This window comes from Oculina patagonica, chromosome 4 (assembly GCF_052425735.1).
Source record: "Oculina patagonica isolate OP01 chromosome 4, crgOcupat, whole genome shotgun sequence".
NCBI lineage: Eukaryota > Metazoa > Cnidaria > Anthozoa > Scleractinia > Oculinidae > Oculina > Oculina patagonica.
The window spans coordinates 6,890,770-7,013,251 of NC_135761.1; the positions used below are offsets into that span (position 1 = coordinate 6,890,770).

Sequence of the window (122,482 nt, forward strand, 5' to 3'; positions counted from 1 at the left end):
GATGTACGACGGGAAATTACGGTAAGTATTATAAATCAGGAGATACTGAGTGACCTTTGGGAAAGACGTTAGTAATTCTTTTGCTATGTATTGTATACTCTGTGTTAAGAGATGGGATTCTTTTGTCTCTCCCACGGGCCGTCGTCTCAGTTGAAAGAAATTGCAAAGTCTAAGCCCGCGCGTTCTGGCGAGAAGTAGCCTGCGAACCTAACACAGCGGCCGCCTCTCTGCATCGCTCGGGCCCGCCCGGGCCGACTTTGAAAAGCCAAATCGGCCGCGAGCGATGGCAGGCGCCTGTATTTACAGGCTAGGCGAGAAAAACGATTCAAAATAATTTATTTTTCCGTAAAAATTCGCCAGACCCGCTGAACTGTCTATATACCTACAGTTTGTAGCCTAAAAGGACTAGACCTGAACAGGTTAGCAACAGATTTCTCAGTCAGCCAGATTTCGGATGGGGGATATTTTTTCTTTTGTTCTGCCGTTTTCGGATTAGCTTTTTGAAAAAATGTCTAAATCAGTGTTTCGGCGCGCCACGAGCGCCTTCTCAGACAACTCGTGTACAACTTTTTAAACCGCGTTGTTTTTACCCACTGACGTCGCCTATGCCGAATTTATGCCTCGCAAAAGTACCCTCAGGGACGCGAAACAACTGGCGACAAAAAAAATATTCCTCCTGATCTCAATAGGATTTACAGTACTGTTTCGCTTTTAGTCCTCTACAGGGCTTGCATTTAGCCTGCGGGAGGCGGGGGGCGAGGGAGCGGGGGGGAGGCCGGGGACGAGAAAATCCGGACCCCGGGCATGGAGCATGAGATCGCCCAGAGAACGAAAAAAAAACGGACGGGGGCCGGGCAGGCGCCCCGACCCGGCGCCCGCGAGCGCACCCGCGCGCAAACACACACACAGACACAGAAAAACACACACACAGACGCCGCTACGCAGGCACATTTAGATATAAGGTTCTAGTCGTTGTGATCAGGTAATGTGATATGCGCACGCGTCACTTAAAAATCGAATTGGCTAAAAAAACCCGATGAGTATAAAAGAAACCTTAATGTTAGAGTTTAAAATGCTTTAATTCTGTAAAATCAGATATTAATTCATCAAGGCTGAGAAACATGACTGCATGCATGTTCTTGGAAGCTTGCATAAGTGTAAATCACCGTTTTCTCCAAACATTTGTCCCAGTGACTCAGTGTAATTTAACAGTCCCAACTCGCCTTGAGTACTAAAGGCTAGTCATAGCTAAATATATATACATAGTAGAAAACTAAATACGCCATTTCACGCTTTATTGCCACCAATCATCTGTAAAATTACACAATTACACCGGAATTATCCCAGGTTCCAGTTATACTCAATTACATGCAACTGACGACTGCTGGAAGACCAATATAAGAAGCAAAAGGGGAACATAATAAATTATCGAGATATTGGACCTAGTGCTGGTGTTACTTGTATTCTTAAAATAGCAACGAACTCTTTAACAAACTCTAGTCAGTTTTATGTCGCTTTTATCAGTTTAGCTATTTTGGGGGCAGTTTCACCTTACGGCAAAACCACCGGTCTTGAGAAATTTAAAAGTCAATGATCAACAGATAAATCAGCCTACTAAGTGTTCCTCGCTTTAACTATAGCGTGTACTGCAATCATTGTGGTATACAATTCTAATGCACGGATTGGATGACTATCAAGATTCTTAAAAATACGGGGATAATTTGTTAACCGCGTTTACATCTTTATGTTTGTTAAAAAGCAGTGATGCTTCATTGGGAATGACATTTCTAGCGTGGGCTTTTTAGAAAAAGAAATCGACTTTCACAAGTGTCACGCAGCCGTAAAAGAGTTTTACAAATTTGCATGTTAACCATAATGTATGCAAAGTTTGGCTCCGCTTGCTTACGGTCACGAAAGACCTTGTTTGTGTCACGCGTCCTGAAAAGTGACGGGCTGACGGCTTGATATTACGATCACAGAAAAAAAAAATAGAGTATGCTCTTAAAGGGATTGTGTCACGGCTGAGTTAAGTTTATATTTTTAAGTTTTGCCAAATACTTGCGATGAAACTTATTGTTTGCAAAGAAATTACTCCATTGGATCCAAATGACAAAGCATAGCTTCATTGCAACCAAATGTGTCTCCTGGGCGTTATAATTTAAAGTTACAAGCAAACTAACTTTGAAAACTGTTCAGACCAACAATATTTTAAAAAGCCATATTGCAATCCATTTCAATCTTCGTCACTTTTGGCCATCCGTACCTTCTTTTGTACTTACTGCGTTATCAAAATGTTCTTTCACTGTTATAATTTCACCGAATTTTATGGTCCTTTCCGATGCCTAAATTTCGTGAAAGTCCGTAACACAGTCCCTTTTATGGAACAGAATTAAATATTTCGAATTTTGATCACTGCAGCTTTTGCAGAAGCTCAATCTTAAATATCACAGAAAATAGCATTGTGCGCATGCGTGATTGTTTGACGCTTTTATTACACTCTTTTCAATGTTAAGTTTGGCCCAAGTTAGTATAATAAAATAAATAACCGTTGTCTTATTATTTTTGAATCAAAGAAAAAAAGCGCGAACCTGTTTTCGTGATGAAAATTTTTATATTAATGAAAATTGACTGACGTAATTAGATCCCACATTGATAGGGCAGCTGGTCGCGTGAAATGGTTTATTGCTATCTATCGAAGTCAGCTTTGCGCAGTGGCATTACCGTAGCCAGTGAGGTTCATCCGAGGCGCGGTTATTGCTGATTGAAAACTTTTCCCAATACCCCGCAAGACGACTTGAAATATAGTCGGCTTTGCAATTTTTGTCGGTCCATACGTGGACCCTACAAACTAAACGAAAGAACTCATTTAAAAAAAAAAATCCATCTAGAGATGTAAGTATTAACAGTTGTATCGCGTTTTAATCTCAAACAGTTGGCAAAATAACAATCATTTGGCAAAACCGTTGGAAAAAGAAAATTTCTCCGCAAATGCCGCTTCACTAATGTTTATGAACGAATCTTTAGAACTAAAGAACTGAGAAACGCCAGGGATGTAACGCGTCGTGACGCTAACGTGACAGCAGGCTTTCGTAATGTCCAGCTATTTGGCTCTCGTTGTAATTGTACCAGGGGGCTGTCACAGTTACTTTTTTGCCAAAGTATTATCGACAGTTTACCTTGAGGCTTGTCAGTTATAATGGAATCTTGAGAAAGCATTTTTCTCTTCGAATAAGGATAAAGATTTTTATCAGCGTCTTGCTGATATTTTTCAACATTTTTATTGAAATCACTGGGGGTCAGTTTCATCGTGCTATAATTATCTGATTATACGTGAGATATTCCTTCAGATTGTGTCGTACCGATACATATCGGGATACATATCTGCCACTATGTCGAAATACTGCGTCAAAGCTGGGATTAGTCACAATTCAAACTCACGTCCGTCTTGATATAATGCCAGCTGTGGCTTCTCGGGCGACTGAAATACTGAACATGGATCGATCATCGCCGCGAGTCTCAGCGAGAACAGTCCGTCCTTTTGGGCATCATGCATGTATAAAAGACGCCGTGAAGAAACTTCCGAAACTTCTTCGCGCGCGATAATTTGTTTTTAAAAGCACTCCTACGCGCAAAAATGTTTCAATCAAAACGTACGTGTGCTTTGCCTTATAACTTATTCAAAGTTCTTTTGCTGGTCTTATTTAAACTAGGACTCGGGGCTGATTATCCAATTTTGAATGATATATTGATGAACATGGCTTGCGGCTAATACCCTTTCAGTTGTCGACAAATTTTCTATCCGCTTATAAAGTCTAAATCTAGTCTAGTCTTAAATGCAGTGCTACATCAACGTGCGCTTTAATTACGAAGGAAATTACCGGCTTCAGGCAATAACAAAGATTTCAATTTTTTACGCCTATTAAAGCAAAAGCTACCACTTTCTTCCTATCCCCACGAGGGCTTGGAACCATTATGGAACTTGATCAGCACCCACGCAAAAGTTCTAGTGATTTCGCAGTTGCTGAAAACTAAAAATAAATGTTGTAACCTTCTGTTTGAATTTCGACGAATCCAGACGAAACATTTCAACGCAAGAGCGCATATTGTTGCTGGGTATGCAAATTAGTTATAAAAGTTTAAACTCACTCAAATTTGCATGACACTAAGAGAGTTCTTTGACTTCTTATTGGGAAGCGGTTAACCGTGAACAAAAACAACATGTTTACAAGAATAGATAGACAAAGTAAGATTTTTCAATTTAACCTTCAGTTTGCGTGGCTTGTTCCTTTACAGGTTCGAATCCGAACGGCGGGGAAAGAATTCCTACGCCTTTCAGTGTTCCTAAAGAACTAATTGTTTAAAAGCTTCCGTTTTCTCAAACTGTGGCCCTAATGAAGCTGAAAGCTTGAAATTCTTTTTCTGACACGATTAACATAACACAAGATAAGAAAGTCAGGGTTTTTTTTTTGTTTCAGCTGGCTGCCACGTGCCTCGCATAAGCAATGTTGCTTTTAAATCTTTTCACAAAACATCAATCGAACGCGGGTGCTACATTTTCCAAACTATCTTCTATCAATGAACCACCAACAAAACCCACAAAAGAAACTGCACGAGAATAACTTTATATAACTGAGATTTTTTTATTTTATACATACTTCTATGTTACTTATTTCGCTTATGTTACAAATATAATTTTCTTATCTTATAAAATATACATATATACAGAGTGCACCGCGCCAATTTACATTACATTAATTAATTTTTGAGGCAAATTGATTGAGCTTGATTTCAAGCTGAAATTCTTATTTTGACATTATCTTCGCAAAATGTATCAACATGATCTAAGCGATTTCCGAAGTGCAAAATAATAATTTTACATAATTTATTATTAAAGAAGCTAAGTCGAAGAAGCAAAACACCTTGTCTGATCTTTTGTCGCAAAAATCGGAATAAAGTTCAAGAAATTATTTTAAAAGTTAAATTCTACAGAAAGCCGATGGGCTTTGAATCGGCAGTTTTTCTCCAAGTCTCTTTAAGTAGGATACAATGCTGTAGCTCTTCTTTGTGACACAACTGCTGTTGTTGTTGAAGCGATTCAAACTCTTGCTTTTCGCGTTCTCTCTCAATTGTTCAGCTAACTCTGTGAAAAGAGTTTCAATGTTATCGTCCCACTTGGCGGACGTTTCAATATACAACAAGTCCTCAAACTCTGCGAGATTCGCCGCAGATCTAGAGTTCACCATGCGCTTAGCGCCTTTCAAGTCTGTTTTGTTCCCGACGAGAACTTTGACCGCGTTCTTCGAGGTGTAACGCTGTACATCCATAAGCCACTGAGGTATGCTCGCGAATGAGCCTCGGTTCGTGAGGTCAAACATCATGATGACAGCATCTGCGTTTCTGTAGTAGCTCTGTGTTATTGAGCGGTATTTTTCTTGTCCGGCTGTGTCCCAGCACTGAAGTTTCACTTTATCGCCGTGAATGTTCAGAACCTTTGAATCCAAATCGACGCCTACCGTCGAAGTGATGTTCTCGGCGAAATATCCTTTGGTAAATCTTCGGATCAAAGACGTTTTCCCAACGCCCACGTCTCCGATGACTAAAATCTTGAACAAATATTTGTAGTCGTTTCTGGATTTGTCTTCCATGGCTCGTTCTTCTTCAGCAAATTTTTCTTGTTCGGGTTTCAGCGATGCGTTCAGCTCGAGTTCAGAGCTATACTGAAAGGGAAGTCCAAGCGGTCTTGCTTTTATATCCGGCCCTGCCCAGCGGTAAGTCAAGCTTGGAGGGTGTTCACCGTTGCGTGGCTATTGTTTCCTATTCAAAGCGTGCAATTTCCTTTCGCCGCTCATTTCACACATTGTAAATGCATTATTCTGCTAAATCAATGAAACACAAAGCTTTGTGTTGAGTCCCTCGAGGAATTACTTGTTTGCTAACAAAAAAGCAGGCGCGTGCCACACACGATATTGCTCAAAACATATGTTTATTTCTTGCACCTGCCTCGCGAGCCGTTCGCGTGCCAGACTAAACAATACATTACGCCACGTGACCCATTACACGCACTCGAAGGCACGTGTAGTTTGCGACCGTTGGGCAGAGAAGGTAACGAATCGACTATGCGAAGTCGTTTACTTTCCGATTTTAGTTAAGATCGATGTTTTCGGCCTGACACAAAATTCGGGTTTATGGATTGCTCGGTAAAAAGTGCATGGCATTTAACGACGCTTGCCTCTCTGCTGGAAAAGCTTGAACTCATGCGGCTAGGTTTTATGAGCGAAACAATGGCTTTTACTCAAACGACGCAACGCATCGCTTTTTGAGCTTCTAGCAGGGCCAGACCAAACAATAACGCTGGCCAAGCGAGATTTGATCTTTTAAAACTAATGAAAACATTACTTTTTCCGTCGTGAAGTAAGCTACTTTAATTACGGTTTCGCTTTTCGAAATAACCGTCGCTGACTTGTGTTACAAAAGATTCGTAGATCTAAAATCTGAAAAGAATAAGGCACCTGGTGAATGTGAATAAAGACGTTTTATGAACAAAGGCTTAGATTGTGATAAAAACTACTCTTTGTTCGGAACCAAAACTAATTTACTGCCTTGATTGATTATATACACGCGCTAGTTCTCGATTTATAAATAAGTTTAGCGTCGTTTTATAAATTTTCGTCCTTTACTTAATTCAATGTCGTGTGTCGAGAAATTCGTCGTATTTAAAGAGAGCCCCGAGTGTTTTTTTTAAAAATTACGATCGTTTTAAAATACAGGGAACATTATTCTATCTTGTCTTTGTTTTCTAAATACCCTTTGTTCGTGTCTTTCGAAAGTTGAAATCTTTATCTTTGTCGAAAGAAAACCGTCTGTATGTTGTTTTAACTGTTTCCTTCAGTTTGTTGCAGATAGTATATAAAGACAGTGCAGGTTAAAGATATAGCACACACGGTCCAATTTGTTGTTCAAAAATCCGACTATAATATAAAAAGAAAGAACACTGATAGACGGAACGATATTTCCTGCTTCGGAGTCGCTTGCCTTTGGTACTGAATACTGATTTGGTGGCTGACTCGAGACATCTGCCTCAAACAAGTTTACTTTCGGTCAGCCTGCTTGTGACAGTGTTGAAACAGTCATAACAAATTCGCTTTTCCGCACAAACTAACATGTACTTGGTAATTGCGCGCGGTCTGCAGTGTTGTTATTCACCAAGCCGAGAGTTTTTAATATCCGAAAGTGTGTATAATGGGTTTATGTCCAAATTGTATCATCAGGCATTGAATGGGCTTGCCGCACGTGTCTCTGTTTGCTTTTAGCGAATCGCAGTGTCTTTCATTGAACGAGCTACTGTTCTTACCAAATGCTATTTACTGTTAATGATAACTCTTTTGATTACTCCACAAAATAGAAACGCGTGCTGTTCGAGTGTTCTAGCAGTAATTGCTATGTTTTTGTGTACCTTGCTTAAGTTTAAGCACTGTGTCGCGCGCGTGTGTGAAGATAAAATCGATCGTGGACGGAACTGGGAGTCTACGGAAGGAAGTGTGTGAGCGTTAAGTAAAAATTGAGAAAAAACCCTTTTAATTTGCTGAACATTGTTTCTGAGTTATTTTGCTAAATTCGAGAAAGACTGTTCAAAATATTGGAGCCTCGAAATCAATCAGTGTGTTTCGATTTTCAGTTGTATTTCCGATTATAACGGTACTAAAAGAATATAAAATTTAGTCCTTCGTTTTCAACTGGAAGATACGAAAATTAAATATTTTATCATATCGGTTTTACCTTGTGGATGTGAATTACAAATCAGTTCTTGAGTTATTTAATTTGTTCATTGGCCAGATTCGATTAGGGCCAAACTTTGAAAACTAAAATATAAAATGCAAGCAAACAAGCTGCTTCGCGAGTTCAGTTTTGTCCAATAATCTCGCCCAATGTGTAACGAAAGTTTCGTGACACTTCTTACTTATTTCCGTCTAAACTGTATTTATTTAAACTTCTCCTTTGAAAATACAGCCCAAAGATGGAAAGTGAAAGAAAGATGCATCGCAATGTTTAATCAACAGCTTCCTTCCGTGTCAAAAAAATCAAAAGTGAACTAAATTACTCACTGAGTGTATTAAATTCACAGGGAGGGCCGACTTCCCTTTCGTCAATTGCCCGCGTGGGCGTCCTGGGCGGTGAATCGTATCAAATTGTCTGCCGACGAAACCCCCGGCTATTTTAGGACCGCCATTTCGAGTCTTGTGGCCATAAACTTTTATGAAACGGATGTATCCACTGTTTCAGTAATTTTTTAAGTTATGTCATATTGATGACTCGAACAATTCTGTACTGACCAGAAAAAAAGAATTGAGATTTATACTGTATATGTCAGGAATGACTCACTTCTCTGATTAGAAATGATCGCCATTGATTATTAGGGCGAGAAAGGAAGAATAAAACGTTGCAAGCATAGATAACAAAATTGGAAACTGATCCACTCAAGATCATTTAAATCACGTATTCTGGACAGTAATTGAACACGGACATTGCAATTAAGAACAACCGCTAAGTTACTTTATAAAAGCGTGTTCATAACGCGATGTGTTTTCTTTTAGCTTGTACCACGAACGGATGCAAATTTTAATTTAAAAAGTTGCGCGAGCCCTTTTGTTTAATTTCATCATGAAGAGGCTCAAAGGAGGCGGAACTCGCATCTTTAGTACCTACTTGGCCTGAATCCGGCAAATCAGACGGCGAATTTCTCTTTCATAGTTCAAAAACAGCATCAGAAAAAAACCTCGCCAATGGAGTTTAAAATAATGTAAAACAGTTCCATGTATAAAATTAGCGCACACCCCTTAAACAGCAACCGCCGGCGAAAGCTGCAAATTCCTTTACACGCGCACAAAACAGTTTGAAAAAGACAAGTAAAATCTGACCATTGTTATTTAAATGTTTAATTTCAGGTTGTTGCAATGTGATACAATGTTAGAGAACAGAGTTTAGCTTGTGGTCGTCTTGGCTGGTTGTTTATTCCATTCATGTTTGCAAAAAATAACTTTTAAAAGCTAATTGCCACCCTCCCATTGTTCACTGGATCACACGTTTGTTGATTATTTTTTTGCAGTTAGACGAAACAAAATTTTTCTACATGAAAATAGACAAAAGCGAAAGCATACTAGCTATAGCTAAGTCAGTTCAGAATGTTACCAACACTCGGTGTATAAAGTCTTCATGAATTCTTTAATCTGGATCGTGATATACAGAGTTAAAAACGGTTTGCATATATCGATATAAACACGTGTTTGCTGCTTAGTTTCAGGGCTGAAACTGCAGAGAGAAGTAAATTGAAAGGAAAAGTGAAAAAGCTTACTAACAGCATTATATTCGGTGAAGAATTTTTTTCAGAATGGAATGTATGTAAGAACTTCGCTAAACTATTTTATTTGTTGCCGAGGTATAACTGCAGCTGAACATGGAAAAGATCCGCGTAAAAATCTTTCTTTAATTACATCTGAGTAGCTTTAATATTTTATTGACCAGTTATTAACACGTGCAAAATAAAAATGAATATAACATGGACGCTTTCAACGAAACTGGTAACATATTTCATTGTTCTTTTTTTAAATTGCCGACTGGGGATATAACTTTGACATCGATATGAGATTCATTCTTGAATTTAAAAGTTCCAGTTTGTTTGTATGTTGGATGCTTTGTTGAGTCTTTGTTTGTTTGTCAGACTGGGATGATAGATGATTGAAAATGAGAATTTAATAACCGTTTGTCTTTGTACGTGTTGTAGTTCTGTTGGTACCCGTCATAACGACAATACAAAACTTGTTTCGGCTCTTTTTCTGCTGGTAGTCCAAGTAACAATATGGTTTGGATATTTAATATAACAGCTCAGTACAGCTTTAATTTAACGTTATATCTTGAAATGAACAAAGTTAATCAAAAGTCAGGGCAGTGACTAGCAGGAGGCAAGACGAGGCACTTGCCTTGTCTAGATTTTAACCTAAAATTAAAAAACGCAATATGTTTTGTTGGGAAAATCCCAGTTGAACAATAAATGATTTTTCTGAAGACATACTGTCATGAAAATGGTGTTTTTATAGATTCTAGATTTCAAACTTTTCTGGGGGAGCATTTTCCCAGACTCCACTGGCGGCTCACGCCTTCGGTGCTCACAGCTTTTAGCTTTTGCCTTGTCTATGTTAAAACTCTGTTTACGGCCCTGCCGAAGTGTTATGAATGGACCAAAGGAGACCTTATTTGCCGTCTATTTTTAGTTTTTCTTACTGGTTTTAGTTTTCTTCATTAGTTGCTCAAGTCGCATGCCGATTACTGACGATGAAACTCAGCTAGTTTTGGTAACATCCAAGTTGGATATTTTGAAAGAAAAAAAAAAAAAAACAAAACAACACAACACAAAAAGGCTAAGTACCAGTAGTCAATGTGATTTTACTGATGGAGCCATAACGAAGACTATATATCAGAGCATACACTGCTAATTAAATTGAATAGAAAATATTAATTTTGGTAGGAACACGAGACAAAACTAAATAAAATTTTTCTGTTTTTTTTTTTATTTGCAATTTTTTTTTATCAATTGTGATTTTGAAAAAAAAAAATTTTTGAAAAACAGCTCATTTTGCATCTCGGCCATACAGGGCTTATAGGAACTTTAGTTGTAGAATCCAGCTGAGTCTGGGGCCCTCTTAGTCAGTAAATGGAGATGGATTGCTATATTTCATCTTATTTTACTCGATCCCAAAACTGAGCGGAGAGAATCATGATACGGAATGACTAGGCGACGAGAAAGCGGCGAGGATAGGGAGCTCAGCGGGGGCGAGGGATCGCAAAAAGACTTAATCCTAGAATATATGCTTTTCTATGGACTAGATTAGCGAAAGGTTTTCCACTTTGAACCATGGACCTGCTCAATTTGATGTCACTACGAAACACCCGCCAAAGTTTGTCAAAACATACCAAGGCACTGTGCACGGATGTAGATCATTCCCGCCGCGCATTAAATTGTGCCACCAAAACTGCTTTTGCTAACCAATGTACCATTTTAGTTGTCTTTTGCTATAATTATGCGTCGATATGCGGTTACACTAACTGAAACAACCTAGCGATAATAGCTACACGAGATTGACAAACTGATCAGCATGCATTAAAAGGCAACGAAAATTGTACAATATACTAATTTCGCGCTTGAGGCTATTAAAAGAAGTAACCAATAGCCGGTATTGTAAACTGCAGGCGCGAACCGAAAAGGCCACAAACAGATTGGACATACATGTGCTGAAGAAATGACTTCTCCCACATAGCAGTTTAAATTCACTGGTTTTTTGTGTAGCAACAAACTGAGCGGAATTTTCTGTCTTTGTTAATGTCGTGAAGCAATGTTTTTGTTATGCGTTTATTGCTCATTTCACATTATGGATCGAGAACGATCAATAAATGCTAAATTTAAGGTTTGGCAGTCCGGCTATCTTTGCCGAACCTGATGGAATGTATCCACGTGCTTTTAAGTTAATAGAAAATATAATGATGATAACCACAATATACCATTGCCAATTTATTAAATAGCATCTAAAGAAACTTGTGACAAGTCTGTCGGAAATATTCGACGGTCAACCGACGCTGAAAACTTTGTAATTTCGATTGTTATTGCTCATGGCGTGGCGTCTTGGTCGCAGCTGGAAACAAGTTAAAAGGACTCGAAACGCCGGCGTGGGTACTTAAGCCACGCGCCGCAAACTACGATTTAAATATTATTTGAAAAGATTTCTCCCCGCAGGTTGTACGAGACATTATTGTTTTTACTCTTAAACAGCGTGCCCTAATTAATCGGCTTTTGCCCGAAGCTCATTAACTTATCTTGCGAGGAAATCTCTAGGACGCAGATGCATATACAAGCAAGTGGCCTTCACTCAATCACAGAGGGGCGACTTAAAGTGTCCTTTACCCAGCGGAATTAAATTATTGTTCAAGTTCAATTGAGGGCCACCAGTAAAAATTCTTTCACAGCCACAAGAAACCTGAATACCACCTGTTTTGCCAGCTTTCTTGGGCAGATATCTAGCTATTAGTGAAGGGTTTGCATAACTAAACAGTTACAATTTTAATTTTAATTGCTACGATGGCCACTTACTCTTTTCCGACTATTAAGCTCCTTTTCTGTTTTTTTGTTTTATTATTTATATTGCGTTGGCGTCTAAAGTAGGAGTACATAGATTGGAATGATAAATTAAAATTTTAAAGGCGCTTAGTACGATCATTTTAGGATTCCTGGAAGACAATTTTTATAGCGCTAAAACATTTTCTCAAAATTAATCTGCGCATTTGATGGTTATTGTACGAACTAGTTTCGTCTACCATAAAACAGCAGTTGTGTCATGTACACATGTGTAGATAACGGCAAAAAAAAAAAAAAAAAAAAAGAAAATTAATTGCAAGTCCGTGATAGACTGAAAACGCATAGTGAAAGGAAATTATTAAACGCATTTGCTTGTAAATCGCTAGCCTGCGTAACAGGCGTCTGTGTTTTATTTAGCGCATTTAAAAGAGTGCGCGATCGCGAGAAGGCCGCCTCTCTCCTTTCGCGTTTTCCATACGCGCGCTCGAGACTACGGTGCCTGCTACGCAGGCTAGTAAATCGCGTTATCAGTCAGATTGAACGCAAGAACTGTCGTAAAACCTAAATCTCAAGGGTGTTGTAAGGATGCATTTGCATTTTTGCTCAATTGGCGAAACCATTCCTGCCAAAGTAGTGTAAAAAATAATTCTCTCTTGTTCTACGATGAATTCTTCATGGAGTTACTTGAAACAAATTTAACTTGTTGCAAACATTTTTTGTCAGGAGCGTGTAACATAAAGCGTCATGGCCAACGCACGTGGCAAAGGGCGTTCAACCGAAACATTCTTAGAAGAATAAATTAAAATCGCAATTGTTAGCCAATCAAAAAAAACAATATCAAGATTTGTTTTATTGTCTTCAAGCACGCTTTCTCGCAGTGATAATAATCGAAAGATGCGATCATTATAAATGTATTTATTTCTCAATAAGAGGTGTATCATAGTACGGTGGCTATAATCAGTAAGCTGACGTTTCCCGGAATAAAGTACCTAATTCGGTCTCTGACAAACTGCTTTAGATGCGTGAATTGTTTAATAACTCTTTTGGCCTCTATACATTTTTTTTTTCTTTATTGTTTTCGGTGAAATGTTGCTCGTTTGACTTCAATCACCAACTCTAGCTTCTTTATATGTATAAAACTGCTTCCTTTGTCATTACTGTTTAGACTGCTTATGAGATGGAGAAGGAAGGATGTGTTAAGAGTTTAAATCAACCCATACTTGGTTGAACTTTGTATACAGCGGAAATTTTTACTTAATGTTGCAGACTTATTAAAAAAAGGTAAAATGAATAAATTCTTTTACTCCCCGGGATAGGCAGGAGAAACCAAGTTAGAACTAGAATAAATCTTATTTTTATTTTTGAAACATTCCCATATGAAAGTGCCACATGAAAGTGTTTTTGACACTTTTGGATTTCATCCACATAACTTAAAATGCGCATGGTGAAGTTCAAAAAAATATCACTACAAAAGTGCTAGCTGTCTTAATTACTTGACTCGTTCAGTTTCTACTTGTTCATTTTTCAGTTGTTCAGTTTTTCGTTCATTTATTTGTTCGTTCGTTTAGAGTAGTTCAGTCATTCGTTTTTTTTTTCGTTCACTTCCTCAGTTAAATTTTTACTACTTGTGCCCGGTTTTTAGCAACACAACAAGCATAAGCGAAAGCACTGAGAAGAACTTAGCATCGCACACTTAGCACAATTATTCAAATAAGTCTTTTTTAATATTTCCCTTGCATTTCTCACTGTTTCTTATGGACTTTTATGCTTGCGCTTATGGTTGTGTCGTGTGTGAAACCAATCTTTTTTTTTATTACCTCCAGGATTACTGTTATACTCGTTCTTTTTTCGTCGATTTTTTCAGTATATTTCTTACATAACACTTTGTTTTTTTCTTTTTTACCGTTTATCCAGGTGCATGATTGTTGACAACTGCAAATCTCCCGAGGAATGGCAAGTTGCCGCTATATCGGACCAGTCTTTTGCAGACGGAAAATGGCACAAGTTTGGGATGTATGTCACACGAAGAATGGACAACAGCATCATACATTGCCAAGTGGATAGTTCAACATCAACAAAGATCAAAATAAATGGAACATTAACAAGCAGAAATGATGAAATATTATTCCTTGGAGGCCTTCCTAACTCGATTCAGATACAACAGCTAGGTGCAAACTCTACCTGTTTCCCTGAGGTGGTAAACTTCTCTGGATGCATTGCGGACCTAGAAATAAACTTGGTCACTCCGCATGGCGATGTCCAGCGGCTTAACACCTCTCACACAAAACAGTATGGAGAAGTTTCAGCGAAATGTTCCGAGGCAAAAGACTCAGTTGCTTCAATCACTGATAAAAATTCTAAGATATTATTAGTGATGAAAGATAATAACAGGTTAAATACATTATTCGAATTTCAACTCAGAACTCGCGAATTTCGGGCATTTGTTGGGAAGATAGCAAATCGAATAGTGACAGCCTTTTTTTTCCTTGATGAGGAAAAAATGAAAGTTTCTGCGAGATTTGAGGATGTCAATGGACAGAAAGGAGACTTCGTTCACATGACCGCAAGTGGGATTTCTCTTTCTAACAATCACTGGCATAAAGTGACATTTGATGTTGCTATGGAAAATGGCGCCAATCTGTTCATAAATGATGAGTTGAAGGCGCATTACAAGATAAGAAAGAAACTGACTTTTAAAGATGCGCATGAACGCAAGTCGCACGTTACGTTACGTTTTGGGCGCAGTGCGCGTAAATATCCTAGCTTTATTGGCTGTCTGCGGGATGTTTATGTTAACAACCATCTTGTGAACTTTAGTCTGCACCATTCTTCTAAGGGAATCTCCGTTGGAAAATGCGGTAATTCATTAAGCAACGATTGGTCATCACTTAGAGAGCACAAGACAAGGAACACAACTCGCTTACGATCGACTGTGGAGACATTCACCAAGAGCAAGTATTTTGACAGTTGGGCTAACGAAACAACGAAAAAACCACTTGTCACTTCACATGGAAGTTCAAATACATCCGGGAACATACTCCCCACAGTAACTCCTAACGTAAAGCCACACTCTAATAGAGATTCGGGCTTTAAGAAATCTTATTCAATTGTGGTGGCTTTAGCAGTTGGCCTGTTAATAATTGTTATTGTTATGGCTTACATTCTGTGTGGTCTTACGTCAAGGCTACAAAAATGCCGAAAAAAGCAAACGACTGAAGAAAATGACGATGCAGTGCTTAATAACACCGTGGAAATCAGCGATAAAGACAGACGCTCATTTCAGCCGGCAGACTGTCATTTTGCAAATATACGCGTAACCGGTCACGACCAACAGCCGTCTATCAATTTTAACCTGCACGCGTCTATCACAAAAAGAGAGAGTGGCATTATTGACCAAGAAACCTACAGATCAGCAAGGAGACTTGATCAAAGTCCGGTCAAAGTTTGGGAAGAGCGTTATTTAAGCCACGCCGCTGCAAAAACCACAGAATCAAATTTTCTGACTGTGCCTATATGTTACTACAACAACGTGCACATGCATAAAACTTCAATTGCGCGTTCGCAAGAAAATTTGTCTGCTAATAATGTTGATAACATCGGACCCACGATTATACCACCACTAGATGAATGCATTAGTCTGCAAAAACATGGTTTCTCCACAGAGTTGTCCAATCCCAACGGGGATTGCCCCATTGGCGAAAGAAGAATTGGACCCGATGCCTCCCCGCAGAGTCCTAAGCGATTTAACAGAGTTTATTCAGGCCACGACTCGTTGCCCAAGCCAAAAAAAGCGTCCAGTCTGTCATGGGCTTATGGCAGACGTTTTATTCGCCACGAGTCATCCGATACTGACTGCAGTGATGTAGATAGAGTGAGCAGGGCACGGCCGCGCAACCAAATGTTGGCAAGTGGAAGAGTAACAGTTAAACCGCGGCAGTTGAAAGTTTTAGAATCCAGCGAGGATGAACAGGAAAGTAGACGAGCACCCAATGGAAATCACGTGGGAAGAAATCGAAGGTTACGTACTTTCACAGAGGAGACGTACAAACTGTATTCTCTTAAGGAGGAAGAACGAGATTTTGATTCGGATCAGCGTAGGCCCTTCACCGCTAACAGACTAAAAGTTTACTGTATGGACACTTACAGCGTGCGAGGTCGAAATAGAAGTACTTCTTTCACCGAGGCTGCCGTGCCGTATGGTGACACAGTGGGTATAAGTGCCCAGTCCAGAACTCTTGATGGTTATACCAGTAGCTGTCCAGAGAGCATTCACTGTCTTTCTGAGAAAGAAGATAAAGGTCTCAACATAAGACGCTCAACGCGTCTTACAACACACTACTTTTGATGTGACATCGTCTGACTATCCACCAACGTTTTTTTCGTGCTTTGATTGGTCAAAACTAGTTAGACGCTAGTTATACGCAGTAAGACGCCCAAATGGTGACATCGAACAACAAAAATCAAGATGCAAAAATACAATGTGACACAAATATGCATTTATAAACAATAATGACAAAATATAACTACTAGACAGCCTCAGCTCCTCTCCCATGTTCACTCCCCACCCAACTCTAGATTCTAGGATGCTACTGTTTATACCTAATCGTACCTTTTTGGTACGCTTTGGCGGAATATCAGGCGAGTTTGGTCGAGCCATGATTCGTATTTTGGCGAGACGCAGTCGAGCCAAAATACCCATGGCGAGATCAAACGAGCCTGATATGCCGCCGAAGCGTACCAAAAAGGTACGATTACAAATTCAGCCGAAAATCCGGATATTTCTATCGCTCTGTTTAAGCCATGCTTGCAAGGTACGTACTGCAAATTGTGTTGACTTGGTCTTCAACACTTTTGCCAAGTTCCTCTTCGCCTTTTTCCACTCGTTTGTTTGGAGTTTCATTCTTTAAATTTTTAAAATCAAAATTAAGCGAAAAATTTGGAAATTCCGACTGCATTTTTTCAGTCTGAATGCCGGTTTCAGTACTCATCGGCAAACATTGCGCAATTGGCGAGCGCGCTCTAGTTTAGTTTTGGCGGGAAAGTTTTTTCTCTTTTTACGACCGCTAAACACTGCTAAATTTAAATTACAAAGTTCTGTTTTATTGGTAAAACCTCTTTTCAATTAATTCATCGTACAGTAACACTACTTTACTTCAAAGTGACCATGATCTGGTGGCATATCAAGTCAGTGACTTGATATCGTAGGATATCAGGACAGTAAATCGCGCTTCTGATTGGCTACTTGCGAATTTGGGTACGGTAAACACGTTTAGTAAGGCCCGCTGCTCATACGTAGAAGAGAGAAAGAATGTTAGCTACGGTATGTCGTCGAGAGAACTTTATACATTGACAACAAGAAAATGCACAAATTATCTGCAAAATTGAAAGTAAAACACCTATAAACTCACTCGCGTCTTTTTACTGCGGTCATTAGGTTTCTATAAACGTGATCAGCTCCAGTCATTAATATGTACAAGAGTAAATATTTTTCTTGCTGTGTGTACTAGTTTTCGCCCAAAATAACGGACACCTCTCAACGTTAATACCGACATACATATACACCTTAGATACCTGTCTAAGGTGGGCACCTCTCTAGGACAGACCCACCTTTTCTATCATCTTGACAACCCTTTAAAGAGGAAACCAATATTAGGCGTACACACTTTTCCAAGGGTTTTACCACTCGAGCTAGAAGACTTCTTAAAAGCAGACATGGCTTGAAGGCAAACCCATGCAAAACTAGTCTTGACTCAGAAAGATATAATATATAGATTTAGCCAAGCCTAAAAGCGGAGTTCCACAGTTATTTATTTTTTGAGCGCGGTGCCGACTTGTAAATAACCGACAATAATTAAAGAGAAAATATTTCTGGTAGTGAATGGTTATTTCCACTGCTATATTTCCTTACTTTACTTTACTTTACTTTACTCTACCATCTTTTTAATTCTCTACGTTTTTATGGCATGGGGCTCAGCTCACGCACGCGCAGTGCAAGTGTCGTACGTACGAATACTAATTCGAGAAAGGTTGTCGGAAAAACGCACAAAAGTCAGTACGAGACAAGCCCAAAAGGTGGTCTGGGAATTCACTGAAATTATACATATTGGCCTACAGTAGAGGAAATGTACAAGTTTGTATTTTTGCACGTGAAGATTTTGTTTTTCCTCTCAGGGGCCTTTTTATGTAGCTTTACTTTTACTGTCGCACGTCTATGAGTTTGAAAATTCTTCTAAAACTCAGCGTGGCTAAAGTAGCGTTTGTCATGTCGCCATTTTATTAGTATTCAGCACGTGCAGTAACTCTCTACTTCTACCCATTCTACCTTTTTGTCTTGTCCCGTGCACTTTTCTGCTTTTTTTCCAAAAAACCTTTTCGAATTGGCTGTATACGAACAAACGATCATGTGACAACCAAAATTTTTCAGTTCGATGGGTTTACCAAATCTTTCTAAGGTATGGGGCCTTCGGCGGGCGCGGGAGCTCGGCTATGAGGACACAAATTTTATGAAAACTCTTCCTTTTAATCGATGAAAGAATTTCCATTTAATTTTTTTATTTTCGTACAATTTTACAGTTTAAAACATAACTGACAAGAGTATTCGAGGTAAAGTCTTCTATACTGCTTTCAAAGACTTAAATTTCACCATGCAGTCAATGTGCTCTTACATTTTCACCAATTACGTTTATGTCATACAGTCGTACCCATAGCTTGAACATGACCTACGAAGACACACGGAGTCGTCCAAACTGAGCGAAGACACTGCGTGTCTTTTGAAACCTTTCAGTAAAGTAGGGTGCATCTGCCGTAGGGGCTACGACACTAGGGTCCGGTACGGGGCACTTAGCGTGCACTTACTGAGGTTGAGGTTCCACTATCATGCATTTGTTGTTATCGAGCGGTTTTCATTTGAGTGTCGAAAGTAATTCGCGTTTGCATTATTTTTGAATTACTACGTTCAGTGATTGGTTTAAAACTCTCGCGCCACTTTCTCATTCAATCAGAAGTAAAACCAAAACCAATCGTGACTCGCTTATACACGTCTTCCCGCGCTTCGTGACAGCTACATGTATTTCTTCGACTTTTGATTAGCTTACTGGATTGTCTGTGTTCTTTGTGATTGGTCAGAGTGATAACTTTGGTTTTCGTTTTACGACACTCAATTGAAAACTGCTCTATTGTTGTTGTAAGTTATTCTACCATTAAGCTTATTCTTTTATTATTGCCATGACTCGTTATTTTCAAACGTCAGCTAGATTGACAAATCCTTCAGGTACGTTGTACACATAGCTACATGATTGGAGGAGGCGTGTCACGTGACTTCCAATAACCTCCAATTAAATAAACTATTCAATATAAAATATATTGTGGCGTAAAACCGTGCATTAATATTTTACCCCCCGGACGTTATCTGTTCCAAAAAGTGAACTTGTTGTTTAAGAGAGTGAAGTTCGAGAAAACTTGCGAACTTCGAAGAATAGAATTTTTTAAACTGAAAAAAACACTGTTAAGGCCACGTAAATTTAACTGAGGAACGTTTTTGCCACTAAATTTTCATCAGGGGCATTAATTATATTGACCGTGTGTAGGTCAAATGCACATTTGATTTCATACATTTGGCTTTTACATATAAATTTACGTTAATAGAGTTACCCTAGAATACGCCGCACAATATCTATAGAAACCATAATGCTTCGTAGTTAGAACCAAGCTGGCTGTATGTACCCGAATAGCGTCCAAGTACAGTTTAGTTTTGATTTAACGTTTTAGATTGTTCTTAGTGCAGCTGTTGAAAAGAAATGCCAAGACATCTTCTTGAGCTTTTGGTTCCTGGGTTCCATCTCCTGCCTTCTATATCTAAAAGAACAAAATAATGAAAAAAAAAAAAAATACAAGCCAAAAACCGTTAGTTTCTGCATGATACTGGATATGGAGCCAATCAGAAAATTACATACCGTAAAGTTCCGGTTATAAGCCCCCCCGGTTATAGGCCCATCTAACTGGAAACAAAAATATACATCCGATGATAAGCCCCCAGGGCTAAATTTTGCTTCATTATACCGTTTATACGTTTTTACCTTTAAAACGTATTTCGATCAACACTCCCGTGGCTCGCTTCAAAACGTTTTTTTATCCCGCTGATAAACCCTCCCGGATATAAGCCCCTCCGCTTATAAGCCCACTCAAAACCCCTTACGAAGTTGTATAAGCCCAGGGCTTTAAACTGGAATTTTACGGTCAGCAAAAATCCTTTTGTAGGCTTCGGAAAAGCTAGTTTTAATGCCACTGTTCAAATAAACTACTGGCTGATAAAATAGATAAACATGCAACAAACATAACAACAACAACGACAAAAGCCTAAGATACTGCATGCAGCTTAGCCCGAATTTCAGCTGTCTTCTCTGGTTGCTACTCCGAGTCTTTCGTTGATAGTTGATAGATTATAATTTAATAATTTATACATTTATATAGCGCTAAAAACTATAAATATTCTAAAGCGCTGTTTACTATATGTTTAGATTAAAATATGTTCTGATCACGAATGCAACTTCACCGCCGTGGAAGATACTTTCGCGATTTTTTCCTTCTTGGGATTTAGCGACCAGAATAGGCGGCTGAAATTTTGAATAACTACAGCTTATTTTTGCGAGTATATCTACGCTATGGACTTCCGTTTGTGGGCCTTGTGGGGATAACATGTGCCCAATTGCAAACTCAAGCTTTACACGTTATGTACACGACCAGAACTAAAAAGTCCATTTCGTAACTTGTTGCTATGTTTTATTTTTAAATTCACTCTTTTTGCCATGCATGCATATGAAGGTGTTTTCATTAATTTAACATTTTTGGTTTATCATAACATGTGAATAAACGGGATTTTGGGGGTTTGCAACAGTAATTCGCTCATGCGTTTTATCATTTTATCTACCAACGTACGGTTACATCCATCCAAACATTTTTGGCTAGTCCTAACTTATGAATTACTTGGCAGGGTTAGTTGATAGTTGATAGATAAAAATTGTTCTGATCACGAACGCAGCATCACCGCTCAGGTGGAAGACACTTTCGAGGTTTTTCTTCTTCGTGGCTGTGCCAGCTTCATCACTTTTGCTTCTTTAAAGGTTGTAACACAGTTATAACTCTTTAAAATAAGAAAATACACTCACTCTGATTGCTTGAGTGGCGTTCAGCCGACAAAAGTTTTTTATTGTTGCGAGCGAACTGAAGAGGGCGTTTAAATTCCATTGCATTTCAGCAAGCCTCACATTGTTGAATCGCTGCCAGCCAAACCAGGATCCGTTATGTTTGTGTAAACCTTTTTGTCAATTGTTTAAATTATCGAAAGTTATCTTGGCAATGCTTCAATAGAAAAACCCATGTCTGGCGTAGTACGTGAGAAAATTGAGTCTGCTTTATTCAAGTTGATATATACCAACAGCCCACTTTGTAAGACTGTTTCAAAAGAACACTACATTCACGTTCATTGTTAAATATAATTCGGGATTTTGAGAAAAGCTAGGCTTAAGGAACATGTTAATTCCTTTTGTATTAATTGCTTATAGATGTATATTCATGTGTTGTTATCGAAGCTAAGTTATTGTGACCTATTGACTTTTTTATCCTTCGCAAAGAATGAAAACAAATAGTTTAAGCTTATAATAATTATAATATTAAATAGCTTTGTCGCTTCTTTAACTTAAGCGTAGCATAAGCTAAATTGAAGCCATTTTTGAATCAATTTATGCAGGAGGTAGATTTCCTCTCATTAGCATTAAATGTAATCACCATTAAGACATGATCGTTTTCTGGCGAAAAAGCCATAAAGTCAAGCAAAAAAAGGAATTGAGTCTAATGAGACATAAAACGCTCCAGCCGAGGACAACTTTGGAATGTTTATCTGTTTGTTTTGAAGATAAATACTTAGCTCGTTATTTTCCATTGCTAAATACACAGCCAGCCAGGAGCCATTGTAATCTTCTCTTATTTCGTGTCGTTTGCCGTAAACCCGCTCAAACGATTTAAAATAGAATTTAACATTTTCACCTGTTTTTCAGTCTAGTTTAAAAACATACAGCGGTTGATTCAATGAGAAGAAACTGGAAAATCGGAAATTGTATAAAAGCATCGTGACAAGTCGTTTCCTAAGACCCTAAAACAGACATATACATGTAAATCGTGATCGTAGAAAAGCGTCAAACGGCTGCAGAATACTAAATTGTGCTCAATGCGGATTTGCATTTATTCGCAGTATTTGTAGCACCTTAAATTTGGAGATAATATCGCGGTTCATATATTATTTTACCAACGATGAATTTATAATAAGTCGTGTTGCACGCAAAAAGACACTCTATACATCAAAGTACAAGGTTGTTCTGTACTGTTCTGTTGCTTGTCTGTACAATTTTGAAGAATAAAACTGAGCTTAAATTAAAGAAACCTTATACCTCCATTTTTTTTTTGAGAAACAGTTTTTACTGTTTACATCGAGTAAATATTGGTCGTTGTAAACTTCTACTCCCAAAGATTGTGATTAGGCCAGGATTTCCGCGTCAAATAAAAATAAAATACTGTGGTTATTAACTTCTATATATAAGAGACCCACATCTTAAAATGAAACCAACAAAAGTCACATCGATCCACTTACCTATCTGCCGCCGTTTTGACTTTCAATTTTTCTGTGTTTTCCCGTCTCTTTATTCAATTCGCCATCTATATTTCCTCTTGTTATGGTTTTCAGCTGTTTTCGAGGAATGATATTTACATAAGATATAGCGCTTGTGTTCACGAAGTCTCTCTTTTCGAGTTTCTCAAGGCGAGAAACGAGTCCCTCCAGCTTTTCTTCGAGCTTCTTGTTGGTTTTTAACAGGCCGTCGTTGCTGTCTTCGACATTTTTCGTTATTTTAAGCACGTGAACGAGCACAAAACCGATAACGCTCGTGTAAACAACCACAAGAATAAAGGAACAGAGAAAAAACAGCGAAGACTTGTCTCTAAGCTTATTTCTTTGCTGATAGCGAATATATTGAGGCATTGTCGTTTAGCCGGAACAAGAGCCAGTGAATTTCGACAAACCGAGCGAGTGAAATAAGCAAATGCGACGCTTCCTTGGCTTTTAAAATTAATCACAACTGTACATGTCATCAGTCCAATCTCAAGACAGGATATAATCACCAATTTGCTGACAAGCTGTCACATTTACCTTGTTCATGCTAATTAATGAACTAGGGATATTCATGAGGCATGAAATTAAAGAAGCAAGCACTAATCGGTTGCCAAAAATAACTTGAACTAGGTCGGGAACACGAGGCAAGGATTCGGCGACGTTCGGCTTGCGTGCGAAGTCAGGCGAACGGCTTCGGTACATCGCTGATTGAGTAAAATTTTTGGTCTAAACTCTTCTGAAATTAGTGGTAGGCAACTTATCCCATGAAAAACATTGTCTTTGAACACACAAGATACAGCCTTAATTTGTAGATAATAATCAAACTTCGGTCATAAATAAGACCACTGAAATAACGAAGTTTTTGATGACACGCGGAAAGTTACGCCTTTCTTTTTTTAAGTTGCAATCCATTTTCATCCTAGCCATCCGCAGCCAAAAATGTTTGTAACAGTTCAAGTGCTTTGATATAGCAATTTTTATTGAAAATGGATATTATCTTTAGGTTTCCTACGACACAAAGACAAATTTTGACTGTTCAAAAATCTGTTAAAATCCGTGACAGAGCTCCTTTAACTGGACCGTGAACTCATAAGAAACGGCCAGAATTTTATTTCACAATTTACAAATGACAGAAACACACAAAGGGTCCTGCAGCAGGGCCACAATTTTGCCATGACACGGCAACACAAATTGACCCAAATTGATTATGATCGATCAGCCGTCTTGCTCCCAGCCCAGACCCTTCACGGACGTTTTTATTGCCCGGCCTTCTCCTTAACATAAATTATAAAACGTTTTAAGTTTTAACTAAAGATGAAAATTTCCGAAGATTACTAAAAAGACCTCTTTTAAATTTTGCCGCCGTTTTTCGTCTGTTTTCACCATAATTTTGAAGAACCTGCAATAGGCCGTAGGCTATGCTGAAACAAAATCGACTGCTGTGCACACTCAGTTTAACATCGCCTTTTCCAAAAAACACGGCTCCCTCATTTTATAACGTCATGGGGACCTTGTACAAATAAAGACTTATTTACCTTTTTTAACTTCTCACACCTGCCTCACACAGATAAGCACCTACTGTGATGTAATTTTTCATAACTGGAAACATGATTGAATCAGTCCAGGGGGTTTTGAAAGCATGACTTGGATAATTGAAAAACAAGTTTTAGTGAAACGTGGGTTTAAATCGTTCACCTTACATGATAAGATATGATAAGATTTACAACATAAATCGTTCACCTTACATGAAGCCTGATAGCTTAAATGAGCCCATATTTTGCAGTACACCAGTACTCTCTATTTTCTATTTTTAGGGACGGACCATTATTTTTTGAAGGGCGGGGGGGGGGGGGGGGGGGGGGGTATGAAAAATGTTGAAAAAATTGATTGCAGGGATAAGAAAGACAAAATAATTATTTTGCAAACACGATATGTATAACAAAACATAGTTTGCATTTCGAAAAAATTATTTGCAGAGGCGCATATAAAACCAAAAAAAGTTTGCAGAGGAAAATTTTTCATACCCCCCCCCCTCCCAAAAAATTATGGTCCATCCCTTACGCCCTCTATTGCAAAGTTTCTTGGGTCGTGGGTGCATTGTTGTGACAGGTTGTCCATTGTTCTAAGAGCCAATGGAATTCTTTGTGACTTGCAGTTTGGTATAAATCCTTAGACTGTATGAATTTAAGACGGGAGAGCCATAAATTTCAACCGCGGGCCCACATTAGCATAAATTCGAAAAATTTGAAAAAAATTCACAGCATAGCCCTAGGTAAACTATAACTATAAATATATATTTTACTTCGATTCGATGAATATTTTAGGCGTACGGAAGTGATCTTGATTTTGCATCTCTCGGAAGCGGTTTCAGGGGTCTGATACCGCACACTTCAAACACCTCAATTTCAAAATTAAAACGATCTCTTTCGAAACAACAAATACATCATCTAAAAGAATAGATAATTATACACATTTTGAATGGTTATTTTCTAAGTTTGAATCAATATTAAATATTTGGGAGATTTTTAATTCTTTACATCATTTTGAGACATTTCACGCAAGGCAAAATTGACAAAATTCAGCGCCTAAAATCATTGCCTGGTACATAAGCTAAGGTATAAAAACGTATACCACGTGAAAGAGCATTGTTTCTTCTTTGAAAATCCGTTTTCAAAACCACGGGCTACTAAAAAGACGATTTTTAACGGCCCGAAATGCAAGTAGTACTTTCGTGAAATTTGAGCTTCGCCGTAACGGCTTCGCGATGCTTGAAACTCACAAAGAATAACAAATAAACATATTTAAACAATACAGTTTTAATAATACTTGTCAACAGGTACCAGAACATACTCGCGAGACTATTTGGCGTGGTGTTGTATCATTTCTAAGAAATAAGGAACCATTTTAGCCGTTTTTTTTGACCTCGAGTTCCAAAGTAACAGAAAGCAAACACAGGTCACGTAGCGTTTGTTAAGGTCAAAGCACCCTTTATCAGATCAAATTGTAATCAATGAATTTCATTTGTAACACAGATAACAAGAGCTACAATCAAATAATGTTCATACCTTATAATAAGTAGTCAAAGCACCCTGGAAACTTTAAAAAATCCAATCGAAGCCCATCGAAAACAACATCTATTCTTCGCTGGTTTGATTCAACTGTGCTTATCGTTAGCTTGCGTTACATAATGGATAGACCGCTGACAAGCTGTTATATTTTGCGGGCTTGATTCTACAGAAGGACGTTTATCCGTCCTTTACAGTCTATTAAATATTTTATTATTGTTGTTAGTGACCCCTTTTACCCTAAATGTTTGTTAAGTAAACTAAAGCGTGACCTAAACTCGGGTGACTTTCAACAGATGCCACTTAGGAACGAACCTTTATTTTCTTAGAGGGGGGGGGGGGGGGGGGGGGAGGGGTGGACATTAGCCAAATAAATTGCTGCAGAGTAAAACCGGCTGAAATAATCGTGCAAGAAAGCCAAAAAATTAATTTCGTTAAATGAAAATGAAACATGTGAAAAATAAACATCTAGCTCAGCAAAAATTACCCCTCCCGTCTCCCATCTTCTCAAAAAATAATGGTTTTTAGCTCATTTATCTAAATACATCTCCTGTTGTGTCATTTGGTTTTACTATCTTTCTGTAATATTCATTGTTATTGGCTATTCCTTTATTTGAAAATATATCCTTTACTCTACAACTTCAAGATGAACTAAATGGGTCAAGTTATTATTAAGCAATTTATCAATTAGTTTTTGCTAGATTTATAGTAAATATTGAGTTAAGTATGAAAAACGTTTTTTCGACAAAAGTAGCCCTCTGCAGGTATTGTGTAACCTTAAAGCAGCTCTCCAATCAGTTGCAATAGTCAACATTTAAATCTTAAACCCTCGTGCAAGAACACGACCCAACAATATCTGAAATGAAACTAATGTAAGGCGCTTTTCGCTTTGATGATTGGGCCTCGATGTCCATGTTGTAGAAATCGCAGATTGACCGCAGATGTGCAACACTGAGTTTGGTCTGCTTGTTACTAGTATACAAGGAACATATCATATTAAGTGTGTCATACACGATGGGATGAACCAGTTGGCACTGGTCTAGGATGGATGCACGAGCAGAGGTAAAGGCTTCTTCCTCTTGGGCCGCCAGAAGGTCGTTATCATCGGTTACATGAGCTGACTGAGATGTCGCGTGTTTCAATTTTGCAGCGGTACGCGAGAAGTATCCCTGAATCTGCTGCGCAGTTAGGAACTCGTCAACCTGAAAGAGCCGCTGACCATTTTCCTTCCTTGCGTATCGCATGTCCCGAGATACTTTTTCAGGGTCGGATTTGTGGCCAGTCTCCTACCCGATCTGGAACTTAGCATCCAGGTACTGGCGCTGATTGTCGTTAAAACGGCTGGCCTTTTTTGAAACTTTTAGAGCCCAGCCTTGCTCTAGGGGGGCCTCTGGGCACTCTTCATGATCAGTTGTCGTCGGGACAGCTAGTGTTGGCTGAAGGGAACAACCCTCTTAAATCTTTTTAGCGTACGCCAATACGGCCTGGTCAAAAAGGGTGTGCTTCTCAGAAACGAGTTTGCACTTTCCGAACAGCAAATGGCGCTCAAGGTTGTAGTACTTTTGATAGATGCAGATGCACCCATCCACAGGACACGACAACAGCCCACTGCTTGCACCTTCCTCTTCTTCATCTCCGTCCTCGTCTTCTTCTTCATCCAAGTGTTCGATCATGGCTCGTTCGGCAGGTACGCGCCTTTCTTTAGAGCATGCCACAAAGTCTCCTTTAGACACCTCAGCCTTACACACATCTGGTAACCTTACAGGAACTGAATAATGGACCAGAAAAAAATATTAGAAAAAAGTAAAAGAATAACATAGTAATGTACAAATGAAACAAAATAGTAGGGAAGACTCTTCAAATTATTTGTTTATATATTTTATCTTATCTTATTTCTTTTTTTATTTAATATTTTACTGGTAAGATGGGAGTTTCATCCAAATAAGAATAAGATGTTGAAAATAAAAAAAAGACAAGAAATCGGATTGCCCATCATTAAATAGTTTTTTCCGATTTACTTTTTCCCTTGACTTTTTCTTAACACAGTAGTGAAAATATCAGAATAGAGGTATATAACTAATATAAGATATGCATGTATGTTGTTGTTGTAACTATAACCTTGTAATTGAGACCATGGTATATTCTTTCCCTCTCCAATGTTGCATGCCTTCCATACTGTGACACAGTCCTCTTGGTAGAGGAAATTGTTTAAGCTGCTGATACCCTCCCAGCGGCCTGGAACCTCTTGCTGTGGCTTGTTGGTAGCATCGGTAACTAGGACGACCCGCACAGCACTCATGCCCCCGTGAGACAACATGGCTTCTTTGAAGTCGCGCGCCGTTACCACGTCGTGGCCCTGGTTGATGTATCATCGCACATAAGCCTTGATGGAAGCGGCTTTCCTGTCACAAGGCCCTTTACCTCCCTGAGGGTCACTGAAGTCGACTCTTTTTACATCAATCCCCGTCGCCTCTCCCATCAGACGGCATGCTGACAGCATGGCTGCACTGTGATAGCACCCAGCGTTATCTTGCCTTAGTGCTGCACTTGTAATTTCAGGATGCTTGAGCCATGACCGAACACTTGGATGAAGAAGAAGACGAGGACGGAGATGAAGAAGAGGAAGGTGTAAGCAGTGGGCTGTTGTCGTGTCCTGTGGATGGGTGCATCTGCACCTATCAAAAGTACTACAACCTTGAGCGCCATTTGCTGTTCGGAAAGTGCAAACTCGTTTCTGAGAAGCACACCCTTTTTGACCAGGCAGTATTGGCGTACGCTAAAAAGATTTAAGAGGGTTGTTCCCTTCAGCCAACACTAGCTGTCCCGACGACAACTGATCATGAAGAGTGCCCAGAGGCCCCCCTAGAGCAAGGCTGGGCTCTAAAAGTTTCAAAAAAGGCCAGCCGTTTTAACGACAATCAGCGCCAGTACCTGGATGCTAAGTTCCAGATCGGGTAGGAGACTGGCCACAAATCCGACCCTGAAAAAGTATCTCGGGACATGCGATACGCAAGGAAGGAAAATGGTCAGCGGCTCTTTCAGGTTGACGAGTTCCTAACTGCGCAGCAGATTCAGGGATACTTCTCGCGTACCGCTGCAAAATTGAAACACGCGACATCTCAGTCAGCTCATGTAACCGATGATAACGACCTTCTGGCGGCCCAAGAGGAAGAAGCCTTTACCTCTGCTCGTGCATCCATCCTAGACCAGTGCCAACTGGTTCATCCCATCGTGTATGACACACTTAATATGATATGTTCCTTGTATACTAGTAACAAGCTGACCAAACTCAGTGTTGCACAACTGCGGTCAATCTGCGATTTCTACAACATGGACATCGAGGCCCAATCATCAAAGCGAAAAGCGCCTTACATTAGTTTCATTTCAGATATTGTTGGGTCGTGTTCTTGCACGAGGGTTTAAGATTTAAATGTTGACTATTGCAACTGATTGGAGAGCTGCTTTAAGGTTACACAATACCTGCAGAGGGCTACTTTTGTCGAAAAAACGTTTTTCATACTTAACTCAATATTTACTATAAATATAGCAAAAACTAATTGATAAATTGCTTAATAATAACTTGACCCATTTAGTTCATCTTGAAGTTGTAGAGTAAAGGATATATTTTCAAATAAAGGAATAGCCAATAACAATGAATATTACAGAAAGATAGTAAAACCAAATGACACAACAGGAGATGTATTTAGATAAATGAGCTAAAAACCATTATTTTTTGAGAAGATGGGAGACGGGAGGGGTAATTTTTGCTGAGCTAGATGTTTATTTTTCACATGTTTCATTTTCATTTAACGAAATTAATTTTTTGGCTTTCTTGCACGATTATTTCAGCCGGTTTTACTCTGCAGCAATTTATTTGGCTAATGTCCACCCCTCCCCCCCCCCTCCTAAGAAAATAAAGGTTCGTTCCTAAGTGGCATCTGTTGAAAGTCACCCGAGTTAAGGTCACGCTTTAGTTTACTTAACAAACATTTAGGGTAAAAGGGGTCACTAACAACAATAATAAAATATTTAATAGACTGTAAAGGACGGATAAACGTCCTTCTGTAGAATCAAGCCCGCAAAATATAACAGCTTGTCAGCGGTCTATCCATTATGTAACGCAAGCTAACGATAAGCACAGTTGAATCAAACCAGCGAAGAATAGATGTTGTTTTCGATGGGCTTCGATTGGATTTTTTAAAGTTTCCAGGGTGCTTTGACTACTTATTGTAAGGTATGAACATTATTTGATTGTAGCTCTTGTTATCTGTGTTACAAATGAAATTCATTGATTACAATTTGATCTGATAAAGGGTGCTTTGACCTTAACAAACGCTACGTGACCTGTGTTTGCTTTCTGTTACTTTGGAACTCGAGGTCAAATAAAACGGCTAAAATGGTTTCTTATTTCTTAGAAATGATACAACACCACGCCAAATAGTCTCGCGAGTATGTTCTGGTACCTGTTGACAAGTATTATTAAAACTGTATTGTTTAAATATGTTTATTTGTTATTCTTTGTGAGTTTCAAGCATCGCGAAGCCGTTACGGCGAAGCTCAAATTTCACGAAAGTACTACTTGCATTTCGGGCCGTTAAAAATCGTCTTTTTAGTAGCCCGTGGTTTTGAAAACGGATTTTCAAAGAAGAAACAATGCTCTTTCACGTGGTATACGTTTTTATACCTTAGCTTATGTACCAGGCAATGATTTTAGGCGCTGAATTTTGTCAATTTTGCCTTGCGTGAAATGTCTCAAAATGATGTAAAGAATTAAAAATCTCCCAAATATTTAATATTGATTCAAACTTAGAAAATAACCATTCAAAATGTGTATAATTATCTATTCTTTTAGATGATGTATTTGTTGTTTCGAAAGAGATCGTTTTAATTTTGAAATTGAGGTGTTTGAAGTGTGCGGTATCAGACCCCTGAAACCGCTTCCGAGAGATGCAAAATCAAGATCACTTCCGTACGCCTAAAATATTCATCGAATCGAAGTAAAATATATATTTATAGTTATAGTTCACCTAGGGCTATGCTGTGAATTTTTTTCAAATTTTTCGAATTTATGCTAATGTGGGCCCGCGGTTGAAATTTATGGCTCTCCCGTCTTAATTTGTTACGCTGTTCCATCATCGATAAGTTTAACTTAGTTGTCCTCGTCAATATTAACTATTAAATATAACACATTTAACGCGCCTGTGACCACAAAAATACTAAGCAGTGTGCTTTGAATATGTTAAATATAATAATTAACATGTACGTAACCAACCAAAGTTTGATTCAAAATGATTCCATAGCAACCACATTATCCACGAAAAATTCTACGATTTATTAAAATACAGTGTTGTAGCAGTATGAAGGATGATTCAGTTACGTTCAATAAAGCAGTTCTAAAGTGCACATGGCTAACATCTTCGTGGCAAAATAAAGAAAAAAACAATTAAGTTAAATTTATAATGACATCAACTACAGGGAATTAATAATTCAAGTAAAGAAAGGTTTTCCCATTATTGTTTTGGATTTTAGATTATTATTTTCCCTCTAGTAAAGAATAAAAAACAACCATGCGTTTCTTCTGTCTTAGTTAATGTTTTTTGTGTGCAATTTTCTGCTATTAAAATGACAGAAACGTCGCTAAGATGCCATATATTTTGAAGTTAACAAAATTATACTATTGTGCCGAAGCCACTGGGTCTATCAACAACATAAATTATGCATTGACAAAAGTGATTATAATACATGAATCCTTGGGTGCACCATTTTGCGTTCATCAGCTATCTGATAAGAAGACCTACATTTACAAATCGTCAAGACCAACTTTTTTTCTGTATAACTGAACAAAGGAAAACAAACATGGCTACTTTTATAAATTTTCTTAACTGTTGTTTATGGTTCCATTTCATGGTCGTCTTTGAAGCGAGAGAGTTGCATTTCGAGACCGGTCATTCGTCAATTCAATTTGACAACTTTGTGGAGCACAAGTCTCGCTATCTTGCTGTATCGAAGCATTCAGAAACAAGAGTTCGTGAATTTGCTGACTGTGCCATGGAATGCTTGGATAACTCGTCATGTCTTTCGTTTAACATGGCGTCTTCCAAAGACGAAGGAGAACTGTTTTGGTGCGAGCTGTTGCTTGCTGACATGTTCAACAATTCACAAAACTTCAAAGAGAATGCAACTTCTCATCATTTCTCCAAATGGGTAAGTTAGGTTGAGAATTTGACATTTAGAATTTACTTTTTTTTTGCTGATAGGTACGACCACCTTTTATTCAGCTCTAAAATCGCTTATTATGTTGTAACTGAATTAATTTTTTTATTATTTTTATTGGAGTAAAAGTTGAGAAAGATCGCAAGTAACAGTTACCAAGGATAAAAACTAAATTTGATGATTCCCTTAAATAAACAAAAACAATAAAATCGCTCTCAAATGTTTTCACGATTTTGAACTTTTCTTCGACACAGTACTTGGTTCGGATGTTAATGAACTAAGTATAGGCTAAAATGTCAAAGAAAATTTTAAACAAGAACATTTCATGAAATCAGAGAATTTGCTTAAAATGCCTTTTAGTGATGTTCTCCTTGCGTGCTTCGAAAACACTGACATTTTTACTAATCTCTTTTCTCTGTTTTCTGACTAATAAATGATTTACTGTATTTATTCGATTAAGCGCCCAACCTCGAATAAGCGCCCACCTCCAATAAGCGCCCACCCTGTAGGTAGGAAAAGTTAATAAGCGCCCAACCTCGAATAAGCGCCCACCCTGTAGGTAGGAAAAGTTAATAAGCGCCCAACCTCGAATAAGCGCCCACCTCGAATAAGCGCCCACCCTGTAGGTAGGAAAAGCTAATAAGCGCCCAACCTCGAATAAGCGCCCACCCCCACCTCCTCCATAAAAAAGCCTGAATTGCGCAAGAGAAGTATTGATTATTATTGAACTTGCGATTTAAATTGACGTAGTACTACTAAGAGACGTCCGCGAAGACCGAGTTTTCTTGGTATTTTGCAAAACCTTTCAATGAATAGTTAAAGTTTTGCTTTGGTATATATTTACGTTTTATTATTATTCGTTGTTTTGTTGCAAAATAAACTGACTACTTGCTAACTGATGGTGAAAATGTAATAAGCGCCCAGCCTCGAATAAGCGCCCACCCTCAAGGTCTAAAACTTTAATAAGCGCCCAGGGCGCTTAATCGAATAAATACGGTATTACGTTCTACTGTCGCATGCAGAGAGCGAATTGTTAAATTGAAGTCTTTTTAGCTTTGAAATGATTTCTTTTTTGATTAGAATTTTGGACAAATTTGCAATCGGCAATTCTCTATACATTGGCTTTTTTTGTCCTTTAACCTGCACACCCAAAAATATTTAAAAATAACTAAATATCCTTAAGAGAAGCAACAAGACAAGAGATTAGCAGCCATTTGATTCGTTTTTGCAGCCGACTTTTCAATTAATTTCATCAGTGCCATTATTTGAGATAAGTGGGCTCGATCAAGGCATTTTAGGCTTCTTAACGTTGGTTTTCTAGAGTTGGTTGGAGACAAAATAGCCCACACAATGTAAAAACCTTACAAACTGTAGTTTATTGTTTATATCAGCTTTTGTTTTAACTTCGAAAAAAATTGATATTTATTTTCAACCTCGCTCGGTAGAATCAGAAAAAAAAATCGCTTCATTATGTTTCTGTGTGTAATTCATTTCGAACCCTCCAAGCTGGGTTTTTAAGCAAAAGATAGTTCTGGAAATTAACATTATTGATCGGAGAAAGACTGTGGGAAATTTTCTATCCAAAAGATATTTCAAGAAAATAAAATTATTGGTCTGAGATAAACTGAACCAGTTAAAATAATTTAAAATTACTGACTAAAAAATAATTTAAAATTACTGACTAAAAAAAATTAACCTAGCTCAAAACATTGAAAAGCAACAACCGTCGTAGCTGAGGTAACATTTAAAATTGGACATCAATTTTTCATGTTTGGTAAGAACAAAATAATAGAATGAACTCCTGCAAACCAAAGTTGACGTCACCAGTCAGAGCATTGTCAATCTTGTACCTAGAGCCCTCACCGTCCTCTCGCTCGTTAATCCTTCTTGCAGTATGCTTTTAAGATACGGGCTACTCTAATATTTGTTTGTCATTCTTTGTTACCATTTCAGTCTCCTTGTTTGAAAAAACCATGTCTAAACGGCGGTTCCTGCGTTGCAAAATACGACGATGATACACACACATGCATTTGTGGACCTGGATTTGCTGGACAAAATTGCCAACTAGGTAATAAAACTCCCAGATTTTGCAAGACTTAGACTTTTGACTAACCTTGCCTAACTGTCACTTTTCCGCTCTACCCTTTTCGAGACTTCAACTCGTGAAATCCCTACTTTACATATAACTTAAAGTTTAAGATGGCACTCCTTTCGGGCGTTGGCTCCCCATATACAGTCAGCTCTCTCTAAAACGGACACCTTCGGGACCAGCTCCTACTGTCCTTCTTAGAGGGTGTCCGTCTTATAGAGAGTTTAGTTACAGTAAAATTACTGAAAAACGGCAGGGATTTCTTCATGTTAGCCCTCGAAGTAAGTCATAATGTCTGATGAAATTATTATAAAAAGATATCGCCTGTTCACAGATAATAATCGCTTCAAAATTTTTTCTCTTTAGATGTTAAGACTACGAGCTTTTAATGACCTGACAAAATTAAACACTTTTTAGATTGCATGTATTAGATATTTTTTTGCCTCTATAAGGAGTACAATAATCCTATATGCAAACTGTCAAATCGTGTTAAAAGACGAACGGCGAATATTGCAACTGACAACTGCGGAATGTAAATGATACAAAAACTATTGTAAGTTGTTGGCGAAACGTGTGTTGACTTCAACATCGTTGCTGACAACTTAAGTATACGGCCAAACAACTCAGAAATTAAGGCTTTATTGTTCACGTGATGTGCCTTCCGCAGAATCCGACGTATACGTAGTTCCGTTAAAAAGCCCTGCCACATTGAGAAATTTCAGAATCCAAATTTGTATTAGACTTGACTGACGCTTTCTTGAGAAAAAAGTAGCTACCCATCAGATATTTGCAATGACCAAAATTTAATTTTGACTTTCAGGTTGCAACATTAGCGATGGGTGGACGCAGTTCAACAACCACTGCTATAAATATTTCTCGGATGCTACGTCTTGGTCAACAGCCAAATCACACTGCGAGAGCTTGGGCGCCATATTAGTTACTATTCATTCAGAAGAGGAAAACAGCTTTGTACACACACTCATCTCCGAAGGCATATGGCTTGGAGGAAACGACATTAATTCGGAAGGATCCTGGGTCTGGGAGGACGGAGAGAACTGGGGAAGATTTACGTCGTGGATATCTGGAGAACCCAATAATCAATACAATGAGGATTGTTTGGTGATGGTTTTTGAAGTTGGCAACTGGAACGATCTTAGTTGCAGCGCTTCAAGAGCCCGTGTTTGTAAGAAGTGAGGTGCCTGCAGGACGACTCTCCCAGTCGTCTCCTTAACACTAATTGTCAAACGTTTTAAGTTTTAACTAAAGATGAAAATTTACAAAGATTACTCGAAAGACCTCTATCAGGTTTTGTCGTTTGTTTGTCGTCTGTTACCCCAAAAATTTTCAAGAACCTGTAATAGGCTAAGTAAAAAAAATCGGCTGCTTTACACATGCAGTTTAAGATGACCTGCTCCAAAATAACGGCTCCCTCATTTCAGAACTTCATGGGGACCTTGTACAAATAAAAAATAATAATTTATCTTAAAACTTTCCACACCTGCCTCACATAGATAAGTATCTACTGTGATGTAATTTTTCATAACTGGAAACATGATTGAATCAGTCCAGGGGGTTTTGAAAGCATGAGATATTTGAAAAACGTGAAACGTGGGCTTCAATCGTTCACCTAACATGAAGCCTGACTTCTTAAATGAGCCCATATTTTGCAGTACACCAGAACCATCTATTTTCGCCCAAAAGGCATTGCGCCCTCTGTTGCAAAGTTTCTTGGGTCGTGGGTGCATTGTTGTGACAGGTTGTCCATTGTTCTAAGAGCCAATAAACCTTATGCAAATTTGATTGTCATCTATTTCTTTTGTTTGGTCAAGTTTCTGAAAATGCTGATGGTGACACTTAAAAATATATGGAATAATATGCTAACCTGAGAAGTTTCAGTGTTTTTAGTTAAAAGGCTGCAGATTTGTGACACATTCAATTTTAAAAGATTTGTATGGAAAAAGCCCCGCTATCTGGACTACCTAGCCTCATTCCGTATAAATGTCGCTGTTACTTCCCATTAGATAAAACTATAGCCTTGAAACTTCATTCATTGATTTGCTTTGACTTGATCTTTAAGTTTAAGTGATTTAATTTTATTAAAAATAATTATTCTGGAAGCAGAAAATTAACGGCAGCCATATTGTCATTGCATGGGTCTATGGCATGCCTCGTTCTGAAATGACGGCTGTGGCTGGGCAACTCGCAGTTTGTTATAAATCTCAGACTGTATGAATTTGTTACGCTGTTCCATCATTGATAAGTTAGTTGTCCTCGTGAATATTAACTACTAACACCAGTACTATTTATCATTTAACGCGCCTGCGAGCACAAAAATATTATGCAGTGTGCTTTGAAAATGTCGAATTTAACAATTAACATTTACAATAGAGGTACGTAACAAACCAAACTTTGATTCACAATGATTCCATAGCAACCACATCATACACGAAGAATTCTACTACTTATTAAAATACAGCGTTGTAGCAGTATGAAGGGTGATTCAGTTACGTTCAATAAAGCAGTTGTGAAGTGCACTTGGCCTGTCGTTTACTGCGTGCTCTATAAACGTACTAAGGAGCAAGACTTTCTCAAAGAAGAAGTCAACTTATGGAAAATCAAGAGCATTTCTGACTGTTTAAATTCATCTTCGTGGCAAAATAAAGAAAAAACAATTAAGTAAAATTTATAATGACATCAATTTAAGAAGGAAAATTAATAATTCAAGTAAAGAAAGGTTTTCCGAATATTGTTTTGGATTTTAGTTTATTATTTTTCCTCTAGTAAAGTATAAAAAACAATCATGCGTTTTTCTGTCTTTGTTAATGTTTTTTCTGTGCAATTTTCCGCAATTAAAATGACAGAAACGTCGCCAAGATGCCATCTATTTTGAAGTTAACAAAATTATACTATTGTGTCGAAGCCACTGGGTCTATCAACAACATAAATTATGCATTGACAAAAGTGATTATAATAATTGAATCCTTAAGTGCACCATTTTGCGTTCATCAGCGATCCGATAAGAAGGCGTATGCTTACAACTTATCAAGACCGACCTTTTTTTTTGATATAACTGCACATTAGGTAATCAAACATGGTTACTTTTTTAAATGTTTTAAACTGTTGTTTATGTTTCCATTTCATCGTCCTCGATGCAAAAGAGTTGCATTTCGAGGCCCATTCTTCAATTCTATTTGACAACTTTGTGGAGCACAAGTCTCGTTATCTCGATGTTTCGAAGCATTCGGAGACTAGAGTTCGCGAATTTGCCGACTGTGCCATGGATTGCTTGGAATGTTCCTCATGTGTTTCTGTTAATATGGCGTCTTCCCCTGACGACGGAGAAATGTTTTGGTGTGAGCTGTTGCTTGCTGACATGTTCAACAATTCACAAAACTTCAATAAGAATGCAACTTCTCATCATTTCTCCAAATGGGTAAGTTAGTATGACATTCGGACATTCAGAATTTGCCAATTTTTTGCTGATGCGTATGACCACCTTTAGTTCAGATCTAAAATCGTTGATTTTTTTACTATCCTAACTGAATTAATTTTTTTATTTTTATTTTCATTGGAGTAACAATTGAGAAAGAATACAAGAATGTATCATCACAAGTATTATTCATCAAGGCAAAAAAGTAAATTTGACGATTCCCTTAAATAAACAAAAACAATAAATACGTTCACAAATGTTTTCACGATTTTGAACTTTTTCTTCGACGCAGTACTTAGTTGTATGTCAATGAACTAAGTATAGGCAAAAATGTTTAAGCAAAATATAAACAAGTATACATTATGAGAGCAGTGAGTTTGCCCAGAATGCTTTTAAGTGATTTTCTCCTTGCGTGCTTCGAAAACACTGACATTTTTACTGGTCTCTGTTTGCCGGCTAATAAATGATTTATTACATTCTACTGTCGCATGCAGAGAGCGAATTGTTAAATTGAAGTCTGTTTAGCTTTCTAATCATTATCTTTATTGATTAGAATTTTGGAAAAATTTGCCATCCAATCCTCTATACATTGGCTTATTTATCATTTAACCTGCACACCCCAAAATATTCAAAAATAACTAAATATCCTAAAAAGAACCAACGAGACTAGAGATTTGCCGCCAGTTGATTCGTTTTTGCAGCCGACTTTTTCAATTAATTTCATCAGTGCCAATATTGAGTTAAGTGGGCTTCATGGCCATCAAGTATTGGTTGGAGACAGCATGGCCCACACAATGTGAAACCTTAAAAACTGTAGTATTGTTTATATCAGCTTTTGTTTTAACTTCGAAAAAAGTTGATATTTAGTTTCAACCTCGGTAGAATCAGAAAAAAATCGCTTCATTATGTTTCTGTGTAATTCATTACGAACCCTCCCCGCTGAGTTTTTAAGCAAAAGATAGTTCTAGAAATTAATATTATTGGTCAGAGATAAACCGCGTTAAATTTTCTGTCAAAAAGATATTTCTAAAAAATAAAATTATTGGTCTGAGATAAACTGTCCAGTTAACTTTACTATCAAAATTCCCTGAGTTTCAATTGACTGTTGTGTTGATTTTGATTTTAATTTTCTCCTCGATGGAATGGCGATTATAACTTGTTCATTAGTGTGAAACAAATGACATTCCTGTTATTCTTTTGCAAGGATTTTCGTCAGGTATACATTTAAAAATATGTAGAAAAATAATTTAAAATTACTGACTAAAAAAAATTAACCTCGCTCAAAAACATTGAAAAGCAACAACCGTCGTAGCTGAGGCAACATTTAAACCGGGCATCAATTTTTCATGTTTGGTAAGAACAAAATAATAGAATGAACTCCTGCAAACCAAAGTTGACGTCACCAGTCAGAGCATTGTCAATCTTGTACCCAGAGCCCTCACCGTCCTCTCGCTCGTTAATCCTTCTTGCAGTATGCTTTTAAGATACGGGCTACTCTAATATTTGTTTGTCATTCTTTGTTACTATTTCAGTCTTCTTGTTTGAAGAAACCATGTCTAAACGGCGGTTCCTGCGTTGCAAACTACGACGATGATACACACACATGCATTTGTGGACCTGGATTTGCTGGACAAAATTGCCAACTAGGTAATAAAACTCCCAGATTTTGCAAGACTTAGACTTTTGACTAACCTTGCCAAACTGTCACTTTTTCGCTCTACCCTTTTCGAGACTTCAACTCGTGAAATCCCTACTTTACATATAACTTAAAGTTTAAGATGGTACTCCTTTCGGGCGTTGCCTCCCCGTATACAGTCAGCTTTCTCTAAAACGGACACCTTCGGGACCAGCTCCTACTGTCCGTCTTAGAAAGTGTCCGTCTTATAGGGAGTTTAGTTACAGTAAAATGACTGAAAAACGGCAGGGACGAAACCAACACCTGGTGTCCGTCTACGGGCGCGTTCGTTTCGGAACAATCCGGAATAAGAATAATTGGAATAATGCGAGTTAGTGTTCGTTTGGCTGCTCTTCCTATTCCGGAATACTTGGATTTCCATTCCGGCTATATTCTTATTCCAGAACATTCCCAAACGAACGCGTCCTAAGAAAGGTGTCCGCCTTGGAGAGGTTTTCGTTAAGAGAGAGTTGACTCAAGTCCACTATAAATTTACTGTAAATGACAAACAACTCACAGATTTAGGCTCAATCATTCATTTGGCCCTATACCCACATAAGGGTTATGGCAATAAGTCAAGTAAGTCATTCGAGTGATGTGCCTTCCGCAGTATCCAACGTAGTTCCTTTAAAAAGTCCATATACATTGAGAATTTCTAGAATCCAAGTGTGTATAACTTTACTGACGTTTCCTTGAGAAAATATAGCTTCCCATAAGATATTTGCAATAACCAAAATTTGACTTTTACTTTCAGGTTGCAACGTTAGCGATGGGTGGACCGCGTTTAACAACCACTGCTACAAATTGGTCTCGGATTTAAGGACTTGGTCGGCTGCCAAAACACACTGCGAAAGCCTAGGATCCTTATTAGCATCTATTCACTCAAGAGAGGAGAACGACTTTGTGCGGACACTCATTTCCACGCAAACATGGCTCGGAGGAACCGACATTGCTTCGGAGGGAACCTGGGTCTGGGAAGACGGAGAAGATTTTGGAGGGTTCTCGTCATGGCCTGCGGGTGAACCTAATGGTGGAGAAAATGAGCAATGCTTGTGGATGATGTATGATGAAAATGGCAACTGGAACGATGCTGGCTGCGACGCCGGAAAACCCCATGTTTGCAAAAAATGAGGACTATTCTAATTCACGTTTCTTTCCTTTAAAACTCACGAGTGGTTTACGTTTTTATCTCGTAAAACCATGGCAACACGAGGTGACGTTGTGCCCGGGGGGGGGGGGGGAGGACTCGCAAATGAAATGGACGAAGATGCTCGTCGTCTCGCTTAGGGGTGTAAATTTCGGATTTTTGGTCTCGCTTAGGGTGCTCCGGACAAAACACCAATATTTTTAGCTATAATGGTCCGTTTAGGGTACACTGAAAAATATACAAATATAAATTTTATTCTTATTAGTTTTTTGGTATCTTTTAGGGGTCAAGAAAAGCTTGAAACACACCCAGATTGGTCTCTTTTAGGGTCTCTTTTCAAAATTTCTGACGAGCATCCCCGTCACTTTCATATAGGAGTCCCTCCCGGGATGTTGTGGCGCTAAGTGTTCCCTCATTCTCTGTATATTCGTTAGCAAATTTGGAGATAAGGCTGTAATGTGTCATGTTTGTGGTGTTTATCTATGCGGAACTGGATTTCTTTTTAACGCGAATCGAAAGCAGAAAATATGACTTTTTGAAACAAATATACATATATTGAGTTGCAATCGTAACCCAAATCACGTGGCAAATGTCACGATTAGATCAGGGAAAGCGCTTACGCAATCAGACAATTATTTTTTAAAACAAATGTTTTTAGCGGTATATTAAAATGCAATCGTAACGAAACTCGCGTTACAAATTTTACTTTTTTTTGAAAGCATGCGTAGCAAGCGTTCCCGTGTGAATGGAGAGGTTAAGCTTTATTTTTTTTTTGTCACAAAAAGCAGTTGATAATTAACTACACGAGGAGCTGTGTGCATTTAGTCATTATAAGGTAGGCTTCTACAGGTTTTGCTTGGCTACTTTTTGGCAAATTTCGCCGTTTGAAGCAACTTTTTATGGAACAAGCTGCTTCAAGCAATTTTCTGCGGCCACAGCATTATTTCATGGAATTTTACGTTTCTCGGACATCAACGACATCTTACATTACTTGGGGTTACGGCGAATGGCCCTTCGAAAAATGCGCGTCTCGCAGAATTTTAGCCAAATTTCAGAGATCTCGTTGTCTCAAAATTTTGTGACACGCATTCTCGGAATCTCTATTTCTTTAACAAGGCTAAAAAGGTCTGGGCCACAGAAAAGATATCAGTCTCGCCGTCTCGTAGAGTCTCGAATTTACCATAATTCAACACGCCTATTTTACAGTAGCGTAAAAACAATTGCCAATATATTTTTTTCAATAATTCTACTCCTTTAAGAATAAAAAGACCATGTAATTCCTTTTTTATTTCGCAAAGGTATCAGTTGCTCAATTTCATCATACATAAAATTTGAGAACATTTATCTAACAAACAACTATTTATTTTACTGCTGTACTACGTCATAACACAAACGCAGGCTCATTACCACAGAAAAAAAAAACCGTCAGAAAAAAATCTGGAAAAAATCACCGGCAAACGCCATGATATAATTAATAATATGTTGTATGTATCTTGAGAATAAGTTTAAGATTAGCAAGCACACGCAGTCTTAGATAATCGATTTCACTGCACAAATAATTAATATTTTGACGAGTGCGATCAGTTGTCGCATAGACCATTGTATTAACTCCACCAGTTTGTCTGCAAACGTGTAATTAGCGTTTATTAGACTTTGTTATTTTGGTCATAATTCAAGTCACTTCAATTTGCAAATTGCATACGTATATTTATGATTAATTGACAACTGACACAGTGCAGTTAAAAGTTTTGTCTGTAGTCAAAATCGAAATTAATTCTGAATCCGACTTTGGAGTCGTCTGATTCCGCTATTCGCTCGACGGATGATTACAGACCGAACTGGATTGCACAAAGTCATAATGTTACTATTACAAATAGCTTGACTGGTCAATTGAAATAAAAGTGGAAAGGCAATGACATCTTTGCAGAGTATTCTTATTTCTTTTGCCACTAACAATGTGACAAAATGGCTTTGTAACCAATCACTGCAGGTGTTCGAATTTCCTCTAACAGTTACTAGGGTCACTATAATTGTAACGTCTAGCACGTTAGTAATAGATCTTACAAATTGCTCATAAATTATAAAAATAAACAAGCTCCTAGCAATTATAAACTGAGTGATTTGTATCGATGTTGCTTCATCTGTGCTTTAGTGTGTGTGAATTGGCGGTATTCAAAGTAAAGAGGTGATAAACTCTTAACTGCAATTTTTATCTTTCACCTACTTTTATGATAAAATTTTATATTCTATTGTAATTTATTGATTTATTTATTTATTAATGTATGTAGTACGATTCTTCAGTTTTTCTTCTTCTTAGAATTTAAGTGTAAATATTTTAACTTTAAATAGCTTAGATATATAATAATGTAAATAGTGTCCACAATTAGTTTTTTTAAGCTAAATACTTCAGACACTTTAATAAAGTATTTCATTCATTCAAGGCTGCAGTAATTACCCCAAAAGGCTTACGATAAATACAGACTCTAATAACTTTTTCTATTGGGTGTTTATCTGATAGGGCTTAAATTTTGAATTAAAAATGGGGGTCCCCATACTCGTTTAGAAACAGCAATACCTTGTATATGCGGATACATTCTTATAATACCACCAGAGTAAATGCACGATTAAAGCACTGTTCAACAAAAGTGTCACAAGTAAATCCTCAATCTGTACCCTTGAACCTGACCAGAAATTTGTAGACTTTCATAGTTTTACATGCGATGTGAATTATAAAAATTCGACCAGCGACCAGAGTAGCTTAATATTGTGAGTTGACGAGAGCGCTTGACAGTTGGCGGCCAAACGCTACCTCCTCCACAGGTTTTCCAAGGCCGATTGAGCGCGGATTCTGATAGAGAGTCGCGAGTAACTAGCATTTCTCCCAACGATCGCGAGCGACTGGGGACGAGGCTTACCATTCTCTGCTTCTGTGGTGTTTGGCCTTCACGAAATTTATAATTCATCAGTAACTGCTATGAAATCTTCTTAAGCTTCCTTAATCGGAAATATGGCTATTTTCATAGGATTAAATTGTTTTCTGTGGTTTAATTGCTGTTTTAAAGTATGTGCGACAGTTTTATAAGTTTAAGTTTTGACTCGCTTCTAGCGTATGTGACAATGTAACCACATAGGTAGAGGATGTGCTTTAACTCTCGTTAAGTCTTGTTTCCGTTTAACCCGGGCTGTAGGTTAGTTTAACATATTGACGGTCATTCACGCTATCATGAACCCCCCTCTAGCTCCCCCCCACACATTTAACTGTAATATTTATTTTTGCTTAAGTGCATCAACGTCATAATGCCAAAAATTGAACGAGGGTTAGCCTAACGTTTTTATGTTTCTATGATATGTATAATATTGCTCGAGCTTACTCGAAATAAAAATTTGATGTATACGGCTATTTACCTAAAAGCGATTTCGTCACCCCTCCGCTGAAAGATTTAGAAAGGGTTTAATAAAAGCAAACAACTGAACATGTCTTTCTTAAAGGTTTCCTCATCCATTGGGTCTATGGTTTTCCTAAATAGCGCGAGGCAGCTGGGCAGTTCTTGCTTTAAAGCACTTGGTCAGTACGGGCTAGTTGATCGCAAACTTAAGAAGGGTTTGAATTAAGAAAAAGCTACCTTATTACATGATATTTTCGCGACATGTTAATTTCGCGATTTTGGAGTGCGCGTATTTCGCGTCACTTAAATTTCGCGATTTTGAAAAAATTTTTGTATTTTGAATCACTTTAATTTCGCGTTTTAGAGTAAGACAGAATGTACATTCCCTTAGCAAAATTATTTGACATGTCCTTGAATAAAATAAAACGACTTTATCAAATGAGCAATAACGTTAAAATTAACAAAAACACATCTGCGAGGCTAAATATCAACAGTAACAACAGAGCTGTTCTCACAATGCCCACAAGAAGTTCATGCTTGTACGTGAATTATTGTTCTTGAGTCAATTGACCACAAAATCCATTAACATTGAAAATTCCTGTCTTCAGTGGTACTTAACGTTCTTTCTTGATAATTGACATTATGTGAGTCACTTAATTTTCGCGTCATGTTATGTTCGCGACACTTATTTTTCGCGTCACTTTAATTTCGCGATTTTTTTTTAATCGCGAAATTCGCGAAATTAACGTGTCGCGAAAATTTCATGTAATAAGGTACTGGCAACAAAATTCAGTACGCCACTCTCATTAAGTTGCATGCTATGTAGTTGCAATATAGCTTGGGCCCTTAATAGCGCGGAGGTATCAACTGCAACTGTTGGCGTTAATTTACTGAAACAAAGGCTCTGGAGACAAAATTGGCAGTGAAGGAAAAAATATAGCTGTTTGAGTGATTTTACTATAATTATGTTTATTGTAGTTTTTTTAAACGCTACATCCATGTATATCGCTAGATCGGCTCTAAAAGTTGCGAACTTTTGCATGGTTTACATCATGGTCTTAAATGTCTAGTTTCTGTTTAGTTTCACATTACGTTAAATCAAGAGAGTCTATGAAATCACTGTTTTGTGCTTTTCTCTTTGTGGCCTTTTGGTAGCCCCTGTAGTGACAATCTTCTCGTCACTTGGTACAAACAGCGCACGTGAACTCTCTCCCGGCGACGTATGGGTTGCACGGAAGTGCACCACACTGTCCTTGCACGGGGTACAGTAACGCACCATTCTTGTCGGCCTGGCTTCCGGGGACGTACTCTGCGTCTTCGTCAACACAGATGAAGTCATATCCCTTCTTGTGATTGTAGTATCCAGTCATCAGGTACCCATGATACTCCTCGGTCCAGCCAGATGGACAGTCATTCCGTGCGGGCATCATAAGCATTGAACCACGTAACTTGACAAAGCAAAGAGCACACGGTGCCTCATGGTTATTGAGATTTTTCTTAAATGGGTTGAAAGTACTGACTTCATACTCAGTGCCATAAATGTATCCCGAGTCCTGCCATCCGTCTTTGTACTTGTCATACTTTGGGTTATTTGGAAGACACAGATAATTAACTCCACCGCCAGGATGAGTGTAATGCTCACCACCGATTATACCTAATAAATCAAAAACGCAGTCTTAATTTTAAAACACTCTATATATGATCAGACATAGCTTCATCTGAACATTCAACCGTCAATCACGTAAATTTATCTTTAACATAGGTAAAGACAACAACACAGTTGTAACAAGTTGCAATATAGTTGTTTTGAACAACTTATTACAACATAGTTGTAATGAGTATAAGTGACTTCAAATTTAGTGCCAAAAATTTTTCAAACCTTATGCTACTGCTATCCTTCTTTACATAATTTTGAAAAAAAATGTAATTTGTTTCGTAAAGGCTGTGAACGTAATGTTCGCCGCCAATTTTGCCTGATATGTAGACCAAAAAGCCTGTTTTCACTTAAATTATCCACTGCAGAAACATATACACCGATCTACAATATACGGTAACCCATTCCTACCTTTATAAACAATTTCAGCACCACTAGGACATGTGGTTCTTCCCCAGCGAACATACTGCACCCCAGACTTCCCGTCTTGTCCTTTTTCACCTTTAGTTCCCTGTGCACTAGTCCTCCCTTCAGCTCCTCGATCTCCCTTAAGACCAGGCTTCCCAGACTCTCCTGCAATAAATGGAGGATATAACAATGCGGCGCGAAGATTTGAATTTCATTTTCGAGTGGTAATGAATAAATATTGTTTTAACGCGAGAAAATAAAATTCACATCTTCAAGCCGCCATGTTATTCATTTTGCTGGTAAAGTAAATGCAAAGTCTGCTTGTGTGCCTAGTTGCCCATCATGCCGGTTTTATCAAATTTAAAGTAACCGTAGCTTTTAAGATTTAAGTGAATAGGAGTATTTAAATGATGAGCTAACTGTTACTCAACGAAGATGTTTCTTTCGAATAATATTGTGAACAAATTTGCACTAGTTTCTTTTTTTTCGAGCTTTGCTAATTATTATTAAACTGGTCTTAAATGTGGCTATATAGTTAGCTTGAGTTGATAGCTACTGAAAAACTTACCTTTTGGCCCGGTCTGTCCGGGTGTGCCAGGTGTACCGGGTATCCCAGGTGCTCCAGGTGGACCCGTTAATCCCTGACCGCTATTTCGGCCTTCTCGTCCTGAAACCAGATAAAACGTAACAAGGGTGGATCTCATGAGTCATACTAGCCTGTGTACAGCCGTCCCGCTCCGCTAGAGTCATACTAACATAAAATTCTTTCAGAAAATTGTTACGTTCACTATACGCACCTAGAAAGTAAGTAAAGTAGGCCAAGAACCAGGAATCACTAGATTTGGGTTTCAGCAGTGCTTCAATTCTATGAGGAAATATAACCATAGAAAAATGATAGTTAAAGAAATAACAAACACACTTTCGAGGGAGAAAAAATGTTGAATCGCCATTAAACATCACTCTCAGTGGGTCACTTATGTCCAGAAATGCACGCAATTACGGTTTTTACAAATTTTACGATTTTTCGTTACCGCGCTTTGCGGATTTTACTAAAAGTTTCCCATCAGCAAAGCGGCGCTGTGGATTTTACAAAACTTGCGAAATTGCGGATTTTACCTGAATTGAACGATTTTCACGATTTTTCGTTACCGCGCTTTGCGGATTTTACAAAAAGTTTCGCCCTTTGTCATGTTAAAAACAAGACACCAGCAAAGCGGCACTGCGGATTTTACAAAATTTGCAAAAATTGGGGAGTTTACAAATTTAACGATTTTTAGTTGCTGCGCTTTACAAATACGCATGCGACCGCGTAGATGGTCTAGATGGAAAGCGTGTGTTACGAAAGGAAACGTAAGATATGTTTCCTCGCTCTTTAACGTGTCGCTAAACTTTACAAGTCCCTTGTGGCCAAACAATACATCCATGTATACAGTGTGTATACCTCGTTCTATAAGCGCTTGTGGGAAATTACGCGCTCTATTCCTAATTGTTGTATAAAAGCATGTGCTTTACAAGTCCCGTGTGGCCAACCGATACATCCACGTATACCTCGTTTTATAAGCGCTTGCAGGGAAATTACTTCCTTATTACGCCAGGCGACTAAACTTTCTAGGAGCGCGAGGCGCTGATTTTGCAGGTAATCTTTACAAACCCCGCGAAGACAACTAACTTAGGCATATACCTCGTTCTTAAACGGCTGTGGAGAAAATACAGCTTTTATCCTCGTATTCTAAAAGTATAAACCAGCCCATTATGTTTACCTCGTTCTATTAGTGCTACAGGAAAATTTTACGGTCCAATTATAACTGACCAGAGCGCGACTCAAGAGCAGCAAAAGAGCAGTGTGTGAACCACAGAATGGCTATTTAATTGAACGAACCTCTGCTAAACGCCAATACTTCGCGCTTTATATATCGTTCTTTTCATTAAACTTAGCTAAAAACAGTTTCCCTTTTGCTTCCAGCAAAGATTTTTGGCTTTGGCCACCTGAAATTGTCAATTGCATAATTATCATTATATGTCCCAGGAGTCAGAAAATATCACCGATCTCGTGTCTCCGAGTTGGGACTGGAACGATTTGGTACCACTCCTTCTCTACCCGACAAATGACGCCTTGCACCTCAAATACAAACATGGTGGGCGTTTTCCATTTGCACGAAAAAACCGGTTGGTCCGGTGAAGAATCAAATGGAACTGACCTTTCCACTGGAATGTTTTTCGGAAAAATAGGAATACCTTCAGAGGTATTCCTCTTTTACCGTTTTTACCGAAATGGTCGGAGAATCCGGTACATTTGCCTCGCTCCACTAGTGCCATGCTCCTTGGCGCGGTTTTTGCCCACGAAATTAACAACATGGCGTCCATGACATTTATGTGTCCTGAATGTGGGTTTAGCACGATTCACGCAGATGAATTATTACAGCATGCTTGTACAACTTTAGGTGAAAATTGTCACTTATAATGGATGTTATATTCTGATTTTTCTTTAACTAATTGAAATTCGAGGGGGCAACAGAGAGGAGCCTGAGAACGAATGAGATTAATGTCTAAATGGAACGGGCTCTTCTCGATCGGAAATTTCCAACGGAAATTCTCGGAAAATTTTTGCAAATGGAAAACGCCCGGTGTTTGCTGATTTATAAGATGAGCTTTTACGATATTATTTCGCCATGGACGGCAAGTTAAGTAAACCGGCGAAACCTACATTTTACTGCAAGGCTAATGCATCTTTTGCGTCGAATCTACAGTTGTGTGACGAACGACGTCTTAAACAGAACGGTAAGTTCAATTTATTTTTATACGATCAGTCACAGCCTCCGTGAGTATATCTAAAACTTTGAGCCTACCAAATTTAAACAGCAATAGGATAAAGTTTATATTTTTTACTGAGATGCATATAAAGAGAACCAATCTAGAACAATATCAACGATTAAAGTTCTAAAGACGGCATTCGAAAATAAGCATTCACCAACAGTGCCCAACTGCAACACACATCAACCAAATTTTGCCAGTCGGAATGATATTATTGCCTTTCATGACAAAATTTATCCAGTCGCTATATCATGACACTATTTTCAGTTAACAATAATAAACCATCAACAGGCGTATTATGATAGAAAATCTTTTTTTCAGAACACTTATTTGCATTCTAAGCTTTCTTACTTATGCAAATCTACTTTCCGTGTTTATTGTGGATTTTAAGGATGTCCAATAAACATACTGTACACGGATTGTAGAGGGCCTTCCTTGACACTTATGTTTCCTTCTTTGCGGTTTTTGCGAATTATCCCGATTTTCGTAATTTTCTCAGATTTCGTAAAATTCGCAGTTTCGTCGAGGGCCCTACTTGACACTTGTGATTTCTTCTCTTGCGGTTTTTGCGACATTTCGCGATTTTCGTAAATTTTACAATTTTCGCAGATTTCGTAAAATTCGCAGTTTCGTCGAGGGCCCTCCTTAACTCTTGTGTTTTCTTCTATTACGGTTTTTGCTACACAAACTACAGTAACTACACAAACTACAGCAACTACACAAACTACAACAACTACACAAACTACAGAAACTACACAAACTACAGCAACTATACAAACTACAGCAACTACATTAACTAGAGTAACTAACTACAGTAACTACACAAACTACAGCAACTACACAAACTACAGTAACTACATTAACTAGAGTAACTACACAAACTACAGCAACTACACAAACTACAGGAACTACACAGACTACATAAACTACAGGAACTACATAAACTACAGCAACTACACAAACTACAGCAACTACATTAACTAGAGTAACTACACAAACTACAGCAACTACACAAACTACAGGAACTACACAGACTACATAAACTACAGGAACTACATAAACTACAGTAACTAACTACAGTAACTACACAAACTACAGCAACTACACAAACTACAGGAACTACACAGACTACACAAACTACAGGAACTACATAAACTACAGTAACTAACTACAGTAACTACACAAACTACAGCAACTACACAAACTACAGCAACTACGCAAACTACAGCAACTACACAAACTACAGCAACTACACAAACTACAGCAACTACACAAACTACAGCAACTACACAAACTACAGGAACTACATAAACTACAGTAACTAACTACAGTAACTACACAAACTACAGCAACTACACAAACTACATCAACTACGCAAACTACAGCAACTACACAGACTACAGCAACTACACAGACTACAGCAACTACACAAACTACAGCAACTACATTAACTACAGTAACTAACTACAGTAACTACACAAACTACAGCAACTACACAAACTACAGCAACTACATAAACTACAGTAACTGCACAAACTACAGCAACTACACAAACTACAGTAACTACACAAACTACAGCAACTACACAAACTACAGCAACTACACAGACTACAGCAACTACACAAACTACAGCAACTACACAAACTACAGCAACTACACAGACTACAGCAACTACACAAACTACAGCAACTACACAAACTACAGCAACTACATAAACTACAGCAACTACACAAACTACAGCAACTACACAAACTACAGCAACTACACAGACTACAGCAACTACACAAACTACAGCAACTACATAAACTACAGTAACTACACAAACTACAGCAACTACACAAACTACAGCAACTACACAGACTACAGCAACTACACAAACTACAGCAACTACACAAACTACAGCAACTACACAGACTACAGCAACTACACAAACTACAGCAACTACATAAACTACAGTAACTACACAAACTACAGCAACTACACAAACTACAGCAACTACACAAACTAGAACAACTACACAAACTACATTAACTACACAAACTACAGTAACTACACAAACTACAGCAACTACACAAACTACAGTAACTACACAAACTACAGCAACTACATAAACTACAGCAACTACACCAACAGATACTAAGCTAAAAGAGAACCAAAGAGGGTTGGGTGGGTGGGGATTATTGTGAAAACTCTTCTAGGGAGCTCAATTCGCAGTTTCGTCGAGGGCCCTCCTTAACTCTTGTGTTTTCTTCTATTACGGTTTTTGCTACACAACCTACAGCAACTACACAAACTACAGCAACTACACAAACTAAAACAACTACACACACTACAGCAACTACACAAACTACAGTAACTAACTACAGCAACTACATTAACTACAGTAACTAACTACAGTAACTACACAAACTACAGCAACTACACAAACTACAGTAACTACACAAACTACAGCAACTACACAAACTACAACAACTACACACACTACAGCAACTACACAAACTACAGTAACTAACTACAGCAACTACATTAACTACAGTAACTAACTACAGTAACTTCACAAACTACAGTAACTACATAAACTACAGTAACTACACAAACTACAGCAACTACACAAACTACAGCAACTACACAAACTACAGCAACTACACAAACTACAGCAACAAACACAAACTACAGCAACTACACAAACTGCAGTAACTACACAAACTACAGCAACTACACAAACTACAGCAACTACACAAACTACAGCAACTACACAAACTACAGCAACTACACAAACTACAGCAACTACACAAACTACAGCAACTACACAAACTACAGCAACAAACACAAACTACAGCAACTACACAAACTGCAGTAACTACATAAACTACAGTAACTACACAAACTACAGCAACTACACAAACTACAGCAACTACACAAACTACAGCAACTACACAAACTACAGCAACTACACAAACTACAGCAACTACACAGACTACAGCAACTACACAAACTACAGCAACTACACAAACTACAGCAACTACATAAACTACAGCAACTACACAAACTACAGCAACTACACAAACTACAGCAACTACACAGACTACAGCAACTACACAAACTACAGCAACTACATAAACTACAGTAACTACACAAACTACAGCAACTACACAAACTACAGCAACTACACAGACTACAGCAACTACACAAACTACAGCAACTACACAAACTACAGCAACTACACAGACTACAGCAACTACACAAACTACAGCAACTACATAAACTACAGTAACTACACAAACTACAGCAACTACACAAACTACAGCAACTACACAAACTAGAACAACTACACAAACTACATTAACTACACAAACTACAGTAACTACACAAACTACAGCAACTACACAAACTACAGTAACTACACAAACTACAGCAACTACATAAACTACAGCAACTACACCAACAGATACTAAGCTAAAAGAGAACCAAAGAGGGTTGGGTGGGTGGGGATTATTGTGAAAACTCTTCTAGGGAGCTCAATTCGCAGTTTCGTCGAGGGCCCTCCTTAACTCTTGTGTTTTCTTCTATTACGGTTTTTGCTACACAACCTACAGTAACTACACAAACTACAGCAACTACACAAACTACAACAACTACACACACTACAGCAACTACACAAACTACAGTAACTAACTACAGCAACTACATTAACTACAGTAACTAACTACAGTAACTACACAAACTACAGCAACTACACAAACTACAGTAACTACACAAACTACAGCAACTACACAAACTACAACAACTACACACACTACAGTAACTAACTACAGCAACTACATTAACTACAGTAACTAACTACAGTAACTGCACAAACTACAGTAACTACATAAACTACAGTAACTACACAAACTACAGCAACTACACAAACTACAGCAACTACACAAACTACAGCAACTACACAAACTACAGCAACAAACACAAACTACAGCAACTACACAAACTGCAGTAACTACACAAACTACAGCAACTACACAAACTACAGCAACTGCACAAACTACAGCCACTACACAAACTACAGCAACTACACAAACTACAGCAACTACACAAACTACAGCAACTACACAAACTACAGCAACAAACACAAACTACAGCAACTACACAAACTGCAGTAACTACATAAACTACAGTAACTACACAAACTACAGCAACTACACAAACTACAGCAACTACACAAACTACAGCAACTACACAAACTACAGCAACTACACAAACTACAGCAACTACACAAACTACAGTAACTACACAAACTACAGCAACTACACAAACTACAGCAACTACACAAACTACAGCAACTACACAAACTACAGCAACTACACAAACTACAGTAACTGCACAAACTACAGCAACTACATAAACTACAGCAACTACACAAACTACAGCAACTACATAAACTACAGTAACTACACAAACTACAGCAACTACACAAACTACAGCAACTACACAAACTACAGGAACTACATAAACTACAGCAACTACACAAACTACAGCAACTACATAAACTACAGTAACTACACAAACTACAGCAACTACACAAACTACAGCAACTACACAAACTACAGCAACTACACAATCTACATAAACTACAGCAACTACAGCAACTACAGAAACTACAGCAACTACACAAACTACAGCAACTTTACAAACTACAGCAACTACACAAACAACAACAACTACACAAACTACAGTAACTACACAAACTACAGCAACTACACAAACTACAGCAACTTTACAAACTACAGCAACTACACAAACTACAGTAACTACACAAACTAAAGCAACTACACAAACTACAGTAACTACACAAACTACAGCAACTACACAAACTACAGCAACTACACAAACTACAGCAACTACACAAACTACAGCAACTACACAAACTACAACAACTACACAAACTACAGCAACTACACAAACTACAGTAACTACATAAACTAAAGCAACTACACAAACTACAGTAACTACACAAACTACAGCAACTACACAAACTACAGCAACTACATAAACTACAGCAACTACACAAACTACAGTAACTACATAAACTAAAGCAACTACACAAACTACAGCAACTACACAAACTACAGCAACTTTACAAACTACAGAAACTACATAACCTAAAGCAACTACACAAACTACAGCAACTACATAAACTACAGCAACTACAAAAACTACAGTAACTACATAAACTAAAGCAACTACATAAACTACAGCAACTACACAAACTACAGCAACTTTACAAACTACAGTAACTACATAAACTAAAGCAACTACACAAACTACAGCAACTACACAAACTACAGCAACTTTACAAACTACAGTAACTACATAAACTACAGCAACTACATAAACTACAGCAACTACACAAACTACAGCAACTTTACAAACTACAGTAACTACATAAACTATAGCAACTACACAAACTACAGCAACTACACAAACTACAGCAACTTTACAAACTACAGTAACTACAAAAACTACAGTAACTACATAAACTAAAGCAACTACATAAACTACAGCAACTACAAAAACTACAGTAACTACATAAACTAAAGCAACTACACAAACTACAGTAACTACACAAACTACAGCAACTACACAAACTACAGTAACTACACAAACTACAGCAACTACACAAACTACAGCAACTACATTAACTACAGTAACTACACAAACTACAACAACTACAAAAACTACAGTAACTACATAAATACATAAACTAAAGCAACTACACAAACTACAGCAACAACAAAAACTACAGTAACTACACAAACTACAACAACTACAAAAACTACAGTAACTACATAAACTAAAGCAACTACAAAAACTACAGCAACTACACAAACTACAGCAACTACACAAACTACAGCAACTACACAAACTTCAGCAACTACACAAACTACAGTAACTGCACAAACTACAGCAACTACACAAACTACAGCAACTACAAAAACTACAGCAACTACACAAACTTCAGCAACTACACAAACTACAGCAACTACACAAACTACAGCAACTACAAAAACTACAGCAACTACACAAACTACAGCAACTACACAAACTACAGCAACTACACAAACTACAGCAACTACAAAAACTACAGCAACTACACAAACTTCAGCAACTACACAAACTACAGCAACTACACAAACTACAGCAACTACAAAAACTACAGCAACTACACAAACTACAGCAACTACACAAACTACAGCAACTACACAAACTACAGCAACTACAAAAACTACAGCAACTACACAAACTTCAGCAACTACACAAACTACAGCAACTACACAAACTACAGCAACTACACAAACTACAGCAACTACACAAACTACAGCAACTACACAAACTACAGCAACTACAAAAACTACAGCAACTACACAAACTACAGCAACTACACAAACTACAGCAACTACACAAACTTCAGCAACTACACAAACTACAGTAACTGCACAAACTACAGCAACTACAAAAACTACAGCAACTACACAAACTACAGCAACTACACAAACTACAGCAACTACAAAAACTACAGCAACTACACAAACTACAGCAACTGCACAAACTACAGCAACTACAAAAACTACAGCAACTACACAAACTACAGCAACTACACAAACTACAGCAACTACACAAACTACAGCAACTACAAAAACTACAGCAACTACACAAACTACAGCAACTACACAAACTACAGCAACTACACAAACTACAGCAACTACAAAAACTACAGCAACTACACAAACTACAGTAACTACACAAACTACAGCAACTACACAAACTACAGCAACTACACAAACTACAGCAACTACAAAAACTACAGCAACTACACAAACTACAGCAACTGCACAAACTACAGCAACTACACAAACTACAGCAACTACACAAACTACAGTAACTGCACAAACTACAGCAACTACACAAACTACAGCAACTACAAAAACTACAGCAACTACACAAACTACAGTAACTGCACAAACTACAGCAACTACACAAACTACAGCAACTACACAAACTACAGCAACTACACAAACTACAGTAACTGCACAAACTACAGCAACTACACAAACTACAGTAACTACACAAACTACAGCAACTACACAAACTACAGCAACTACACAAACTACAGCAACTACACAAACTACAGCAACTACACAAACTACAGCAACTACACAAACTACAGCAACTACACAAACTACAGCAACTACAAAAACTACAGCAACTACACAAACTACAGTAACTGCACAAACTACAGCAACTACACAAACTACAGCAACTACACAAACTACAGCAACTACACAAACTACAGCAACTACACAAACTACAGCAACTACACAAACTACAGCAACTACAAAAACTACAGCAACTACACAAACTACAGTAACTGCACAAACTACAGTAACTGCACAAACTACAGCAACTACACAAACTACAGTAACTACACAAACTACAGCAACTACACAAACTACAGCAACTACACAAACTACAGCAACTACACAAACTACAGCAACTACACAAACTACAGCAACTACAAAAACTACAGCAACTACAAAAACTACAGCAACTACAAAAACTACAGCAACTACACAAACTACAGTAACTGCACAAACTACAGCAACTACACAAACTACAGCAACTACACAAACTACAGCAACTACAAAAACTACAGCAACTACAAAAACTACAGCAACTACACAAACTACAGCAACTACACAAACTACAGCAACTACAAAAACTACAGCAACTACACAAACTACAGTAACTGCACAAACTACAGCAACTACACAAACTACAGCAACTACAAAAACTACAGCAACTACACAAACTACAGCAACTACACAAACTACAGCAACTACACAAACTTCAGCAACTACACAAACTACAGTAACTGCACAAACTACAGCAACTACACAAACTACAGCAACAACAAAAACTACAGCAACTACACAAACTACAGCAACTACACAAACTACAGCAACTACAAAAACTACAGCAACTACACAAACTACAGCAACTACACAAACTACAGCAACTACACAAACTACAGCAACTACAAAAACTACAGCAACTACACAAACTTCAGCAACTACACAAACTACAGCAACTACACAAACTACAGCAACTACAAAAACTACAGCAACTACACAAACTACAGCAACTACACAAACTACAGCAACTACACAAACTACAGCAACTACAAAAACTACAGCAACTACACAAACTTCAGCAACTACACAAACTACAGCAACTACACAAACTACAGCAACTACACAAACTACAGCAACTACACAAACTACAGCAACTACACAAACTACAGCAACTACAAAAACTACAGCAACTACACAAACTTCAGCAACTACACAAACTACAGCAACTACACAAACTACAGCAACTACACAAACTACAGCAACTACACAAACTACAGCAACTACACAAACTACAGCAACTACAAAAACTACAGCAACTACACAAACTTCAGCAACTACACAAACTACAGCAACTACACAAACTACAGCAACTACAAAAACTACAGCAACTACACAAACTACAGCAACTACACAAACTACAGCAACTACACAAACTACAACAACTACACAAACTACAGCAACTACACAAACTACAGTAACTACATAAACTAAAGCAACTACACAAACTACAGTAACTACACAAACTACAGCAACTACACAAACTACAGCAACTACATAAACTACAGCAACTACACAAACTACAGTAACTACATAAACTAAAGCAACTACACAAACTACAGCAACTACACAAACTACAGCAACTTTACAAACTACAGTAACTACATAAACTAAAGCAACTACAAAAACTACAGCAACTACACAAACTACAGCAACTACACAAACTACAGCAACTACACAAACTTCAGCAACTACACAAACTACAGTAACTGCACAAACTACAGCAACTACACAAACTACAGCAACTACAAAAACTACAGCAACTACACAAACTTCAGCAACTACAAAAACTACAGCAACTACACAAACTACAGACACTACACAAACTACAGCAACTACACAAACTACAGCAACTACAAAAACTACAGCAACTACACAAACTACAGCAACTACACAAACTACAGCAACTACACAAACTACAACAACTACACAAACTACAGCAACTACACAAACTACAGGAACTACATAAACTACAGTAACTACACAAACTACAGCAACTACATAAACTACAGCAACTACATAAACTAGTACAGCACCTACACAAACTACAGCAACTATATAAACTACAGCAACTACACAAACTACAGCAACTACACAAGCTACAGCAACAACATAAACTACAGCAACTACATAAACTACAGCAACTACATAAACATCAGCTACTACACAAACTACAGTAACTAACTACAGCAACTACACAAACTACAGCAACTACAGCAACTACACAAACTACAGCAACTACAGCAACTACACAAACTACAGCAACTACAGCAACTGCATAAACTACATTAAGTACACAAATTACAGGAACTGTCAATCACTATGGTAACTGTACAAGCTATCAAGAACCACACAAACTACAGCAAGTGCACAAAGTATCTTCTTCACTTAGACAGTATCTGCACTGTGAGTACAGCATGTTCGACTAAACAAACTATAGCTTCTTCATGCAAAGACTTTGGGAACTGCGTGTGTTTTAGAAAAAAGTATAGCAACTTTTCAATCACTAAAACATTACTTCTTTTTCTTGTACAATTCCTTAGTTGCAAACAACTCAAAATTGATTCAATGGACAACGTGTACTTGTAGAATAAGGTATAGTTGTTAAAATGTTTTTCATACCTTTCTTCCAGCTTTTGCAATCTCTCTTCCATTAAGTTTACACTTTCGCTTTGGCTGCGACAAAAAGAGATTTGGTTTTAGTGCTTAAACAATTGCTAAGAAACTTTAAATTATTAAATTACCTTTAGTAATCCACAGACAATTTTTATAAATATGGTTTGATTCATTTGTACAGTTAAATGTAAAGTTTTAAAACTGAAAAAGCGAGATATTTGTCGAGTTTTAAGTCTACGCTAACACTTTTTTACGACTCCTTCTGCATTATGCGTCGTAGACCGCTTAAGGACGATTAAGTGGCTAAGTATTTATCAATTTCAGTGCAAGTGTTTCTGTATATCTAGGCGAACTATTTTCATTCCCATCGTTGAGGTTTCCATAGATGAAAAAAGCGAGTTTTCACATAAGAGCATTCTTCGCTAATCGGTTTTGAAAAGAACAGTTCACCTGTTCCCATTACTTATAAGATCACATACGTACTTTTTCTCCATGGCTTGCAATCGTTCAAGAATATCCGGAATGTTTGGGGTCGCATTATTTTTCACTGATTTTCTCTCTCGCAGTGGAATGGGATGTTTCTTAGCGACTTCATCATCGTCGATGGAGTTTTGTTCTCCTCCTGGACGCAAAACTTCAAGGCAATGGATGTTTTGAAAGGCAAACAACACTGCAAACGCAGCTACGAAACGCAGGTCGACGCGCGATGTGGAAAATTTCATAGCGGACTGAAATGCGCGGTCGGTTAATTCGTGCTTATTGAAGGAAAAAAGTATCTACCTTGTCGTTACAGCAAGAATAAAGCTGAAATGGTGCAATCGATATCAAAGCCTTTCTCTGAATGATGACTCAGATAACCTGATGAACAATACATTGAGTAACTATCGGCGAGAAATTTTTCGCGTTCCCTACACCTTTATAATTACCATAAAAAAATAAATCGTCACTATTATTTAGATATATTAAAAAAGCATTGGAAGGGTTATTGTGCTGGCTAACTTTAGCTCAGTTATTTGTTATTTGTCTTGGTAGCTAGGGAAGCGGTTAATTACTGTCACTTCAAAGGTAAGAAGAAACGAAGTCAGATCTTTATCCCTCATAATTATAAAGAACCTCTAGACAAGAGATATAATTATTCATAAGCTACCGATCTACTCGTCTGAGGACAATTGACAAACAAGTCTAGTGTTTTTGTTTTTTTATTTGTCAAATCAAACAGAGAGGCGCTGTCACGCAAGGCTCATTGAACTGATGTCAATTAGACTTCGACAAGAGGATATATTATAAGTCATCCGTGAATATCATTACATGACTGTACACTTTTCTTTCACTAAAACGAAATTACAGTGCCAAAATGTATTGGCTTCCAAAAGACAGAATTTGTGTGTGGTTTTGTCGCAGTAATCACAGCAATGTTTTGATCACCGTGATTCCATGTAGACAAAACATTTGAAGCAATTTGAATTAAAAAAGAAAATGAAAACAACATTTGAGCTACTAGTGCGGTCCGGTATGTCCGAAAAATCGCTCCCGTGGGACTTTAATGCCGAAATTGATTTTTCCGCTGTTTTGCACTAATTTTGGGCCGAATAATAAGAATCCGATGGGGTTCAAATTTTTCGACCGCGTCTTCCCATGTTTCTGGCTACTTGAGGATTTAATTTATGCTAATGAGATGCTAATTATATGCAGGAATAAGTTTTGCGAATATCTTTGCTCTGATTTAAGATAAACGTACCAAATGTTATACGAAGCTTGCTTTTGATTAGTTGAGTCATTTGCCTTTAATTGGTTTCCATGGCAACCGGTGATGACGTCAGAATTAACTACCTGCTATTTTGGCGGCGGCCATCTTGGATCCGCCATCTTGGATTTTTAAACTCTCACTTTTCTGTAGCAAAACAAAGCATTTTAAATAAACTTTAACTAAAGAATTATTTCCAGTACAAACAATGCCCAGTTAAGTGCAAAACGTTCTTTATTCTCCTGTTTTACAGTTTTCTACAAAAATAACATTGACTTTTGTTAGTCCATAGTAACAACGCAAACGCTATTTGTCTTCTTCCAAAGTTGTTCTTCTTGTGGGTAGAAAACCTATTTAAGTCAATTAAAGTTCGGTTCGTCAGGTAGAAAAGCACAATGATGTTTCGTTCCTATTCGTTCTGTCCTGGGTTTCTCTTTTCTTACATAAAAGAAGGAGAGTGACCGATCAAGGTAAGCGTATTTTAAGTTTTATCAGAAGGGAACGCTGAAAGTAAAGCTTTAACAATAAAGTAAGATAAATTTGAGAAGCGTTATTGTACGCCAATCAGGAAATATTTAGGGGTATTCTTTGGAGATCAAAAATCTGTCATTTATTAGCACACTTTCACACCCAAAAAACAAAGCTGTAAAACTCAAAACTTTAGGCTTATTTTCGCAACTTCGAGTCCTTAATTTAAAAGAAACTCGTCAGCTCGAGCTGCACATCTAAGCGTATAGACACAAAACACAAATTATTTATTTAAATTTGTCGTTGTTGTTTTGTTAAATAAGAGTCAAGTAGTAGCGATGAAGTCATGTCTCATTTGGTGTGTATTATCTGCAATGAGCGTTTTGCATTGAATAAGACTCTAACAAGCAACGCTTTAATGATTGAGCATCTGTACAAGTACCTTGGGACAGACTGACATCAAGTCACTTACAGACCGGTGAGTGCCGCAAACCGGTCGATAACAAGGGTATGATGGAGAGACTAAGAGTTGCAAAGCGGGCCTAGACAGACAACTCCTCATCCTCTATCCGGCGAGGCCCTGGTCGTCCTTCTAAGTCATCAACCTCTTCGCGGCCTTAAAGGGCAAGAACACTCCCTGAGTCGCAGCCCGGTGAAACTGTAAAAGATTTACCGCATTTTTTTTTTCATATCAAGTGGGAACAACGCTATTAGAAAAAAGTAAAATACGCAGGGAATATGCAGAAAACGCCTCAGCACTTAATCGATAACCACAGGAGCTGTTTGCGTTACGCTCAGCGCACCTTCGGCGCTGATTGTGAATGTGGTTCTTTAAAATAAGTTGTTCGTTCGGCGTGCGATGTAGAATTAGTTCTGGCAGTTCAAAACACGCTAGCGGACGATTGCTCCAGCTTGAATATGGCTGAAATAAATGACATCTACGTGGCGATATTAAACAGATAGTCGATGGAAATAAGCGGAACAGGAAATTACTAAAAGTGATTAAAACAACTTTTAGGTGAGCAGCTTCCAAAACTGCAGTTTGTAAGTCGCTGCGTTAAAATGAGCCCAACAAAGTTGTATAGTTGTTGTATAGTCAGCTCAAATGGATAGCATGTAGGGATACCATTGAGGGTTTAGAAACTATGACATTGGTGTTGCGGCGCGAAATTATGTTGCACCGGAATTGGTCATTCACTGCAAGCTTTGAAGATTTTCCGAATCCGTCCTTACTCCAGTTTTTTCTCACACATTTGCCGTTTGGCTCGCACGCACTCGATGTTTCGGGAATGCGTGATAAAGAAGTCAACAAAATTGTTAACTTAGCAGGTCAGTTTGATGTCCAAAACACAAGAAGTCAAGTCAAAGATCAACCTAAGGCAAACAAGGGATTGAAACACACCGTGCAAACACCTCTCTCAGTCGGTCTGCCACTCGCTATTCAACCAGTTAGCCAACGGAGAACTGCCTACTCAAGTTAAATACCTAAAGGAAATTGTCTGCCAAGTGTACTGCAAAGCGGGACCTACCACTTTTGCTGAACTTCGATGGGAACTCTTTCGATCCAGGAACTTGGAAGCTAAGATGCTGCCTCCAATGCGTGCTTCTTTACTCCCTTACATCATCCGCGCAAACGTCGAGGCCATGCGCGACATATCCTTTACCACCAGCTGCCCGGATATTCCACCCCTTAAAGAGAATTGCTTTAGCAAACACCAAGGAGCATACGTTCCTGTTATGTGCCTGTCTCTCCCTGCACTCTAAACTGTTGTGGAGCTTAAAAAAAGCAGCTGCAGTTGTTTCAAGAACAGGCTTCCATGCACTCCTCTTCAAGTTGTTAATGTTTTGAAAAAAACGTTTCAAATTCATTCAAAGGTGACACGCAGGTTGATGATGAGGAAGAGGATGATGCTGTTCTTAGTGCATAAACTTAAGTCAACTTAACGGGACTCTAGTTACATTAGTATTAGACATAACAGGAGAAAGACGAGTAGAATACTATGGTACTAACAAAGTACATGCGACTAAAAAAGTACATGTGCTCAATAAAAGGAAGAAAAATAAAGGAAGTTCTGCCCTTATTTGGACATCACTCGTAATGGAAATCGTTAGTTAGTTAAAGTTAATCAAAAAAGGCTATGTTTTGCTTTTGAAAATGAAAGTTCGAAAATCCAAGATGGCGGATCCAAGATGGCCGCCGCCAAAATAGCAGGTAGTTAATCCTGACGTCATCGCTGGTTGCCATGGTAACCAATTTCAGTCAACAGACTTAAGTTGTCAAAAGCAAGCTTCTTATAACGTTTGGTACGTTAATCTTAAATCAGAGCAAAGATATTCGCAAAACTTATTCCTGAATATAATTAGCATCTAATTAGCATAAATTAAAACCTCAAGTAGCCAGAAACATGGGAAGACGCGGTCGAAAAATTTGAACCCCATCGGATTCTTATTATTCGGCCCAAAATTAGTGCAAAACAGCGAAAAAATCAATTTCGGCACGAAAGTCCCACGGGATTACATACCGTACCGCACTATACTTGGGGTAAAACGCGATAAAGAAATTTACACAATTTTGTTCACCTTTCGGCCTGCTTTGCGATTTATTTCTTAATCCCGAAGGTGACAATTCAGTGCGGAAAAACATGTAATTTATATAAAGTAAGTAAATTCATTGTTTAGATAGGAACAGTCTTCATCTGAATGGCATCCAGGAATAGTGAACAAAGCCGCCGTTGTCTCCAAAATGTGTTTTCGTTGTCTTAAAATGATAAGAGTTAATTCAGCCAGCATAATTAGTTAGAATAAGCAATTTTTTCGCCCTTTCGGACCCAATGTCACTTATCTGTTTTAAGTTTTTGCAGTGCGTTTGTCAAGAGTTGGCATGTGTTGTTATATATATAAACAAAGTCGAACTCTCATTGACTTTTATTCGAGCCAAACGAGCCAGAATGAGGGTAAATGAAATTTAACAAAAGTCGCGTAGCGCGAAGGCGAAATTAAACTATCTTGGACTCTCGTGGAAAATTCAATATTGCGGCTCAGAAGGGTTTTTAGCCTTGCCATCGCCCAGAATGCTGCGACACATCTGGGACATTTGCGTATGTAGCTCTCGCCGGGCGCTAAATTTATAAAGCTTCAGTTTTTCAAAGAGCTATATGTTGAAGAATAAGGCGATAAAATGACTGAACACGGTGGGTTTCCCTTAATTACATAAAATCTTGCCACTTTTGAGATAAGATTTATTATTTAAGGCCTTTCTTGATGTTGCTGGGGTAAAAAAAAAACTACTTTCAAACTGGCCGTTTTCATTTATTACCGTACCCAAATTCGCAAGTAGCCAATCAGAAGCCATCCTCGGAGACCCAGGGGCAGTTTGTGGGGCAAGAGAAACGCGAAAAAGCGGGTAAAAAATAGCGCGAAACTGCCAGTTACATAAATCAGCATATAAAAGTTCTATTGACTGAAAGTGCCCCTGGGGAAAGATTCTTACCAGACCAGTTCAAAAAGCTCTCTGAATACTGCCTCGTGATTGGGCAGAAAAATCTTTTGTTTTCCCTTTGTATTATTCTGCCCAATCGACGACCAGCTTGACTTCGGTCCTTTTGTACACAAAAGCCAGTGCTAGAATCGCTGCTGCACGCTTTGCACGCGTAGCTAGTCGCGATCGGCCGCTTGACACATCTGCCTGGTTTGTTCGTGAAAAATATACTCTTGTTTGGAAACGTTTCGCCTCAAACTGTCATCAATCTTTCCGTAAAAGATCTGAAAAACATCCATTTTTATAGCAGTGCAACAAGCTGCATATCGCACACAAACTTTAATAGCTCGCAAGCAGCATTCAAGTGTTACGATTCCTGCGATCGACCACAATCTGAAGAATCCGCCGTTTCTCCGCGGGCATGGCCGTCAAACTTTCGACGTTTTCGACCAGGGGAGGCACTAGCCGAAACTTTTCCTTCACGAGCAAATTCTCCGCTAAAAAGCAAGACAGATATAGCGAGCGAACTGGCTTTGTGTACATACTTCGTTTGCATGAGAACACAACAAAAGGACCACAGTCAAGCTGTTCGCCGATTGGGCAGAATAATACAAAGGGAAAACAAAAGATTTTTCTGCCCAATCACGAGGCAGTATTCAGAGAGCTTTTTGAACTGGTCTGGTAAGAATCTTTCCCCAGGGGCACTTTCAGTCAATAGAACTTTTATATGCTGATTTATGTAACTGGCAGTTTCGCACTATTTTTTACCCGCTTTTTCGCGTTTCCCTTGCCCCACTAACTGCCCCTGGGTCTCCGAGGATGATCAGAAGCGCGATCTACTGTCCTGATATCCTACGATATCAAGTCACTGACCTGATATGCCACCATATCACGGTCACTTTGAATTAAAGTAGTGTTTCTGTACGATGAATTGAAAAGAGGTTTTACCAATAAAACAGAAACTAGTATTTTTAATTAGCTGGTGTTTACCGGTCGTAAAATGAGAAAAACTTTCCCGCCAAAACTAAACTTGAGCGCGCTCGCCAATTGCGCGATGTTTGCCGACGAGTACTGAAACATTCGCACTGAAACAATGGAGTCGGAGTTTCCAAATTTTTCGCTAAATTTGGATTTTGAAAATTTAGGGAATGAAACTCCAAACAAACGAGTAAAAAAATGTAAGAAGAGGACTTGATAAAAGTGTTGAAGACCAAAAAAGTATCAATACAAGCAGGTCAACACATGTTGTACTACGTGTCTGGCAAGCATGGCTTCAACAGATCGAATAATATCACCGGATTTTTGGCTGAATTTGGGTACGGTAAATACCTAATAGTACCTTTTTGGTACGCTTCGGCGGCATATCAGGCTCGTTTGGTCTCACCATGAGTATTTTGGCTCGACTGCGTCTCGCCAAAATACGAACCATGGCTCGACCAAACTCGCCTGATATGCCGCCGAAGCGTACCAAAAAGGTACGATTAGGTATAATGAGTACGGGAAAAGTAACCAACTGATATTCCTAACAATTTTTTTTCGCACAAAAATTCCAATTTACCCTGGAAAAGTTGGCCTGCTATCTAAACTGTACTTTGGTGGAGATTGTTTTCAAATGCGATAAGATTCTTTTCAAATGCGGAGATTCTTTTCAAATGCGATAAGTAAAAGTAGAGTCAAAAAGATGATTTCAACAAGCTTCCCCGTAAATGCGAAACGGCGCGCCAAAGTTGCTCTCTTTGAACTCTCACAAGCCCTCTAATAGAGTTGAGAGCTTCGCCGCCTGAAAAAAATAGCGCTCAAGACTGATAAACATATATGCATCCACGTTCACTTCATTCAGATGGAATTTACATACCTCTTATAAATCTAGTTGTCGGTCCGTAAGATATAGAACGAACTTGTTTTTTCCTCGTTCGTTCTGTTTATGGTCCTTGTTCTCAAGGATCCGTAACCAAGATTTTTGATGCGCTTGGGTCATAAATCAAATGCAAAACATGAGTACGAACCGATAAATTAAAGTTGATGAGATTTGTATTAATTACATTTAAATCAAGCGCGCGAGTCACTCTCAAATTTGGCGAGCCATATTGTACGACCGACCATTCAAAGTGCGCGTAATATTTTTGAGATATAATATTGATAGTGACAACATTTACATTGACTATTTAAAAAAGCAACAATTCAAAGCAGTAAAATTCCCAAAATCCAAACACCACTTATACAACCAGTTCCGATGGTATCAACAGTCCGAAAATTTAAGAGTTTAAGAATTTTTAAGAGTTCACCGTATTTACTCGAATAAGCGCCGCCCCCCGAATAAGCGCCGCCCTAGAATAAGCGCCGCATTTGAGTCTAAAAAGTCAATAAGCGCCGCCCCCGAATAAGCGCCGCAGTCCCGATGCGGCGCTTATTCGAAGAATTCCGTTTTACTAAAAACTGCACTTCAAAGCAACTCTAAAACAAACTTGGACATTTCTTTTCATCAAGAGCGATGCTTTGCAGTTCACAGTGATCGTGATGGTCATTCCTCAGTACATGTATTGCATTGGGCGTCCCGTACTGCGCATAATTGTACGCGTGATTAGTGCGCGCACATTAAGAAAATGGCGGCTTTTCTTAGCTCGGGAGGCGCGGTGGCCTTAGCGTTAGCGCGCTCGACTTCGAGTGTGGAATCCTTTATATATTTCCATAATTTAAAGGCCTGGCTAAATTAGGAAACGTTGTTGTGGAAACATCTGTCCGCAACAATCAGTAAAGCGACTTTAGTTGACTTTGCGACTTTAGGTCCTGGAGTAGGCCTTATCGTTTACTGCGTGCTCTATATAAGTATTCAACCATTACATTGATAACAACCACAACTAAAACAAAGAATTAAACAAGCACCGCTAGACCTCCTCAAAGGAGAAGAAGTCAATTTATGTAAAGTCTAGAGCATCTCTGAATTTCATATATAATAACTTCAACCAAAGGCGGCAAATTAATAATTCACGTCAAAAGAAATGCTTTTAGATTATATATCGATATATATATATGACCCACTGAAAGGTTAAAACCAAGCCCTTTTCCCTCTAGTAAATTATATTTAAAAAAAACATCAATCGATTCTTTTTATGAAGTGACTTAAAAATGGCGAAAACGTCGCTAGGAATAAAATGCCATATATGTTTCAAAGTTTATATAAATTAATATGCAGAAGCTACTCGTTCTATCAACAACATAAATTATGCATTGACAAAAGTAATAACTGATGCATGACTGCACATAAATCCTTATATGCGGTGCACCATTTTGAAATCAACACTGAATTATCGGATAAGAACGTGAATTGTTTTTTGAATAACTGTACAAAGGCAATCAGACATGGTTCCTCTTCTAAATTTTCTAATCTGTTGTTTATGCATCGTCATCGGTGAAGCGAGAGAGATGCATTACGAGGCCCATTCGTCAATTCGATTTGTCAATTTTGTGAAGCACAAGTCTCGCTATCTTGCTGAATCGAAGCATTCGGAAACTAGAGTTCGTGAATTTGCCGACTGTGCCATGAAATGCTTGAAATGCTTATCGTGTCATTCTCTTAATATGGCGTCTTCCCCTGACGACGGAGAAATGTTTTGGTGTGAGCTGTTGCTTGCTGACATGTTCAACAGTTCGCAAAACTTTAAAAAGAATGCAACCTCTCATCACTTCTCCAAATGGGTAAGTTACGTATGACATTCTGGTCTTTAAAAGTTTAGGTTTTTTGCGGATACGTATGAACACCGTTTATTTTGTTCTCACTGAATGGATTTTTTTCTTATTACTTTTTTTAATCGAATGGAATAACAATTGAGGCCTCGTTTATGACTAGGGATACGATCACATGTAACGTTTATCAGGCCAAGAAGCTAAATTTGATGATTCCCTTAAAAAAAAAAAACAAGTTAATTTAAATGTTCGAATCGTATATGAACTAACATAGGGCTAAAAATATACAGCAAATTGTAAACAATTACCATTCGTGTAGTGAGTTTGCTTTGAGTGAATTTAGATAACATCCTCTTTTCATGCTTAGAAAACACGTTGATACTCTGTGCTCTTTTTGCCGACGTTCACAGTTGTCACATACAGAGAGCGAATTGTTAAATTAAACTCTGTTTTAAAGCTCTAAAATCAATTCACCGCTATTATCATTTTTTGACTTATTTTTATGTTTTAACATGTGTATTTTCCTTTCAAATTAATTTTTGTATGTTTTAGTGCCCCGCATTAGCTTTTAAAAGCTGAATATTTTCAGACACTTTCAAAGTTCATGACAACGATGATTTACTAATTAGAATTTTTACCAAATTTGCAAGCCAATATATGGTTTAACATTGACTTAACTTAGCCGCATCCGCCGAACGAATGTCAATAAGAAACTGTTAATTTACTAACAAAAATCACTAAATATCGTAAGTAAACACAGGCGGCCCAAGCTCTCTATCAGATCCTTTGGACGTGACTCTTGCTTACGAGCGGTGTTGTGTTACAAAGATTCGATTTATAAGGGTTTGTATGGGAAACAACGGTTTTGCTTTAAAAGTAAAAAAAAAAATGTATATTTTGTGAACAAAGTTGACTTACTCTGATTCGTTGTTTCATTCTTTATTTTCTGCCAGATTCTCAGGTCGATACAACGCGTTTTCGGCGAGTTATCGTTATTTAGGTGTCCACTGCTAAAATAAAAACAAGGCTGTACACTGATTTCCGGAGTGCCTGTCGACCCAATGAATGATTTGCCACTAATCGGATCCTGTGTTTTGCGTAGAGGATTCTGGGATCGCTAGGGGGCAAACATTGCAAGTCGCTAGAAGAAGATATATGGCGAAAAGTCGTTTTGACGTTCAAAAATACGATTGTGAAGAGAAATCAACGCTTTTTCGCCAGTATTTTATCAGGAATGAATATGGACATTGTTGAGTCTCGAAAAGTGTAAGTTTCTGTTTGAATAACCGCGAAATATGTGATCAAGTTTACCGATAAACCTCTGCTTTCGCAAGCGCAAGCGGCAAGGTTTATTTTGAAACTGACATCCCAAAATGTCTCGAAATATTACAAGTTAGGTATATATCTGGAGGAACTTACTTAATAAAGTCCTTTGAGTTGTATTTACGTGTGTACATGATTATTTCTATGCTCATTTATACAAATAATATTAGAATGCCCGGTAGCTGCAATCACTGTCTCGAACTGTCATTATTGTGCTGTTTGTGATGTGTGATAAACGATCGAATGTACCCAGAGAGTCAAAAACAATTCTTTCTCGCGATGGAATATTTAGATTCTACTCGCCCAATAATAAGAAAGATGATTTGTCATGAGCATGGGCTCTCTTTAAAACAAGGTTACATCTTTCTCGAAGTAAAGCTTAGCAGCCTCTAGCTAAACTAGACAAATCACAAATGTCATCCGCGATACGAAGAAACACATTATTATTTTAATAATACAACACTGTACCGATGGACATCCTCACGGATAATTTAAGATCTTTTCCTTCTAGAAAGAACTTAAAGTACATCTTGCAAATATAAATGAGCCAAGATAAATCACAACAGTCCGAATACATAACAATAAATACGGTGCAGATGTGTAAAACTGTACTACCGGGGAACCACGCAGACCTACGACCTCTTCGAACCTCTACACATTTTCTGGCGGCATTGTTAGGGCTCTACTAAACTTAAAATACTTCTTACTAATATAGCTGACAGGATATAGTTCCCTTTATAAACAAGTTATAAACAAAATACGTTAAACGACCAAATCCAAAAGCGATTGGCAAATTTATAGTCACGATTGTAGGAGTCTGTGAATGTCTGTCACCATTTTATACGAAGCCATAATAATTATTTGTTATTAAAAGACGTAACTAATAAGTTAACAACTTGTGCAAACGTTAAATATTATACAACTACTGAAAGGGATTTATTGAGCTATTTTCAATTTTACAATATTTCGAGACCCCAGTTACGCGCGTACGCGATGTCTATTTCACAATACATGTAAACCTTCATAAAAGCGGTAGATTTTATCGCATATTTTACGGTTATTCAAACAAAACCTAACATTTTCATCGTACCAACATAACCCAAATTCATTTCTGATAAAATATTGGCGAAAAAGCGTTGATCTCTCCCCAAAATCGTATTTTTGAAGGTCAAAACAATTTTTCGCCATATATTTTCTTCTAGCGACTTGCCTGTGAAGTAAACGAACCAACAATATATTTTAATTTAGCTGGTCCTTCCGTTTTCACCGCCGACTTTTAAATTTCGAGTGTATGAATTCAAGTTTGGGATAAAATTTCGAGTTGGAGTTAGAACAACAAGTCAGAGTTAAAAATACTACTTCTAAGTTCTGTTTTAAATTTATTTATGGCCATAAATCTGAAAAAGTGTCATCCTGACCTATATATGAACGTATACACTACCAAAATAACCCTAATCTAACCTAATGAGGCTAACCGCATTGCTAATGAACCTAGCCGGGGTGCTAATCTGGCTTATCAGTGTGCTATTCAGGCTAGCTTGAGTGTTTTTCAGGCTAAAAACATAGTAATTTGGCGTTTCAACTCGAACTCATTTTTTTTTTTTCTGGAAAGCGATATTTTCCACTCGATCTCGTGAAATGGACGCACACAATTTTGTGCCATTATTTGAGATAAGCGGGCTTTGTTGATACATAGTCAAAGACTTACTGAATTAAATTTACTATCCAAACATTGTTCCCAATTTATTGGCGCATAGTTATTGTTTTCTTTTTAATTTTTCCTCAAAGGAATTGCGATATGCAACTTGGCCGTAAGTGTAAAAAAATATTATTTTTTGGCTCATCCCATTTCTCACAACTGGACAAATAAAGGCCAAAAGCGATGTTAAACGAACAATTTTTGCAAGGATTTACTGTTGTGCAGCGAAGATTATTAAATATTTCATTTTTAACTCTGTTGGCGTACAATTCAAAGCGACTAATGAACTGCCATATTTAAATATTTTTAAAATGGTGATAAGAACCTTCAATACACCTTACAGGTTTTTGTCAGACTTTGTCTACAGTAGTCGACAAACCATGCTGTACTACGAATTCTGATATTTACCGTATGTCAAGATGAATTTTAAATTTCTGTCCAGATATTTTTCTTTAAAGAAAAGCAACATCAAAAACAATGGAAAGCCACCGTGGCAGCTATGTTGGCATAGACTGGAAATCAGTTTTTCTTATTGGATTAAAACAAAAATAAAAACAAAAACCCAAACAAAAAAATCTAGATGAGAATGGACTCTTGCAAACCAAAGTTCACGTCACCATTCAGAGCAATGACAAACTTGTACCCAGAACCCTCACCGTCTTAGACTTGCAAAAGAGAATGGACCTTGTATGCAACGGTTTAAACTCACCCACTCTCGCCTGTTTAAATTATCCTGTTTAAATTATCCTTCTTTAAGTGCTAGTATTATTTGTTTCTTATTTTTTCCGTTGCTATTTCAGTCTCCATGTTTGAAAAAACCATGTCTAAACAGAGGTTCCTGCGTTGCAAACTACCAAGATGATACACACAGATGCCTTTGTGAACCTGGATTTGCTTGGAAAAATTGCCAATTGAGTAAGTTAATTTCCCCAGATAAAGCGTGCATACTGTTCCCCGCGGCTACTGGTTCTCATATAATCGCTACGATCGTTTCTATCACCGCTGTCACTTCAAAAAGTGGTATTGCGATCGGGGCGATTATATGAGGACATAACACAGACGATCGCTAACGTCGGCGGCGATTAGGGTAATCACGATCGCTTAAATCGCACGTGACTCTATTTGGGCGATTTCACGCAGGAAGACAATAGTAGAACGTTTCTTAGGTCATCACCCACAAAAGGCAAAAAGGAATCATTTTCTACAGTGCCGTTAAGGGTGCACAAAAAACTGTCAGCTGAAGCGCTGTCGGGCATATCAGTTCGTCAATGAAATAAAAAACCGGACTTTGGTATGATAAGGCTCACATGCCTTTGAACAATAGTTTACAACAACGCAGCTTTTGCAATTGTTTAAATGTAAAACAGAAACAACAACGACAACAACATAATCAAAATAAAAGTCACAAAAGTAATAACGAATATCGTGTTTGTGCGGTTGGCCTGAGATAAAAAAAAAAATAATGAAATAAATGAAAAAAAAAAAAATGAAAAATAATAGTTCAGGTATTAAATTAAATTTGCATCCTAGCGTTGACCAACAGTTATCGAAAACAAAATCACCAAAAACAATAGACGTAACTGATTGTTAAATGGAGTAAAGAAGAACGTTCACAACATTATTTTCAGTAACTGTTAGTGACATTAACTTTTTAGTATTTTTATATAAATAACTTTTCGCCTTTAGATCTTGCGACTGATTGCTTCACGAATCCTGTAGGAGTATCTGACCAAGCCAAAATTCCTGATCAACACATGACAGCTTCTTCTCAATATGGTGATGGTTACCAGCCCGCTTACGGTCGACTTAACGGAGACAGAGGCGATGGCTGGTGTGCCAAAGAATCTGCCAGGGATGACGACTGGCTGCAGGTTGATCTTGGCACAACTTTTCAAGTGTGTGCTGTTGCTTCCCAGGGAGACAGAAATGGCAATGAATGGGTTACAGACTTCAAGCTGTCCTACTCATCGGATGGAAACGTCTGGACACCTTATAAGGATGGAAATGGCGTGGAAATGGTAAGACGTTACACCGCTAAGCTTCAACACTGGCTAATGGCTATTGCAGGTCACGAGATTAATTTTATAGAAATAGAAAATCAGAGTGCTGCGATTAATACATATGTCAAAAATCGATGACCACAATTCTTACAAGCAACACGGCATGCTGTATATTAAACAACTATTCTTCAAAATCGAGGTGAATAGCGGTAGAATATTGCTGTCGATAGATCTGCAGTATTCATTTCTGCCGATGCCGGGCGAAGAGCGACTTGATGGTAGGAAAATGTTTATCGTTCTACTTGAGTTGTGTGAAGGCATTGCCCCCCCCCCCCCGGGGGGGGGCATTGTGCTGCAAATTGCAAAATATGTAGTTTTTTTCTGATTTTGAAAATCATCAGGCCAAATTTCGTAGCCTTTTTTTGGTCCTTTCTGGTTCAGCATCTTCTTGTATTCTTAGTATTTGAGATTCAGAAACGCCGGCGAAACGCGAGTTAAAGCCGGCCATTTTGTTTCTGTTTGTTCACGCGGCATTACTCACTCTGTAGGGAGTAAACAATGCTCATTATCCCGGGATAGCGAGCCAATCAGATTGCTTGTAACACTGAGATCACTGAGTGTGTATACTAAAAGCTTTTATGCTTCGTTTAACTGCGTCCTGTTTTTTTTATTGAAAGGAATTCCACAGGCAAGGTGACAGCAACACAGTTGACCAACACGGATTGTCAGTGCCAGTGTCTGCAAGATACTTTCGCTTTCATCCAACTAAACAACACAATTTTAATTGTATGAGAGTGGAATTGTATAGCAGTACACGTGAGTTCTCATTTCTTCTATCAATTAGACTATTTGGAAGTAGGGAAATAAAGGTCTGTGTTACCCATGAAAATGTTCCACTTATGCTCGCCTGTTGTCAGGATCTAATCAGTAAATAAATTGCACTATAAAATTACCGAACGTTGTTACACCGCATAATAACATGTCTAAGTTAAATTTTCTCTCTCTGTATGACTAAACCATCAATATCGCTTCCTATAAAAACATAACTAACCACACCAAGAAAAACGATAAGTTAACTGTACAAAACACGTTTAGAAAAAGAAAAAACCTGTTGATTGTAAGATTCTCCAGCTGTTGAGGGACTTGAGGCGCAGATTAAAAAAAAAAACTAAATAGTTACAGTGAAGGATGAGAGGGACTTAAACAATGGATGCCGTCTATCCCTTCATAACCATAGTTTAATCCCTGAAAGTAAGCCATGAGAGGTCATGCACGCCACGCACTAAAGGAAAAAGAATTTTAACTTTGACATATCACACTGTACAAAAAGTTCGCGTCGTGCATTTATGACACCGTCTGTCGTAAAACGACACGACAGTACGTAGCATAAAGCACAAACTTTGCACAAGTGTTTCGTACACTGTTTTGGCGAAGCATTATTGTACGGTTTTACAGAGTTGCAAAATGTCTCTGATTTAAATTGTTGCTTGTAACAAGGTAACTTTGTCTTTTCTTCAGGTTGAAACGTTGGATGGACGTCTTTTAACAACCACTCCTACAAATAATTCCCGGAAGTAGCATCTTGGTCTGCAGGCAAATCACACTGTGAGAGCCTGGCATCCTTTTAAGCATCTGTTCATTCAAGAGAGGAAAACGATTTTGTGTGGACACTCATTTTCATGCAAACATGGCTTGGAGGAAACGACATTGTTTCGGACGGTGCCTGGATCTGGGAGGACGGAGAGGATTGGGTCGGACTTACGTCATGGAATACCCAAACCGGCGAACCTATTGGCGGGAACGATGAACAATGTTTGGTGATGATTTATGACACACCTTCATGGCGGCAACTGGAACGACGCTAGCTGTAGTCACAAAAAACCATGTCTGAAGGAAGTGAGGTCTAATACAGTTCACTTTTTTTACCAGCAAATCCAACGAGTATTTCTCTTTTATTTTAATTTATGGTCGACGCCATCATTTGTAACCAATTCTCTCGTATTGTTGCCATATTTGCTCTAGTTTAGGCCTGGACTTGGTCGAAACTGTGCTTTATTGATTCTCAATTAAAATTAGGCCCACATAATTAAGACATACACAGGTTTACGAATAGTGGAGATCATAGGGATAAAATCATTCAGCTACATGCAGTTGAATCCCGATAACTCGAACCCTGAGTAACTCGAACTCCCGCTAACTCGAACCATTTTCGATTCCCCTTCAGGTCATTTTCTTACTAATATTACCCTCGATAACGCGAACCCTGAGTAACTCGAACTCCCGATATCTCGAACCTTTTTCGATTTCCCTTGAAGGTTCGAGTTATCGGGATTCGACTGTATTTTAGATGTGACATTGAGGAAAGGCACCTTATGTAAAATTTGTCGGGGGTTCGACGCACTAGCGTGGTGTGAAGTGGCGAAAGAGGATATCAAAGGCTCTCTGTTCGATTCTGAGTGGCGATTTGCGCGCATTTCTTTGTTAAAAAAATAAGTGTCGTTGAAAATGGCATCACCGTTAACGACAGGAAACATGCTGCGGCGGTGTTTTTTCATTTAAACAGCAGAACTCATTCCAAATCCTCTATTATTTGAATTAACGTATCCGATGTATTTTAAGTATTTTCGCGAATGACACATGACTGAAAATCTATCCTCAGAAGGAACAAGTTTAAATATTGCCTGGATTATCGCCGCGCGCATACCACTAAGATGTTCCCCGCTATATTATTTTTAATTTTCAAATTTGAAATTCAAACATTTTTAAAATTTAAACTTCACCAAAAAGTAATTGGAATTGGTGCACAAGAATTCGAAGAAATTCTCCGTTTCTCCATTTCTTCATAGGAGAGATCACACGCTGTCACTAGCAAATTTAATTTACCAAAATCCGAACAAAATTATATATAATGAGACCGTTATCATAAAATAAACATACACTACTAACAGAGAAAAATCACTTGTAAATTTCACTTTAATATATAATTATCAGCAAGCACGGGTATTGCCCCATATACTTCTGCTTATGTATTGTGCAATAATTATCGGGGGTGGGGGAAGGGGGGTCCAAAACGAGTACAATATGTCTTAAAGTTAACTTAACCCCTCTGTAAAAAGGCTTAAAAAACATCCTCCCGTTAAAAAGTATAGTTCAACCTCCCCTCCCAACTCCGGTCCCCATTGCACGATGATAGCTTATTTAGCGACAGGACTTGCCAATTACATACAGGGCTGTCTTGCTAGCACCGCCATGATGACACTGCCTCGTACACAGACGCCTTTCTCTTGTTTGGGAAATTCAAGAGAATGTTGTCAAACTGATATAAAAAGTACAAAGCAACATATCTTATTTGATTTGACAAAAATAGATCGACACCTAGAAGAAAGAAAGAAGGTGAAAAAGCAAAAAAAAAAGAAAGAGAGAAGCTGTGGGAAACAAAAACAAGCTTGTCATAATTTTATCTCACTAGGAGAAAAAGCAGTAGATAGTGAATAAGACCTTAAGCTGTAGGGAGCCCACGAAATTGAGAAAAAAGTTGATTCGCAAACACTTTCCATTTTATTTCGCTAACCGATTCCGTGAGCAGCTGAGATAGCGGATCAGGAGCCAGTTTTGTACAAACCACCTTGACAAAAAGGCAGAAAATGGACAGAACTGATCAAAGTTAAAATAATGTAAAACATGACATAATTACCTGCGATGTCCTCTGTTTTATTTTGCATAAACTTTATACAAAAAAATGAGATGTCACCCCCTTCCTTCCCTTGGATAATTACGCATTCCCTTCCCTCTGTTTCGATGTGTTACCTTACAATCTGCCACCACTCTCGTTTTAACCCCCCCCCCCCCCCGCCCCCGATAATTATTGCACTTTTTCTCAATCCACAGTTACCGTATAATCACAAATTATTAATATTTTGACGAAGACGATATTGGCCTTTTTGCATCCACCCAACCCATGTAAAAAAAATTGTTACCAATAACTGAATGTGATAGTATTTCCCTTTTAGATTATTAGTGAGCTAACGCTTTCAAAATCCAGTAATTTAGTTATGGATCTTAAGAATGTTCATCAATTTTGAATTAAATAAGTAGAGCAGCAATAAAATACTGAGTGATTTGCATTACCGTTGCTCCATGTACACATAACGTTTTTGCTTTGGTGAGCTTGTGTTTTTGTGCATGTGTGAATGAGAGAAGGAGCTAAAAAAAATGGAGCGGGGGGAAGGTGAATTTGAAGCCGTGATAATGACTCGCTTGATAAATACACACCACAATGCCCTCAACTCTTTTCAAACTCCACTCTAATCTCACAACATAACTATGTACAAAATAGAATAGAATTTCTGCAGCTCTGGCCATGAGGGGTTGCAGAATTTCTTGCAGCACTGGCTATCAAGGGTTGCAGAAATTCTGCGACATCAAATCTTAAACAGGATCCAAAAAGCAAATTTCACGGAAATGTAAAATATGTTTATAAATTTATAATGTTACATTATTAGATGACATTTTCACGATATCCGGAATAATCAAGGCCGAGGTAAGTTATCAGCTTAAGCTTTCGGATTCGGCTGATAACACTTACCGAGACCTAAATGATTAGTATTCCGGATATCGCAAAAACTGAATCTAACAATAGTTTTATTACACATTGTTTTACATGTATACAAAATAACGGCAAACAATTTTAACTTTGTGTCCTTCTTGTCTTCCGGCTTCTGAACGTTTATTTTTTCCTCAAGATATTCGTGAAAAGTTCTTGCTGTTTTCGGAGTCTTTTTGTTTTAGCAATGTTTAAATTTTTTTCCTCGGTTGAAGAAGCGAATAAGTGAGCCATGAATTTACTTCGCTTTCAGATGCCTCCCACTTCGCTGTTAGAATATCATGCCTTGCGCATGTGACCTACCGCAGATTATTCATTAATCTGTATCGAAGATCTGTAGGTTTCGCTGATTCCCAGAATTAACTGTAGGCTCTTAGCCAATGAGCGGACAGAAAGTGACTACAATGTATAATAATTAACAATTAGACTACGAGCCCAAGTTTTCTATGAGCAAATAGTCAACGAGGCGCAGCCGAGTTGACTATCGCTCATAGAAAACGAGGGCAAGTAGTCTCATTGTTTTAGTAGAAACTCTAAAGGATTGCAGTCCAAAACCTACAATATTGTGCACTTTGAAGACAAAAAATCAAGAAAATTTACCGCTTAAAGAGCTACGCGAGCGCGCGACTGTTTTCTATCGGCGAATAGAAATCAGTGGGAGAACCAATCAGATTCGCGGATTTCCATTAGAACACAGCTGAGTTTTACTAATGTTTGTTAGTATATACCGCACAAGTGAATAGTACTTTTCGCGCGCGCTGATTGGTTAACTCGGACGTGATTAGCAAAGTACTATTCACCTTCACTTCGGTGAATAATTGTTAAATATCAAGTTATCACAGCTTATTGCTATCTTCAGCTTTTTGTCACCGTTACGTCCGCCGCTGCCGCCTTTTCGCCTTTTCGCCTGTTTTTCCATTGTCCCGATCAGCCTGAAACGGCTAAGTTGATGTTAAACGACCCACCGTGTTCTGTCTTCCGGCAAGCAGTTATTTTAAGACATTCAGTATTACACATTTTGAGATCACTGTCTTTGTAATGTTATACAAATAAAGTCCCGCTCATTTTTTATCATCAACTCCCTCGTATGCAAATAAAAGAAACAGCTAGTACTGCTTTAGTAAGTTTTCAGAATGGAACAGCATAATTAAAATAGCCTAGGTAGTTTTAAAAACATGAGATGCTTGGAAAACAAGTACTAGTATAACGTGGATTATAAAATTGTTAATCTCATGTGAGGCTCTTAGCAAACTGACGGCGAAAAAGAGATCACATTTTGCTCACAATCTATGACTTTATGAAAAACTAATGACATCAAAGAAGGGAGGCAAATTAATAATTTAACTGAATAGAATATCTTTTAGATTCTATCACTAATGGAAGAAATAAAACGGAACCCTTTTCTCTCTCGCACTACAAATAATCATTCCATTTTTTGTTTGGTCTAGGTTGATTGTAAATGATTTCAGAAATGCTGTATTTGCTCGATTAAATGCCCCGACGTTTATTTCAAACTTGCGGCCTTGTGGACCCGGTATTTATTTGATCTCCTGCAGTTTAATCGAGGCCGATGATTATTAAGGAAGGGTTTTTATTCATTATTTTTGAAAGACATATACCTTTCCATTATTCCAACAGTTGGATAAAAGCTCGACGTGTGTTTTTACAACTTCAACTTGTAAACCCAGCGTTAATTCGAGTTCCGGCCTTTAATCGAGAAAGTTCGGTTCAGTCTGTCAACGAAGCTTGGTTGCCACCCAATTCCAAACCGGCGTGTCAAAGCCAATAGGTCTATCAACAACATAAATTATGCAATGACAAAAACAGTTATGACAGAGGCACAATCTGCCTCACAGCTTACCATTTTGGGTTCATCAGTTTTCCGATGATAAGGCCCTTGATTATCTGACAGTGATAGAAACAAGCAAAGACATGTTCACTCTTAGAATGTTTTTAACCTGTTGTTTTTGTTTCCATTTCATTGTCTTATATGAAGCGAGAGAAATTCATTTTGAGGCCCATTCATCAATTCGATTTGTCAATTTTGTGGAGCACGAGTCTCGTTATCTCGATGTATCGAAGCATTCGGAAACAAGAGTTCATGAATTTGCCGACTGTGCCATGGAATGCTTAAAAACATCACCATGCATTTCTCTCAATATGGCGTCTTCCCCTGACGACGGAGAAACGTTTTGGTGCGAGCTGTTGCTTACTGACATGTTAAACAACTCGCAAAGCTTCAATGAGAATGCAACTTCTCATCATTTCTCCAAATGGGTAAGTTCACAATAATAATATAACATTGATATATTATAAGATCATGAGGATTTTTGCCGTTATGACTACCTGCACCTAGACCTAATACCATTTGTTCCACTTTAACTGATTTTAGTTTTTACGGCACAAGAATTTGAGAATTGAAGAAAACTTCATTTATTAAAATCATGGTCATTCAATTTGATTTATTGATTATGTTGAATTCAACAACTAGTTACGTTTACCTCAAAGGCTGAAAAAACTCAGTTGTTTGGTTGACTACTGATTCGCTGAAAATCAAATGCAATCGTTAAGAAATTTAACAAGTTTACGAGTTTAACAAGTCTGCGATTCTGAAATTGTGTTGTTGCTTATGTAAGGAAGTTAACGTCTTTAATTTCCAAATTATAAATAAGATTAATTATTTTTGTGTTCAGTGTTGAAGCCGGAGTCCAAGCATTTAAATGACGATCACGGTTTTCGTCTTATTTTTACCTTTCTCAAAATGCATAGAAAACGCGTTTTCCAGCTTGAGTGCTCGACATCTCTTTTTGCATACTAATTAAGTACGCTAGTCAGATGCGAAGAGCGAAATTGACCTGAAGGTCATTCAGGTTTAAAAATGCCTTTACTGATCAGAGATTTTGATTAAACTTACAAGCCAATGTTTTTTTAAGTAGCTTATTCAGTTTTTGTCGATTATTTTTGTCGATTTTTTGTTAATCAGAGACTGATAACTTGATATGAGGAAATCGTGGTCATTTTAAGAAAACCAATGCAATACAAGCTTTACGCTTTTTCGCAGTCGATTTATCAATTTTTGAGATAAGTGGACTCAATTTTGAGGTGTTTTAGGGTGTTTACTGGATTTATTATATTTAACTAGAAACAATGTGGCCCCACGCGTGCAATCGCAAGGTCATCAAGAAAAATACTATTTATATCATTTTTGTTTTCAAAAAATAAATCAGTAGTCTCAGTTATTGGGAAAATTAATCGTTGTGTTAAGGTTCTGTCCCATTCTTTGAGGACCCTCCCCGTCGCGTTTTTTATTAAAGAAAATACTGCTAAAAATAATACTCGGCTGGGGATTTACCTTAACTATTATCCAAACACAACTGTCGTTTGCTGTGTTTTCACGCTTTACAACATTCCTCGACTTTGTTTATTTATGTGAAGTAACTGAAAATCATCATTCCTGATCTTTAGAAGGGCTTGAAGGAGTAAAATGGGAACTGGGATTTATCAATTTTTCACTGGTAAAATGGGTCAATAAGGAGGCCTGGAAATCACAAAAAAAAAAAACTGGACTGGGGCTGGGATTTGGGCAAATAATAAGCTGGAAGACGGGGTTTGGGCAAAATTATTCTTTGGGAAATGAAATTCATGCTCTCCCTCTTCCCTTCAGGACTTTCTTAGTAGTATGGTACAAATTGAAACTTAAATACTGTTCTCAGCCAAATTTGCCAGTACTTTATTTACTCGTTTGTACTGACTGATAATTCTTCGTAATTAATACTTATCAGGTTTTTTACAGCACTTGTGAGTCCGCTAAAAGGCCGCTTCCAGTGTTAACAGAAACCCATGGGTTTCTGGTGTTAATGAATTTGGTATTAACTCTGGTTTGCGATCGCACTTATCTAAGGCCTAAGCTATGCTGGGGCCCAGTTGGAGGCAAAATAACGACACCGTTTTGAGTTTAAGTGTCCAAGAGAACCAATTAAAGCGTTAGCAATGTTAATCGTTTGATCTTAGCATTCAAAACAAAGGGAAGAAAGAAACGTTTAAGTTAACGTGTTCAGTGGAAACGGTTTTCAACGGTTTTTAAAATTTGATTGATTGACTATCTTCAAAATATATACGTGAAAAAAGAAGATAAAAACCCTGCCTGTTCAAAATCAATGGGATGTCATTATCATTTCTTGGGCAACAAAAACTTGCTTACCTCAGTACATAGAAAAGAACCACAAACAAGTACAAGTCATAGAATAAACTCTCATTGAGGAAATTTTTAACACAACGAATCATGAGAGTGATAAATGATCGTCGCAGTGAATTTCCAATTTAAGCAATTGGAATAAAGAAGCCTGGAAAAAATTCAGGGCTTCAACGGGATCCCGTTGAAGCCCTTAATTTTTCCAGGCTTCTTTATTCCAATTGCTTAAATTGGAAATTCACTGCGACGATCATTTATCACTCTCATATACATCCGCAGTTTATATATGAATCATTTCATATACATTACATCACAACGAATCATACACAGTAAAAGAGTTACGGACTGACACTCATTCGTGACTACTTATCCCACAATAATTTGTTGTTTCTTAGTCTTGTCCGTTACCATTTCAGTCTCCTTGTTTGAAGAAACCATGTCTAAACGAAGGTTCCTGTGTTGCAAACTACCACAATGATACTCACAATTGCATTTGTAAACCTGGGTTTGCTGGACAAAATTGCCAACTAAGTAAGTAAACCTCTGATATCTGTAGCTTTAGACTGTACAATATATTTTGCAATGCCATTATTTTTACTCAGATAAGTGCATAATACAAATTTCTCTGAACGTTTGCAACAGTTCTACGCAATAACGACGCTATAGAAGGATCTGGGGATGATATATGTTTCGCTAGCTGTAGTTGCATTGTATAGGTTATCGGCACACCGTTATCAAAGACTCAATCGACGTTTGCGATCCCACACTCAATTTTATTCACAGCGTCGGTAAATGACCTCAAAACCTATGAAATAATTAACAACAGTATAAAAAAGAAAAAAAAAAAAAAGAAAACCACAAGCGAAACACAATACCTAAGTAACTAACGGCTCACGCGGTGGCTCGCGAAATACACCAAAACGAAACTTTGATATTCGAGCACCACAATCTCCGGTGGCCGGTTCTGATGTGAGAAACTTACAAAATGCAAATTACGTTCAAATAACAGTCTATGCAAATTTAAACACGCACGGGCGCGAAGTCGCGCACGCCATTTCGTGACTTACCGAAAAGATATAAGTCTAAAAGACTGATACCAGCGTACCATTAACGTGGCTCCTTACGGTCATCATTTATGGCGTGGCGCGCTAGTTTACTGTTACATATTTTAAGTAAGCGTACGTTTTTGCTCCTTGAGAAAATCCAAGATGGCGGATTCAAGAAAGTGGCCCTTATAGCGTCATATGACGTCAGAGGCCGGCAACAAAAATTATGTCATGTTGTTAAGTAAGATAAGGGCTTTCTACTCAGGGTAAATTAATTTTGCTGCGCATTAACAGAACAAAAAATTTAGGGGATTTCCATCCACCCCTTGTACGACCGTTGGGGTATGAATTTGGAAGTACGTCCGAAGGTTAATAGTGAATGTGTTTTTCAGTGTTAAGTGACCTCATTTTAGATTATTTTTTACAAGATAATATTCGTTACTTTCTCTTCCCTTTAGACATTGATGACTGTGCTCCAAATCCATGTGAAAATGGCGGAGCCTGCATTGACGGAATACAAGATTACAGTTGCACTTGCGCAGATGGATTTGAGGGAAGAAACTGCAGTACAAGTGAGTTGAAAAAAAAGATGCACTCCTGGGTCATTGTCAAGCATGTCATACCCAATCGGGTTCGAATAGGGGGGGGAAGAAGGAGAGAAGGGTGGCTTTGTAGAGTTTAATGGATTATCTCCGAATATTTTTTTCCGCGGGCACTCCCAAACTGAAAGAGGCGGAGATGCTCGTCGTCTTCACCGCGGTCAAACGTGTCAGGTAGCTTTACCTCTATTTCGGTGAATTTTGTTCATATTGAAGTGTTAGTAAGAGCAAGGATAGATAAAATAGTTGCTGAGTGTAAATATATTCCCGTTCTTTCAGGTAAACGAGTATTTTTACCCTTTAAATGTTCCGCATCCGACAAGAGTGCTTTGAAAAATGGCGCCGACAAGTCCACACATCGCTATTTTCAAACACATACAACGTTTTTAGTAAAGCTCCAAAAAACTTAGTAAATCGTCAGGGATACCGGTTATGTATCGAACATTGAACTGTGAAAATTAAAACCTTATCTTTGAAGTACTTTTCTTATTTTTTGCATATTTCTGTCGTTTGACCGCGGTCGACTCGTCGTCCCTTTTTTTCGTCGTCGTCTCCTTACTAAGGGGTGCAAATTAGACATTTTGGTTTCATTCAGGGTGTTCAAAACACAGAACGCTAATACTCTTAGCGGTCAAGGTCTCCTTTAGGGCTGCACATGAAGACATAGAAAAACACCGTCACACTGTGTTGCTGGTGTAGACCGATCCGGTATAAAAATCTCTTTTACAAAGGGATCAAGAAAACCTTGAGCCACGCCCCCCTTTTGTGGCTTAATTCAAATTTTCTGACAAAAATCCACGTCTCTGTCATATAAGAATTCCCCGCGGGGTTTTGTTACCCCATCCTGCCCTGCTGGATCGAACGTTTTCTTTGGTCCTCTATCCAGTTTTAAAATGATAAAATATTATGGTGAGACTAACAAGCTTTTACCGAAGCATACTGACAAATGCATTTAAACTTCACATCATTGCGGATTCATAGTAAATCATGCTTTCCTTTTTCGACAGATGGCAGATACATTTAGCTTTTACTACTGCATATGCATCGAGTTTATAAACGATAATTCCTAATGCACTGATAAAATTAAATTGATTCATCAGTTCTAACTTCTTCGCCTTTCATCAGTCTACATTTTCTATGCTTTTCCTTCTTGAAAGTCATTTTATATCGATAAATCCCCTTCAAAAAATAATCTGATTCCCTCAGTTCGCTCACTAAGGGAATAGTTGTTATTGAAATAAGACATTGTAACCGTATTGTTTCCCTTAAATCCAGAAAAATACCATCAATAAAGAATGTAAACTGAATGTATAAAATGATGATGATGATGATGATAATGATGATGATGATGATGATGATAATGATGATGATGAATGTAGCTTGCCTTTCATGTAGACGTGTGATCTTTCTTCAGATATTGATGAATGTGCTTCAAGTCCATGTGCAAATGGTGGAAGCTGCAGTGACGGAATAAACTACTACACTTGTACTTGTGCAGTTGGATTTGAGGGGAAAAACTGCGAGATTAGTAAGTTCAGTCACACTGATGGATTCTAAAACATGTCGATACGATCGAGAATCTTGGACGCAAACGAAGGGGTGAAAAGGAATCAGGCTAATTTATTAACTCGACCGAAGGCGAAATCTGCGGGATCAAAACGGAATCATTGCAGTTTTTATTGGGTTCAGGCATCACGAGTTAAAAAAAAATCGGCAAACAACGGAATCATCGAATAAAATCGCAGAAAGTTTAGGAGAGTTCGAATTTACAGTAACCTTTGTAAACCCCCGCCAGCGGCTTGAGTCATTCGCGCTATTTTTTGTACTCAAAAAAGGGTGTAATCTTCTTCAGATATTGATGACTGTGATCCAGATCTGTGTGCAAATGGTGGAAGCTGCGTTGACGGAGTGAACGATTACACTTGTAATTGTGCAGATGGATTTGAGGGAAGGAATTGCAGTGAGTTTTCACACAAATTACCACCTGTTTAAAGAATAACTAAAACGCTTCCACATTTTAAGTTAATTGTTCTTAACAAGATATGTTAGTTGTTTTAATATTGATTTTTCTAAAGCCCGACACTATTGGACATCGATGGAAATCGGCGCTATAAAAATTAAGTGTTACTATTGTCGATGATTCTGTCCTTTTTTTGTTGTTGATTTTAGTCGCGTTAATTTAAAAATACGTTAATCAAGTGTTAATAAAAGTAATTTTGATTTTTTTTGCAGTATGTAACGTTGGATGGACGCTGTTCAACAACCACTGCTACAAATATTTCTCGGATGAAATGTCTTGGTCAGCAGCCAAATCACAGTGTGAGAGCTTGGGCTCCATATTGGCAACTATTCATTCAGGAGAAGAAAACAACTTTGTATACACACTCATCACCAAGAACGCATGGATCGGAGGGAACGACATAGATTCGGAAGGAGCCTGGGTCTGGGAAGACGGAGAGAGCTGGGGCGGATTTACGTCGTGGAATTCTGGGGAACCTAATAATGATTACAATGAGGATTGTCTGGTGATGATTTATAGTCTGGCTGGCAACTGGAACGATCTTGATTGCGGCGCTGCAAGAGCCTTTGTTTGTAAGAAATGAGGTTAATTCCAATTCATGTTTCTTACTGATAAATTTAACGAGTATTTCGGTTCGTAAAGGTTATGGTTCGGAGGAGGGGGAGAGGGGGAGGGCGTTGCGTAATTCCCTAGTTAGTCTTGTTTAGCAGAAAGCTTCACTGACACCTTGATAATGATTCCCGTGTAACGCAAAAACTTAAGTCTCATAACTTCACTAACTTCGGAACGAAAAAAGATTTTGGCTTTATCTTTTCTGCTACTGAAAGGTTAAACCTTGTTTCTTATGTCCACTAAATATCTTAATTTTGTAAAAATTTGACCTGCGAACCTATACCGTAACATTTTAGATTGTATTCAGGAAGTGGGGTGTGCGAATGCATATATGGTTTGTCACGCTATCAAGCATGGTTGGGAGGAAGGGGGGGGGGGGGGGGGGTTCACAAAGTGCCCGTGTTGATTTCAAACTTATCTTACTGAGAAATAATCCGCTAGCTGCCCCGGAAGTAACATTGAGCAAACATCGAGACTTTTCCTTACAATAATGGAGGAACATTTTATGTGTAAATTGTTTCGACAGGTGCCTTAAACGTTTTTTTTTTAAACTATGGTCCAGGGAGTTTACCGAAATGTGATGTTTTGATAGCTTTATCTCCTTTTTTAATGATAATTTGGCTTTTATGTAGAGTTTAATTTCTTCTAAAAATTTACAGTTTATTTATCTTATTTCCTTTGCTCTCTGACGATTTTAGGGAGGGACCATCATTTTTTCAGAGGGGGGGGGGGGGGGGGGATCAAAAATCCTGAAAAATCTGTTTGCAAAAGCAAAAAAGCCCAAATAAATTGTTTGCAGGCATAATAAAACGCGGCCGGAAAAAACTGTTTGCATAGTTATTTCTTTTTTTTAATTGGGCAAAATAACAAAATGGCATTAATTAGGGCGGACGTTGAAATTCTATTCTCCCCGTCCTGTTAGGCTCCCACAGCAGAGGGTAAATGTTCTCTAGATGTAGGGTATTTATGATATACGGTAGTTGTACACTGATTGAAGAATCGTTGTCCCATGAAGAGCATAAACCATGAACGATGCGATCGGAAAAAATAATCGTCGTCTGTGACCGGAATAAGCACGAGAATAAACGAGACAGGTTGCGGTAATCATGCTCTTAAGGCTTTCAAAGAAAGAAAATATCCTGATTATTACTAAAACGAATATAACAAAGCTTACCAATGCTGTCTGCCCAGAATAATACCATTTTACAATAGAGTGTCGAGGAACATGGATGGGGAGACGAGAGGAGCTCGAGGGGCTCGAGGGCAGAGGACCAGGGCGGGCCCGTGTTCACCCCCCGCGCGCACACACAGCATCGTGAAGAAAACCAGAAAGCCGAAACACGAAACAAAACCAAACGAGAAACCCACAAAGCAGTGAATGGTGGGCGCAGACGGCGCAGCGGCGGGACCGACGGAGGGAGGGGGGGAGGCCCCCGGGACGGGACCGGCAAACCATCAGACGGAGAAATTTAGGGTGAACTATAATGGGTAATATCGTTCATGGTTTATACTTTTTACATGGTCAAAGATTTCTCAGTTAGGTGTATCATAAATACCAGATTGCACGCGTTTTCCCTTATACATTAGTTCCATTTTACCCACATTCTCGGCCACTTCACTGGTTGCAATTGTCAGTCGGATATCGTAAGGCAAAAAAAAAAGAGATAATTTACTTCACTATTTCAAATATCCATAACACTATGCAGGATTTAGTTTTTTGTCCAAACCTTTTTAAGGATAAAGGGGGCAAATCAGTTTTGTGTTAGTACCATTTCCGGCCTCTGTTATGTATCAAACATTTGCATCATCGATTTGCCTACATTGATCTGACTTGACAGACGTTTTGATAGCACCAAATGGTTCCTTTTCTGTGAAATCTATATAGCTACTGAGAAAGAAACCTCTCTGTTCAGCTACTAAGAAATTAAAGTTTCATATAGTTCTGACTCGCATTAAATGACAGATTTATACGATTTAACGTAAAAGTGATTTTACCTAGTCAAAGCGATTTTGTTTATCCCGTGAAACATTACATCTAACAATTAGTGCTAAGCAGTCAGAACTAAAGAAAAGAAAACAATCGAATACATTTCTGTAATAGTACCAAACTGTTTGGTGACTATTTCATGGATTAAGCAAAATCGCTTATGTCGATCAGCAGTTATCATAATTGTAAATTTGTAAGATAAGTGGGGACATGTAGATAAGGCTGTACCGAAAATGCTCGGCAACTTCTAATTTGGGCAACTGTTTTCCTTTCGAGAAACTTTTTTCTAAGCAACTTCTACACCGAAGAGTTCCGAAGATTGTCCGAGTGTTCTTCGAAGGCCGCACGAACATTTGTGAGCAGTTTTCGAACGACGTTTGCCGAAAAGTTTTGAGGAAGATACGAGGATCTTTCAACTTTCGGCTCATTCAGTATTAAAAACTCATCAGCAAACATGACATCATCGGTCACTTTACGATTGTTCTCAGTGGAAAAAAAAAATCCCTTGTAATTAAACAAATTTTGGCCTTATAATGTTATATAGATACTTTTGTTGCAGTGTATTGAAATTGCATGAAAATCTTACCTTTAAAGGGAAATTATCATACATTTGGAGAATTTGTTTTAATAAAAAGCAACGTTTTGAAGTTTTTGGAGCAATTTTCGAGCAACTTTTGGATTTGTGGAGCAACTTACCAGCTTAGTGGTAAGAAATGTAGAGCATCTTTGGGCAGCCTTACTGATGCACATGTCTTCTAGCCTGTATGAAAGCATACCGCTTAAACACAGGAAGCAAATAATGATAAACTAATAAACATAAAATGGTCAAGAATCCCAACTGGCAGGTTATTAGGACCAGTTGGCTATTGACAAAGCGTGGCCGAGGGGTTGAACCTGCTTGGGCTATCGAGAACAAATCCAGCTAGTGGCAGGAAGTAGGGCTTGAAGTAGGAGTGACTGGATTTCAAGACCAGCACCCTAAACCTCTCGGTCACGCTGCATTCTCATAATTTTAAATTTATCGAGTGTGTATGTATATTGTATTTGCAAAATATCATATTTATGATAAATTGGTAACGGGACATTATAATTACGTTCTACATTATCATATTCACGATTAATAAATGTGCCTCGCACATAACGATGTTATAAGTTAAGCTCCATTTATTTGCCTTACCTTTAAACACAAATAGTTTATTCAAAAAGTAGAAAAACAATTGGAAATTTATTCCTTACTACTAACAATGTCAACAATGACAGGTTAATCAGTCTTTTGATTATACGCTTCCCTTTATACATGTACAAGCACGACAAGGTCTATATTTTTTGGGCTAAGGCTACGCGAACGTTCGTAATTTATGAACGATTTCAGACCGAAACTGTTCTTAAAATGATAAAATTAACCCCTAAAAAATCCCATGCCGAATATCTGACCCTTAAATTTGAAGACAGGGGGGAGAACACAAATAAAATCATTACTACTACGCAGCCAAGGCACTACCACAATAAGATTGTATTAATACCCAAACAAATCCCTTCTAAGCCACCGATATTTTCCTATCCAAAAATATCCCGGAATCAAAAACTTCAACCATCAAAAAATCCTTCCGTCATTCCCGACACTTGAAATCCCGAGTTCCATTTTTATACTTGTTTTTAATTACTGTCATGCGCTTTATACATGAGCCTTTGGCTCGGATAGGGAGGGCAACCTCATCCTGCGTTATGACTCAAATCAACCGATTGATTGATTGATCGAGGCCCATGTTTACAGTTATCGATCTTAAATATTAATCAATCTCATACATCATATAAATAAGTACAGTGACAATAAAAATGTAAATGTTATTTTTGGTGTTGTTCTATGATAAATGTAGACCTAAAAACCTCTCAGTTCATTTCTAATTTAACTCCACTCCCCTCGCCACAGCCCTAATATCGAACACCCTAAATAATGCGTGTATAAATAAAGTTATCTTATCTTATCTTTCTTCTTATCTTATCTTATCTTTTTTTTTTTTCTTTCTTTTTTTTTTTTTTTTTTTTTTATTAAAAAGACCTTTTACAAAACTATCGGAGAACTCTGGGGATCCCCCCCCCCCCCCCATCTCACCCCACACCAGTCTTAATTTAGAAAGCGCGATGGACAGACTTGCAAACCCGGTCAGATTATAAACTTATGAAAACACACTTGTGCTTAAAAAACTGCCTTTGCTATATACGTTATATAACTTGTCATTTAAATTTAGGACTTCGCGTACCTAAACGTAAACGTACACCTCAATTACGGTGACCCCCTTAAAAATGAGAAACGCTCCTGCGAAATTTCTGATCGATTAACTCGTGAACCAGTGTCATTCAAGTTGCCAGAATTGCTGGACATAATGCATGCACTAAAATTAAGTTATACAAACGGCTGCGCTTTTGGGAACTGCAGAGCCCTGAATTTCTGTCTCCTGTGACTGCAAAGCGATGAAATGAAAGAAGAATTATTTGTCTCAAATCAATACCCTAATTTGACTTTTCATGCAACTTTAATTCACACATTTCACCAAATCAGGAAGGATCTCGCAAACCAATGGGAACCAGTACTAGTGGCGTTGTGCCTCCCGAGTAAAAAAAAAAAATAATGAAATATTCGCCTGGAAATACATTTTCTCTACCTTTTTTTCTATATAATTAAGTTTTATTGGTTCTTGAGGAGGCGCTAATGATAGATATATAATCTCCCTTCACAAGTTGTATGTGGGTCACGTGACCAAGGAAACCAAGTGCTTGCCATTTGCCCCTTACTATAAGTCTCAGAATTCGAGTTCAAAGTCTAACACAAAGACTTAGAATTCGTATTCCAATGATTCGAGGTTTAATTTGAAGAACAATACGATTAATCTGGTGTGAAAAGATTTATTTTAACGCACACCTCATCCCCATGCAAGTTCCGTCCTCCTGGTTTTGAAGTGTTAGCTAATTTTCAACACGTTTCTGAAGCCGTACTTTAACTGGGCAAAACTATGTAACTATCAAGAACTAATCATGGATTTGAATGTTTCAATAATAGTAGAGTAGTAGTTACGGACCTTTTGTCCAAAACTAGATTTGTTTAATTTGTTGTGATTAATTGTTGCCCAGTAAACAGAGGTTTGAGCAAGGCAATGGCGAAGGGGTGCTATTCCTGGGGCAGGCAGAGAAGGCATAAACTGCAAAACTATAAAATCGAAGATATCTACGTTCCTCATACGTGTCCCGGCTACGTAGGAAAATGTTATGTTTCTTCACGTAGGCTGATTTCGGAGGACTTTTTGTGTAATTTAACGAGAGGATTTTTTTTTTTTGACAAACACGTCCCCGCGCAAGATAGAAAAACACCTGTGTTGAGTTTTTCTGTTTTGTAGGATTTTTATGGAATCCCGGGAAGTCTGACCATAAATGCCAATGGGATGGGAATGCCCGTCGTCATGCTTAGCGGTGTAAATCACAAAGATTTACTTTGGTCTCACTGAGGAGGGTGTGCAGGACAGAAAACCAATGTTCTTAGTCGATAAGGTCTCGTTTATGGTTTGCACATGAAGAAATATAAATACTGTCATACTGTGTTGACAATCTAAACCGATCAGGTATGAAAAATAGTTTCTTTTCAGGGTCAAGAAAAGCTTGAGCCACCTCCAAATTGGTCTCCTTTAGGGGTTAATTATATTATTCTGACAACCATAGACAAGCATCCATGCCCCTTTCATATGAGGGTCCCCACCCCCAACCCCCGGGGTTAAACATCAATGTTTTTCTTGGTCTTTTTACAGAGAGGTGTCTTTAATAATATAAATTTTAGCAAACGATTTTTTTACAGTTTATTAGCATAAAAAACCTAATGTCGATTTTGAACTGCTATATCACTTTTTGCTCCCTATTGTTGATGTCTACATCCATTTTTTTAAGGAAGCAAATCTTATTTTGCTTTTCTTGTTCCTCGAAGTCTAACTCGAAGTCTAAGAATTCGTAATCCCGTGATTCGAAGTTTAGCTTGAAGACCAATACGCACTTGAACTCGAATCCAAATTCGATGGATCACGAATACTCCTTCTTGAATGGCGTTAACTACGTTTAGTGCCACTACTTCGCTGTTCCCAAGCATCAGGCTGAACACAGATCCGTACTTCTGTACCATTTTCGTGAGATCAAGATGTGGATTCTCTCCCAGCCGGAAACAGGCGCCTGTTGAGGCAGAAAACAGGGTGAAATGGGCGTCAGCAGTAGGCATTTCCCGATTATGCTAGCATTTTTTGGCATCTGATTTGGCTTAACGAGCAGTTTTTTACACTTTTTCTCAAAAAAAGAATTGCTAGCATAATTAGCATTTTTTACCAATTTTATCTTCGGTTTTGTCGTCAAAAGCAAAAATTTGCTTGTTTTTGGTGTTCAACCCTTCTAAAGACCTTTAGTAGAAACTCAGCTGTGTTCTATTGGAAATCCGCGAATCTGATTGGTTCTCCCACTGTTTTCTATTCGCCGATAGAAAACTCGGGCTTGTAGTGTAATTGTTAATTAGAAAAAAACTTCAATTCTTTAAGCTCTCCACAAAACAAAGATGGCGTCAGCCACGTCACGCCATTGTCGTGCCCCGGTTGACTACTTCAACTTGCAAGTGTAATGTTGCAGTACAACAAATTAAGCGATAAACGCTTTGAGTATGTCATGAAACATGTAGATGTCTTCAAAGGAAAAGTGAACAAAGAGATAACCAGCTGGCTAACGTTGTGTTTTATATAAACACAAACATTATTCAGTTAACTGTAAAACTGTAAAACACACATGGTGCCTTTTTATTGTATGTATTTTTTGTAAAATAAAGCAAGGCATTTTTAAAACTAAATGCGCGTAATTTGAGCACTTTTTTGGGCAAAAAACAAGCATTGCTAGGAGCATAAAATGCCAGTTTTACTAGCATAATTAAGAAATGCCTAGTCAGCAGCATATGGCTGAGGCATGCGCAATCATTAAATAAATTTAAATAATATGTTTGGACTGTGATAACGCGCGGATACATATGTTTATCACAGGCGTGGGTTCTTGATAACATTTCGCTAATGTACGTAGAACCTCCAATACACTTCTTCCTTCTACTTTATCTGACTGTTGCACTTAGTTAAAGTCACTCCAGTTTTGTGGTTTTTATAGTTCTCGTAGTTCTTGTACTGTGTCATGGTTCTTCTTGTTCTTGTTGGTGTATTTCTTGTATTTCTTATTCTTATAGTGTATGTAGTTCATGCGGTTTTTGTAGCTTATGCAGCTTTTGCAGTTTCTGTTGTTCTTGTTGTTTCTGCATCTCGTATAGTTCTTGTAGTTCATGTAGTTCATTTGTTTTTTTTTTTTTTGGTTTTTTTTTTTTTTTTTTGTAGTTCGTATAGTTCTTGTAGTTCTTGTCCAACTGCTTATGGGTTTTGTTGTTCCTGTAGTTCATGCAACTTCCGTAGTTTGTGTATTTCTTGTCGGTCCTGTAGTTCATGTAGTTTTTGTAGCTCATGTAGTTCTTGTGTTTCATACAGTAATAGTTTTTGTGACGTTTGTCGTTCTTGTAGTTCCTGCAGCTCATACAGTTCTTGTATTTTCCGTAGTTCGCATAGTTCTTGCAGTTCTTGTTGTTCCCGTATTTTAGACAGTTGTTGAAGTTTTTGTTTTTCTCGGTAGTTCCTGCAGCTCGTATGAGTCTTGTATTTTCCGTAGTTTGTATATTTCTTGTAGTTCTTGTCCAACAGTCATGTAGGTCTTGTACTTGTTATAGTTCTTGTATTTCCCAGTGTAGTTCTTATAGTTCTTGCAGTTCATGCAGTTCTTGTAGTTCCTGTAGCTCATATTGTTCTTGTTGTTCGTATATTTCTTGTAGTTCCTTTGGTTCTTATGGATGCTATAGTTCGTGTTGTATCCATATTTTATGTAATTCATGCAGTTCCTGTAGTTCTTGTTTTTCATCTTTAGTGTAATTTTTTATATTTCTTTTAAACAGATAGATCTTTCACTCGCATTTAGCTATGTGATAAACGCTGTAAAGAAACATTTAAGCTAAATGGTAAAACCATGTGGCCTAGCTGGAATTCCCGTGAACGAGGCCTGCTTAGAATACGTCCGTGACTTTTAAGTTGACTGAAGTCTGACTGACGTATTTTAAGGAGGCAAACGTTTTTATGCTAGCTGATCATTACCCAGGCTTTCAACACGCAATGCACCGATCTACAGCAGGCTGTAATCATGACATATAAATATTGAACAACTTCAACTTGAAATAATCGACACTTGTCCTAGCTAATTAATTAAACGTAACAGAAAAGACACACTGGATTTGTTCACGAAATTTCAGCGTATTTACGTGTTTCAAGCCTTTGCGTGAGCTTCCGGCCGGCTTCGATCAGATAAAACTGACCCCGCACCAATATGGTGTGTTGTGTACAGAAATAGTACCTTAAACAAGTTTAACTCTTTCTTCTCCATGTTACTACATTGAAGTGTCCGTTTTAGACCTTTCTTTCAGTGGGAAGGTTTAACCAAAAACTATAGGAAGAATTATCGTGAATTACCTAATGTGTACGGTAATTCAGACATTTTATTGCTTTCACTAAAAAAGCCACCAAAAAGGAAAATTCGTCACATTACTTCAGGTTCACTTCATTTCGGCCGCTGAGAACACGCAATAAATTTTCCCTGTTCTTACCGGCTGTTGTCATGCAATGCATGGTTATGCCGTCTATTGACAAGTTGAGAAGTTTTTGTTTTTTTTTTCAGGGCTTTTTTTTTCATGTTTTTTTTCCAAGTACATTTAGTAAAAATTACACCCTAATATACGGCTCACATATTTCCTGATGATCAGGTGGAAGTCAAATAAGTCAATAAGTTTATCCGGATAAGAATTCTGAACAACTTGCCTAATCAAACATGTCAAATCACTCGAAGTAAAGCTGCCATTGATGAACTCAATTTGCAATTTTAACGCAAAACCGAGTCTTGGCGTTTATTATTTAGCTCTCCAGCTAGTTCAGAAGGCAGCAACATTTAATAAACCGGAATATATTAATACAAAACTGAGAAAATGAACTTAAATGAGTGGTTTATGTAGCGAAATGGAAAAAAGTAAGTTCGTTGCAAAATTATAAGCTTACCTTTCACACCAGGTGGTCCTTGAGCCAACTTGGAAAAAGTATGCTGCCATATCCGGGTTAGGAAAGCACAGAGGAGAAAGCAGTGGAATAAAATCTGCGTGGCAAATAATGAAAGGTCCGTAAATGAAAAGCTCATACTGAACAGCCAAGGAAATGTAAACATTGGTCTTCTTCTTCTTCTTTGGTGAGTTCAGGGCCAAGAGGGAAAGATTGATGGTGGCATAAATATGCTAACAAACGCACTTTTTACACCCCAGTGAACCTTTATTTCACAGTATCGGCGACTATCACGCCATGTTCTTAGTGTCGGCGACCATCACGCTATCCTACTCTAAGTCAGTGATATTTTGCTAAGTTTTATTTTAGTTCAATCACTGCGTTACTGCGATATAAATATGCTGACAAACGCACTTTTTACACCCCAGTGAACCTTTATTTCACAGTATCGGCGACTATCACGCCATTTTCTTAGTGCCGGCGACCATTTGTCAATGATTTTTGCTGTGTTTTATTTTAGCTCAATTACTGCGTTAAAAAATCGTTCATCCATGAATGTTGGTTGTTCATTTTCGACATAATAAAATTATAATGGATTGCTTCTTTTTGAATGAAAATATATGGCTCCCATGAAAGTGTTATTATTTCTACTGGAGTTTTTATAACCGTTAACATACGATAATCGGAGTGTTTAAAACAGACCAACTACAAGAGGAAATAAGAGTTATTGGAAAATTAGCTACTGTGAAAGGCCATTGCGACGTAGTGTCTGATCTCAGTTTCTTCAGCGGGTCTCTCTAATATCACTCCTCTTATACCGCAGACACATCTAATTAATTTAACAACCTAGCATATTAAGTGCCACAATGTGTTTAATAAAATACTCTTTCTATCCACAGCGCTAATCTTTTTTCTGGTTTGCTTGCCTGTCTTTTGAATGCATGAACTCTACAAAGAATTAAAATTAATACCTAAACTTGGCATTTTTTTTTTTAATTTTTAGTTTAATGTGTTTATTTTGTTTACGCTGTAGTCTGGCTTAAATAACTTCGGCGTGGCAAACAATAACCTGAATTTTAAGTGCGGTTTCGGTCAGTTACGTCAATTTTCGATACGGTGTTGTGGTTTTGGCCGTCTTTTAAATTTTATTTTGGAATTGCGGTTAGCACCCCGCTAATGTCCCCTCAAGGCTAATGTTGTCGAAGTCCTGATCATTTTACAGATGAATTGTAAAAGAGTTGAATGTCTTTTTTAATGCTTAATTTAAGAGGTAATCTAGCAGAAGAACACCCGCTTTTCTTGTAATTTTTAATTTTAATTTACAGTGATTGGTATTAAAATACCAATCACTGTGACAATGGACGGCGTCATTCTCGCGTGCGTGACAAGCTGTCGTGATCATCGCTGTTTACTCACTCATAACAGGTCACCAGAGTTTGAGTATGTTCTTTATTGTTATATTATGTGTTTTTTTTTTTGGGGGGGGGGAGTTATACTTGAAAAGATAATTTCTCAATTTGTTAATAAAAGGTACCCTGCAGGGGTTTAACAAAGCACGTAGGAGGCAAAAGTCACGCACTCGTGCTTGATATTTACTGCATCACCGACGAGCGTAAGACATGGAATCAACTAGGATATATATGCGTTGTTTCCAAGTTTTATGTAAGATATTACAGTCAGCAGAATGGATTTTTTGGTTATCCCCTGAGTCTAAAGATAGTGCATGTTTCTGTAAGGGAATGCATAAGAACTCAAACTTTGTGTTTTGTTACGTCAGCAACAAGGAAGTATAATTAAAAACAGTTCTAGTTCGGCCTCGCCACGCTGTCAACAGTGATATTTTTTCTCTATCTTTTTAAGGCACTTAAAATCGAAATTTACGTACTCGCATGACAGGCGACAATCGTTAATGCCAAGACAATCGTTAATGCCTTAGACAATCGTTAATGCCAAAGGCATTAACGATTGTTCCAACATTCTCAGCGAGATCGACTGAAACAAAATCTTTCGGTTCTGATTGTCCTGGCTTCTTAAATGAACCCAGACCCCTTAGTTTCATTCTTTTTTTGCCCGACCGACCGACCCACCATCACAAGAGACGAGGCGATGGGAAACGAAACATTTTATTGAGATGGGCTAAAGACATGTGGCTCAGCTGAATTTCTTAGACGATGCCATATCGTCTTATATACGAATAGTATTTATGAGTAAATTGAAGAATGCTAGCTGCTAATAGAATATGTCAGTCTTTTGCGTTGACTGACGTATTTTAGGAGGCAAACATTTTTACGCTAGCTGATCCTGACTACGCAGGCTTACAACACGCAATGTACCGATCTACTGCAGGCTGTAATCATGACATATAAATATTAAACAACCTCAAAATAATCGATACTTGTCGTAGCTAATTCAACAGAACGACACACTGGATTTGTTCACGAAATTTCAGTGTATTGGCTTGTGTCTTGCCTTTGTGCGCGCTTCCTGCTTCTTGTGTTTAAAATCGGTCATCCATCAGTGCTGGTTGTTCATTTTGGACATCAAAAAGATAGTTATTCTAAGGATTGCTCCTTCTTCTTTTCTTTTTCTTTTTCAAAAAAAAATTTTTTTATGGAGTCTATAGAAAATGTTTAAAAATATATGGCTCCAAATTAAAGATCAATTTTTATTTACAAAAATAATTCTCAATAACGTTTCTTTAACCTCGATGTCAAAGTTTTAAAATCTGCATGCATTCTTGCATATTAACCTCAAGTAGAAATAATAACATTATAATTTTTGTCCGCCGGTTTCGATGTAACTAACACTCATTAAGCAAAAATGATAGTTTCATCGCGGTGTGAATATAAACGAGTGGAACATTAATTTTTGCCTTAATAATGACGTTGGCAACATTTTAATGTCGGAAAAAGTGTTACAGATTTTCTATACTTAAGTTTTTAAGAGTTATTTGTGTAAAGCTAACTGTTCAAGTGGCAGCTCATCGCAAAGTAGCGTCTGATCTCAGTTTCTTTAGCGGGTCAAGCCTCTTTAACACCGTTCTTTAATAATACTGCTCGTAAAAAAGACACAACTAATTAATTCAACAACCAAGCACTCAACCTCGCACACTGTTTTGTAGCCGGTATGTATATCTAAAATATTCTTTTTAAATCCACAACGCTGATCTGTTCGCCTGCCTCTAGTCTACAATTAAAATTAATTATTTAAGTTGGCATTTTTTTATTTTTAGTTTGTTTATTTTGTTAATGCTTTGATTTTCTTTGAATAACTGCGGCGTGGCAAACAATAACCTGAATTTTTGCGGAGTGCGGTTTCGGTCAGTTCCGTCGATTTTCGATACAGTATTGTGGTTATGCCAGTTTTTTTTTTCTCGTGAATTGCGGTTAGCACCCCACTATTGTCCCTCAAGGCTAATGTAGTCAAAGTCCTGGTCAGCTTAAAGTTAAACTTCAAAAGAGTTATATGTTTCGACTTTCAGGCAAAATCTTAGAGGTAATCTAACAGAGGAAATACACCCGGTTTTCTTATAATACCAATCAAAATGGCAACGGCCTGCGTGACGTGACAAGCTGTCGTGATCAAAGCTGTTTACTATCCTAAATATAAAACGGGTCAACCGAAGATTGTTTATCTAATTAATTACTTATACTTGAAAAGATAATTTCTCAGTTTTGTCTTAATGCTACCCCGCAGGGGCTTAAGCAAAGCACGTAGGAGGCAGAAGTCACACACTCGCGCGTGCTTGATATTTACTGCATCATCGACGGGCGTAAGACATGGAATCGACTAACTGATATCAGTCAGTGTGTATGCATTGCTTCCAAGTTTTAAGATATGTTAGAGTCAGCAGAATTGGAATTTCTGGTCATCCCTTGAGTTTAAATATAGTGCACGTGTCGGTGAAGGAATGCTGAAAACCTTGCACTTTTTGTTTTGTTATCACTGACAAGGAAGCACCTGTAAACTGTAGCTCTTTAGCTAAGCGTGACGACCAATTGCAAGTTAAATAAAGATTGTGTGATTGTGTGAAGGAAGTACAGTATTTATACTAGAAAGCAGTTATCGTTCAGTCTCGCAACGCTGTCAACACTGATCGATATTCTATCTTTATTTTGGTACTTAAAGTCGTATTTACGTATTTACTGATATTTTCTCACGTTTTAAAAATGATCACCGTTTTGTGTTGAAGGCCAGTTCGTCTACAGAGTACGTTCACGTTTTGCTCCGTCCCCGCTGAGTCACGGCAGAAATTAACGTCACTGATCATAAAAGTCTTTTTTCTAAGTTTTCAGACATTAGAGTCAAGATCCGACTATAGTCTCTAAAATGCCGCTATTAAATATATAAAATTCAATTCGCAACGTTGTTGTCAGAAGTCCCTTTTACTAGAAAAAATGCGGTTAATTGCATGATAAAGTATTTTGACTCATCCTGTAATGGCTATAATTTTATACGGTTTAATACTGCATGTTATGACCAAGTACTTTTTTTTTTCGATTTTGAAGGAAGTCATTAAGTCACAGGAAACATTTCGAACCAAACCTCCTACGCTGAGTCATGAACCACTAAGGCTTTGGACACGCAATGGATCCATCTATAGCAGGCTGTGATCATGTAAATGCATACTAAACAGTTTCAGAGACAATCAGCACTTGTTCTCTCTAGCTTACATATTTTGTTGAAGCTTTTTTAATTTTAGACCGAGGGACAATGGGATTTGCTGAACATCAAGCTTCCACATATATAGTTGACTACAATTTTTTGGAGGATAGAGTTATCGTAAAATAATTTTATTAAGATATAATTTCTTTGCTTTCAACTAGACTTCATTGGGTTTTATAAGCATGGTTAAACTGTTGCATTTGTTCGCTGACTATTTAAAAGTTATAAACGGTTCATAGCCTGTGTACAGCCTGTCCCCTCCCCTAAAAAAACGGGAAGGGGCGGGCTATACACAGGCTAATTTAACGAGGATTTATTCAGACTCTCTTGTCCCTCCATACACGTGGAAGTAGTCAGCATAGGTTTATCTTTCTCACGTGGTAATTTTGTGAACAGATAAAACGAAATGTTAGCTCCTTCACTACGAGATCGGCTACGAACACGCAATATTTCCCTTGGCGTACTTTTTATCATGTTATAAGGAATTTTAATTCCTTAAAAATCTTCACTGACAACTGCTTATGGTGACTTGTCGAGAAATCATGAGAAATTGTTGAGCTTATTAACATGTATAACTATTGAGCTACCGATGCGAGAAAGCTGTTTACACGCCATTTGAAATTTATATATTTATATTTATGGTCATTTACGCAACATCTAAAAGTGTTTGATCTATTCGTCCTTTGTAATTATATGAAGAACTTAACAGGCACGAACAAACTCGTCGTTCCACGAAAGAATACTACCAGCTTTGGTTTTAATTCTACATTTTTTCCGGTGCCAAAGTGCACGGAGCTCTCTTCTAATACGCGAATCAGTTTTCCAAGCTAAAAAGTACTGCTGAGCACCTTTTTGACTCCTACTTTTCGATCCGAGTTACAGGCCGACGAAGCAGGGGGATAATCGATCGGGGTTCCCTGTACTGAAAACCTGATTCAGGTTTAATTAAAAATTGCAAGATGACAAAGTATTCTACTCACTATAAAATCACTGAACTCAGGTTACACAGTAAAATAAGTGTTAAATCGGTCTATAAATCAAGTGTTTTGGAATTGTAGAGCTCTAAAAATTAATCTCGATTCTCGTAATTTGCTTAACTAACTGAGCATTTTACAGTCCAGTTTGTGTGCCAATGCAATTATTTCTTCCAATCGTTCAAGGCTGTTTATTGCCGTTCTTCGATCCGCACATAAAAGTTCTTTGGATTCAAAGTAAGGCCACATTTTCCCTGAAGGTCAATGCCTTGGTACTCGGCTGGCAATCCATCCTGCGAAAATTTGAAGCTGTGAAGCAGCGCAGCAAGGAACACAGAAACTGACTTCAGAGCCAAAGGCTCACCGGGACACTTTCGACGACCCTTCGAAAATGGTAAGAAACCTCCAATAGACTTCGGGTCGATTACCTCTCCAGCTCCGTTCAGAAAACGCCTGGGGTTGAAAACGTCAGGGTCTTTCCAGATTGCGGGATCGCGATGCACAGACCACAAGTTAACGAAGACCATCGTGTCTTTCGGGATTGTGAAGTCGCGAAGTTTCGTCTCGGTTGTTGTGGAGCGAGGCACAGAGAGAGGCGCAAGGCTTGTCACCCTCAGAAGCTCATAGACTGTGGCTTGCAGAAGAGGAAGGGATGCCATGTCTGACAAGGTCGGCAGCCTTTCTCGACCAATCACGAGATCCAACTCTTCATGCAGCTGCTGTTGGATATCTGGATATTTAACCAGGTATGCTAGGCCCCAGTAAATGGTGATGGACGAGGTGTCGAAGCCAGCACAAAAGAGATCCATCAAGGCTCGAATAATCTGTTCATCACTGAGCAGAGGGGCCATGTTTACAGTGTCGTCGCCAGCAGGACGATCCTCCGCCTCTTTCACGGTTTCCTTCTCGACGACGTTGATAAAACTGTCTGCGATGTTGCGAACTTCCCCTCCAGTGTAGGTTTGTTTGTTTTCCACAAACATCTTGGTAGAGGCGTCCGTCACGGCCTTCATTATCAATAAAAGCTTTGAAAGTCCTTTACTGGGGAGATACTTCAGAAGTGGCAGGAAATCAACATGGCTATTGCCATTCACTACTTGACCGAAGTCGTCTGTGTGCCGAAGAATTTCACGAAGGCCTTCATCATCATACGAACGATTGACTCCGAACAGTGCACCAAGTATGATGTTGGCCGTGGCGAACTTGAGAGTAATCAGAGCATCGACAGGTTTATCTTTCTGTAGCTTGAAGCAGTGGACCATACGTTGAGATTCCTGCAGAAACTTCTCTTCCAAGGTTGCTGCATTCTTGGCGAAGTTCTGGATCGCAGAGACGCTGATCTTCCGAGTTAGCCTCCACTGCGGAGCATAATCTGTTAGGGTAAGGCTATTACCATCAGGATTGCTAAGCTTAAAGGTGTGCAGTTGTGGTCTGCCAGCAAAGGCTATCGACTGCTTGACAATGGCCTCTTGAATAGCATCGACTCCGTTGAGCACCACAACTAAGCGGTTACCAAACATCAGGCTGAATACATCTCCATATTTCTGTGCCATCTTGGTGAGGTCAAGATGCGGGTTCTCTCCGAGGCGGAAACAGGCGCCTGTTGTAAGAAAAAGCAAAGAGCGTTGACAGAACATACAGGGCAAATTACTTCTCACCACTTTTATACTTCAGATAGGCAAAAAATCAGCACAAGCAACATTTAGCTAACATCTTTGTTGAACTTAAGTCCCATTTACAAAAAGGCTAAAACAAATTTAAAAGATCTTCAAAAAACGCTAGAAATTCTTTTGGCTTTGTCGAAGTTGGTAACAGTTGTTTCTCGACGTTAAATTTGGCTCAATGATAGCACAAGGTACTTGAAACCTATCTGAAACTCACTCTTAATGTTTTGTTTATAATTTTTATCTAGTTAACTGGACTACTGAAACATCATAGTTTTCTGGTGTGAATGAAGTATAAGTTCAACAGGCCGCCAGCAATAGCGCTTCGTAACTCTGTGGTAACTTAGCTTCAGGTCGATATTACTGAATGTATACATTGCTGTACGCGAGGTGTTGCAAGCAATGGTTTTTAGTAATTTATACTTTTTAAATCGAGGTTAATTACGACAAACTCGGGTAAATTGGTTCCTCAGTTTGCTATCGTTAACAATACATATCTTATAGTTAAGTTCCGTTTAGACTGATATTATGTAAACTTCGGCAGTAGATCCTTCTTGAACTAAATACATTAACGACACGGAAGACCGATTCAACAAAAAGAAAGTGCTCTGTAATGGGTCATTGCACGCCGCAACACTGGAGATAAAGCATCTTATGAGGTTAAATTAGTGTTTACACGTGTGGGTCTTGCGTGCTCCTCTTTGACAACCACGAGTGCATTTTGACGCCCACCCCACAGATAGAATTTGTTTGCCGTCTTTTATACTCCCAAAAAAAAATTATTTATTGTTGGGATCATTCATAGTTATTGGGAAATCTTAACTGCTATTCTCAGAAATTTCCAAAGGAGAAAACTTCCAAAGAAGGGGGAATTCAGTTTGCATTCCTGCCTTTTTTTTAACACTGTTTATCACTGCTGCAGCCACGTCCTACAACTCAGTACGTACGTGCTGCATGTATTCGCGCACGCGGCTCAACCTACCATCGCCGTTGTATTTCGTTCAGTATAATTACTTAACAATATATATTACGAAAAGCTACCCCGCAGGGGTTTTCGCAAGCACGTTTGAGGCAGAAGTCACGCGCTGTCGTGTTGGATATGGTTTGTTAGCTACAATTCACTGCCTCAGCGACAGGCGCAAAACATGGAATTGGACTAATTAAACATTATCAATTGTGTACACGTGATCGCCATATAACAAAATATAAAAGAGTGGATCCGGAGTTTACAAATATAAGCACGTTTCTGGAAGAAAATGCTGGAAAACAATTGAAAAATTTATTTTGTACCTATCTTCACGAAGCCAACCTTAAGGTCACTGACTTTTTAAAAGTTTTCAAACAAGATCCGTTCAAATTTAAGGTCCCGGTTTAAGGAAATGAGACTATTAAAAGCGTTTCTTTGGTATCAGACCTCACCTTACTAGATAACAAAAAATTGTGTTTTCTAACCCATTTATGTTTCTGTATCAGTTCAGTCCGAGACGAGCCAATGTTTCCTAGGTCTCATAAATAGCGAGCATTAGTTGATTTTAACAAAATTTAAGTCACAGAAAATGAAGCAAACCTTCTACGCTGAGTCATCAACACTCAAGGCTTTCGACACGCAAAGGATACAGCTACAACAGGCCGTGATCATGGTATATGCATACTAAGCAGTTTCACAAACAATCGGCACTTGTCCTTTTCAAAAGATTTGGAGTTAATTAGAACTAAGGCCACTCAGCCTTTTTACTAAGTAATAACTCTAAACTACTGGAATCGTTGGATGTTTACCCAAAAATAACGCCCTAAAAATACATTTAGATAAGGCCTTGTCTCGTTGATGATTCTTACAGGACCTTTAAGAATTAGCAGAAGATAAGAAAAAAATTGTCGTTCAAAACTAACATGAGTTGCCCAATATAAACCATGGCCTCCTTACCAAAACTTATCGAAACTAAGCGTTAAGTTTGACGTCAAAGTCCAGTCTTGTTTAAAAACTACTTCAAGATTGTGACTGTTTTTAAAAGTTACCGAAGTGTTATGGTTGCCAAAACGGTTCCGCGGCTAAGCGTTAATGTAAACATGATTTAAAACGCACGTAAGCTTTAGTCGACAGTTAAAGTTTCGCTAAATTGTTAAGCTCGGTTTAAAGTTAAATCGGTGTTTACTTTTTACTATCTTAGTTCGTTAAGATTTGTGTGACCAATGCGCTTAGTTTTAGCACTGACAATAAATACAGGATGTTCTTTTTGGAATCTCTGTTCCTGTCAGTTATTATCGTAAAACATGATCACACTGCTGTTTTGCTTTTTCAATCAGACCTTTACTTATTGGTTGCTAGCATTCTAGAAGTTAAACACAGAATAATTGGTAAACACAATTTTTTAAAACCTATAAACGGTTTATAAATATTAAAATATATTTCACGAAGGTATTTTCACACTCTCTTCTCTGTATGTGTTGATTGTGCATAAGGTGGAAGCCAGGCATAAGTTGTTCCTTCTTATCATGAAATAAACACTCAAAATAAACAGAACTTCGTCACTTTCGGCTGAGAACACGCAATATTCACCTTGTTCGAACGCCCTTGTCATGCAATTATGGCTCTATAATTATTCACTCATATAGTTAATCGCTGATGTTAAAAAGAAGAAATATTCCAAATTTAACTGATAAAGATAGTTTCAACTACTTTTAAATTGAAAGTTTAAAAAGTGCGTGCTTCGGAAATTTCGATAGAATCATTTCCATTATTTTAACTCACTAATCGTCGAAGTTAACTAGATCTTAATAAAATCCTATACAGTGGAAGCTCCTCATGGAGACCGGACTATGCTTACTAAATCACGGAAAATCAGTTCCCTGTGAGATTCTAATAAACGTGAAACCGCATAATTTTTGAGGACTATTTGTTTCCTGAATTTGTCAGAAAAACATGCGTGAGTACTAGCGACACAGTAATCACAGAAGTAGCAAAGTAAATTTTGTACAAACACTAGATCGCGATAAAGAATGTTGAAAAATCATCTTACCTATCACTGGTAGTCCCCAAGGTCCTGGAGGCAACTTGGAAAAATTATGCTGCCACATTGCTTTTCCAGTTAGGAACACACAAACCAGAAAGCAGAGGAATAAAATCTGCCCAGCCGATAAAAAATCTTCTATCGAAGAGCTCATGATGACGAGTCAGGGTTTGTAAATTAACTGAGACGGAAGATTTTGTTCTTCGCGTTGCAGGTTGTATATTCGGCGTTGATGCGAGTTCAAGGCCAAATGGTCTCAAGAGAGAAAGATCGGGGTATAAATATGCGAACAAATTGTTTACACCTCATTTAACCCCCATCTATTTATCGGCGAGTATCACGGCATTCTCTTCGTGTCAATAAAGGCAGATAATTACTTGCCCACGGTTTGAATCGGTGTTTTCCGTTGTGTTCTACTGAGCACGTTACTTCTTTGGTGAAGAACAATAAAAGCCAAAACAAGTTGAACGAAGTTTTTACTATGTCGTTACATGAAAAAATTTGCACACTGTTTGTGTAAATTGTCATCTTTGAAAGTGAGATCTTGACTGAAAGAAAATTCTCCCAAGGCGATTTCAACAAAACATGCAGCACATATTAAGAGAACTGAGTTACTGATCAGTGACTTTAGGAGCCATGATCAAAGGGCGATGTTACGCTTTGTTGCCTTTATTAAATTTAGCGATAAATATCTATTTTCGGATATCGATACCCACCATGAATGCTATTTTTGTAACTCTGCTCTTTGGCGGCAAACTGATTGAAATGGCCTCTAGCCCTGGGATCATCAGTAAACACAAATACCAGGTTGTGCGTGACGGCTTAGCGCATGCCACAGGTCTGAAGACGTCGGTTCGTCGTTGATGCTCCGTTAAATGATGTTAACATTTGGATCGAAATAAATGAGCAAGAGATTGTTTATTTTTAGTTAAGCTAATATTATTCTAAAGTGATTGCAAGGTTGAGCTTTAATTGTCTGCACTTGATGGTCGGGCGGCAAAATCTGATAAAGTTAAATGATTTTGAGATAAACTTCTGAAACAATACTTTGGTTACAATGGATCTTTTATTTTTTTTTAAGGCCAAGTGCACACTTAATTTAAGTTCTGAACTTTAGAAATTGCATTTTGTCTGGATTCCAAAGATTCAGTGATAAATTTTTTCGCAAATGTTCACTTAATCTTCCCAGGAGAGGTCTAGTGTTTTTGCTCGAACCGTCTAGCACTATACGTTTGTGTCCAAAACAAGTTGATGAAAGCGGCGGAAGGGGGTGGGGAGGTGGCGGTAGGGGGAAGGGAGGGGAAGGCAGGGCGCTAATTAGAAAATAGTCTTGAGGTTAATTCACGATATAAACTAATCGATTTTGGGGCAGTCTTTGGCACAATTTATTGAATTGTTCAAGGAAGAAAAATCGTTTTCCATTGTCAGTATTTCCTTCAACTTCAGTGCACAAACAACGGGCATTGTTTACGCGTTAGAGAATAACTATAATTAAAGTTATGCAATACTGTGCTTTTTCCCATGAAACTTCTTAGAGGAGCAAATTGTAAACGGAGCCGCTCATTAAGCCAAACAAAATCCCAGCATGTTGTAGGTAATATAAAATAAAGAGGCTTCTTTCTAGAAATAGCTGATCGAAATTATCCACAGCAGGAGCCACGTCTGTTATATAAATTTCTAAAAAGTTTCATTAAATTGTCAGCGTGAAAGTGCGCTTGAGGTCGCTTTTTTGTCAAGGCTCGCACGACGATTATTGCTTAAAAGCTAAGCCCTCTCACGGCACGAAATGGTGGATTTCGAAGTTTTACCTTTATTGTTTTCGAAAAGAAGCCCTGACCTTATATTTGATCCGGGTGACTTCCCTTTCATGGGCTTAAGTTCGGGGCTCATTTTTGGATTGAAACTTCAAAAGTCTTTGGGTTTGCATGGGCCTGAAATTTTTTCGGGCCGGCATACAAGAATACCACATGGTAAAACTCTCTAAAACAAGCACAAAAGTTCGGGATCAAAAATTACAAGGTCTCTAAGTATTCCCTTACAATGAAAAATTCAACCCAAACTCTCTAGTAGGGGCTTATAATCGGAAAAGCTGTAATTTTCTTTAATTAAGAGCTAAATGATATCAATGGGCTTATAAGGGTATGCTTCTTTTTTGTATGTTGTAATATAAGGATTCTTGCGTTTGAGATTTTGGGGGCCATTTTTTCGGGGAAGAAGGTGGTTTTGTTGGGGAGGTTATATCCTGACGACTAAAATTAATCTTTGGATGTGCATTGCGTGCGCTGAACTGAAAAAATCGAACTGGACTGAACCCTATCCAGACCAGGGGGCGGAAAGTGCTCGCGCTGATTTTGAACACTTATAACTTTCCAAAGATTCAACCAAACGCTGCCAAACATTGCGAGTTTATCTAAAATTTATCTGGAAATAATTTGGTAGGATAGGTAATTGTCTCGGGAACTTGACGTTACCCCGGCAACGGCATTTTGCAGATATGTTCCCCAAATCAGTAATTTTTGTGTCCTGTTCACCTTTTTGGGTTTTATTTGCACCGTTTTATAGATTTTGAGTACCTTTCAGTAATTTTGGGCGGTTTTCTGACGTTTTGGAAAAAATTTGAAATCCAAGATGGCGGATCCAAGGTGGCGGGTGTTTTTACATCATCACAGTCAAAACAAAACGTTAACATAATGATTTAATGATTGCGCATGCCTCAGCCATATTTTGTCGACGCGTTTCAACTTTTTCACTACCTCAACAGGCGTCTGTTTAAGGCAGGGAGAGAACTTACATCTTAACCTCACCGAGATGGCACATAAGTACCGAGATGTGTTGAGCCTGACGCTTGGAAACCGCCTACATTTAGAAGTAGCAATAAACGTAGTTAACGCCATTCAAAAAGATGTATTCGAGATCCATTGAATTTGGATTTGACTGCAAGTGCGTGTTGGTCTTCAAGTTAAACTTCAAATCACGGGACTACGAATTCTAAGACTTCGAGTTAGACTTCGAGTGACAAGAAAAGCAATTCCTTAAAAATGAATTAAGGCAAGGAAATTCATGTTTTAAGTTATCAGTTGTTTTACCTAGACATCAACAATAGAGAGTGAGTAGAGTGAGAGCAGGTCATAATCGACCGTGATTAGGTTTCCTATACTAGCTGTAAAAAAATCGTTTGCCTTAATAAATAATGTCTGTTATTAAAGACACGTTTCTGTAAAAAAGACCGAGTTAAACGATCATGTTCAACTTGAGGGGGACTCCTATTAGAAAGGGACGGGTATGCTTGTCGAGAATATTAAATGTGGGGTATATTTTCACCAGTAAGAAGGAGTCCAAAATAATCGTTAACTGGCTCACGCAGTTTATCCGCACTTGCGTGCTACCAGCTCGTCCACCAGTTTGCGAGACCCTGCCTGATTCGATTTGGTAAATTGTGTGGATTGTCAAGTGCAGAATATTATAGCTCAACCTTGCAATCGCGTTAGATTTATATTTGCTTAGCTAAAGACCACTAAACGATCTCTTGCTTTATTCAATTCGATCCAATTACTAACATCATGTCGACGAAGCATCAACGACGAGCTTAAAGTTCTTTAGTTCTAGCTTGCGGTAAGCCGTCACGAACAACCTCGTATTTGTGTTTACCGACGATCTCAGGGTTAGAGGCCATTTCAATCAGTTTGCCGCCAAAGAAGCGAGGTTACAAAAATAGCATTCATTTATATGGTGGGTATCGATATCCGAAAATAGATATTTATCACTAAATTAAATAAAGGCAACAAAGCGTAATATCGCCCTTTGATCATGGCCCCTAAAGTCACTGATCAGTAACTCAGTTCTCCTAATTTATGCTTCCTGTTTTGTTGAAATCGCTTTGGGAGAATTTTCCTTTAGTCAAGATCTCACTTTCGAAGATGGCAATTCACACAAACAGCGTGCACATTTTTTCATGTAACGACATAGTAAAAACTTCGTTCAACTTGTCTTGGCTAATATTGTACTTTACCAAAAGAAGTAACGTGCTCCAAGTAACCACTACAAGTGTTTATCTGACTTTATTGGCACGGAGAGAATGTCGTGATACTCGCCGATAAAGTGATGGCGGTTCAATGGGGTGTAAACAATTTGTTCGCATATTAATACCCCGATCTTTCTCTCTTGAGGCCCTTTGGCCTTGAACTCGCATCAGCACCGAATAAACACCCTGCAACGGGGAGAACAAAGTTTTTGAGTCGTCTCAGTTAATTTACAAGCCCTGACTCGTCATCATGAGCTCTTCGTTCAAAGATTTTTTACCAGCTGGGCAGATTTTATTCCTCAGCTTTGTGGTTTGTGTGTTCCTAAAAGCAATGTGGCAGCGTAATTTTTCCAAGTTGCCTCCAGGACCTTGGGGACTACCAGTGATAGGTAAGATGATTTTTTCAACATTCTTTATCGAGGGGCGGTAAGGGGGGGTCATGCGCACAGTTCACGACTATTAAAAATGGTAAATCACGATATTTTTCACGGAAAATAACATAGACGAGGAAGTCTTGTGCATTTAAGCCTCCATATCGAAGTGTTTTTAGTCTTGCAAGGACGATTTTGCAAAAATGACTGACTACCTGTTCTTAAATATTTAGCCATCACGCAAATTGTGTCCAAAAGTAATCTTCCTTGCACAGCAGGTTGGTTTTTACGGAGAAAGTGCTGAATTCTAGTCAAATATTATGATTACACAACCTTATTTTTGCTTTCACGTGTCACAACAAGTATGTCATTCACAGTTCACGGACAATATTATTTTATAATCACGGATCACGGAAAATAAAAACGTACAATCAGGTTTCACGAGAAACCCCCTTACGGCCCCTCTTTATCGTGGTCTAGTGTTTGTACAAAAATTACCTTGCTACTTCTGTGATTATTGTGTCACTAGTACTCACGCATGTTTTTCAGCTGCTTTTTATAGTAGAAATGCTTCGTTTGAGGCAGACGTCCGGTAAAACTATTGAACTTGCTAGCTATGACGTGTAGATATCCCTGAAAATTTGCGAGATTGAATTTTGTAAGATTGATTTCAGTATTAAAAAAATCAGAAAACTTGTAAGTCCTTAAAACTTATGCGGTTTCATTTTTATTAGAGTCTCCTAGGGAACTGATTTTCCGTGATTTTGTAAGCATTGTTTGGTCTCTCAGTGGAGCCTCCATTGTAGATTTTTTGTTAACTTCGACGATTAGTGAGTTAAAATAATAGAAATAATTCATATCTAAATTTCCGAAGCACACAACTTTTTAAACTTTTTTTAAAGTAGTTTTAAACATCTTTATCAGTTAAAATTGAAATATTTCTTGTTTTTAACATCAACGATAAACTGTGTAATGAATGAATAATTTTAAAGCCATGCTAATTGCATGACAAGGGCGTTCGAACAAGAGGAATATTGCGTGCTCATAGCCGACAGTGACGAAGCTCTGTTTACTGTGAGTGTGTTTTTTTTTCGTGATAAGAAAGAACAACTTATGCCTGACTCACGCCTTGTGCACGATCAACACATACTGCAAGGAAGACAGTCTGAAAATACCGTCGGGAAACATAAAAATCTTTTAAAACCATATAAAAGTTTTAGTGTTGACCATAAAACAATTCTGTATTCAACTTCTAGAGTGCTAGAGTCTGATTGAAAGCTAAACAATGCAATCTTGCTTTACGATAACAACTGACAAGAACACGTGAGATTTATCCAAAAAATCCTGTATTCGTTGTCAGCCATCAGCGGAATAACACGACAAAAACTGAGTCCATTGGTCTAACAAACAAACTCTAATGTATAACGGACTTTGAAAAGTAAACATATTTAACTTTAAACCGAGCAAAACAATTTAGCGAAACGTTAACTGTTGACTCACGTTTCAAATCATGTTTACATTATGTTTAGCCGGAACCGTTTTGGCAACCAAAACATTCGACGCCTTGTCAGTAACAATCACAATCTTGCTGTATTTTTGCGGCTAAACAAGACTGGACTTTGACGTCAAACCGAACGCTTAGTTTTCTAACTAAGCCATGCTTCATATAGGGCAACACGTAGAAACCACTGCATGGACTTAGCTTTGACAGACAATTTTTTTTTTCCATTATATTATTTGCTTGACCAAAACGAGACAATGCAAGGCCTTACCTAAATAGATTTTTGGGGGGGATTTATCTTTTAGTGGACATTCCTCATTTTCATAAGTTTTTACAACGAGTTAGTTCTTAACAAGGCAACGCGTGAGAGCCACAAGCTTGTGAACAAAATCTAGTGACCTTTAATAGTTCTAATTAACTTCAAATCTTTCGAAAAGGACAAGTGCCAACTGAATTGTTTGTGAAACCGCTTAGTATGCATATACCATGACCACGGCCTGTTGTAGCTGTATCCTTTGCGTGTTGAAAGCCTTGACTGTTGATGACTAAGCGTATGAGGTTTGCTTCATTTTCTGTGACTTAAGTTTTGTTAAATAAATAAATGTCTGTCAATTAAAAACACTTGGAATAGTGATTTGTCCCAAAAAACTCATGAAGCACGCACCTGCGAGGCGAGCTTCGCCATACTGATTTAAGGGGGCCCGATAATGGGTCTGACTTAGTCTTTTTATCAACTACAATTTTTTATCCAGTAAAGTGAGGTCTGATACCAACGAAATCCTTTTCAATAGTGACATTTCCATAAACTGGAACATTACATTTGATTGGAACTTGTTTGTCAGTGACCTGTAGGTTGGCTTCGTGTAGATGGGCACAACATAAACTTTTCAACTTAGTTTTCCAGCATTCTCCCACAGAAACGTGCGTATATTTGTAAACTGCACTCTTTTATATTTTATTATATAACGATCAAGTGTACACAAGTGATAATCTTTAATTAGTCCAATTCCATGTCTTACGCCTGTCGCTGAGGCAGTAAATTAGCTAACAAACCATATCCAACACGAGAGCGCGTGACTTCTGCCTCAAACGTGCTTGCAAAAACCCCTGCGGGGTAGCTATTCAGAAAATATATATTTCTGATTAATTATAATGAAATACATGGGACTGAGGTGGTTGGTTGATTCATACAGCACGTACTGAGTTGAAGAACGCGGTTACAGTAGTGATATACAGTATTTGATTTAAGCAGGATTGCAAACTGAATCCCCACTTTTTCTTAAATTTCGGATCTCAACAAGAGATATACTATCTTTCTTTAGAATGTAAAAGACGACAAAAAGCAATGTGCCTGTTAATTAAATAGAGGGTGGTAAAGGGGGGGGTATAGATCACGTTTCACGAAAAATAAATCGGCCCTTTCACAATTCACGAAAAATAATCATGGCATTTCACGCTTCACGAAAAAAAAGGTTTTTCTGACATAACATACCGTTACATTTTGAAACGTTACATCCAAAGGAAAGCCCTGTTTGAGGTTTTCACTATCCGTCCGCTTCGCGTTCTGGGCGCTTCAAAAAGGAAACCAAGCTCTGAGTTCTGTGTATGATGAACAGCACCATCTTCCTCCACTACAATATCATCAGAATCGCTGTCGGAAGAGTCGTCATCGTATTCGGATTGCTGATCGTCTCCTTGGTCCCTCGATGTAGACGCGCCTTCTCGTCCCTCGTCCTCAGATAATCCAGGTTGTTCTTCGAATTCTAACCTTTCGCCTTGATGGGTAGCGGTCTGATACATATTTAGAGGAAGAGTTCCAGCTTTATACTTGGTGGTTTCTTGTCGGACGGTGCGTTGTCTAACGCACTTACCGTGTGTGTTTGCCCAGTTTCTCATCAGATCTTGGTCGGCTGAACTCATGTAAGGGAGGCTTTGTTGCGACATTCTTGGGAAATCTTGAAGGTGAATTTGTGTTGAAGGGACAGGATAATATGATGTTGTGTGTGTAAAGTAAAAAGCTGACCACTGCGTCATTCGTTTCACTGATTCGAGGGCTGTGCTCCCAAAATCCCTGGCGTAGTACAATTGCATACATGTTGGATGTTTGAAATGGGAAACTGCGTGGAGGTTCTCGACTTTCACGGTGAGGAGAGCTTCAGGGTTAAGGGTAAGTTCTGGATTGATCTTTGTGATGTTGCTTTGTAACCGTGCCAGTCCTTTATTAATCATGTGGACCGACTTGACTGTCTTGCTTGCAACAGTTCCTTCAGGTCCATTGGTCTGCCTGTTGCGGTCCAGTAATGTCTGCGCAGATTGAACGGTACCTTGAAGGTACCCAGAAACGGTTTTCATCACCTCTCCAGCTTCTTGCAGCGTTGAGGTGTGAGTTCGCTTGTGCTTGTGGTGCACGGAGAAGGCATGATACAGTTGCCCAAGATTTTCCAAAAACTTGACTGCACATCCAACATCTGTTATTAACTTTACAGCTCCGACCTGTGCATCAGTGACAAAAATGTTCTTTCCATTCTCCACGCAAATACCCATAGGCTGGGAAAATGAGGCCTGAGTGCCATCACTGTTGCCTTCCTCGCCTGTGCCTGCAATGATTTCAACGTCCCCATTCGAAGAAACCTTCTTTATCTGTCTGCTTCCCATATCTGCAAAGACAATCTCTCCCTGATCCCCAAAAGGAGCAATGCTTCGTACGTCTTTACAAGATGGAGTGCTGTTTGAAAGTACAATGGTCTGTTCTCGTGTTGTCATGTCAATCTTAGCTATCCCTTTGTCACAAGAAATGACAAGTGTTTGATTAGAAATACACATGGCATACACGGACATGCAGTCGTTGGGATATTGGGAGAAATCCCTGACAGCGCCAATGATTCCAATACCGTCCAGTGTAAGCTCCACGAGAAACAAACGAGACTTACTGTTCGATGCCACTGCTATCATATCATCACTTACAAGGCAAATGCTGTCTGCAGCCACCTTCTTGTCCATGTTTACGGCAGTAGATACTTTCCCTGACTTTTCATAGTCCTTCTTTAGTTGTGCAAGAGAAGCTTGAAGTCGTTCTCTAAGCTCCGGAATGGTACCATCATGTGGCAGTCCTCTGCTAACCAGTGCATCCTGAAGTGACTTTTTTGTCTTCAGTGTAGAGGGCGATAGAGTGATTTTTCGCTCTACTTCTACAACAGTGACAGCGTTTTTCCCTTGTTCAACCACTAAGGCAACACCTTTGCTTTTTAAATATAACATGTTCTTTGCATCTCTCAAGCCAGATTTCATCACACTAACGCGAACTGGATTGTGCAGGTCTGCTAAACACAACTTCGTCTCCTTCTTCAAAGGGGAGTAGTCCAAAAAGAAAAATTTTCCATTCGGTCCAAGGCAAATGCAGATGGGATGTGGATATAGCCCAGCTTTGTTGCTGTCAATTGGCCGAAATTTGTCCGGTATCAACGTGTGAACAACACTTTTCGCAGAAGACAAAACCTTTAATACAGCTGGGCTGCATAACCGTAACACCGGTTCTACAGCCATTCTATCTTTGTTTTGCACGTCTTCTTTGGTTAAGAGTTTTCGAAGTTGTGACTTTATGGCCGGGTCACTGTCCTCTCGAAGCGTATGGACAACCGCTAAGGAGAGGCGACTGTTGTCAAGCAGACAAAACCAATTGCTAAAACTACATTTCCAACTTTTTCCTACATGCACTGCATCTGGTAGATAAACACATAACTCCAACAAAGGATCTACTAACCCATCTCTCTGAAGTTGCTCCAGTAACTCCATGGCCTGTTTGTTTCCCTCCTCACAGTCAGACGAAAGGGCAAGGATGGCAAGGTGAACACATTGAATCTTGTTCTCTAAGCAGTGATTACAAGCTCGTAGGGCAGGAGAGTGACTGACTTGGCCGTTTTTTGAGCACTCATCGCAGACTTGCTTTTGCTCCCAACAGGTTTCACATTTCTTTTTGCAGATGGTTTCGTTGCATTGAGAAATGAGTTCAACGGATTTAGTTTTCTCCAAGCAGGCCTTGCATGACTGCAAAGCATCGATTTGCTTAGTAAACATATTTAGCATGTCTTGTCCACTCTTCCCTGCCTTTGTGAGATATTCAACAGCTACTGGCATGCTGACAGTATCACAAAGCGTAGTTAAGAATGAAACATTTGCCTCTGTGATAACGTTTTTCTTAAGAAACTCTGGACTAGGAGAGGGATTACTTTTTACAAATTGAATATCAACCTTTGGCTTCAAGCCGACATTGCACTTTAGGGCTTCGTCAAACAATATTCCGGGCTGTAATGCTGTCCCATCATTTTGCATAACAGCACCAATAACTTTGGCCATGGGCGTATCAATTAAAGGAACTACTTCCTTTGACCCCCCCGTTGCAAATGCGAGAAAACCTAGGTGCATGTCCTTTAAAACACCGCTTGCATTAGTATAACCACCTTTCATTTTTTGTCTTGTGGGCTTTGATGGTCCACCAAGGTTTGGTTTTGCATCTTCGGGATTCTTGGCTCCCCCTTTGCCTGTTCCATGATACATAGGGCCTCTAATAAAATTAACGGTGCTTTCCCCTCCAAGGTGTTCAATGGTGTTAAAAAATTCCACCACTTCTGGATTATACTGGTGGTTAGGGTCATTCAAACTGTGAACTGTATCCTTTAAATACTTATACATGATTCTATCTCTTGGTATAAGACCCCTTTTAATCAAATTGTCAAGCTTTAGGCTGACTTCGTCTGCTTGTTTCACTGCTAATGGGACAAAAAACCAATCACCGTCCTGTAAATTAATTTCGTTTTCTTCATCGGAAACGGAATCTGAATCACCACTAGAACTATTGGCCGAAACACTTGATAACCGCGGGCGTTTCTGGTCGCTAATTTCCATTACTGTCATGTCTTCATCTAACTCCAGACTCTCGTAAGCAGGATCGATCACTGTCACATCGGGGTCACTGGGGTCAATATCCAAATGCTCACTATAAAGTTCGAAGTTTGAGTGTCTTGGGTCACTAAGAAGAAACAATAAACTTGTTGTATGATTTTTAATGGCTAAAGAAAGGTATAATTGAGGTAATAAGATCAGATAATTTTTACATGACAACGACTTGATGTGCAAGATATGGTGAGATCTGGCAACTGTCACGGAGGAGATGGAATTAAGTTATGATGGAATAAATGAGTAGTATCTCTTCTTGTTTCCGTTTGGTGCATAAAGCAATAATTGGTAATTAACACTCAATTTTGACAGTTTTTAATTTGTATGATTAACTGTACATAACTAATAGCACAGTCGTATAATAAAACGATTTATAACAAAAAAGAAGGAGCTAATCACATCAGTTGTAGATCTGGATCACTGATATCGTTTTCGTCTTTACGGGAGTTGTAGTCATCCACGCGCACAGCATCGTTAGCTTTCTCAATAGACCCACTGTCATTTGCAATCTGGTTGTCTCCGGCATTGTGCTGGAGAAAGGCAAACATGTTCTTCTGCATGACCTTCTTTTTACTTTCTGCTAAATCTTTTCTAGAACAGGCATCATAATGCTCTAAGTAGGAAACAAAAGGAGAAAAAGTAAGAAACACTTTTGGACGACAGCAACAACAACATTTGTACTCACGAGCAAGCGAGTTCAAGTTAGTGCGGGCACTCTATATTTGTTTTTCAACTAAGGCAACCATAAGTTTAGGCAGTCTAGAACAACTGGTCAAAAAACAAATTTAGCGATAATTCAGCTACCGTCAAAATTGCAAGCGTATATTTATCAACAACGACAACCATTTTATTTTGCCAAAGAAAAATAGAAATAATTATAGCAAAAACTAATTAACTAAAGTAGGCAAAATACTACTCAAATTTTGGGTATATTTGGACTGTAACATTTTTTCCCTAACCATAAAGATCAAGTATTTAATAATGAATAAAACGCAGGGTGTGAACATTCGATCATGGTAACAAAAGTCGTTGAAAACGGGGTAAATAAATTAATGAGCATTTGCAATCAATGGTGTTTAATAAATTAACTTACTATCTTTGAAGTACTTTACTAATTTAGGTGGGCTTCTGTCGGTTGGTAGCTTCTTCGTCTGACCACAAATTCCACATCGCACCTCATTCTCCTTCACCAAAACAGCACCTCCCAGGTGAGCGAGACCTAAACAAGAAGATGCAGAAAGAAAGGGATGGAAAATTAAATGAAGCCGTTTGCTATCGTCTTTCCGTATTTCTTGCAACGAACAGTTAAGTGTAGAACAAGTCTTGTTGGTACCTTCTATCAGCTCTTCCCTCTTCCTCTCTTTCTCATCTTCTGTCACTATCTTTCTTTTTCTTCCCCTCGTTTCTTGCCTTTCCTTGGATTGGGGAGTAGACTCACTCCCTACCACTAGCTGGATGACAGGAGTGTGTTTTGCGAATGACACTACTCTGGGAACAACATCCACTGTGAATTCAAAAGCCATATAAAGGTCACATAAAAAAATCTCATCAAAGAAAAAGACAGAAAAAGCATCCATACGTCGACGTTTCCAAATTTGTCTACTGTCGAACTGAACTGTGTTTTCAAAACCAAACACAAACCAACGCTAAAATAGAGAATAATTCCTATTTCTAGGTCTACACTTCACTGAACGCATTTTCTACCAAGGAAACTAGTCGAAAATCGCTGAATGAGTCATAGCGTCTGCCATGAATGACAAACTGTCATCATTTTCAGTGCCGCGTCGCCGACTAGCCTGTCGACAACACTGGGACTACAGAAAGCAAAATCTTCGAAAATCACTCAGACATTTCTCTACAATGACTACGACTGCTTACATAGTTGTTCTGTCGACCGAATTCTGCTCGTAAACGCATGCAAACGCTTTTAGATTACAACAGTGACTGACAGAAATACAGTCAATGCAAAATGCAAAACCAAATACTCGAACAACCCCGACAACCCCGCTAACTCGAACTAACTTCTATTTGATCCTATTTCCCTTGGACCCACTTTTCAGTCATTTTTACTCGGTTAACTCGAAAACCCCGCTAACTTAAACTGTTTTTCGTTTCCCTTCAGAGTTCGAGTTACTGGGGTTCAACTGTAATTCAATAAATTATTCAAGGTGCTATTAAACATAACACAGGTCAACATACCTTGCAAAATGTTTTCCTTTTCAGCCTTTTCCAGACTTTCCGGTCTTTCCAGAAAGAAAACCATTTCGTTTTCCCATTGTTGTTGGGTACGAATACAAAAACTTTCTACAGTTTCACGACCTCTTTCACGAGAACGGACTGTTCTCATAAACGAACTCTCAATATTCTTTCCAAGGCCTTTAACTTCGGCCATGGCTTGCACGCCGCAAAAATCTAACACAGTTTTCTTTAAGACCTCCAGATTTCTGTAGGCTGTCTCGGAAAACGGAAAACGGGATTTGTCTTTATGAATCAAAACTTTTTTGCCACCTTCGTTTAAATAAAAACTTATTAGAACCTTCACAATTGGTAAAACCTCGAAACCTTGATTTTGTCGATCTTGTTCAGCTCTTTCCGCCATGGTGGGTGACAATGACGGCTTACCAGGCAGGTTTGGTCAAAGGTCACCGAACACAAGAGCACACCACGTGGTTAACGCAAGGATCCACTGTCCTGTCACGTCACGCAATATTATTTTTGTCTTCATTACATAATGACGGATGTCAAAAATAACAAAAAAACATAATAAAAATCACGGTTCACGGCGAAATAAACCTTTATTTCTCAATTCTCGAAAAATAATTTTGGAAAATCACGGTTCACGGCTACTATAAAAATCACGATTCACGAGGAAAAAAATAGCCATTTCACATTTCACGGGGAAAAAAAGGGGCCGATCACGGATCACGAAAATACCCTTTACCACCCTCTAAATAACTTTCAGTGGGGTGTGGGCGTCAAGACTCCCTCGTGGTTGTTTAAGAGGGCTTAGACCCACACGCGTAAACACTTATTTTATTTGAAAAGATGTCTTATGCCGGCCACGTTTATCTTGTGCTACGGTTTGCAATGAACCATTACAAACTTTAATCGGTATACCATGTCGTACATGTATTAAGATCAAGGTCGATCTACTGTTAAAATTCAAATACCATTAGGCTAAATGGAACTAAACTAAAAATGAATTGTTAACGATAGCAAACTGATGCACCCGATTTAACTAAGTTTGTTGATTAAAAGCTGCAAACGATAAAAAACGATTGCTTGGATTACCTTGCGTACAGCAATGTGCGTGCATATCCAGCCAAATATCGATCTGAAGTTACGGCGTTTAGTAGCGCTATTGCTGGCAGACAATTATAACGTTAAACTTATTACCCTGTTCTTTTTGCTACAACAGGCGCCTGTTTCCGCCTGGGAGAGAACCCACATCTTGACCTCACCAAGATGGCACAGAAATATGGAGACGTATTTAGCCTCATGCTTGGAAACCGCTTAGTAGTGGTGCTCAACGGAGTCGATGCTATTCAAGAAGCCATTGTCAAGCACTCGATAGCCTTTGCTGGAAGACCTCAACTGCACACCTTTAAACTTGCCAATCCACAAGGTAACAGCCTCACCGTGTCTGATTACTCCCCAAAATGGCGACTTAGTCGTAAGATGAGCGTCTCTGCAATCCAGACCTTTGCAAAGAATACAGAGGCCTTCGAAGAGAAACTGCTGCAGGAATCTCAACGCTTGGTCCACTGCTTCAAGCTGCAGAAAGATAAACCCGTTGATGCTTTAATAACTACCAGGTTCGCCACAGCCAACATTATCCTAAATGCGCTTTTTGGAGTCGATCGTTCATACGATGACGAAGGCCTTCAAGAAATTCTTGAACTTGCCCAGAGTTATCGACAGGCAGTGCAGGCCAGTAACCATGTTGATTTCCTCCCACTCTTGAAGTATCTCCCTAACGATGCGCTGTCCAATCTTGTGCTGGCACTAAAGGCCGTGAAGGACGACACAACCAAGATGTTTGTGGAAAATAAACAAACCTACACTGAAGGGCAAGTTCGCAATATTGCAGATAGTTTTATCAGCATCATCGAGAAGGAAACAAGGAAAGTGAAAGAGAATAATCCGGCTGGAGTGAACACCTTGAACATGGCTCCTCTGCTCGCTGATGAACAGATAATTCAAGTATTGGGGGAACTCTACGGTGCTACCCTTGACACCACTCCCATCACTATCTACTGGAGCCTGGCATATCTGGTGAAATATCCCCACATCCAACGCCAGCTGCATGAAGAGTTAGATCTCGTGATCGGCCGTGGACGATTTCCAACTCTGGGAGACATAGCATCTCTTCCTCTTCTGCAAGCCACAGTCTACGAGATTCTGAGGGTGACAAGCATAGCTCCTCTCGCCATACCTCGCTCCACAACCACCGAAACCAAAATTTGGGACTTCACAATCCCGAAAGACACGATGGTCTTCGTTAACTTGTGGTCTGTGCATCGCGATCCAGCAGTTTGGAAAGATCCTGATGTTTTCAATCCCAGGCGTTTTCTGAACGGAGCTGGTGAGGTGATCGATCCCAAGTCTATAGGAGGCTTCCTACCATTCTCGGGGGGTCGTCGGAAGTGTCCCGGTGAAGTTCTGGCCCTGAAAGCAGTTCCTGTGTTCATTGCTGCTCTACTTCACAGCTTCCTATTCTCGCAGGATGGATTGCCAGCCGAGTACCAGGGTGTTAATCTTCAGGGTCAGTTTGGCCTTACTTTGATGCCAGAGACGTTTTATGTGCGGATCGAGGAACGTTACAACTAAAGAGATCCGCAGAACAAAATCTTCGTTGAACTACAAGTACTTGAACTGCTAACTGACTTTACAGAAGGCCTTTTTTTTTAATGTACTGTTGCTCTGGTTAGATTATAGTTATGCAGTGTAGTATTTTCATTGCTTAGAATTTTTAAGCCATTTGCGATCAATTAGTCCAGTCGACTTGCCCCAATTTTCCCAATCTGATCCCAAAGAACCTGCAATCTCTTTGGGACCGGAGTAAACTCATTTTGTGCCGGGTGTCGATATTTTTACACAACATAACAATAAAATAATTATTAATCGATATTTTTTATATGGTGAAATGTAATTTTGTAATTTTTAGATTAACATCTATATGGTACACGGTTATAACGTTATTTGAGCGTAACTGAAGTATGTTACTGGGGCGGTATAACTTTTTAAAATAACTTTTGTTAATGGTGTATAAGAAAAAGTATTTAGGTCCAGCGTCTTTTGCTAAATGTACTTATAAAGAATCATTTATTTTTTTTTTATTTTATGTTAAAATATACTTAAGTATAAAAACTTGCCTAAAATAAAATATGTTTGCTTCCATTGATGAAATATGCGAAGTACTTTTTCTGTTTTTGTTTCACTTTGCAGGGACTAGATTGATTTCTATTTTCGCTCAGTGAGCATGACAGCTAAGTCCGGGAGCTAAGTATTACTATTAAGTTCAGCTTAAAAATTTGGCGGTATAATTAGCTCCATTTAATCGACACGAAGAGCGTGTCATGATCGCCGATTAAAAGATAATTGTTCAAATGGCGTGCAAATAGTTTGCCCGCATCGGTAGTTTATCCCCGGGGGGGGGGGGGGGCACTCAAAAAAGTTTTATACGGGGAGGCTCCGCCCCAAGCTCTTACCCCTTACCCTTTTATATACCATTTTCACAGAAATTGTACCCCTTTCGTATACCTTTTACTGAAAAAAGGTACCCCTTTCATATACCTAAAAGACTTGGCATAAACTTAGAACAGGACGTTTTCTTGTCATTTTTATGTTGCGCTTTATAAATTAAAATAATACAGCCATAAAGTGCGTCTGTTCGAAATATTTTAATTCAAGGCCCTTTAAAAAACCTAAATGACGGATTTACATACCCTTTCATATACCTAAACTTCTGAAACCCCTACCCTTTTATATACCTGAAGCCTGAACAAGGTACCCCTTTCGGGCGGAGCCTCCCCGTATAGGCCATTATATGGAGTAGCCCCCCCGGGTAGTTTATACCTCGATCTTTCCTTTTAGAGACCATTATGGCCGGATTTCAACTCTTATCAGCAACATGTAAACAAGTTGCAAGAAGATACGAAGTGGTATTTTCAACAATTTCTCAATTGGTCCGAATGATCATTTGGTAT

The 122,482-nt window shown here is 38.4% G+C and overlaps 6 protein-coding genes, 1 long non-coding RNA gene, 1 other non-coding gene and 1 pseudogene across 14 annotated transcripts; 4 read left to right on the forward strand and 5 right to left on the reverse strand.

The window, feature by feature from the left end:
* The first annotated feature begins 2,700 nt into the window (after nt 1–2,700).
* On the forward strand, nt 2,701–2,839 carry LOC144652766 (U4 spliceosomal RNA). Its single transcript, XR_013570621.1, has one exon. It is a non-coding gene; the product is annotated as a U4 spliceosomal RNA (small nuclear RNA).
* A 1,776-nt stretch (nt 2,840–4,615) lies between these two features.
* On the reverse strand, nt 4,616–6,085 carry LOC144649243 (ras-related protein Rab-30 pseudogene; annotated as a pseudogene).
* A 13,115-nt stretch (nt 6,086–19,200) lies between these two features.
* On the reverse strand, nt 19,201–23,263 carry LOC144649265 (uncharacterized). The gene is made up of 2 exons (XR_013569870.1): nt 22,764–23,263; nt 19,201–19,975 (listed from the first exon to the last, which is right to left on the reverse strand). It is a non-coding gene; the product is annotated as an uncharacterized LOC144649265 (long non-coding RNA).
* Nucleotides 23,264–27,300: 4,037 nt separating this feature from the next.
* On the reverse strand, nt 27,301–28,467 carry LOC144648111 (uncharacterized). The gene is made up of 2 exons (XM_078507745.1): nt 27,965–28,467; nt 27,301–27,614 (listed from the first exon to the last, which is right to left on the reverse strand). The coding sequence occupies exons 1-2, from the start codon at nt 28,161–28,163 to the stop codon at nt 27,301–27,303; spliced, it is 513 nt and encodes a 170-aa protein (XP_078363871.1). The 5' UTR covers nt 28,164–28,467.
* A 3,207-nt stretch (nt 28,468–31,674) lies between these two features.
* Nucleotides 31,675–75,399, forward strand: LOC144649269 (brevican core protein-like). 5 transcript variants are annotated; one of them, XM_078508739.1, is made up of 5 exons: nt 31,675–32,050; nt 71,716–71,830; nt 72,602–72,933; nt 73,593–73,731; nt 74,434–75,399. In XM_078508739.1, exons 1-5 carry the CDS (start codon nt 31,703–31,705, stop codon nt 74,436–74,438), a joined length of 939 nt encoding a protein of 312 aa, XP_078364865.1. In that variant the 5' UTR covers nt 31,675–31,702; the 3' UTR covers nt 74,439–75,399. The 5 variants fall into 5 exon arrangements, with proteins under 5 accessions (XP_078364865.1, XP_078364869.1, XP_078364867.1 ...); XM_078508741.1 differs by lacking the exon at nt 31,675–32,050 and adding an exon at nt 37,169–37,581; XM_078508742.1 differs by lacking the exon at nt 31,675–32,050 and adding an exon at nt 67,467–67,905.
* Nucleotides 44,750–59,349, reverse strand: LOC144649268 (uncharacterized). Of its 2 annotated transcripts, none has more exons than XM_078508738.1 (6): nt 59,003–59,349; nt 58,526–58,579; nt 46,646–46,713; nt 46,417–46,506; nt 45,852–46,013; nt 44,750–45,440 (listed from the first exon to the last, which is right to left on the reverse strand). In XM_078508738.1, the coding sequence occupies exons 1-6, from the start codon at nt 59,239–59,241 to the stop codon at nt 44,965–44,967; spliced, it is 1,089 nt and encodes a 362-aa protein (XP_078364864.1). In that variant the 5' UTR covers nt 59,242–59,349; the 3' UTR covers nt 44,750–44,964. The 2 variants fall into 2 exon arrangements, with proteins under 2 accessions (XP_078364864.1, XP_078364863.1); XM_078508737.1 differs by having other exon boundaries at nt 46,417–46,515.
* A 4,000-nt stretch (nt 75,400–79,399) lies between the features above and the next one.
* On the forward strand, nt 79,400–86,308 carry LOC144649266 (uncharacterized). Its single transcript, XM_078508736.1, has 6 exons — nt 79,400–79,795; nt 82,127–82,241; nt 83,215–83,328; nt 84,770–84,883; nt 85,208–85,315; nt 85,588–86,308. Exons 1-6 carry the CDS (start codon nt 79,451–79,453, stop codon nt 85,956–85,958), a joined length of 1,167 nt encoding a protein of 388 aa, XP_078364862.1. The 5' UTR covers nt 79,400–79,450; the 3' UTR covers nt 85,959–86,308.
* Nucleotides 86,309–100,707: 14,399 nt separating this feature from the next.
* LOC144649270 (cytochrome P450 1A1-like) lies at nt 100,708–105,762 on the reverse strand. The gene is made up of 2 exons (XM_078508745.1): nt 105,437–105,762; nt 100,708–102,355 (listed from the first exon to the last, which is right to left on the reverse strand). The coding sequence occupies exons 1-2, from the start codon at nt 105,579–105,581 to the stop codon at nt 100,947–100,949; spliced, it is 1,554 nt and encodes a 517-aa protein (XP_078364871.1). The 5' UTR covers nt 105,582–105,762; the 3' UTR covers nt 100,708–100,946.
* A 3,718-nt stretch (nt 105,763–109,480) lies between these two features.
* LOC144649271 (cytochrome P450 1A1-like) lies at nt 109,481–121,666 on the forward strand. 2 transcript variants are annotated; one of them, XM_078508746.1, is made up of 2 exons: nt 109,481–109,837; nt 119,692–121,666. In XM_078508746.1, exons 1-2 carry the CDS (start codon nt 109,699–109,701, stop codon nt 121,101–121,103), a joined length of 1,551 nt encoding a protein of 516 aa, XP_078364872.1. In that variant the 5' UTR covers nt 109,481–109,698; the 3' UTR covers nt 121,104–121,666. The 2 variants fall into 2 exon arrangements, with proteins under 2 accessions (XP_078364872.1, XP_078364873.1); XM_078508747.1 differs by lacking the exon at nt 109,481–109,837 and adding an exon at nt 111,773–111,878.
* Nucleotides 121,667–122,482: the final 816 nt, after the last annotated feature.

Coding starts and splice junctions, on each gene's coding strand:
- LOC144648111 (XM_078507745.1), bottom strand. CDS start 28,163: ATGTTGTCTCACGGGGGCATGAGTGCTGTGCGGGTCGTCCTAGTTACC. Junction 27,615..27,964: donor ACCATGGTCTCAATTACAAG/GTTATAGTTACA, acceptor TCCATTATTCAG/TTCCTGTAAGGTTACCAGAT.
- LOC144649269 (XM_078508739.1), top strand. CDS start 31,703: ATGGCTACTTTTATAAATTTTCTTAACTGTTGTTTATGGTTCCATTTC. Junction 71,831..72,601: donor TTGGAAAAATTGCCAATTGA/GTAAGTTAATTT, acceptor TTTCGCCTTTAG/ATCTTGCGACTGATTGCTTC. Junction 72,934..73,592: donor ATGGAAATGGCGTGGAAATG/GTAAGACGTTAC, acceptor TTTTATTGAAAG/GAATTCCACAGGCAAGGTGA.
- LOC144649268 (XM_078508737.1), bottom strand. CDS start 59,241: ATGAAATTTTCCACATCGCGCGTCGACCTGCGTTTCGTAGCTGCGTTT. Junction 58,580..59,002: donor TTGCAAGCCATGGAGAAAAA/GTACGTATGTGA, acceptor TTTTTGTCGCAG/CCAAAGCGAAAGTGTAAACT. Junction 46,714..58,525: donor TTGCAAAAGCTGGAAGAAAG/GTATGAAAAACA, acceptor ATTTCCTCATAG/AATTGAAGCACTGCTGAAAC.
- LOC144649266 (XM_078508736.1), top strand. CDS start 79,451: ATGTTCACTCTTAGAATGTTTTTAACCTGTTGTTTTTGTTTCCATTTC. Junction 82,242..83,214: donor TGGACAAAATTGCCAACTAA/GTAAGTAAACCT, acceptor TCTTCCCTTTAG/ACATTGATGACTGTGCTCCA. Junction 85,316..85,587: donor ATTTGAGGGAAGGAATTGCA/GTGAGTTTTCAC, acceptor TTTTTTTTGCAG/TATGTAACGTTGGATGGACG.
- LOC144649270 (XM_078508745.1), bottom strand. CDS start 105,581: ATGAGCTCTTCGATAGAAGATTTTTTATCGGCTGGGCAGATTTTATTC. Junction 102,356..105,436: donor TTGGGGACTACCAGTGATAG/GTAAGATGATTT, acceptor TTCTTACAACAG/GCGCCTGTTTCCGCCTCGGA.
- LOC144649271 (XM_078508746.1), top strand. CDS start 109,699: ATGAGCTCTTCGTTCAAAGATTTTTTACCAGCTGGGCAGATTTTATTC. Junction 109,838..119,691: donor TTGGGGACTACCAGTGATAG/GTAAGATGATTT, acceptor TTGCTACAACAG/GCGCCTGTTTCCGCCTGGGA.